We start from the raw sequence: 134,828 nt of genomic DNA, 5'->3' as shown, positions 1-134,828 counted from the left end.
CCCCACGCTCCCTGGCTGGGAATGTCTGGGCTGCTGGTTTATTCCTAGGCGGGTGCGCTGCCGCCTGGGGTCTGTCGCCTTCGAGGGATCTTTCCTCAAAGTGTCTTGCGACACCGGTTGCAGGGATATCCTGCGGGATTTTTATTTCTTTGCTTCTTTTCATGTGTTCCCACGAGCTGCGGAGAAGTATGTGGTCCGCCCGGGCAGAGATCCGCTGTACCCGGGTAAGGCGTACTTAGGACAGGCGGTCGCCACTTGCCTGAACCCTCCGTTTGCGACTGGGCTATTTGTTAACTCGGGCCCCCAGCCAGGCTGACTATCGGCACGGGTCGAATGACACCTTAGTCCGGCACCGAGGTGAGATGTGGGGGATAGGATGGAGGTGGGTAGTCGTGAGGGAGGGGGTGTGTAAGGCTACGGTGTTAAGACGGCCAAACAAGCGTCTTGTCGGTATACCTCCATCGGTATACCCGCTGTTTGTCCGGGGTTGCTTATTTGCTTACGCTTATTCGCAACTAACCTTCCCAGAAGGTCGTTCGCTATCCGCAACCTGCGACCCGCCTGGTGGCCCCAGCTAAGCCTCCCTTCGAACCATCCCACTAGTTCTTGAGGACCAAGAACTTGATAGTTACATAAATATATATTATTTAATATTAATAATTCTAAACTTAAGACAACAAATATTAAAAGACTCTTATTACGCATGTGAGTGTCATTAATTATGGTAATACATTTTCTCTCAGTGCACCCAGAAGCTGGGTTATACAATGCAATGCCCTTGGACTCAAACATGTAGGCATGCAAATTTGTATCAAAAAGTTGTTAAACCTTCATAAAACGCGGCAGATGAAAAGGTTTTTCGGGGCGACGATGAATGAAAGAAAAGGAATTCGTAACTTTGTGTTGTGGCCGCTAAGGACCTGTAGGTGTATATGTTTGTGTGTGTGTTTGCCTGTGTGGAAAGCACAAGGACCAGGGAACGAACATAATTATGCAAACTAATTAAAATACTCATACGACGCGTTCAACTTGCTCTGCTGTTACTGTCAGCCCCGCCCCAATCCTTGGCGCCCATTTTTAATTAACAGTAAGCGGCAGGACGAAAGAGACGGTTGGGAAGGGAGAGGGGGATATAGGATTCTGGGGCCTGAGATCCCCCACTGAGGAGCAAACAAAAATGAAAGACACTCACTTCCGCTTGACATGACGTGGAATGTTCTGCACATGCATTTGACTCCGCTCAATGGCGGCCTGTCAATGTGTGCGTCGGTGTGTGCTGGTGTGTGTCGGTGTGTGCTGGTGTGCGCAGTGCACAAATACAAAGCGAAACCGCAAAAACACAAATATAGTTGCATACTTCTGAGCGCCTACGAACAAAATGTCAACAGCGAGAACTGCAAAAAAGTAATGCCGGGGTCTCGATTACATGATACTCTTGACTCATCAAGGCCCTTTTTTTCCTCTTTCCAATCCACAAAAACATGTTACTTTTTTCTAGTTATAAATTTATTAAAGTATTTTTAATAGTGGCACCATATTAAAATAGTATCTAGCCTTAAGAGAGCGAATTAATCTGTTTCAACATTAGTAAATTATTTGTAATGTTCCCAAAACTGTTTATTTAATAGATTTATTAATACTACAAACTGAAAAAAAGTTACATATATTATTATTTAATTTCGACCTGAAAAAGGTATGTACAGTTTTTTTTAATTTTTGGTCTTTTTGATGTGAATCAAAGTGTTCTTTCTGTAAAACTATATCCCTTTGATAAACATTCAGTATCTTAATTTGAAGGGACCAACTGCGGTAGAGGCAAAAGTTTATCATTCAGACCTTATAAAGTTTCAAGGACTTAATTTTCTAAACTTTTCATCAAACGGTGCATTAGTTTCTTGCAGTGCGTCATTGGCATAATTTCCCTTAAGCATGGCAGGCCTCAAAAAGTCAGCAACACGTTGCCTCTAATGATATGACTAACGCTGACAGCCCCATTCGCACACTCGACTGTGTTGTGTGCGTTCTGTTTGGGGAATAAATTGTTAATTATTATTTGAAAAGAGTTACAGCCGCGCAGGCCGCAATCCTGGCGCTGATGAGGACCCGAGCGGTGGATGGGCTTGGGCGGCGTCGAGCCCTTTGTAGGGATCTGCATCCTGCATGGCAGGGTTTTGTGGTTGGTTTGGCTTGCAGTTTTAGTTTCGGCCCCCGATTCTCCCGCAGGGCGTGGCTCGACATGGTCGCCTGCGCCCGGGACTCGCGGCTGCTGCATGCCCATTTGAATCTGCATTTGGCTGCTGTTTTTGGATGGGGCTTCTAAATTAACATTCGTGCATCTCCGCCCTCGGAGTGAGTGCAGCGTCCACAGGAATTTATCAGAGGGGTCTTTGGAGGTTTCATATAAAATGAATAATTTTATTGAAAAAAAAAACTGTTTCTGAAAAGTATTAAAAAAAGAAGAAGTTTTCCAGTTTAAAAGTCTTTAAAGTTTGTAAGCCTTAAAATAATACAAATGTTGTGTAATTTCTTAATTCTTTATTTTCGATATTAGACAACATAATTTACAATTTTGATTTTAGACACGATTATATAATAATTACAATTGAGTACGCTCAATGACATTTATGTGGTTATCTTAAATAAACGAACACAAACATTTCTTTACGGTCTTAAATTTGTTCCATATTTTAACTCCCATTTATACACCTTTTTAGAATTTTTAAAGATTTATTCATTTGGCATAAAAAGTAAATTTACCACAATAATTAAATGGTAATTTATAATATTTTTAATATTTTTAAAATTTTAAAAAGAAAAAAACTGTTTATTAATAATTATTTCACTAGCAAATTAAACAGGGTTTATGTGGTTGAATCTACGCCACTGTTGTGTATTAATGTGTGGCCTCAATTCTTATGCGTGTGCTCATTTCGAATGCGCATTACAACGGCAACAAGAACATCGGCAACAGTATTTTTTAGCCTCTCGTGCCGTTCGGCATGTCAATTGAAATGCAACCAAGAGTCGAGCTTTTCAAGCCAACCACCCATTCGCTCTAATCCACACACACACTACCGCATTGCCTGGGTGCAAATTAAAAAGTGAAAAATTGCATACATGGCGTATGTGTAATATTTTTATTTCACTTGGCTTCTAATTAGGCAAGTCAGCTGTCTCGCTTTGACATTTGCATTTCGCTTTTAACTAATTTGTTGCCGCCAGAAGGAGATTCCTTCGCTGATTAATGCGCTCCGTGCATTTGGGCCAAGCAATGACAATGATCCACCCACAAGCGGCTTTCCGCGAATGTGGGACAAGAAAATTGCAAATATTAGGTCTAATGTCCAAGGAATGGGGTTAGTTAATGTGGCACATGTGTTTCATTAGGAAAGTGGAGCGCAGCTTGATTTCATTTCTGTTCGCTATTTTGTGTTTAAATAGGGTTGTTACTTAAACAATTACAACTAACTCCAACTACACTATTCAAATTTAAGTAAACTTACATTTCACTTCAAAAAAATCGATCTCAACTCAATTTGTTTGATTGCCGAGGTGGCTTAGATCAAACGAGCCAAATTCGGGCCACGTATTTGCCCCAGCCCCACACACACACACAATCAAATAAAATGGTCGAGCAATAATTGCGCGTGTCGTTTGCTAGCCAAAAACGAAAATCCCGCCGTGTGTGCGCATCGTACCTGTTTCTCATGCGAAATTAGTTTCAAATGGTTACCACTAATGTGCAAAGCAGCCCGCACAGACCATTCATTTTCCCGGTTTTTGTAGCCTCGACTCTCACCCACATTAACGCCTTTTGATCTTCTACTAAAGGTGAATCACTTTCTTTTTGAGGGGATTTCAAGCGCAACGCTTTAAATTTCATGCTTTAAAATAGTCGATAGTTTTTGTTACTTATCATTATGATTAAGAGATCTAAATAAATACTTATAATTCAATAAGAAGGCTTGCTTGTTATATTCAGAATATTGTTTTTGTTACCTATAGGTCGCTTATTAAATTAGTTTAAGAAATACTCTGAATTTTGTCACCCCTGCAGCAATTTAATAACTTTTTAATAAATATACATTAAATGCTTCTTTTCGAATTTATGGCAGCTATTTCCAAAGTTTTATTACGTCTGTCCAAATGACATTTATTTTATTTTCCCAGTCACTAAAGATTATATTCTTCTAACGCACAGTGAATTGTATCCTTAAAAAGTAATCAAACCCCTTTTTTCCGAAAGAAAGAGTACTGGCACTTCCACCTTCGCCGCGACAACAGAGATATTCACTTTATCTGCGTTTTTATTGCCATAGCCGGCTTTATTATTGCCGTTTAGCGATTTTTTATGGGCGGGACTTTGGTTCTGTAGGCGGCGGCATGCGCTTTTTATGGCGTTGCATGTCCTGGCCACAGGATGGGAAGTGGGTGGGAGTTGGTGGAGGTCATTTGTTTGGGTCCGCTGGCTTTTTGAAAGCCATAAAAATCGAATGGCGTCGGCGGCATCGTCGGTGGGCAGTGAAACCAATCGATTTGCTAAATTGCAGTGCAAAGTACAAAAGCATTCACACTGAGTGAGGAGGGTGGGTGAGTTAGGGCGTGGGGCGGCCACATGTCCTGTCATTTATACGAATGTCCTGTTGCACCGCTGTGGCTCGATGGTTCCAGCGGTTGAGCTCGGCGGTTGCACGCACCAACAATCGGCCAAATGGTTGAGTCTTTCGTTTTCCCAAAAATATTAATAAATATTTAAATTTGCGTTAATTAACCAAATAGATGGAGAGCCGGCGAGGGACGGACTTTAGTTTGAACAAAATACTTGGACTTGCTCAAAACTTTTAATTGCACTTTGTTTGGGTATTGCATGGGAAACTTATCATTAAAATAGTTGTTAAGCTTGTTTAGTTGCCCAAGAAAGTGCAGCAGCATACTCTTTGGCGCTTGCCAGAAAATTTTCTGGATAAATAGTTGCCCCTTGAGGGTTTCGATGGCAGAGAGAATTTTCTTTGGCGGGCGAAAATTTTCGATCTTAATGAAGGTAAAGATAAGCATAAGACATTTAACATTTTTCCATTTTCGGTCTCAAAATGCAAAGCGAAGTCTAGGTGTTGAATAAAGTTCATAAATGTGACAAGTTTGGTAGTTAAAAGTTCTCGTAAATGAGTTTGTCATTTTTATTTATTTGTTATTGAAAGCCTTTGCCCCAAAGAAATGAAGCATACTTTACTGCAGTTCAAGTTGCATGACTGACCATCTTAAAATATTTTACGGGGGCATTCAATTGAAACCCTGAACTACATTCCCGAACTATGGGCGCTTTTCAAGAATTTCCCTTTTCATTACATCGCTCGGACCCGGCCCTTTGACATTCCACTTTTCCAGGCCAACAGCTGTCAGATTCATGCCAGTTCTCCGCTCCTCCTATCAGCATATTTCTTAGTTCATCCGACCACAAAAACCATCTCATTTAGCCATGAAAATCTCAGCTGCCAGCAGCAGCAGCAGCAGCAACAAATACGAGAAGGCACCGGGAAGAAATAAGCAGAAAAAAAAGAAGGCATGACGACCTGAGCCGTATCCTTTTCATTTTCACCCAACCACAAAGCACATTTCGCTTTCATTCCATTTTAGAAATTGTGAAAGGCGAACCGAAATGAGAATGATGAAAATGCAACTAATTCCTGACGGCTTACGGTTATTATGAGACCTCCTTCTAGGGCTCCCAGTTATAATAATTCTCCTTTTTATTTTTGCGCCCGAACAGGCATTAAATCGAAAGCGACCGCAGCGGGGATTAACCTTCAATGCCACCCAACTGCCTTGAGCTTATTTAATTTTTGTGCGCTAAGCCCAAAATCTGGGCGGTACCGAAGGGTTAAGGTGGCACAAAATGGGATTTGTTTTCGGTGCGGGCTTTAGTGGAAATTTAATTAGTTGCAGGAGCTCAACAGGTTTTCGGGGAAGAGGGGGCATTTAGTCGACCATAAACCCGACTTGGGCCCGACTAAAGCGCCGTTCAAACTGCATAAATCACCATTCAAATTAGAAATTAGTCCAAACACTCGCACACACGCACTCGAACATCACTTCTAGACAGACCAGGCCACTTGGCATCCAATCCGGGCTGATCTCTCATCTCGCAGCAGCTCAGCTAGTCAGCCACTCAGCCACTCAGCCACTCGTCGGCACACTCATTATTAAGCTCAAGTGCAAATTAGTGTGTTTGCTAGTGGGTTATTAAGGCCTCCCCTGGAAACTCCGACTCCAACTTGGCCTTTTGTTATGCTAACTAAATGAGTTTTCTGCCGCTGCCATACACGTTTCGATGTCTGTTCGCCTCCGCTTTGCGCCTGCAGTAAAACTTTAGTGTACAAATTTCGTTTCATTGTTTTTCGAGTGCGCAACAACAATCCGAATAAGTGTTAAGGGCCTTTAGGATAGTTCTTCTTTTTGCATTTTGTTTTTCCTCTTTTTTTTTGATATGGGAGGGTCGGAAAAGTTTTGCAATTAACATGAACCGAAAAAAAATAATCACCGGAACAGCCTAAGAGGCTCAAAAGAGGCGAAAAAATATGCGCCGACTGCGCTCTACCGCAATTACCACGTGCCAATGCCTCGGGCCACAGCGCTCAGCCTCAAACATTGGTTATAAAAAAATTAATTAAAAACAATTAAAGCGGCAGAAGAGTAGAACGCACAGATAATAATGAGTGGCATACGGGGTAGTCTGCATAAAATCACCTTAATTATGTTTTCTCATCCACCCCCGCAGAACACAAAAAAGGGAATGCTAAACAATATGCAAAGCGGCAAACCAAAGCGCGTCATCATAAAAATTCAATCAGGCCGCAAAGCAAGTGGCAGGAAGCTCTGAACCCGAAAAAAAAGAAGAAAAATGCCCAGAAACCGAAGGAAAAACACCCGAAAAATATCGCGCCCAAAATGACATTAATTTACACATCAGCGAAGCGCGTAACAGGAAGGCGGAACGGGGAATGAGGAATGAGGGGAGTTTTTGGGGAGCCGAGCGGAAACAGGAAGTTGCACAACAGCCCGGCGACAAGGAAGTAGGCGGTCGACATCCCGCGTTCAGATGACAAAGCGGGCAATAAAAAACAATCAGAACGGAGCATTGGGAAAGTCCGAAAGAAAAACAATTTGTTAAGTATCTTGAGGGCAGAAAATATGGGTTCGCAATTCTGCGGAAAGAAACTGATTTAGTAGGACACATAGCTACAAAGTATTTTTGTTGATTTTTAAATAAAACGCTTTCCTTAAGTCTAACACATTTTAAAAGTTTGCAATAAAAATTTTCTAAATATAAACCGGTTTTTGAAAACGCTGTTTTAACATATACCATTCCAAAATGGGAAACCAAAAGAAAACTATAGACTCAAAGAAAACGATATTAATGCAGGTTAATAGAATCGAACATGATGTTTTGGGTAAATAAATAAAATCGAGTTTAATAACGTAGACAAATAGTCTTGAACCTTGGTAGTTAAAATCATTTCAAAGATTTTTAAGCTGTTTTAGTTGTTATTAATTATACTAAAAACTAATAACATGCCTAAGTAAAACCAACACTCCCGAGTAGAATAATATTTGAAGGACCAATAGCAGCTCCGCCTAGGGCTAAGTTATGAAAACTGTTTAGGTAAATGTCTAAGCAAATCAAGTGCAGGATAATGGCAGGATCAACGATGGCCGAAAGCAAATCAAACTGCTTGTCCACTAATCTCTAAGGCCAGCCGCAAGGCGAGCAAAAGGCAAACAAAATTGCCAACAAATGCTGAGCCAGATTTTCACCGAATTTGCATAGCAATATGGACAAGTGGTTAAGGATGTTTGCATTCGTACGACTATCAAGTGTGCCTGGGAGTATGCATAATTGAATTTTATAACCCGAAAGATTGTTATTGCTGGAGATTTGTGTGGTGAGCGGCGGTGAGCGTTTCGTCTGCATTTTGCAATTTCCGAATTCGCAAATTGTCAGCCGAAGCCAGTCGCCTGGGTCCTTGGATTCTCCTTAATCTGTATTTGCTTTGCTGCCTGGAGAGCCAAATTCAAATATTTCCCGAGCTTTTGTCCAGAATATCAAATTGGTGCGGACCAAGACGAATTTCATACTCTTATCAGCTCGGTGACAGTCTGTTGTCAGTGAAAACAAATTGTACTCTCCGATTGTTCTTGCGACACAACAATTAATCACAGCATTAATAACAGTTCCAGCTAGAGATGAAGACAATCTCTTTCTCTCGAAATTAATGCAGAACTGTGTGAAATTAAATGCCTTCTATGCACACTAGGCGTATACGTAATGCCGGAAATTAAACATACGCCGTGCGGCAGCAGAAGGATTGTGAGACCCCGGCTTGAAGCGGAAGTTAATTGTTATGCGGAAAACATAATACGAAAAGAGGAACCTCGGGCGTCGACAGGGGGCAGCCAAGTCCTGCCCAAGATGATGCACAGCATAACAAAAACTTTAATATTTAAATACGAAAAACTATTTATGTAAGACGCATAAACAACAGAAACAGACACACAAAGGATCGGGCCCAGCCCAAGCAAAAACAAACATACCAAATGGAAATTATGAAATGAAAACCTCGGCATCTAAAGACCAGTAGATGCCCTGGAAAAGGCTTACAACTAAGTAAAACCAAAAGCAAGTTTGTTGTCTTACAAAAAATAATGGTCCGTTTAGTAGTATAAGCTTTAAATATACATAAGCAATTTGATTTTCAGGAAACTATATTATTTTGAAGCTAGTTTAAATTGTCTTTCTTTGTCTCCAAGCCGAAATGCTTTTCATGTAATATTCCTAAAACATACTCAGAGCTGCTTCACTCGTTCGCCTCTCATCTTTTACACAGAGAAAAATTTACTCTAGAAAAAGCATATTTTGTTTTTGAAAAGCTACTAGTTTAAGGTAAGTCAAATTACAAAAAAAGCAATATCTGCCATTCATTAGAAAATTTAATAATCTTTGATTTTTTGTTAAAACATCATAGTTTCATTTGAAGTCCAATAAATCTAGCTCTTATAGAAAACTAATCACACAATGCTTTTGATCTTTGTTAAAATTTGGTTTTCTTTCTCAGTGTACACTCTGCACTTCGGACGAATGCAAAATTTGCCATCCCCAGGCTAGGATGCCCATGCCCCATTCCCTTTTCAACAGGGCCGCATCTTTTTGGTGGCCACTGCGCGATGCGAAAATTTTAATTTATACATTTTTAGCCACGTCTGTATGGGTGGGGGCCACGTCTGTGTGCGTGCGACTTCCTGTTGCAAAATGGAGTTTGCTGTATGCAGAAGTTTGCACAACTTGTTTATGATTTCTCATGTCAAATACGCTGGTAAAAGTGCCTCGATGAGGGCGTGTCTGCAGATGCAGTTGAAATAAGTATCTACAAGTGGAGGCTGAACGAGATGGTTTGCTCGTGCCTCTATTTCGCACTAGAGAACTTTTTGATTTACTATCTGGATGTGCGTTTGCATATGTACCATCTTGTGCTACATGCTTTAAGGCGCCGGAAGTGCAGTTCACGCTGCCATTTGCTGGAGGAAGTCCCGCCAACAACCATGTTTAAAATATACATTTGATGTGCAAAGTTATATGATTTCAATTTCATGTCAATGGCAAGAGCACACACTTTAAGTTTTATTTCTGGTACGATTGAAGTGAAGCTTCTCGTTGTGAAACTTGCATTATTAATACAAAAGTCAAGGAATCTTAAATTGGAATTCACCAATTTGAAGTAGTTAATATTTTTATGAATGTTGGAAAGCTATTGATTTGGCGCGAGCATATATATACATCACAATGTTTTCAAGGGAAAGCTGAATCGCCAAATGTGCTTTATTTCCCATTAAATTGCTGCCTGTCTCAACACATTTAAGGTCTAGACAGTCAGTCATCCAATGCAATATCATTACCATGTTTGCCTTTTTTTGCCAGCTGGAAAGAGACTGGCGGGCAGACAGCCGCACAAACTGCAACTTCAAACCAGAAAGTTTTTATGATTGCTTTTTTGTTTGCATTAAATGCACTTTATGCAGGGGAATCTTTTTATGCGCCTGAAAGCACGCTTCAGTATAATTTGCGGTCATGTTCATTGATCTCCTGGGAAGCATTAAAATTTAATGATTTATACAATGTTGCGAGAGGGAGTGTGGAATGGAAGGCTCGGGGGCCCTGGGGCGAATGCAAATGAATTTATGTTATGTCTCTTCTGCTATTTTGGTTTAAGGGTTAACATTGTGAAATTAACAACAATTTGACTTATGCGCGAGGGAGAACCTCACACGCACACTCGCACGCACCGCACCGCACCCATTCACGTTGGGTAACAATGTCTGAAGCCTAAAAGTATGCTAAACAGCCAGCAAAAGTCATAACTCAGCCTCAGCGGAGGGCCAAGGATGTGGGACTTTGGGCCAAGAGAACTTGGCGAAAGGTGGAACGGCTGGCGGATGTGGGCTGCAACTATTAATCAGGCTTTAATTGTTTTTGTGTGCGTCGCTCAGCTACATTTGTGGTGCCAGATAGACCGACACACTCACACGCACACTCCATACACACACTCCATACACATGGATCCTCGCCACGAGGACCTCCCGCTCATTGCCCGAGGCCCCATGCATCATGTGGGCCGAAATCTTTTTGTAATCTCTGGCATTTGTCTGGATTTTTCGTAAAGACTTTGAATAGATTTATGCTCCTTTGACAGGCACAAGATGTGAATGCGAATCTCTTGGAGAGCAACCGTCTCACATGAGGGAACGGACGGGCTTAAAGTGTCTTAAAGATATGCTACTGCCGAGCAAGAAATCACCCAAGAAAATGTATGGTCTTAGGGGAGCAGAAAATTAAGTGTTTGAAAAACTAGGAGAACTAGTCAAACAGGTATTGAAATCATTTTTTTCTAACCAGCATTTACCAATATTTTTTTTTTTATTTATCTTCGCTTTTAACGTACGATTTTTATAAAGTGAAGTGAATTTTTATCAACTTGTAAAAAAGTGCTTTTAATTTTTTTAATTCATAAGACTATGTTAAAATAAGCCATTGATATTTTCATTTCGCATTACGTTTAAAAACAAAAATCCCACAAATTTGCAAAACAAATATAAATTGTAATATATTAACTTTCATTACTTTTTAATTTAATTGATTTAGAGTTGACTTTTAAGCTTTCTAAAAAAATAAAGCTAAATTCAAAACCTGTATTTTAGGGAAAAGTTAAATTTAATGTTCCTTTTTTCCACCTGCCTTTTTGTCTGTTAACTCTCTTCGCATTTTCTCTCTCCTGCTGTCTCTTATCATCGTTGGGGCATAAATCACGCGTTTAGCTTGCCAAGTGGCCTTTTCGACCGTTTTGCGTTTAACTGTCGTTTTGGCCACTCTTACGGTGGCCGCCGCAACTGGCCAACAAGGGCGAACCAACATATTTAGAATATATGGCAACACTTTGGCAACACCGACACAACCCTTGACCACAGCAAGTGCAAAAATGTGAAAAATAAAACCCGGCCCGCAGCACAAACACAGACGATTGCTCAACCACAGCGCAAAAACCACTCCAAGTTTCGCACAACCGCCCACACTAACATATCCGTGCGGGATTGTTCGGGGAAGAGAGTGTTGTAGCTCGGTTCGGTGTTGTCATTGCCAGAGTTGCCAACGACCAGAACAACACGGCCAGAGCTGGCCACACAAACTTGTAACGTAAATTTTGTATAAGCCCTCGCAAAAACACACACCCACAAACCTTTTCGGCATTTGGCATTAAGATTGCTCTCACAATGTTTTTCAATCGGTCGGGGGGACAACGATTGTTACATTTTAAAGGTTAAATTCAATTACTTTGAGGACAGCTTAAATATTAGTATTTGTTTGGTTTAACGGAGGAAGTGCATTCCCGAAAAGAGTTAATGAACTGTATTACACAAAACTTTTAAAGAAATTTGAAGATTTATTACTCCCAATCAGTTCCCTGTCTTAAAGTTAAATATTTGGATTGTGAACCTAAAAGTAAGCAATAGTTCAACATTTTTTTAGGTTTTTATATAATGGCAAGAGAAATATCATTCAAAACTTTCTTTAATTTAAAATGACCAATTTTAAAATTTGATTGAAAAAATAAATAAAAATCATTGCACAATGAAATTATAATACCACAATTTTTTGTCTAATTTACTGAAGCTCCGAATTGTTAAATTGCATGTTAAACGAAGTTTTCTACTACTATTTTAAAACAAGTTTTTATCTTCATTTTGCTCGCCTAATCAGCCAAGCGACAAGTCTGGCTGCCAGAAAATATTTTTGTGTGCATCCAATTGTACAATTGTCTCGTTTGCTGTTTGTCTGCCAAAATGTCGAACTATGGACGGCCGTCATGTTTACATTAATATTATTGTTTATCAAATAACAACAGCACCAGCAGCAGCAGCAGCAGCAGCTAGAACAGCAAGAACAGTCATAATGGAGAAGTTGTTAAATCGAAAAGACATAAAAGTATCATTAAACTTTCGTGTCTGGCAATTGGTTTGGTTTGCATGGGTTTGCTTAGATTTTGGCTATGATTTGGCTGCCGTTTTTATGATTTTATTCAACGTTTTTATCTGGTGTCCTTCGGTTTGGCAGACAGAAAATTCACATTCGCATAGATTTTGTTTAGTTGTCTGTTTGCCAGAAATATATGACTAGCCGCCATCTCTCTCCATTGACTTTGTTGATTATTTATGCACAGAAAACGAATGCCATGTGCCGACAGAAAGCACAACAAGACAAACCTATTGATCGCCTCAATTGTTTTCACTTTTTCTTAATATTTTTGTTGGCTTATGTTTCAGTACTAAAAATGTATTGTTTGTTGATGGATTATGTGCTATTGATTGAAATAAATCCTGTGTTCTTATTTACTTAGTCAGCAAGTAACAACGGGGTTTGTTACAAAATATTCAACAAGCTTGTTTAGTCTTTTACTTTAATCTCAGAACTAACTACATTTTTGGGGAAAACACGCCCCCAAGTTGCAAAGGTGAAGCTCATTACTTAACAACTCGAGAATACGCAAACAATGCGGTACACGAAAAACTGGAGCTCAAACTTGTTCAACTTAGAAAACAAAATACACAATAATGGATAAAGATTTAAAGGTAATAGGGTTGGCGATACTCTTCTAGTATATTCAAGAAAAATTGTGCTTCATTATTATGATCAAAATTAACTTCCAGCGATGATTGGAAATCCTGATTCGAAACCATAAAACTAAATAGTTTGATTTACTTTGTAATTTGTAAAAAATTCGGATAAATACTTAGACTGCGGTTAGAGTATCCACATTTCATGAAGCAAAAATATTTTGCAATGGGGTAAGGTTAGCAGTCTGGGGCAACAAGAGATAGCAAAACAATGGAGCTCATCAGCAGGAACAGAAACGCATTGAAAATTGGAAAATGCCTTCACAAGCCGTGCCAAAGCGAAAAATAAGAAATTCAATGGAAAAATGTTTTCTGCTCAAACGCCTAGCCTATCACATACGAACAGACGTCGAAGTAATCCTTGATTTTAGCTTTGTATTGTTGGCAGTGATTTAGTCGAACACTAAGGTCAAAGGTTCTGCTCGACTTTTGCCTACCCTTTATTTTGAACATAACAACATTGCAGTGTGTAGTGTTTTCCATTTAACGAATGACAGGCTCCCCGTCGAGTTTCTTCAGGTTTGGTAGACGACGCACTGCCTCGGCGGTAAAAGCAGCCGGTTCCATATTTTCGCTCAGGATATTGCCAGTGAACGTGATTTCGATGAGGTTCGGTGGAATGGCCATGCGCATAAACTCCACCCAGTCCTTGATCACGTTATTGGATATATACAAGACTCGCAGGGCCTTCATCGATTCGATGGGTTTGATCTTCTCGATGTTGTTGTAGCTGACCCACAGCTCCTCCAGAGTTTCAGCCAACGGTTCGATGCCATTGAGAGCCTTTAGGTTGTTGCGGGCCAGGCTGAGGACCCGCAGATTCTTCATTCCTGAAATTCCGCTAATTTTCTCAATCATGTTTGACGACAAACTGAGCTTTTGGCACTCGGTCAGACTGTTCAGAATCGGATCCATTTTCTCGATCGGTGGGTACTGGAACTGCAGTCCAATATCTGTGGCGGTGCTGGCCGACTGTTTATTGCGATCCTCCCACTTGGCCAGGGCATCCTTCACGCTTGTGGGCTTCGACATGACTAGTATCGGATTTTCTTTCTATTCTCTTTTATTGTTGAGTCAGAAAATTTAATAGTTAGGAAATAAAATTCAAAGTACAATAGTTTTTCAGGGCCTTCTTCTCCTTCTCAATTGTAAGTTTTTTTATGAAGTCCAGTGAAATAATGACGAAATCTACTTATAAATTCTTAATCTTGTTAATTCTTTTTTCAATCAAATTACAAATTGTAATTAACGATTATGAGATAAATTATTAAATGGTTGTATTATTTATTTACAATTTTGACAATGTTGGGTGAATCAAATAAGAAGGGAAACTTCTTTATGTAAAGTGACTCTTATTTACTCGCTGTCTTCAAAGCCTTAAAGTTTTTTTAAATTATTGGATTTTATTTAACATCATAGCAACTTGATCCACCTGTGAGAACCAAGTAGCTGACTTCCCAGCCCAGGGGTAATTTATTTATTTGCGCATGTGCCCGCCGCTCCCCAGTCGCTGTCTGTTCGCCTGTCTGGCGCACAATGATAACTTCATTGGCCCGGGCCTTTGTTCTGGGCGGGATTGGAGACTGGGCTCGAGTTCGGGTTCGAGCTGCTCCCTATTGTCATATGCTACCCTTCGCTTATTTTGCTGCCTCTGCGTCATGTTCACTGGCAATTGTGGGGGGAAACGAGCTGCTTTGTGTCAGAGGCCTTCACGGCACTTTATTACACACATTTGAGGTGATAATACAGTTCACATTTCGCCCCAAGGGGCTGCCTTTTTTTGCTTCTTTTACTCGAAACCTTTCTGGTCCACTTTAAATTGTACACAGCGTTTTGATTAAATATTTGCTGCAGCTGTTATCGGGAGGGTAGCAAGCTATTTTTTGGCAATAAATTATTGAATTTATTTGTCCGAATAACGGAAAAGAGAAAATGTTTAAATTGGGCCAAGCGTTTTTATGCTATTTTTCTTGATAATCGTCCAGAAATTGGTAAAAACATATTTGATTTCTTTCCGCTATTTTCGGTTTTATTTTTTGTAATTCAAATGAAATTTGTGCTCTCATAAATTGCGTGTTCAATGCGGCAGAACGGACACCGCCGAAAAAATATATAGACGGCTGGGGGGAGCCGGGGGTAGATGGGAAATCAGTCGAAATTGCATGCAAAGTCTAATTTATGAATTGGCCCAAGGCACACCAGCGATGAGAGGTGCTCGGATGAGTAGGTATCTATGGCTGGCAAGTGGAACATGTCAGTGGCGAGGGCGTGGCCAGCTGTCAGACGAAAGCCAAAAAAATGGCCAGAAAAATTGGCCAACGAGGCGGCTATTTTCATGCAAGTATTTGCGATAAAATTGCCGAAAAACGAGAACTAAGTGTTCTCCGTGTCTTACAAATGTGCCAAGCTGTCACTCTCAATGTTTTTTAGATCGTGACTGCTTTGATCCTGGGAAAAATAAAAATATTATGACTTATACTAAGTTCTTAAGAGCAGGAAAAGTTAAACACAACATAAATTTGTAATATATGTGAACGCAATAATAAGAGGTGCCACTGAAAACCCTATATCCTTCATATTACCTAATATGGTATCGAAAAGTTCGTAACAAAATAATTAAGGTTTAAAAGTCCCTTAAATTTATTCCTATAAAAATGACGTTCTTTTTTTATTGAAGTCATTTCAAGTTCCTAGCCAATCTGTGGCCAAAACGTATTTGTTTATTTTTCAGACTGATGCAGTAAAACCTTACGTAGATTTTGACAGCACCCTGTAGCCAAATTTAAACGAAGCATTTCTAAAATGCATTTGACCAATTAAGCAGTGTCCTCTTCCCGTGCAAAAAGTGGCTAAAGCAGGCTGGACCCCCATCTGAACATAGGGACATTCGCATATAGTGCTTTGAGGGTGATAGTGAGGGCAGTGCGGTGGCGCCAGGAGCCACAACATGTCCTGTCACCCAGCGCCGAGCTGGACGTGGACATGCGGTAAATGTTGCAGTTGTTGACAGTCTGTTTAGTTTCAGTTAACAAGGCAGGATGGTTGTTGCGAGGGGGAGTAGTGCGTAGAACTAGCCAAATGGCTAACCAACTGTCATACATTTTATTTAATTTTTTCCAAGCCCACCATTTGCGAAATTACTTTTCCTTGCTGCTCCTGATTTGCATGTGATAAAACCTTCAAACCTTAAATTTCTGTACAAAAGATTTTGCAACAAACTGACGAACTTTCCTAATTTTTTAAAAATATATGGACAATATTGATTTGATTTTGTGACAACTTTGTTGCAAATAAATTAAAAAAAAAAACATTTTAAAATCGGCTTTTGTATCAAAACCCAGGGATATAATTGTCAAAATGGAATGTCATACACCGTTGAATTCGTCGTGAAATGTTTAATCAAATGGCATTCACAGCTAAAAATTTTTCAATTTATCGAGTTTTTGCCAAAAATGATGATGTAACCCCTTATTAAAAATGTTAAAATTGGCCATCAAATCCACTTTTGAAAGAACGATTTTTTAATTATATCCACAAATCTTTTTTTCCCTTTCTTGTCGCATTTAACTCGTATAAAGTTTTAGTCCAAGAAACTATGCCATAAGTGACAAAACTCAACCAAGGACACCTAGTTTTTGCCGGTATCTCGAGTTTGTGTTGTTCTTGCCGTAAAACTTTTATGTATGAAAATATTTTTCCGCATAAAACACCTGGTTATACTCAGGCCGATATTGGACGGGAAAAGGGGACAGAGACTGCAGAGTAGCACAGAAGCTTTTGCATATTGAAAACTTTCCCATTGGACAAACAACATGGTGGAACATTGTCTGATAACAAAGAGGTTGTAGTCGAGTTTTCCTTTGTTCGCAGGCTACAGTTTTGCCGAGCAGTCTTGTAAAGTTCTATACGTTGTTAAGCATATTTTGAAAGCCTTAAATGAATAATTACTGCAAATGGATGCTACTTTGCAAAGCGTAGAGTTGCAACCTCATTAACGTCATTGCCGTTTTGTGACAGATAATTTTAAATTGAAAGCTTACACCCTTTGAAAGTTGAGTTCGATATGAATCTTACGAATGTAGGCGACAGTTTAATGGGTAATCGATAAAACAGTTCGATTCGCATTCAAAGGACTCTGCAGCGTCAATTGGCAAATATTGCCCAACGTAATTATCAATTTCAAGTGCAGTCATCGAAGCCTTTGTTTGCTGCAATCATAAACGTCAGACGACTGTCTTGGCCAAAACGGTAGTCCCTCGTCCCTGGAATCCTGATGACTCAACCGGAAGGACTGCTTGTCTATTTGCGGTTGTGTAACTCAAAACTCGATTGCATGCGCATGAGTATGAGTGTGTGGGAGTGGGAGTGGGTGGCTCAATTGTCGGATGATATATGAAATTTCGGCTTCTCCCCCTTAGCAAGCTTGTATCGATTGGGGAATTTGTGGAGTTCTGCAGCGAATCCACTGAAGTAAGAGCCCAGCCCTGCAGTCTACCCCCTTCAATTAGTATGTTTGTTTGCTGTTGCGGTTCGAAATGCTCCATCAAAGCCTGGGTATTATCTTGGGTAGTCCGAACAATATTGAGGATGAGTGTAGACCAAGACAATCGCTTGTTATAGCCGAGATTAATGTTAATAATCAAAATAGTTGCATTGTAAAATTGAATATTATCCGACAAGGCTTAGTTGATTAGTTGGTATAGATTGCCTGTTTATAATACATAATTTACCTCTATGCAGCAAAGAAATTTAGTACCAGTATTTCACTGTGAAGGCTTATGTTATGCAGATATTTTTCACTGACGTCATCATTTTAAAAAGCCTACACTATTAAGGTGGTAATATAAATAATGCCTATAAATATTACTGGTCAAAAGACTTTCAAGGATTCACCATTTATCTACTAATTATAACTTACATTTTAATTTGAACAATTACAAATAACATTTATCATTTCCTTCTAGAACATGATTTGGCTATATCCTCTGCCAATTGCAGCCTCATGATGTGACCCCAATTCATCTTGGTTTTGCTAATTTGATTACGAGTAGGAAACAGAAAATTAATGCAGCAGGACCCATCGTCTTATGGCAAAATGAGAGGCCTGCAGGACATGACTTGTGTGATGTGTGGAAAATGCGGCAGGGCAAACATTTTATAATTTGCTGCAGCACGACGCAGCGCATAAGTCAGCAGAAGTGGGTTGAGGACACTTACTAGCCGAATCCTGCAACATGACAGGGAGCAAAAACAAGGACAGCCGCATCAGCCAGCCTGCATGCGAACTTTGCTCCGAGTCCTTACCGCAAATGATTTTGCAGCTGACAGTTGTCCGTTGCCATTTGGGGAATTTAGTGTTAATTATGGTCGTAATAAGTTATATAACATCAGGCAGTAGGCACTCAGCCCGAAGACGCCACAGCTTGACAGTCAGTCAGTCAGTCAGTCCCCCTGCCCGAAATGAAATGGATTCCACACATTACAATAAATCGTATTAAATGTTCTGTGTTTAGGTAAGCTAACGGACCGTAGACCGTTTATACATCAGCACTCATGACTGTGAAATGTCCTCACCTCAAAGTTTGTCCCAGTTCCGCATTAGAGTCCTTAACAAATGGACAGGTTTATAAATAATTTGGTTTCGTGGATACCGGATCTGCCGGAAATATTTTACAAAAAATCAGTCGATGCGAAAACATAAACAGCTAGTCATAAAAATCAATTGAATAATACTAATTTCTTGTGTCTCGTTTGAAATTATATTTTCAAAGCACTAAAATGTTCCCGGAATGCCTCCTGAATTTCCAATTTTCTTTTATGTATGCAACAAAAATCTAAATTTCAAAATGGTTAAAATATTGTGACAGACAAATATGCAACTTCTTTTCATTTCTATTGTTGGATAACGGCTATGTGTTTCACATTTTTCTCCACCTCCCCAACGAAATAAATAACCTAAAAATAAATGAAATAAAACTCCCAAATGTTTCTTCGTTTTTGCTTTAAGTTTGTGAAAGTTAAATTAAAACTAATTAATCTGCTAATATTTATTCTACCTTTTTATATTCTAAAGATCCGTTAACGCTCCAAGATCAAATTTCGTTGAGAACATAGTTAAAGTCCCTCGTTTATAAAAATTCACATTAATAAAACACCAAGGCTAAGTACTAATAAGCTATCGACACCAGATAATGGGTCACGGGGAACCTTTGCTCGACACTCAAGATGGGTAGACTAATATTTTCTAACTGCAATTTAATTGCGTCTTTTCATGACTGCAGAATATAAAAGTTGTTCCTCTTGTTCCCTGGTGGCATAGTGCCACCGCAATTACATGCAACTGTCTTCCACTTAGCTGTTTAAATTTACATGTTTAATTCACGCCCAGCTCCTCTCATCGCATCGCATCGCATCGCATTGGCATCGGCATCGTCATCAGAGACCTCTTCAGAAGTTGAGAACACTTAAGACCTTTACGCAAATCGCTTGATAATTACTTAAAATAATCTGCAGACAAGTAACCACAAGCAAATGCAATCCGGCCCTGGGCCACGCCCACTCGCCCACACGCCCACACAGACACGATGGTCTAAGAAGTCGTGCAAACAGAACAGAACTCGGGAAGTACACAACTGGGGGGTGGTGATGTCCCCAGAAATAAGGAGTGCAAATGATTCCCCTAAAAAAAGGCAAAAGGCAAATCCCTTTTCAATTTCCCCGGCACGTCTCAGCAGCCAACAAAAAGGACAAAAGAAGGGAGGCAGGCGATGTCCCCGCTTCATTCTCCAACCACTTTTTTATGTGTGGAAACTCGAAAAACAATTAAGCGACAAGTGTCTCAATTTCAACGTCACTTACAAACATTTTATGCACCGTTCTGTGTCTGTGGGTGTGTTGGTGTACGGTTGTGTGGGTGTGTGGGCGCATGAGTGTGTGGGTGCATGGGTGTGTGCAGGACATAAAATGCAAAAAGTTTTTACCCATTGAAAGTTACGTGTCGAGGAGCAGGATCACAGAGACAACCAGAACCAACTACCAGGGCACACCGAAAAAAGTTAGAGAAAAACTTAATTATTTGTGCCTCTAAAGTCCTTCATAGAGATCTGTATGTGTGTGTGTGCGTGTTTGTGTGAGTGAGTGATTGTGCGAATATGCGCATAAAAGTATGCAACGCATTTTAATCGAAAATGTCTGCAGAAAATGTGGCCACCACTCCAAGGTTCCAGATGGAGATTTTAGTTGACGAAAAAACAGACAGTAAAACAATGCATTTGTTAATTAAAAATAAAATTAAATTATTACCAAAATAATTTATAGGGCTAGTGACGAGGCGTATGGAATATGATTTTTATACTACAATTTGATAAGTACTGGATTAGCATCAGGGTTATTAACAAACTTATATAAAAAAATTAAGTATATATTACTGGTACACTCAGAAATCTAAATTCCTTGAGTTCAGGAAACTTTCCTTGTTATGTAAAAATATCTACTTGATAATCTAGCAGGAATTTAATTCCATGCGCGTCCACATATTAATAAAGTTCCGGTTCGAAAAAAGAATCCGCTTATAGATTACAGGATAACATGTATAGAATTCTACAAAACTAAGTATTTCCCTGTTTAACATAAATTTATTTATATTAAAATCAAAGTACGGAATCGATATAATGGTTGGCTTAATGCCATGATTTATTAAACATGTTGTGCCTTCTTGAAGTATTATTTACCTAATGCTCGTGAAAAAAAATATTTTACCGCCCAAATATGCATTAAGTTTCGGTTCGAAAATAGATTCCGCTCATAGAAAATTTGTAAGTCCTCCGGCATCACCGAACGAACTTCTATGCGCGCCATTCGCTAAGACAAATCCCCTGGGATTATGTGATTTCGGCCCGTAAACTCTGGCAACAGCAATAAAGTGACCCGGAAATGCTGGAATCTGTTGGCCAGGCCACAGATTTCGAGGAACCCGAGACGCCCACTGATGGACACACAGGGCACCTCAACCGGAACACCCCGGCGCCATCGGGAAAACCTGCTGTGCGGTTCAGGTGGGCAATTCAGGTGGGCAGAACAGGTGCCGACCTGGTCAACCAATGCAGGAACGCCGCACACACACGGACATTCCTGCCAATCGCTTTCCATTTCGTGTTAAATTACACATTGAATCGGATTGCGGCAGCCGTAACATTGTGGCCAAAAGGGAAGGAACGAAACTGCGGTCGTCCGGGGCGGCCCTCAAATAGGTTTCTGCGGTTTTTTAATCAAGTTATTTGCCCAGCGATGGAGAATCGGAGATTTACCAGGCAGAGAGAACCGAAGGCGTCGGTCCAGCCAAAGTCGCATAAAATAAATATATTCCGATGGCAATTTATTAAATGTTTGCGCAAATAAATCACAAATGTTTTTTCCAATCAAACTTTTTCGGGACCCACACAAATGTCTGGCCAACAAATCTTCTTGCGGCCCTTTTGTTTGTCGGGCATCAAATTTATTGCGTTAATTCGCATGTAAAACATTTCGGCGCACATTTTCTAAGCATTTATCAAGCGTTTTATTATTGACAGTGCTTGGCCTGCCATTTGCCAATATACATATAAATATCTCGTCTGCAAAGGCTAAAGTTTTCGCTTAAAATAAATACATATATAACTTATATTTATGCTCATCTTGGTCAGCGATAAATTTGGACTTGAGTTGAGTTTAGCGTGAGTTTGGGTTCATAAGTATTAAATAATGAATGGCGTTTGGCAAATTGAGTTTTGATTTTGATTTTGATTTTACTTTAGCCATTTGGTTGGAGGGCAAAGTCAAGGGTCAGACCAAACTAATTGACTTGGTCGATGGTAATTCAACTTATCTGGATTTTGTGTCTGTGAAATATTTTCAATTAACTTGCTGTCTTATATTTTTGTTTGGACAGTTAATTCTCTAGGATATTAAGAATTATTTCATTAGTAAAACAAAGAATAGAGTTGCAACTAATTATGTAGTTTTATAAACAATATTTTTTGTATGATTGTTTTGATTAGCATTCTGGTGCCCGGAGGTCAATACAATGGAGCCACGTAAACTAGTGGTATATCCATTTCCTGCTTACATGAAACAAACTCAATAAATTCTGGTTGTTTTTGGGATACGGAATTGGGGCTGCAAGGGCGTTGTTACAAAAATTTCTGAACAAATTGAAAATTCCAAAATTTGCTGAGGCATGCGAGCAGAAAATGATAGAATCTACGATGAAATGCACAAAAAGAAGGGGCGGGCATTAAGAGGAGCAGCCGAAGGAGGATGCACACGCAACCAGCATATATCCGTAACTCCTTCTGACATCAACTGCACAAAGGTCATGGGGGCGGTGGGCGGTGGGTGGGTAGTGGGTGGTTTCGCTGGATGGATAGTGACACATTTGGCGTGGCAATGGCATCAAAGTCAAAAGCTACATTCGCTGCCGAGCGGATGGGGAGGACTGAACAAAAGTCAGTTGGGAAAATATTTTGTCATGTCATCAGCGGCATCAGCAACTGAAAACTGGCAACTGTTGCAACGGCCATGGCCACCAGCACCACTACCACCACCATCAGCAGTTGTACCACAGCACCACTCCCAAACCCGCCCCCACACCACCACCGTGCAGACTTCTTCCTCGAATCGCTCCAATGCTTTTCTCTGTCGCCGCCAAATGTGGTTACAATAATTTATGCACTTGTAATGACTGACAACAAAGCGTTCAAGAAGCCGAGAGTCGTCATCCGAGAAGGACCCAAAAAAATAACGTGAAAATAAGAACTTTTTTTACCGTACCGAGACTTAAAGTACCTTGCTTTTTTAATGGCAGATCTGTAATTCAATACTTTTTAATCAAATTGAATTTTTAAATTATAGAATTTTTACACTTTTTTCTATCTATCGGCAGCCATAAATACTTTTATTTTGTTGGGGATTTTTTTAATTTAACATCGTACTTCTTGTTTTAATTGAAACCTATAATAAATAGTAAAGTTACAAAACAAATGACTTTTATATGTTCAAACTAAGATATTTTAAAAATTAGGCTTTTGTTTGTAAGAACAATGTTGGTCGAAAAAATGGTTTTTTAAGATTATACATAAGTTGGTAATAGACATATTTAAAAGATGATATGGGTATCTTTTTCATAATAAACCTGATTAAGATTACACAGTAGAAAAATAGTTCATCCGCAGAAACGAAGGACTCCGAACTCAAAGCTTCCATTCGCTGTCAGTTGCGGCGACTGACGCGCAATAAAATGCGTGTCATGTGTGTGTCGTCACCCTGCCACGCCCTCTCCCCTGGCCGTCAGTGGGCGCCACGTTGAAGGGTTGCCGTTGCCCTTTGCCGAATGCGCGCCGACGGTTTCGGAATCATCTCTGCAACTCTGAAATGCTGCTGCTCCGGCTGCACTTCAAAATTAATTTAAAATTTATAGTTGGCGCTATTGCGTTAAACGATGTTGCGGATAAACGGGGATGAAAGGACGAAAGGACGAAAAGGTGGTGTTTGCAGGAAGCATCTATCATGGCGTTGAGTGATTTGCGAGTGTCAAAGGAGTGAAGGAGTCGGGGCGAGTCGAGCGCAGTCCTTCGCCGCACATTCGATTTATGTTAATGCGCGTCGACCGGCTTAAAGCGTTGTGGTTAAAGTACTTAACCCACGAAAGCCGGCTCGAATGAGAGATTAAATTGGAGGGTGCCCATTTATAATAATTTTATATAAACAAAAATTTTAAAAGGTTAAATAAAACTGTCTTAAAGCCAAAAATCGAACATTTCGCCCAAACTTACAAAAAAATTACTCATACGGCATGTATACCGAAAAAAAGTATGTATTTAGGATGAGAATAACTTTTCTAACTGGGAGATAGTGACTATCACCATTTTATGTGCAAATTTATTTTGTATGTGTTAAAAACAGTTAAAATATTGACTTGTTTATATACATAGATTTAACAGGTATTAAAAAAATATACACAGTGTGTGTTATTTTACGAGCTCTGAAAAAAAGTATTTTGTAAAATATTTGGTATAAGACAACACTGCCTGCAAAATATACTTTTTCAACTGATTTATTGCTAATCCTTTCAAAATATTAGCAATTTTACATAGGAAATAACATTTTTTGTAAAAAAGTTGCATATATTTGTATGTATGGTATAAATCATAGACACTTTACCAACTTATTATGAAGGCCTTTTGTGTTTTTGGACACATTTTTGTAGAAAAAGGGTTGACTTCACTGGGATTTTCATCTTTGGTACACTCGGCGATCCTTCTAACAGGCTCGTTATAATCCCCAGTCCTCCAGTCAGCGTTTATTCCACTTCATCTGGTTCTCGTGTGCGCTCATCTTCAGCTCGTTTGTCAACACTGTAAGTGGGGTAATTTTCAATGTAAACGCATCGCCTACAGCAGCTGCTTCTCGTTTCCGAAAGTTGCGTTGTTTTAGGGGCGTGGGAGACTTTAGTTTGGGCGTAGGCCTTAAGGGCGTGGCCCCTTCATTTGCATTGTGTGGGTGATGCTGGGTGGTGGGGGGTGGTGTGTAGAAGTGGCTGGCGAAGGACGACGTCGTCGTCGCGTATGGCAATTGCATTTTAAATGCATCCCGCCACGCCCCTTAACCTTCCTCCACCGTTTGGTAAGTAGGCTCCGCTCGCAGTTGTCGTTCTTGTAAAACTGAGCAACGTTTTTACAGTGCCAGCAAACATATTTGTGCCCCACCCGCTGCCAACCGACCCACTCAATGTTTTCCTCTGCTCTGCTAATATGCAAAACTCACTTGGCCCGCACTCGCCTCGGGTTTCTTTCTTTTCTTTTCTTCTCGTTTCGTTTTGTTTCTATTCTTTTTTGCCACTTTTTATTTTTATTTCGGTGTGTTTGTATGCGTGGTAGTGCCCATTAATTGTAAAAACTGGGAATAACGACTATATAGATATAAAAAAAATCTAAAAAATTATTAATTTTCTTTTCTTTCCATTTTTAATTTGTATAACACAAAATAAAAATAATTTATATAACACATTAATAACAAGAAAGAAAGCAAACTTCGGCAAGCCGAAGTTCATATACCCTTGCAGCTATTGCATGAATTAAATACTTTTGAAAACATTTAAATTATGATTTACTTGAGTATATACTGAAAAACAGTGAAGCTATGATGATTTGCAGCTCAATTATTAGATAGTTATTTTATATATTTTTATTAGTTCTATGGGAGCTATATGATATAGACGTCCGATTTTGATAAAATTTAAACCATAATTCTGAAATAATTAAACATTGCCATATGTCGAAGAACTAAACAAAAAATTAAAAAACAGAAAAGTTATAATTTTTTTTCATTTATTTCTCCGATTGTTCCTATGGGACCTATATGATATAGTCGTCCGACTTTGATGAAATTTAAACCGTAAATCGAAAATATTTAACCATTACTAAATGTCGAAGAACTAAACAAAAAATTAAAAAACAGAAAAGTAATAATTTTTTTTCATTTATTTTTCCGATTGTTCCTATGGGAGCTATATGCTATAGTCGTCCGATTTTGATGAAATTTAAAACGTAAATCGGAAATATTTAACCATTACTAAATGTCGAAGAACTAAACGAAAAATTAAAAAACAGCAAAGTTATAATTTTTTTTCATTTATTTTTCCGATTGTTCCTATGGGAGCTATATGCTATAGTCGTCCGATTTTGATGAAATTTAAACCGTAAATCGGAAATATTTAACCATTACTAAATGTCGAAGAACTAAACAAAAAATTAAAAAACAGCAAAGTTATAATTTTTTTTCATTTATTTTTCCGATTGTTCCTATGGGAGCTATATGCTATAGTCGTCCGATCCGGCTCGTTCCGACTTATATACTAACTGCAATAGAAAGACAGCTTTTGGGAAAGTTTCATGCAGATAGCTTTAAAACTGAGAGACTAGTTTGCATATAAACGGACGGACAGACGGACAGACGGACAGACGGACGGACAGACGGACATGGCTAGATCGACTCGCCTAGTGATGCTGATCAAGAATATATATACTTTATAGGGTCGGAGATGTCTCCTTCACTGCGTTGCAAACTTCTGACTGAAATTATAATACCCTCTGCAAGGGTATAAAAATAAACTTCTGTAAGGATTTAATATAAAAGTTATAAGCAAGAAGTGCGACTATCTTTTTCCTATTTTTAAGCAATATTCAACATCCGAATTGGCAATTCGGCCAGAGAATTTCAAGCAATAAAATCACTACTATTCTATTTTCAAAAATTTTTAACGTAGTGGACACTGATTTAATCTATTAAAAAAGTATACATTTTTTAACACTGTGTTGTAAATTATTTTAAATAAATCTTAAGTAATAGCTCATTAAAAAATGTCACTATGGGGTAAACTAAAGCCGAAAGGAGCCCAAAAGTGTCCTGTTTTTTTATTTTCTGCCCTCAAACTTCAAACTAAGCATAAAGTGTTGCCTAATGGGTTTTGAGTGTTTTCGACTACTACAACTACGCCAATAGCAACAAGAAGAACATCGGTAAGGCCAGGAGAAGAAACAGGACGAGAACGAGGACGAGGAGGGTAGCAGGATCAGCACTGCAATGCATGGCATGCATTTTTTGTTTGCTGCTTGCCAAAAGTTGGTCATTAGCGTTGTTTTCCAGCAGTGATGTTGTTTTTGCTGCTGCTGCTGCCACGGGGCAGAAAGCGGAAAAGTAAATAACAATTAAAACAATTTTTGTGTGCAATGCAAAAGTCTCCTAATGACTTCGAGCTCTCTGAGGTCAAGGATAAGAGCTGAGCTGGCTTCTGTTGCCCGGAGTTGTTGCATATTTTCGAATATTTATCGAAAAGTGATTTCCTCTTTCCCCTTGAGATTAATGAAGGAAGTTTGTGGCAGGTTCCTGAACATGGATGTTCCCAGTGCTGGAGTAGAATCCAATTAGCAAGTAGTTTATTTTTGAAACAGATTGCTTGTTGTTATTAATTTAAGACTGCGCAGAAAGAAAATATTGAAAGCAAGGCTTATATAGAGATTATTTACTATTTACTCTTTGAATCAATTATTTTGTTTTGCTGTGAAGAAACAAAACGTTACCCAACATGACTAACGAGTTGAGAAGGTAATCCTTTGACATACATTTAAGAAATTGAAATCATCCTGAGATACAAACCTTTTACATTATTTACGAGTCCCTTTTCAGGGAAATTTATTTTTTGACCCGCTGCCGAATCGTAAATTAAACAATTCTATGCGGCGCAAAATGCCACACCAATCGCATGACCCTCGTCGAGCCACAGCCAGCCCAAAATAAACATTAAATTTCACCTTTTGCCTCCGATATGCATATAAATCTATTATAATCACTTCGACGCCACAACAAATTATGATTGAGAATGTCCTCCAGCTCCGTGCGACGGCGGTATAAATCTCCTGGGAAATGCCAACCCAGTGCCCCGAAAATAAGAAAGAGGAAATGTCAGGCCAAGCAAAAGATCTAAGGGATATGGTAAATCAAGCAACATAAATCATTTAAATGATTACAGCTTAACTTTTGACGCTTTTGAGCGAAATTAAATGAAGGATCAGTCCGAATGGCATGGAATAGAGTGGGGTGGGTGGGGGCTTTGGCAAGCCAAGCCATCATAAAAATTATTTATTTGCTTTGAAGAACCAGAAATAGGAGCGCCAGCAGAAATGTAACCCAAATCTATGTAAGTGAATCAAGAGAAATCACTTAAGTATATTTTTATGCTGGACATGCCGTCCGGAATTACAAATACAAGGCGGCACGCACGCACGCACAGGAGAGGGACCACAACCAGAACCAGAGCCCGAACCATATCCTGCAACTGAAACTGAAGCTGAGGCAGGACGACGGCAGGACCTCGGCAGTCTGACGGTCGGTCGGCGGTTTTGTGTGGCTGTCATTTGCCCCCGGGGGTTTTCGCCGATACGAGGGGAGGATTGAGGATTGAGGACTGGGGATTGGTGACTGGGGACTGGGGACTTTGGACTGAGAGCCAGGAGAAGAGCCATCAAAAGGACATCAACACGTAGCAAATAAAAGACATGCCACAAGGATATGGCGGCGCTTCTTCGGATGCTCTTTGGCCAATGCTACATTGCAAAATTATTATGATTTATATGGCCTTTGGGAATGCGCACTAAAACCCACTAGCACACTCTCTTTTGGCCGAGAGCGGAACAGCGGGGACAGGCTACATGGGACAGACAGTCCGACACTGCCGACACTACCGACACTGTCGACACTGGCGAGTGTCGCACAAAGAACTCTTGGCCCGGCCAGGATACGTAGTATGCTTTCAGGCGAGTCGTCGCATTGGCCGCAAAACTTTTGCCCGCTGCGACAAAATAGGAAACTTTCTTGGCATAATTCTTTCTATTTTCCTTTCCTTGCGCCTGTCGTCGTGCTTGCCGTTCAAGTTCCCGCCAGCGTCGCTTTTGCCATTCTACGAAATTAGGTTAACACTGACGAATTAAGGACATTAGCGTCATAAAGAAATAAGTAATGAAAAGAGCAGCCAGTTGGGCATTTTTGCCGAGTGCGTAAAGCGCCAAAAGCAACAAGAAAACAAAAACCAGAAAGTTTTCCTGCTTCTCGATTCAACTGCAGTCCAGATTTGAAAGAATTTGCCGGACTAAAAGAAAACTAGGCTGTGGAAAAGCGTGATGTGAGGCTAAGTTGCATATAATTTGATATAAATAACTCGACAATTTGGACATAATATTATTTTTAATAACGAAATCAAGTACATTTTCTAAGTCATTATAAAACACATTTAATCCTTATTACTGAGATGATTTTAATATATTTAATTTGTATAAGAAACAAAAATAACAATGTATGCACTAAAACAATCTGAAAAGGACATTTAGATTTATAAGTTTTAGTTCTTTGTTAAATACTTGTACACTTTTTTATAATTAGTTTTGGGACCCCCATAATAATTATAGCTATAGCTAAATAAAAAGATTTTTATATTAACTGGACTATTTTCCAATAATAAATATTTTAATAAACCACTTTTCAAGTGCGCTGTTGGACATTTTTCCACAACCGCTCGCCTTCTTATCAGCACGCCAGCCAAACAGCCTCCTCTGCCGTCTGCACACGCATATTTTCCAGCTAATAAAATATTGATTTATTAAATAATACCCCAGCAACGACGATGCGCTTGTCAATATTTTGCAAATTTGTGTTGCCATCAAGCCCGTCGAATGCTGCCTGCCGCCCAAAAATTTCCCAAACACACACACGGCTTATAGTGGCCTCCGGCAGCTGCCACGCTCCCTGCCCCGACGCCCATCATCCAACAAGATCTTCTGTTGGCCTTCGTAAAGTGCTTTTTAAAATCCCGCCCGGAGCATTTTGTTTGTTTGCATCATTGGCAGCTGTTGGTGGCCAGCTTCGTTTTTGGGGGCGAATGGAAATCGAGGGAAGTTCGGGGCTCGGCAACCGCACAACTTTAAATTTGTTGGGCACCCTTTCTCCTCCGGGCTTTGTTTGTCCCGCTCAATAAAGCATCTTTGACGTATGGTTTACGCCGCCCATGCCCACGCCCACACCCATGCCGACTTGCGCCCCATCAAAAACCCCTTCCAGACTCGATATAAATATGAGCGGAAGCTTTAGGGCTCAGCCGCAACGTCAAGTCCAGAGTTGTCCCTTGAACCGCACTGGAAAACAAAATCTATTTAATATTTCCGAAAGATACATAGATGTCACAGAAATCTCTTATATACACATTCTTTTAATAAATTCACTGTTTATGTATTGTTAATAGATTTCGATTTATTTAAGTTTTGCGTTTAAAATTAAAGTCGAACAAAATCATATATATTATATTTTGTAATGTAAATATTTTATCTGAAAATAAAGTCTTAATAACTCATTTAATTAATATTTTCACAGTTTAACAAATGTGTTGCTTTTCTTTGAGTGCAGTTTTTTCTCGCCTCTTTGTCACAGCCAATTTCATCCTCTCCTTCTTGCACTACATCCCAGCAACTGTCTTTTACACTGTTTATTGATGCTTTTGTTGTAGTTTTCTGCTGCTGCTGCTGTCGCAGACATTTGCTGACGTCTATTATGCCTTTTTATAGAAATTTTCTTGGGCTCTCGAACAGCAACAACTTTCCGGGAAAAGCTCTGCAAAAGAAAATAAGGGGTGTCAGGGGAGCACTGGTCTTAGTTTACAACATTGTCTTGCGGTTGCTGCAAGCAAAATGGTTTTATGCAAAAATTTTCCATCTCAGTTTTTTTTTTGGGTCTATTTTTGGAGAACTGTTTAAAAGTTTCTAGTGGAAAATTTTGGACATTGCGACAAGGGCCCAGTAATGGGTTATGATCAATCAGCAACTTAAAATGAGCCAAGTTTCACAATTTTCCCGTTTAACACTGTATTTTAGCGTACATTTGTTTTAGCAATGTATATATTTGCAAATAAAATGTGCTAAATGTTTCTGTGCATTTACAATTATATGCGAAAAACATTTTACAATTATCGTGGCTACATGAAAGTTGTAAATACACATATTTGCAAACAATATTTGCACTAAAAGGAGGTTGTTAATGTAACTTTATTCATGAAGTAAATATTTTAGTTTCCCTCACATCATTCAACAATAAACACTGCGCAAAATGTTTTTAATTTCTCTGTAATCATCACTTTATCTCTTCCTTTATTTTGCTGCAACGAAGAACGCAATTAGACAACTTAATACCCGAGGCGACCGCAGACTAAACCCGAAATACAACCGAATTTTTCCGCTCCCTACATACCTGACATCCGGTCCAAGGGATGCAGGACCTGGCAGGACCATTTCCATTTCCCCTGGCCACAAACTGCAGTCGAGGGACAGACAGACTGCTATTATGGCACACGATAAAAAGTAAATGGCAGAGGAAGGAAGAATCCAGTGCCTTGGCTGGGGGTGAAATAAAAAATCGGAAGCCAAAAGCGGGCGCATAAAAATAGCATTAAAATTGCCACGCGGACATCCGCAATGGACCCCGAACTCCATTTGTGGGACAATTCCGGGATCGGTGGCCAGGTCGTCCTCCGGAACGGGGCGGAAATGCAAAAGTAGACGGAAATGCAAGTTGTGCAAGAAACTCTGCATCGAATTCTGGGGGGGGATGGGCGCAAAATTAAATGTTTCCGGAAAGAGTGCCGAAATACAAGCCAACGACCGAACGACAGACCGAAATATGACTTCAAACAATTTTATTGTCATTTGCCGGACGACATTTTGACAGTTTATTGCATACACTTTTGCCCCTCCATCCTCCGCTGAATGACCCCAGAAAACCTCATTTCCCTCCAGTCCGTGTCTAATTTGGCACATCATTTAGCGGCAGCAAATCCCCGAACAGCCTGACTTGGTCACTTGTCACCTCGACGCTGGCGCCTGCCATCCATTAATCAATCAAGTGGCTTTTTTCGGCGGCATATTTTCCTGACTTTGGTCGAAGGATGAGGGCCCTCAAACCCACACGCACGCTGCGACAATTAGCGCCGAGTTCCATGCCTTATGCGCTTCTTTGAAGTGTTTCTTGTTAATGAGAGACAACTTTTGGTTTTTGGCCCGACTTCCTGGCGGTTTTTAAGGAGCTCTCAAGGCAGAGGTGGCGTTTCAAATGGGGAAATGTAAACTTTTTAAATTTAGTATGAAAATAGCTGTAAGCAATAGCCATAAACTTAGATCTGGAATGATTCTACAGCCCAACTTTTGGCCCACAAAGTAGCTACTCAGCCAGCCCCCTTGCATCGAACTCTGCACGCCTCTGATCCAAGTTGCCTCATCAACTCTCGCTTCATTAGCTGCACACTCCAAAGGCCAATGCCAAGAGGTGAAAACAAAAAGAGCCATACTACACACGTATATATTCGGAAAGAAGCTGCTACTACTTGCAGACAATAAACCAGCGGGAAAAAGAAGCACTGCGAGCTGAGCAGGTCAAAGTTACACAAAAGGAAAAACTTAAAAGGAGGCAGTAATAGCAACAAAAACCACAACAAGGAGCGACAGGAACTGCTGCTTCTTTTTCCACCCAGAGTCCACCTCATCGCAGCCGTTGTTACTGATGTTGCCGTTGTTGCTGATGTTGATGTTGCTGTTGCCGTTGTTGGCTGTCCTGTTCCAGCCTGTGGCTGATTGATCTCGTGGGAAATTTTGCACAGTTGATGCAACCAACAGCAGCAGGGACAAAAGAAAAAAGTACACAAAAAAAGTTGTGGAAAAAATACACAATACGTAAAATAAAACGTAAGTTTTTCCCCCCCCTTTATTGCCACTTCTTTTGTTTCAGCTCTACCGTTTTGTTTTTCATCTCGTTTATTCCTTCGCTGGCGCACACGAAAATTAACTTAATGTCACTTACACTTTAGTGCTTTGGGTTAATTTGGTTAGATTATTGTTAATATCCTTTGGGGTGCTCTGAGCCCGAGTGTTACTTTCTGTGAGAGCGTGTGGCAGTCCTGGCCAAGGAGTTTTCCTTCCCCAGCTGCGCGGCACATTAAGCGCTTAGACTGTTATAAAAATTTTCACATAAAAATGATGCATAGGCCTCGGTCAAAAGTTTGACGATTGTTTTTGGCAAGTGATTTGACAAACACATAAATATATCCATAAAGAAAATGGTGGTTGACATGGTGAAATTAAAAATTAAAGTAGGTTTAAATACATCCCTTACTTTTAAGCCCGAAATAATTATTTCTTTGGCATTTGGGATTATGATTTACAATTTTCTTTTTTAATTTATATGTTGAAAAAAGCTCAAAGTCAGATTTAAAAAATTATGTTTTGATATATTTTTTATGTATTTAAGTGATTGTACAATTTACCATTCTTTTATAGACCCACCTAATTTTTCTAAAGTCAATAAGCCCAAGCAGAAATATGAATACAGCAAATAAGTTCAAACCATAATCATCGGCTTTTAGGCACGTGCTGGGTTTAAAAACTTTCCATGGGAAAAGATTTTCCTCCATATTCATAAGTCAATTGAAATTTATGACACAACACATGCCGTCTCACAGCGCAAATTTGTGTTTATCTCTAGAAAAAAATATATATATGTGGGGTCTAGCACCCACACCGAATTCAGACTTGGCATAATAATTTACAAAGCATTTTACGCTTCGCTTCGCCTGCCATCTGCATTAACCGCGAAGTCAGTTTCGCTAAGAATGTCGAAGCGAAAAAATAAATATGTTTGTAAATAAGGAAAATATAGATAGAAGGTCCTGTTTTTCTTTTTACTGTTTTCAAGGTGGCTCAGGTGGTTTCTTATGAGGTGCAACAGGAGTATTGTAAATTTCGAATAAGATAAGATGCGCACTTGACAAATATACATTAAGAATTGTCAAAACAATTAGTCAAAACGTACATCACAATTTTAAGGCACTGAGTGGAAAGTAAGCATTTAAAAGGTTTCGTTGTTTTATTTTTAAGCGGAAATTCTTGACAAATAAAGTGTTTTAGCAAGTTGAGTAATGCAAATAAGTTAATGTAATAACAACCACTGCTTTAAAAGTTGAAAAACCATCTTAAAGCCCTTTTATTGACTGACTTCTTCATGCATCCTTTATTTACTGGCGCAACAATAAAAAATCGCGTATGTTGTATATGTTTTTATGACAGCCCAAGGTACGGAAGTCCCCCAGCATTTTTTACAACCTCGCACCCTGCCTCCTTGTTGGAAATTACGCTTTCATTTGTATGCAGGGATGCGGTGCCCTTCTATGCGATTCTCATAATTACATTAAGCATATTAAAGCTCGCCAGCCGTCTGAGTCGGCACTCCCCCTGCATATTTCCCTCCGTGGCGCACAATTCGCGGCTTTCCTTTTGCTCAGGGCCAACTAATAACGTGTCATAAAAGATTTTCAGTGCTTTAAGTGAGTGCGGAGTTGGTGGGGTTTTGCGGCATAAGGCGAAACATATTGAAGCATCTTAAAACCTTATGAAAACCCACTGATAGGGGGCTTACACTAATTCCTTGACTTTGCACTAAGCGGTAAATGCATTATTCCTAATTAATGGCAATTAATTGAACCTCAACCACGATTTAATTTGCATATGAGAAGCATTTTCGTGTGCATATGCGTGTAATGCAAACAATGCAAGGTTATTAATAAATGTGTAAGACTTTATTTTGTCAATACTTCATTCGTTCAATAATGATTTTTTTCCAAATTTCTAAGTTGTTTAGACATCTTGGTCTTTCCATAATAAGAAATATTAATTAATTATTTTATTTTAAATGCAATAATTTTTATTTGTTGTTCCAAAATAAGCTATAAATATAAAAACGAAACTAATTATAATGTAATTTTTAGGAATAATGTAAATAAGAGCTGTTATTTTTTCGCCTTTTGACATGTTTTCACAAACAGTCGTAAAATAAGAATAAGGAAAATGATTTCCCCTTATTTTAACACTTTTGGGACTTGCAACTGTTAACAGAATCAAATAAGACAGTGCAACTTATATCACTTTAATGATATGTAAATAAAATAACTAATAAAAAATGTAACTAATTGGTTTAAACTGAACAAACAACAAATGGTTTGCCTTAATAATTAATTAAATTAATTAAATTAAGTAAGTATTTCTGTAGGATAATTTAATACTCTGCTAAACCGACAACTGAAACAGTTTCAAACAAATTTCGACCGTTAAATATCCCTGCGCTATTTCTCTCTGACGAGCTTCGGCACCTTCGTTGAGTTGAGAGAAAAGGTCCTGCCAGAGAGAGAAGGAGAGAGAGAGAGTGTAAAAAGCCGACCAGCCACGAACGAATGTCCTTTCTGGGGCGATGCTGGCGACGATGACGAGAAAAATCAGCAGTTTCATTGATAACGCGCAGCGAATTGGATCTCAGACAAACGCCGGCCAGCTGCACTGTCCAAAAAGTCGTGAACAAGGCTGCAAAAACAAGGAAAAAGCCAACATACCCAAGTACAATAGGTTACACGATGCTGTTTGCGACCTCCGTGGCGTATGAGTGATATTGAGTGTAGGCGTATGAGTGATGCTCAGACTCAACTAAATGATTTTTCCTGGAAAAAATGTTCTCCTTCGGTTGACTCGTCGGTCGTTTTTCGCAGCGCGTGTGTTTAATTATATAGCCGCATGCGGAGGATTATGCCCCTGGCAATAATAACAACGGGAATAATAACAATGCAAATTAATTAAATATCGTGCAATCTGCATGCTGGTAACAATGTTGTTCTCTCTTTAATTAGTGTCATACATAAGAGACAAAAAAACATTAAATGCTCTCCTGCCGTTAACGAAATCCTAAAAAAAAACAAAACAGCCGGCTATTCAAAGTTTTTAAAAAGTGAGTACAACATTTGATTTTTATTTCTGTTATAGCCGTTTATTTAAGCTGGACTTCCCGTTTGACTTTTGCTTTTGCCTAAAAATTCTTTAATATAAAATGCCTTATTAAAAATGTATAATTCTATAAACATCCCTATTTACTACATTTCAATTAAGTTCATATTAAAATTTAATTAAACTGGGAACACCTACAAAATGGCCACTAATTAGTTTGGCCTGCCCTGACCATTTGGCCCCCTAAAACTGGCCATGACCTTCGCACGGCATAAAAAATTGAAAACAAAACAAAACTCTGGGCATTTCTTATGTAGACCAAAAAACGCAAGCAAAATAAGGGAATCGACCCAATTAAACTTCGGACCAAGAGGGCGGGACGAATCAGATTTTTGTTCTGTTCTTTTTTTTTCATTCTAAGCGCCGACATTTTCATTCCAACCTTTTCAGCAACTTTTTGCGACCCCTGCTGATTTATCTAAATACGTTAGGGGCCCGACTCTGTAACACCTCCCACCCATATTTTGTTTTCCAGCTTCATAGCTATGTTCTTGGTCGATTCGAGAGGGGTTGGGGCCTTGTTCAGTGGTCGCCTGTCGTCCAGTTGGCGTCACATAAATTTATATATATTTTCCACCAGCTTCCCGCCTCGGGGGCTGACAGTGACTTAATGAGCTGCGGAAGTTAATGTGCAACTTGGCTCAGACTTGTTTCCATTTTTGTTGGCAAATTTATTTGCATATTTGGGTTAATTCCGCTTCTACGTATTTTTTATTCTGCTGCCCATGATTAGCATTATCGCTTTTGCTGTTTTCTTGACCTACTTTTTCCCTAATTAAATTATATTTTTAGAGTTTTGAACATAAATTTTCTGTATTTAAAATTCTTAAGCCTTCAATTACTCCGAAGTATAAAAAACGATTATTTAAGTGTATAAGTGTACATTTATTATAGCATCAAACATTTTTGTATTACATATTACTTCAGTGAGATCCAACTCCAAGAATCCAGTATTCAAGTGTACATTTATTATAGCATCAAACATTTAGGTATTAGTCCAGTGAGATCCAACTCCAAGAATCCAGTAACTTAAATGAGCCATTTTTCGTGTTACAGTTTTTGATCAATGGACTACAGGAGAGAGAGGGGACCTTGCACCAGGTTACTCAGAGGTGTACGAAGATTATTATTATTATTATTATTATTATTCCAGAGTGAAGAGCAAAAATCATTTAAGCCTAGGGTGGATTGAAACGTAGATTTAGGATCTTTTGCATAGAAGGTCAAATAAATATTCTTACCAAGATGCCACCTTCCCCGTGTATATATGTTTGTGTTGTATTTATCTGGTCAACTCGTTCAGTTTGGGTATAATTCTTGCATCAGGTTACTCAGTAGTGTAAGCAGATTAGTTTCAGAGTGAACCGCTTTTCTAAGAAAAAAAAAGAAGATTTAGGATCTTTTGCATAGAAGGTCAGATTAATATATGATACTTACCGAGATGCCAACTTCTCGGAAGCAATTTAGTGTATAATCTGATGTTGTAGTTATCTGGTCAACTGGTCAAAATAGAAGACTCAGGATCATTAACAAAGAAGGTCAAATGAAAATACTTACCGTGTATAAGGAAGTTTATGGTGTTTTGTTTTTATGCTTAAACTATAATTCACTTTATTCTTAAGCCTAGCCGGAAAATTTAAATTTTTTTAGTAAACCGAAAAATTACTGAGAATTTGGAGCTTATGTCCGGAGGTGATTCCTGTTTGGGCTCCAGAAATAAACTGAATAATATTGGCCGCATTCCCAGTCAGGTAGAAAATCGATTGACAGGAAAAAGCCAGTGCCTACTTGTTTCATTTATTTGAAACAAGTTGAGCCTGGCTGTTGTTCTCCATTCCCAACAGACCTTCTGGAAATCGAGAAAACGGAATGTATCCGAGAGCTGTTGACTTTTGTGGCCACACAATGGCCAACCCACAAGTTTGCCATATGAGGAAAGAGAGAAATGTGTAAATACATATAATCAATAGCAAAGAATTTTTTTTTGCAAACACGTTCGTTGCTTCTAAGCCAATTTTCTTTTATTTCTACCGTATTTTTTCCTGCAGCTGCCTTTCATCTTATTGCGCTGGCATAGGAGGTGGGAAAAAACTCTTTAATGGAAGCCAGCGACACAATCGAATGTCTGGCAAATCTTTTGGGAAACTTATTCTGCACAACTCTGTGTAGCCCAAAAGTCTTGGCCCCCTGCTCGATCCCCATTTGTATGCTCAAGTTCATTAGCGTCAGTTGGCAAATATTTACCAGAGTTGGCAATTTGTGCTTCGCTTTTTGCGAGGGCCTTTCTTTTTTGGCTGCAAGCAGCAAACATCATTAAATTTAATTTGCTGCCAATATTGAACTTACTTATTCGTGTGTGTGCGGAATAAATAAAAATAGAAACAAAGTTAAGCAGACGAAGAAAGAGCCATGAAACGTCTGGCTTACAAAGCTCAAGATAGAAGGAGAAAGTTAAAATATTACGTTCAAAACTAAAAAGATTTCAATTTTTTAAAAACTTTTCCAAAAATTCTTTTTTATTCAAAAATGTTGAATTACACAATTTTAAATTAACATATGAATTATTTACAAATTCCACCATCAGTCAGATAGACTCAGATGCGAATGATCTTGAGTAAAAGTCATTAAATAAACCGCCCATTGATGTGATTTGCCATAAACATTTTTTAGAACTAAAAATATATACAAATCTAAGAATAACTCGTTAAAGATTTTCAAGATAGGATAAGTCCTCGGTTGTGGGACAAACACAGGGTTCTAGTTTGCCAAAAAGAGATTCCAGGGTGATTTTTGCATTGTGCAGCACTGCATCCGGTTCATTTTTCTTGAATATGGCGCTGGGCAGAATTGGTTCCCCATCTGGATGGTGCCAGTTTTTCATTTCAAGAATAATGCGCTTGATGAAACTTTTTTTATTATTGCTTCGCTCCTTTAACAGCTTAAGTCCTGGACATTTAGAAAGATAAAAGAAGCTATAAGTCCGTGTACAAATTTAAAAAAAAATGTAACTTACGAAGTTCTTCCGCCGCGGAGGCTGCAATCTTGTCAAGCTTAACCGTTACTGCCATATCCATCTTTCGATGACCGGCCAGGAACGTCTGAACCAATTCGAAGTGTTCGGGTTCCGTTGCGTTTAAATGCACAACGGAATATTTCCGATTCACGCACATGCCCTTGTCATTGAAGCCGGAGTATGGTACATCGGTAAAATCGACACAGCGTCCAAACACTTTTCGCCCCTGGGCCACCGTTGACAAGGACTTGTTCATTATGTAGCAGGCCTGAGCGTTAAAGTAGCGAAAGCCGAACGTTGCCATCAGTTGTTCAAATGATTTAAGACACATGCTAAAAAGGGCGATATAAGAACCACATATAAACAAGTGTTTAATTTAAAGATTTAATTGTTAAAATGACTTTGTAAATATTAAAATAAAAATGTTTGAGTTTAGAGATTCCATGATAAAACTTGATTATTAAACTTTAATATAAGGTTTTTTTTGTAATATCGAACACTTACCCCGATTCTTTTATTGTGTAAACTCCTGGCATTTGATCAGAGTGCTTCATAAGGTACAAATACTTGACCAGAGTGTGGACGAGGTCCTTTGCCAGAGTGTTTTGTAGGGTCTTGAGCATGGTGAGATCGTAGACGTGTTTTCGCGACCACCAGCCGCGATAAAGGGACTGGATTAGGGTGGCAGACCTGTCATAGTGGGCCAAAATAGTCGATTGCAGGACCTTTTCGGCCACACTGTTCAGATTTCTCTGGGCCTGGAAACGTCGCCACCATCTCTGTATGACAATCGCCCACTCCTGGGCTTTTCTGAGATGATGGCGCACCAGCCAGCCGCGTACGAAACACTGAATTGTGCGAGCTGCCTTGAACTGTCTGTAGTCCAAAATCTCACTCTGCGTGCTATCAAAATTTGACCTTTTTGAGTTTTCGTCAAATATCTCGACCTTTTGACTTACCGCGTTAAGCTTGTGGTTAGGCTGAATCGACTCTTTTGTTCAGTGCCTTCTTCCAGGTCGTCGAATTGATCATCTTCAGGAACCATCGACAAATTACTAGACCCCCTTAACCAAAGCAATTGTTACTATTTCTGATCGGTACGAAATGTCATCTTACCTTGAGATAATGTAAGACGAATCAATGGTTTGCTTTGGCATTGTAAACTCTATTACTTGTTTTTTCAGAGACAAGCTGTGTAAGGTTCGACTGTCTAAATGTTACTAAGAAATAGTGCCAGCTCCCAAAATATATATTGAAAAATTTAAAGTCAAGGCTATGATGATCGAATCAAGATTTAATTAAAAAGTGAATTTTATTTGCAAATTGGTTGCAAAGGTTGCACTACTAAAAAATTTATTTCAAACCTAGGATAATCTGCGATATCAGAAATGTTAAAATAAATGTTTTTTAACTTCATAATACTTTTAGTATTTATTACTTTTATTTTGAATAAAAGTATAAGTGTACATATATATTATTTTTAAACATTGGTATTTTATTATTCCAGTGAGATATTCCCAGTCAAGGATTGATATGTATTCATTAAACTTCTCAAGTAACTGCCAGTACTGTGCCATCAGAGAAAACCGTCTTAGATTATTGTAAGCCAGGAATTATGGACTGCAGGAGAGAAAAAATTATCAGCTTACTCATGCAGTCGTATCATGTTTGGTGTAGACTCTTTAGGTTCTGGTTCATTAATCCTATTATGATCTTTAAAGTTGGAGGATTAAAAGAAGTACTAACCAATCCAGACTGTGTTGAGTGAAATACGTCCAGGCCACCAAGCGCTGACTGTGTCGTTGTCTAGGTCAATAAACGCTAACTTTGTCGTTGTTCTGTGTTGGTTATATGCTTATATAATTCACTTTATTCTTAAAACTAGCCGGAAAAATTAAATTTTTTTAGTAAACCGAAAAATTACTGAGAATATGGAGCTTAAGTCCAGAGGTGATTCCTGCTTGGGCTCCAGAAATAAACTGAATAATATTGGCCGCCTTCACCGTCAGGTAGGAAATAGATTGACAGCAAAAAACCTCTGCCTACTTGTTTATTTTTATATCTCCATAATCACCGGCAAAAATATCTGATTCCGTGCTTAGGGAACAGATTTGTACCAGTTTTAGATAGTAAAACTATTGACGGCATGTAGTGACGATAAATTATTAGTAATATTTTTTATTTATTAAATATTTGTGTCCAATGTTGATTTCATGTTATTTTTTTAATTGTTTACCCACAGGATATTTAATTGGGCGGATTAAAGCATTGTCAGGTGCAAGCTAAAACATGTCTCTTGTTTCTCCGCCTGTTTTCTCCTCCGTCGCCTTCAGCAAAGTATTGTGTTGTGAATTTAATTCATTTTTAATGCCAAGCCGACTTTCTCGATATTCTCTTGAAAGCGCAACTTTGCCACTCCATGCAATCATTTGCCAATGCACTCGAGAGGGGTGAAGGCATTGGGTTGTGCCGAAAAAGGCGGAAATCAAAAGTTAAAATAAACTTCGTTGTCCTTGCCGTTGTTGCGTTGTCGTTGTCGTTGTAGTTGTCCTTTTTTGGGGAGCTCCTTATAAAGTTCCAGGATATCCGGTTGTTGTCTTCGGTGCTCATTTTTCGTCCTGTTGCGACGGTCCCCTCTCCCCTTTCCCACCCTCGCGCACTCCCTGTTCCCCTTTGGTTCAGCTCCTTGTCTCGTTTAATGTTTCATTTATTTGTTTTCTCGTGCCGAGGCACGAAAAAGGACTCAAGGAGTGGAGTACAGTGGAGTGGAGTGGAGCCGGGACTACTGGGAATTGCATTGTACTTGGGTCCGCCGTTTTCACTATTTGACGCTTGTTTACTCATTTCCGGTTGCCGCTTGCATTGTGTTTCGTCCGGAGGACATTGCCTCGCCTTGTGGGTCCTCTGTCGTCGGCAAAGACTGCAATACTTTGTAGCCTCCATTACGAAAATGACTTAACGTTGGCTCGGCAGCCAGGAAGTCCTTTCATATTTAACAAAGCTCCCAGCGATACCCGCGAAATGAAAGTTATGCTGTTGGTAGCTAAGAAAAATCGACAGAAAGAAATATTTATTGGATTTGTAGACCATATTTGCATAGTTTGATTGCTTTGAATATGTATCTTAACGGAAATATCAATTTTAATTGGATTATAAACGTAAACAGTTGATATTGAAATTCCAATGTCAAGAAAACAAATCTAAGTCATAGCCCTACTTTTAAATTTGGAAGCTGTATGGTTAATTTGAAAAATGTGAAATGAGTAAACTAAAAATTCATTTAAATAATAATTAAACTTTTTCGTATAAGATGCCAGTAAATATGTGCATTTTTCACACAAATTTCTTGAGTTAACCATTAGGCTTAAAAGTGCCACAATCTCCTGGTCTGTTTTAGTTTATTACGCCAAATCTGGGGCCAATTAAATTGTTCGCTTTAAATTGAATTGAATAGGAAATAATTCCAATCCAAATCCGCCCACTATAAAACTGAAGGCTAAACTTTAGACCGCCCATTCGCTTGCGGCGCACAAATAAAAACTTTGTCGATGCGGTTTGCGCTTCTAATTTGCCCCAAGGCAATCAATCAATATTCATCAAAATGCTATTTAATTTGAATGCAACCGCCTTGCGACTTGACGCCGTCACGTCCTCGTCCTTCGTCCTGCGTCCTTCGTCCTCTCACGTCCTTTGGCGCTTTGCCATCACATCAGACAAGGAGGCACGCAACTTTCATTACCCGCCGAACTTGGCGACAACGCGAACTTTGAAGTGTGGCACGACGACGTTGAGAAGAAGCCTGTGCAAAAGCAGGAGTATCTTGGCTGAAGTGCCTCAGCAAACTAACGAACGTTTCAGCTCAAATTTCAATTTATCAGGCTGCTCAAGTTCCATCTTTGTCATCTGCGCCCGGGCACTTTGCAAATTCTTTGACTGCTCCAAGAACTGTAGGCCCGGTATGCTAATTGTGGCTGTCGAAAACTGCAACCGGCTCTTCATTGAACCAAATTCCCCGACGCATTTCAATTGGCATAGCAGAAGACTCTTCGTTAACCTGATTTCGCAGAACAAACAGGGCTGGAGGTGAGTGTAGAGGTAAATATTTCTCAAACTGCATTTGTATGGCCCACACACATATAACGAGGAAATAAAACATCAACTGCAAGCCCTTTTTCTGGTAGCATACTTTATTGGTTCACTGATGAGCTAAAAGAAAAAAGGGTCAGACGGGTTCTGACTCCCAAATTGGCAGCTGTAAATTTGAAGTTGCCCCAGACAAGCCAAATAGGTAGGATTACGTGTTTTGAGCTGAGGCAAGTATTAAGTTAGAGAACTGAGGGTGGAAGTAAGGTTAAAAAAAATTCAATAAAATTTAAGGTAAGATAAGTACGGAAGGAACCTTGTAGAAATTAAGCATCTTCAAATAATGTTTCGGACAGATCTTAAATCTTAAGAAACTTTTACTTTTAGACCATTACTACCGAATAAAATTGAAAGTCTAGCAACCTAAAAACCATTTTAAATATATACAAAATGGAAAAGCTTATATTTGTTCCCTAGTCCCAGCACCAAGTTTGCATTTCCGACGTTTATAAATATTACATCTTAACGTAAGATTCTTTAAGTGACAAATTAAGGCCGAATATTTTAATAAAATGCGTTTGGCATTATACGTGCTCACAGACCAATATAAGTTTTATTGGCTGCACAGACGTACTTGCAACACTCGCCTTGACTGGGGGTAAAAAAATAATTTAAAAGACCACAAAAAGCATGTCCTTGTGTGGAAAGTTAAGACCACTTAATGCACGCCAAAAGCAGTTTACATGCATATGTATTACATTGCTTGCTAGCTGTATATAGTATGGTATAGTACAGCGGCTCATAAATACCCTCGCACATAGAGCCACTTATGCACACACACACCAGGACAAAAACAAGGACAACGACACATGTTTTGGGTTTTTGGCCTCTGAGCCTGCTTGAAGGCATCATTCCGAATCCCTGCTTGTGTATGCGGTGTTAATAATGCCTTTGATGTGTGTTAAAGACAGCTTCAGACGACAACAAGCCAAGTACATGGCCAAGCGAAGCCAGTTTCGTGTCCATTGTTGTTCTTCTCGATCTGACTGCTGCAGATGCTGCTGAAGTCTGCAAAAATTTTTGGCAAATGTAAACGGAATTTGTAAGCAAACCGGAGGAAGGGAAGACTTTGCCAAAACTCGGGCTAAGTGCACTAGATGGTGGCTTTATACATTAATTTCTACTTGCCTTTGGATTAACAATTTTAGTAATTTAGGTCACAGCTTTCTTTACTAAGGAGCCAGGAAAATCTTACCAATATGGTTATTTTTGTGGACGTAAAAACGGCATCCATGATAGTTTAGCTTATAATATTTGTGACCGAATACAATGTGCAGATGTGTGAAATATTTAGAAGTATTCAAAACTTTTAAACTAATAAGATGTAATGTTTGAAAAAGGATCTGTATATGTTATATAAACTAGATTATAGTATAACAGATAAATAACTTTAAAATGCAGAAAACCTGTTCACCCAGAGATCTTTCTATTTTCGGTTGCTTTTTTAAAGAGACACCCAATCGCATAAAATAATTGACAATCAGGCAAAAAGCTTTATAATTCCTGAACGTTTTAAGGCCCAGCGACCATGGTAAAGTCATTAAATATTATATAGACCTCCAACTATTCGCACATAAATAAAACCGTATTTGCGCATTACGTATACGCGGCGTTGACCAATTCTTTTATGACCAGTCTTTCTCAGTCTCAGTTGGTCAGGTGGGCAGTTGGCTTTTTGGTCCGTCGCCACTTTGCCTCCAACACTAAGCCGAAAAGGAAAAGTAAGTCTATTAACGGCAATGACAAAGCACGCGAAAAGCTAATAGAGAGACAGTCCTCGAGGAAGGAAAATAAGCCGCCAGGGCGGTGGCTAAGTAGTTTGGCAAGTCTATAAAAATGTATTAACTGCCGTCGAGAAGGGGAGGCGAAAATAAAGTCATAAAGCGAAGTGGTAAGTGCGGGAAGTGCGGGGTGGTGAGGTGTGGCCCACCGACTTGCAGACACAATGGCCGTAATATGATAATCATTGCGTAGGCCCACACACTCGCACTTAGGGGCGTGTGAAAAGTGGGTAAATGATGCAAAACAGACGGGAACCTCCGCCTAGGCCAACAGCAAATCCATTAAACCCTTATGATGCATGAGTACAAATAAACTGAGTGAAAGCCGACAGACAATGGAGATACCATGGGGAGCAGGGAAGGTCGCAAAAAAAAAAAATACAAAAATAAACAAAAAGAAAAACAAGAAAAAACGTTGGAGAACAAAAACATCTGGGTGCAAAAAAAAGAGAGCGTGTCAAAACATATGCGAAAAAAAGAGCAGTAACCTCAAACCGAAGCGGTTACGGCTGGGAGAAAGCGGGAGAAAGGTTCTCGGGGAAAAACAGCCCGCAAAGTGAGCAAACACTTGAGTCAAGTGGTTAGCTGGTTAAAGCGCTCCAGCCACCAACGAAAGTGGATGTGAGTGGGTGACAGTGCGAATGTGAGCGAGGCTGGGCGAAAGTTCACTCAAGTGCAATGCCAAATAGGCCCAGAGGTTCTTCGTTCTTGGCAGAAATTATAAACAGATGTTGGAAAGCAGATTAGGTGGATCACGACAGCACAAGTGGGTAAGTGGGCCAAGTGGCTCGCGACTGGGCCAAGTCGATGAGCACATAAGACATTTTATTTGCGAGCTAGATACACATTTCGACCAAGATGAAAAGACATATTCGAGCCATAATATTTTCACAAAATACCTACCATCCGAAGTGAAAGGAGTGCACATATTTTTCGGAGCCAAGAACACTACACAACAAAACAGAAATAAATCAAAATTGTTTTATTTAGGTCACCTTAAATATATTAAGAAACTAGACTAAAGGAGACAATGATGTACTGTTCTATCATATTATTTAAACTCATCACATTTATACCATAGCACAGCTTATCCTTAAGTTTTGTTTTTAAAGCCCACTATAAAGAGCTTGGCTTATATTTGCTAGATTGCCTAATGAGAAAAACCAAACTGCCTGACAAGACAAATAAGAAACCACAATTTCAGTTTTGCGTTAAAATTGAACGTAATTCAATAATTTCATACTTTGTTCGGTGTCGTTTGACACGAAATGATTATGTTAAATTAAAATTAATTAACTAAAACATTAAATAGCAAAATGTGAAACTACTATCGGTTTGAGGTCAAAGAATTCGGACAAACAATGCTGTCACAATTGATAAATTATTTACGGTGGAGCAAACATAAACGTCACTTAGTTAACACGAATTAGCTTTTATTTTTTTTTATTTTTTATTAAATATATTCCAAAATGTTCTGAGTGAAATTTTGTGGGCCAAACACTTTTATTTAGTTAAGTAAATAAATAGTTTGGTAAGGTTGATTTTGTATTTTTTTTTATAAATTCGCCTCAATAGTCGTCTGCAGTCAAATCTCCCCACCTTGTTTTCTTATCATCACACAATAACGCCCACCACAAACTCTTCATTGTCAGGGTTTTGGGAACTGATTTTCCTTGCAGGCTTATCTCATATTTAAGCCAGCAGGTTTAGAATTTCAATATGAAACCGACAAAAAAAAATAAAAACAAATATAGCAGGGCGTTACAGCGGTCCAGATTTCAATACCTAAGTGCATTTTTTGGCATTTTCTACACTGCCAGACCTGAAAGAGACACTGTTCGTATAACAACAATACAATGTCTTACACTTCCGCTTTCCTGTGCTCATGTGCAGCGGCAACAAACTGGTTTGTGCATAAACATAACGTATACGCGAGGAGGGTTGGAAAAAACAGGAAAAGCAGCAGAGAGTTAAAAAGAGATACTTGCATTTGAGTCCTGAGCAGGGCTTCTAACTAACACAGGCAAGTTTTTTTACGTTCGAAAAAAATACCAACAAACACCTAAGAATGTACGTGGCTGGCGAAGAAAGTTTAAATCAACTTGTGGGAATTTAGACAATTTTATAAACATGCATACGACTCCGAGGACTGTGGCAAGATAAATCCGCGTACATATAGACGTACGACCAAAGTCGAAGAAATTTTACCAAGGGAACAAATACTTATGTGCACTGAAAGTTAAAAATTTGGCGTTTTATTGATTATAAAATTGGATAAGGAAAAATTACTCTGCCAAATCATTTAATACAAAACAAAAATAAAATAACAATTGAGACAATGAATAATTTACTTATTTTGATTCAAACAAAGTTTATTTTTCCAATTTTATAGAGTATTATTTCCTGGACAAATTTTTTCAGTGCTCCCACATGCACAGGATACATTGCATATAGTACAAATTTAAAAGTAAACCAAGCCGCATCTCATAGCGCTATCTGCGGATGCTTTTCCCGGCTTGCCCGCTTTTCCTTGGCCAACCCACAGACACATCTTCTTATTGTTGTACGCTGGTGCTTATGCAAATTCTCGCCCTGTGTGTTGGGACAGCGCCAAAAGGGAGATACGTGCTTTATATATATTCATGAATGTATGAATATCTTGCCTGTATAAACAGAGTAACTGAATAATAATAACAACAGCCGCCGCCATCGGGCGGCGAGCCACGACAACTTGAGGAAAATGTCGCAAGCGGAAAAACTTTTCCCCATCAGGTAGAAAAAAAAATGTGAAAAAATAAATACAACATTCCGTGGTTTTACCTTTAAAGTTTAAGCACTTTAAATTAGGTCGAGGTTGAGGACTGTCTCCCTACCAAAATAAATCATTGTGAATGGGCATTATATTCTAAGCTCGTACGGGCGATGCGTGAAGTTGGTGAAACCAGAAATTCGTGCAGGATATGTGATCTAGGGAAAAATGGGCGTAACGCTACCGTTAAAAAATAATTACTTAAGAAGTCGGCTACATTACTTTTTAATTATTAATAAAACTTTGATGATAGTAGAACGGTTAACTTTTAATAGGTTTCTTTACTTTCGAAACTCTTTATGTAAGGCCATACTGCAAATTGTTGTCAATCTGTCAATGAGAGCGGCTAAGAAAGAAACTCAAAATAGCAGCAAAACACCCAACATATTGTGCTTTTAATTTTCTAACTCGCTTGCCACCAGCCAACAGGTCAGTCATCCGTTGGCGATATCCTTGCGAAAACCCCAACCGCCCAACACCCGCACATTTGCCATTCGGTTGCACATTGGAGCGTGAAACTTGTGCGCTTGTCACAAAAATGCAGCCCGTCAGCTTTCGTTTCGTTCCTTGCGGTTGACTTTACAATAACAACTGGTGATCCAGCTGGAAAATGGAGGTGGGTGGCGAAAATGTCGCCAAATAAATTACCAAATAGAGCAAAACCAAGTTGAACGCATCGAGTTGCCAGGCAACAAACCGATTGCATTTCACTCTTTTTCGCTCCTTCCACTCGACCTCCTGCCCCACCCGCCACTCATTCTCTTGGCATTAGCATTTTGACGTTGGACCACCCACTTTTGGTCCATTGTCTGAGTTTTTTTGTTATTTCACTGCGCGTGCTGTTGCCACTTGTCTCATTTCGAGCGCTGTCAAGCTGCAGGAAAGTAAGTGCACAGCGCCATCTTGTGGCCAGCAGTCGAGGTAGCCCCCGCCCATTTCCGTCCACTTCCTCGCACTTCCGCTTCCTCCGGGGCGACTGCACTGCTGAGTGGATTCCACAAGTCCGCACTTGGATATTGCTCTATTTTTCCATTCCGAAAGTGATTGCTTGTTGCTCTCTTTGTTCTCTCCGGTGAGTTGCTTTTGTTTTCTAATTAATTATGCAGCACTGTGGTAGTGTTGGAAAAGCAAATGAAATCAAAATGCTATCTTATTAATTCAAGTTAAGTTTGAAACATTGGAGAAACTGCCGATTGTGCTACATTGTGCTGTAAAACAAATACCTATTATAATAAATACAAATCATTTCTTTTAATGGTTTAATAGTTATAAAGCTATAAGTTATAAAAATATTCCTTGTTAGTTAAAAAAAATATATATAATTTCGTTATGTTTTAAAATTATGAAATTTTTAAAAATATTTGTGTAAAAAACTTCAAAAGAAAATTGCTAAAAGCTTGAAAAAAAGATATGTTTCGGACACTTCAATCCTAAGCAATGTTTTTTAAGACATTAAAAAAAGATCCCTTAACCGTCACTTTAATAAAATTATTAATTAAATTCAAATAATATTTAGATATGAAAAGTCTTAAGAAATATTAAGGATAAGCTTGCTTGCACATTGGGCCCACTGTATCCCTTAAGTTGCCTGATCCTAGACAGGACTTTTTGTCACTTCCGCTTTGTTTTTGTTTGTCTTCTGCTGTTTTCATAGTTCATTAGTGCGCTGGCCCCTCTCCAAAGCCCCTATTTTTTCCTTTCTTTGACCAGGACACTCTTCTTCTCTCGCTGCTTTTCCGTGTCGGGATTTTCCGTAACATTTAACAGCTGCTGTCAGACATTAGAAAAATATTTGCACTTTGTTTTCATTTTATAATTTCTTTTGCGACGTCTGGCAGGCTCTTAACTTGACAGCGTTGCAGTTTCGTTCTGCCCCTTCCACCTTTTTTCCTACGTTTTTTTCTAGCAACAAGCGGCTGGCATTGATTTTCCTCGAAAGCATCTACTTAAAGCCAGGATGGCTAATGACTTTAAAGTGTATAAAGATAAGCAGCAGGATGCAGGAGCCACTTTCATGCCGGGCACATGCAGCGGGTACATGGAGCAAAGGGAGCACAGGGAACACAAGGAGCCCAACGAGCCAGTGAGCGACGATGACGACGACAACTGAAATTTGTTTTGCCCCCGTACCGAGCAGCTGGGGGTCCCGACTTGAGGTCCCCGTCCGTGTAGCCCGCCGCCTTCTTCTGCCGGCTGCTTGGGTAAAATGAACGACAGCTAATAATGCGCACAACGAGCAGTCAGAACTAAGGAGCAGGACCAAGGAGCAGGAGGGGCAACGGCAGCAGGAAAACCAGGAGTCGAGCCAGCCACTTGGGCTCCTATACACTGCACTTCGCAGTGGAACTTAGAGCATTGAGCCTTCTGTGCTTGGTTAGTTATTTGTCTGCAAGCTGATCCTTTACTTGGATTTATTTTTAATCCATGTTAGCTATTGTAAGAAGCATACATGTTTTTATAAGTTATAGAATTGGTAGGTAAATAAGAAAACATTTCCGTATAGTAATTGGCAATCCTAATACAAAAAAAGTTCACTTTAATTACAGAATAATTTACTACCAAAATACTTCTTAAAATTCATATTCGGGAAGAGTATAAAATGTTCGGCTTAAGTTTATTTTAACAATGTTTTTCTCCTTTAATTTCATATCCCCCTTTTTCGGTTAGTGGGCGTGGCAGCGACTTTAATTGGCACACATGACACAAAACGCGGGCGTGACACACTATTCGAGGAGAATGGGGCATCAGTGGGTTAAGGGAGTTAAGGGGCTCAAGGAGAAGGCTGGCGAGGACAAAGTTTCTCTCATATGCATAGACACATTTCGAGTGTCGGAACATCCTCCTCGAGAGGGGGCGTGGCGCCGGGTGGCGACTGAAAATGGCTCCCAAGTTGATCTTTTGGCTGGTAGGCAGCAAACGCGTCCTTATGCAAATGAGCCCGAATGTGGCTAAGACAACGGGCCGAGCTCAAGTGTTAAGGGTCGCGCAGCTTAATTTTAATTAGACGCATGACTTGTGATTTATTTGATTGTCGCCCCGGCAATAGTTGCCGAATGGTTGTGGGTCAGACCTTTATGCTAAGCCCTCCCCAGTTCCACAAAACTCTGGCCCAAAATAGTTTCCAAAGTTGCAATCAATAAATATAAAGTCTGAATTGAGCCAGGGGGATTTCGCGAATATTAGTTGAGAAAACTGAGCTTCAATAAATTGTGCAAAGAGCTTATTAATATTCCTAAGAAAATTATTAGAAGATGGAGGAGTATGATTTACAAAAAATATATTTTTATCCCTAATTAAGTAATCACAATAAAGAGAGATAAGCTGGAGCTAAATTTGTGTTACAAATATTAAAGATCTTTTAACTTATAACTTTTCTCTAATCAGAAAACTTTACTTTGTCTTAGGAAATTGCATGTCAATTAAATTATAAATAAATTTATTAAGGTAATATATTTGCATCTCTCGCCATTGTGCGAAAACATGTTTCAAATTTTAAATGAATGTCAATTTGGGAAACTTTTAAAGTTCAATATTTTTATTGCAGATTGTTCAGCAGAATAACTTGGATAGAATATCTGTCAGCTGAGTGGCGGCGGCTACTTTTCATTGTCCGCCAAGGTGTGCCCTTACGTCTGATTGCTTACGCAACTTTGGCCAGGTAACTTCGCAGGCAGGAGACTCAGTGGGGTTGGGCAGGATCACGTTGGCGGGCAGTGGAGGCCTGCGAGTCCTGTCCACTGAGTAGTCCTGCTAGTGGCGGCTCCACAAAACCTGTCACTTGCATTCCCACGCTGACAGTTGGCGTGCAGCTCTGCTGCCACTGACAGATGCATTTATTTATCTCCTCTTTGGTCGGGACACTGGGTCAGGGATGAACCCGCCTTTCAACTTTCTACTCCCGTTGGCGCCAACTGTAAGCTAAACATAGTTTTCATTAGCCCAGCGAGTAAATGAAAATTTGTATAGAAAAATATTTATCTCAACAAGTGGGAACTTTCAAAGCTAAATTATTACCGATGTAGCGCAGAGGAGGGCAGACTAGTTTTGCAAAAATATTTAATTATCCCCTTATTATAAGTTGAGTTCCCAATGCGTTACATGCCACTTTCGTTCCCCAATTTCCCTAATTAGTGTATATTTTCTCCTATGGTTGTAAAAATGAAATGTTTTGGTGTTTGCATAGGGAAAAATGTTTTCTTTGACTTTATTAACATGCACGTTTTATGTAACCTAACCAACAATAATTACACCGTCCAGAAAGTTCTAGCATTTCACTCAGTAATTACTATACCAAAGTACAATTCACAATTTAATTTATTTATTAAGATACCTAATATGTTGCAATAAACACATTTTGTTAAATACTCTAGAAAAAACTAAACTGGCCTACAGTATTGGCATTTATTTTATAATGTACATTAAAAATAATTTAAAGATTTAAATAAAGAAGTAAAATAGTCTTCGTCATGAAGAGGAATCAAATTATTTATATACTCTAAAGGTATAGGCATGCAAATAAATAAAAACTTATCAGAGGACTGCAATTCACTTTACTTTCCCCACATTTCCAAAGACCGGCTGGTGATGTTTTTATTCCAGATATTCCACTCCGACTGCCACTTTAGTTTGCCCAACAGAAGGAAATACAAATTTCTTCGTCTACAATGGAAATTATAAATAACGATTTATCATGAGCTGCAGTGGCTGTTGCATTTGCCAATTGCCCACCTGAATGCGTTCTCGAGTGCCTTCGCATCCTGGCTGGAAGGAATTGCCTTGGCCAAGGACAAAATCCATGAGCTGGTGGAAATAAATTGCCATTGGCAACGAGAGCTGGCTTCACCTTTTGTTGCTTGACTTTCCTGTATTTCTCTTATTTTGTGCCAGCCAGACATCAGTTCCATATGCTGAAGTAGATTTGTAAAATGTTTCTGGTCGAACTGAAAGCACTTTTTGGCTTCCCTTTAAGGAGCTGGAAAATAATATTTAAATTGCACTGCTCGCAAAAGTGGGTTTCGAAACGAACTCGGCACATTTGCCGCTAATCGCTTCCCCACAGACGCATTAACAATTTATCTTGCCTTATTTTATGCGAAAACGTTTCGCCAGCCCCCAGTCCGTGTAACCGCATCTTTCACCTTCTACCGCCGAAATCGAATCCCCGAAAAGAAAAACATTTGAATTGAAAATCGTGCCGAGCAGAGAAGGAAAATGCCAACGACATGCGCATAATTTCAGCACACACAGGCATCGCTTTCCACGGGGAAAAGCCAGTACGTGAAAGCTTGAATATGGCGAAGGGATTGGATGAGGCGTTTGGATCTGGATATTGTGTCTGCGCCTCGCCAGCCGAATGTGTGTGGCTTAGGTAGACCTTTGGGTCCTCCGATAAGAGAAATGTATATTTGGCGGCTTTGGGGGGAAAAAGTTTGATCTTCGCTTTGTTGTCCTGTGTGCAAAGGGAACACCAGTTTATAGAGGAAATGGAAAGGTGCACTCTCTTGCAAAAATACATTCAACATGCTTAAATGAACTAAAGCTCTATAATAAAGTTAAGCTATGGAATCAAATAAGATATTTTAATCAACAGTTCCACCTAATTAAGATGACTATTAATCCTACATATTATATAGCTGTTTCAGTTTTTTCTTCGTATAAGCGTTTTTGGCCCGATTTTCGAAAAGTCCCTTTTATCTATGGACATTTGCTATTCAATTTTTTCACAGCTGCCAGTTGCCACCGACTCGAGTACAGTTCATTCCAGTTTGGCCCCATCGAATCCAATAAATTCGTAAAATAAAATGTGCCAATAAATTGCTGTCTCCACTATCTGCAAGCTGCAAAACTGAAACTAAAGTTAAATTGAATTAAAATTCAGAGCGCTTAATGTGCCACAAACACACAGGACACTCGCACACACAGTCTTCACATGTCGCAGATTTTTCAATAAACTAAACAATTTACGAAAATTGAAGTTTATCTCAATTGTGCAGCTGTTGTTGACAATGCTCCCTACACTCGACGCTTTGTCGCCGAGGACTCAATTTGGCAATAAACTGGCACTCAGAGCTCAGGGCCGATTGCCCCGCCCCCGCCCCCCGCCTCCGCCACCACCATCAAAACCGATACTATATATAGTATGGTATGGTATGGTATGGAATGGAATGGTATATATGAAGCACGATCCGGGTCCTTGTGAAGTGGTGCACAAATGCGCTTAGTTGCTTTATTGGTCAAGCTGTTGTGCGTGGATAAAACCCTTTTAGTGCACAATTGCTATAAATTCGCCTGCCCTATTATGTATTGTGCGATGGGTGGGTGCGGGGGGTATATTTTGAGGTGGGGAAATGGGAACTTGGATACCCGGCCATTGTCATGTGGGGAATGTAGCAGCAGTCCAAGTCGATGATGTCGATTGACGGAAGAGCTTATTTTAATCTCATTTGACAGCCATGAGCGAAGGAACCCAAGCGAAGGAAATCGAGGGGGGAAAACTATTCGCAATTCTCCAGTCAACAGCTGTTGCGGGGCGGGTCATTTGATAAACGGACATTTCACCAGGGTCAAAGGGTTGGTCTGGGGACGGACTAATATAATTTGCCATGATTAAGTTTGAAATTTGCATGGACCGACCGACCGGCCTGACACATTTTGATGACCCAAGCATTTGGTGGCGCTCAGCAGTTTGGTGTTAGTTTATTGTCCAATCGGGTCGGCTGTGGGTTCATCACCATCTTGGTCACTTTCGCACATGGCCTCATTTTTTGCATAATTAAGACTGGGGTTAAGGAAATGGAGCGAGCGCTTCCGGGATGACCTCTAATTGGAATCCTTTTGTGCCTTCGCATAATGGTCTGTTGGGTAGAAAAATACGTAAATAAATGCAAATTGAAAGTCTTTAAAAAGGCCAAGTGGGTCTTTTAGAAACTATGTAATAGGATGTTGCTAAGTCATGAGAGGAATAATCATTAAAACATATCTTGTTTGATGACTTTCTAAGAGCTTTAATAACAAAGGCTTATAATTAGATCGTAAATACGACATTTACCATTTAGATAAACGGGAAAGTTTTACTAATTTCAATGATGTTCATGAACATTGTACGTTTATATAAATGGGAAAGTTTAACAAGCAACTTTAATGTACATAAAAAAGCGAAAAGAATAATTCAAAGATTAGATGTAATTTAAATTCAAAATAAGGGTATTTTAACATTTTAAGAGGTTGTTAAATATACAAGGTAATCTTTAATGTAACTAAAAAAGTGAGATGGATCATACAAAACCAAATATTCAATTGACAAACAAGCGAGAACTGACTATTTTATTGGAAAACCTGAAAATATTTATTTTAAAGAATACATTTATAAAACAAGTCATGGTGCCTATATATAACATGTACCTAATCCTGATATTCGATAAAAAATGCCTTTTGAAATGTGTTCTTTTGGGCGAGCCCTTGGGTTACGTTTTAGATGGCTACAAAAAGGGGGAGAAACTTCAGGAGAGTTGGTTTTTTCTCCTTGAATTGATGATCCAATCGAGAATCCCGTAAGCCTTCGATTTTTTCCCCCCAATGTGCAGCTTAATTGCATTCGTGTGTCCGATGAGAGCAGTGGGGAGTAGCCAAAGCCAGGCAAAACGGGTAAAATGGCAAATAAACAGAAGGCGAAGACGTGGAGAGCTGGCAAAATTCATTATGTCCCGGCGCCCCGACTTAGTGGTAAACGTATGTATGGCAGGAATCTTGGCCAGCTCCGTTCGAGCCAAGCCAATCCACTTCAGCACCTCGGGCTTGTGTTGCGGTTTGGCGCTTGTTAATTTTGCAGTGAAAATTGCTTTGGTATTTACAGTGCACTCGGCCAGAGGCGCATTACGGCACCGCCTCAAGGTCCTTGGGCAGAGTCCTGGTGCTACTGGTGCTCCTGGTGCTACAGCTGCTGCTCCTTGCCGATTCCCCTGATGTTTGCTTTATGCCACGAGTATTTGCCCCAGAACCACTTCGCCCTGCCATCGACAGCTGTTAAACATTTTCACGTGCAGTCTGCAACCGAAGCTTGATTGTATTTGCCCTCTCGTCCTGGCCAGTCAAAGTCATCCTGGCATATGCACGGACTAATCAAGACAGCCACTTAATGCCACAAAGTATGCTACTCGAAATTGTGTAACCCACTTATCTTTAAACTAATTTGTTTTCCAGCTTGAAGTCGAGTCGAGTCGCGTCCCCTGCGATTGCTCTCCATCTGACAGGACCTCCGCCAACAACCTTTGGCGGCTTGTTAAGCTGCTCGATGGTGGGGCATTTCATTGGCAACCACGACGCGACCATAAAACAATGCAGCATAAAAAGTGACCCCCTACTTTTACCGTCTCCATTGCACAACACGCAAAAGTACTCAAAGCGAATAAAACAAAAGTAACTATAATAAATGTTTGCAAATAAATTGCGAGCTGCTAAAAACGCACAGTCAGCCACAGCCACACAATGGAGACTCCGGAATTCGTTTTTCTCCACAATTTTTGTTGCCTTGACATTAAAAAAGTTTAAGCGCTCTGCTTTATTCGTCTTCAGTTGAGGGACAAAATCTGTTTTATGTCGAGGAATTTTTGACATTTTGTGACTGATGACAATGGGGAATGGAAATCTTCTGTCAGTTTCCCCGGGGCAGTTTGAATGGTCAAGAGAAGGTGCGGCAGATGTTTAAAATGTATCTGAAGGAGTCTTTTTATCTCTGCCTTGTACATAAGTATGTAAATCAGCCACAAATTATTGCCAGAGCCTCTCGGATTTCCAGGATCTTGGGAATTTTCCGTTTACGCCGAAAAACCAATAAAAAAAAGCCATCTCTTCAAATACTTAATTTGTCAAAAATTTTAAATCTGTGAAACAACTTTCACGGTTATGAAAACCTTATTGACAACCAAAAATACTTGTATAATTCAACAAAGGTTTATTATAAACTGAGTATCGCTTGGACTAATTAATAATTTATAGCAATCGAAAAAATGAAGATCGTATATGGAAATAGATTTTCTCATCACTGTTTGATGTCTTGTGCTGAGAAAACCTATTCGCACAAACTATCTATTGCGGTCTTGGGCTTGCAAAAACAATTAAAGTCTTCGGCGGCCGTTAGAAGATCGTCAAGAAAAACCTGAATCATTTTGGTGTCAAATCGTTTCACTTTCTTATGGGCCACAATTCTCCTAATAAAGTCCTTGCAAAAAAGGTTCCGCATATTCTCACGCAGGGCATTCATGCTCTTACGACGTCCTGCGGTTGGAGAGCGGATTTTAGTAAAAGTTGGACCCGAAGTTTTAGTTTCACTTACTCTTTGAATTGAGATCGTAGACCTTCTTCACATGCCTATCCCGTACGGACTTGTCGTACACCAAAATTGTTCGCTGCAATCGCGGGCCAATCTTCTTGGGCAAGGTGATGTCGGAATAGGGAATATTTTCTGAGTTGGGTCCGGGATACGGCGCCATGGAATAGGAGTGGGCCCCTTGGAACTCCTCCCGCCTGTCGTTGATAAAGGCTCGCTTCTTGGCAATGGCCGCTCGAACTCTGCCGTTGTGGAATCGGTAGTCAAAGGTGGCAGACAAGTCCTCGATCTTCGAAAGCAAACTGGCGGTGAAATTATAAGATTAAGGTCAATAAAAAATATTTCAAAATTGTTTAAGGGCTTTGCTGCCGAATTGCAAAGCATTTAAATAAAAAAGGGTTACCCTTCAAAATTTAAAAAATTTAAAAAGCGTTGTTTCACAGTTATCTGTGCAAAAAAACAAAATAAAATAGTTTCTTTTAAAATAAATTACAAGTTAAAATAAATTATAAGCATAAAACAATATAAAAGAGGAATATACATGTTATAGAAATTAATTTTATGATCCATCAATGCCTTTAATGTTGTCTTTTAAAAATATAAATATAATTAAATATCTTAGTCTTTGTTTGGTATTAAACAAAATGAAAAACTGAAACTAAGACTTACTCAGACTCTCGCAGAGCGTAGATTCCCGGCAGCAAGTGATCCTTGCGCATTGTGCAGAGCTTCCTGAAGAGCGCGCTCAACATGTCCTCAGCGTACTGCATGCGCAGGGACTTCATGCCCTCGAAGTCCTGGAAGTTCTGGCGCGTCATCCATCCGCGGAAGAGGGCCTGGATCTTGGTGGCCATGTCGTTGTGGTACTGCATGATCCGCATGTGCAGCAGGTTCTGGATGTGGGCGAACTGGAAACGACGGACATAGTAGCCACGCCACAACTTGCTAATAGTGGTGGCCGCCTGATTTTGGTAGTTGAGACGCCTTCGAGCCAAAAATCCCCTAACGTGGCGCTGAATGGTCCTGGCAGCCTTGAACTGTTTGTAGTCCAACACAACTGGCTGCAGGTGACAGAATGGTCCATGGCAGCGTTCGGAGGAGTCCTTCGACTTCTCCCCCTCCTCGCTCGAAATATCAGAATCTTCACAAAGTTGTTCACTGAAAAGGTCTGTAGCGGTGGACCCTACAATGTGCGAAGGACATCGTACGAACATAGTAATATTCCGTATTGTTTTTTTATTTTTATGTTTTTAGTGTGATGTAGTGTTGTGCTTTATGTGTAGTTCCTATGGTATTTGTGAGACCTTACTGAGTGTTTGACATTAATTACAAAATATTCCTTGGGTAAGACTTAAACAAATATTCAAAGATTAAGAAAATTAGCTAAAGGCAAAAGTAAAATGCTAAGAACCGACAAGTCATTTTCCTCATTTCTTTACCTTTTTGAATCTCTAATCCCTAGACCTAATCTCACTTAATTAATTAAAGTATTCATATTTTCATATAAAAAAAACAAATAAAATTCAATATCAGTTTTATTAAATAGTTTTGTATTTAATACTTATAACTAATAAATAAATTGGTACCTTGATATTTTCGTTTTTAAATTAAGAAATAAAATAGTCAAGCTTACCATTAACTTTATTATTTAGTTTTTCAAAGAAAATCCCTTATGAAGTCTTGACTACTTGACATTATTGCATTCAATTTAGTACCGAAATACACCAAAATATATGCGAAAACCTTTTGCCGTCGACAAAAGCATTCTGCCAACTTATCGCGAATAACACTGATTCAGTCAGAAATGTTGGGCTTACTTGACTCTGGTATTTGTGCACAATATCGCTTCCATTCTCGATGATGAGCATTAAGTTCTCCCTTCGCTCCGCCAGTTGGCACACATATCTCGACGTGGATGGGTATGGAAACCCCCTTGCCCGATTTCACCAGATCCAGGTCGCATTTCGCTTTTCCGCCGCAGAAGCCACCAAATATGGGACAGGAACACCACTCAGAGCCGCAGTCAAGCTGTCAGTCAGGCGGGAAAATGTGGCAGAGAGAGTCTCCTTTAAGGCGCATTTGCAGCTTAAAGGATTTACATTGAATACTGAATGCTGATACTTCATATCAGTTTAGTTTTCGTTACGTTCTCGCTCCCTCGAAAAAGAATGGAGAATGGCCCAGCGAAAATCTTCGATTTCCATAAGTGAATTTTCCCTATGCACACACAGGCATGTCAAGTAGGGAGTACGGCAACGGATACGGCTACGGCAACGGCAACCATCCGGGCGCCTTACACACATGTGCCGCACTGTCCCACTGGCAGTCGAAATGGTGTCATGTACGAAATGTGAAAATCGTGTTGTACAATTTCATGGCTTGGCTTTTGCCAATTTCCCATGTAAAGTCAGTCGGCTTTTGTGTGGCGCCAAAGTCTCTGCCCGCAGTCCTCTCAGTCCCTGCCACGCCCCCTTTTTGCGGTGGCAACAGCGCGTATTTGGTTTGCTAATGGGCAACTTTGGATTTTCAAATCAGTTGGAAAATGCACTGTGCGTGTGTTTTGTTTTTCCCAAACTCCAAAATCCGATGCAGCTTAAAGCGTCCGTCAATGATTTAGTAGGAGTCGCAGGATTCTCCGGAGTCGAAGGCAGTAAATCCTCGAGGGGATATTGAATTTGATGATGATTGGAGTTGTCAGGGGAGGAAAGTGCCACGAAAGCCAATACCATTTGATTAATTTAATTTGTCTTTCACAAAACTTTAGAAATTTGGAGAAAAAAAGAACAGAACTTACCCTAATTCAACAACACATAAGCTAAACATAAAGACTTTTCAATACTTTTATTAAAAATTAAACCAACATATGCAGGTGAGTTATTTACTATTTTAAATATTCAAAGCGAAGAAAAAATTAGAATAAAAATCAGTTAAATTGCAACAATCTGGTACACTAAGGCAATAATTAATTCAAAAATTCCTAAGCTTACAACTGGGTCTAATCCTTTTTCCCTCTCTGCTCATGCATTTTTCAGGTTGATTCGGAAGCCGACTGCCGTTCAATCATCGGCCAGCAACATTGTGGAGTTCCCCATGCAGGAAAAGCAGGGAGGGAATCGAAGTCATATAAAATACATAGAGCAAAGTGGAAAAATTGTGGAAAACAGGAAATGAATATGCAAAAAAGGCAGAAGGGATATGAAAAATGCAAATAGCCAAATCGAGTTCAATGAGAAATGCAGCTAACACGAACGTATTTACACAGTTTCCCATGCAAGGCATTCAGGAGGTTCGGCCAATGGCACACAGGTCCGAATACAAATGGGACTCACTGTGCAGATTGCTAATTGTGGCTGACTGGTAAACCGAAGAAAGCAGGAGCGCCGAATGAAAAATGCATTAAATGCAACCGCAAAATAGGGCAAAAAGTAAAACCAATCAAGCGACGAAACAGAGGAAATTGCACACTGAGCGCAAAGCAAAACAAAAGGATGACAAAACCAGTTAACGAATGTAAAAATTGATTTTTGCGGTCTGGATAGCGGATATTGCTCATATATGACCGTAAATCGCTTGCGAAGGCCAGGGCATTAAACATTAAACATTATTTGATTCATAAATAAACAAATATATTTGCGGGCAAAGGGAAATCAAAATGCGAAGACTCTTCATCATCACCGCTGTTTACATAGCCAGCCTACCAGGTGAGTTTGCTTAAAGCCCAAATCAAATATTGTCACGCCCTCATCAGCAATTTAAGGCCTCACCTTTTACTCTTTGACCGCATTCGAGCTTTAATTTAAATGTCCCAGCGCACACGGTTTGCCTGAATTATTAATCGAAAATTATGGCCTCGGGGAAAGTTGTTTTCAAATTGAACAGGCAATTTACCACCCACAGGCTGACTGCTCTACCCACATCATTTGCGGTTCAATTATGTTTGCGGTTGCCATTTGTGAAACCGTTTCAACTCCGGACGTGAGCTTCTTGTTTTTTTCGAACACCGTGACAAATCAAATTAAGTCCCGATCAGCAGGAGCCCAAAAATAAATGAATATGAAGCTTAAAAAAAAATAAAACATGTTTCTCAAAAAATATACTTATCTTACATATATGATAGCAAAATATTAAATACAAAGCTTCGATTTTTTTTAAATTGGGGAGCTATTTCAGTTAACAAAAAGACTGTGCCAACAATTGTTCGTAATCCCATGGTTTTCATTGAATAACAATCGTTTTACCATGTTTGAAATAAGCCATAGAAAGGTATTTAAATTAAATTCTATAGTTTGCAGCAGTTTTTGTTCAGAATAATATAGATCTGGAATTAAAACTACATTGAATGACATTTGACGGGTGTTTTGTCTTCTGCCAACTAAAACCAGATAATTTTCTTTGGTAGATTGACTTTCAATATGCAATACCCGGCTTTTTATTAAAATTTTGGCTGCATTTTAAATTAATATTTGTGCCTATATAAGTCATGACGTTAGGGACAACTGTTTGTTTGTCACTCTTCACGTTCCCCTTCAAATGCAATGTGATTCGGATTTCATTTCAGTTTTCCGGCTTTTCTCCGGATTTTTTTCCATTCATCTCCATCTCCGTCAGACACTACGGGCAAAATAGCTGCTGCAATGAGTTGTCGCTTTGTCTGCATTTCCGGCAGCTTTAATTTCGTTTCATATTCCTTTGGCTTGTCGACGTACCATCATCCATCCTCCATCCTCCCTTCTTCATTCATTCATTCATTCAGAAATCGTGAGATTGGGGCATAATAAAGTTGTAAAAGAGGCGCTCATAAATCCCCGGCATTTATATTAAAAACTGAAAGCAATGTAAGCAATGTAAGCTGATCTTGAAAGTCGTTCCGGTAAATTGAGGGAGTCGGGCTTTAAGAGCACGGAAGCGGCTGCTGCTGCTGATGCAGGGCAATTCATCACAGCTACTTCCGGTTCCGGTCTGGGCCAGATCTAAACTTTGGCTTGCTTTTAATTTGGCCTCCTCTACCACCGACTCCCAATCCTGGCTGGCATTTGGCCAAGGGACGTGGTCCGGTGCAGACCCACTCGAATCGCACCGAAACAACGGGGAAAGCGGCGACAGGACCTGCTAAAAACTTCCAATCACGTCTCGCGGATCCTTCTCTAGACACGCATTTCAATGGCCAACATTGAGGCGAGCCTCCGAATTGCGAGTGTCTGGGCGTGGAGCACATTTTGAAACAAATGCAAGGCCCAAAAATAACATACGAGGGGGGATTGAGAACCTGTTTTGATATCACATGTTGGATGTTGATATCACATGTTCCATTTTATAGAAAACGTGCAAAAATTAAAATCAATGGACAAACTTATGTTATGATTGTTAACATGAGCTTTCTTACTAAGAAAAAAAATCATACTTTTTAGATTTATTACATTATCAAATTCTATTACAAGGATCAGGAAAGTTCTCTTAATCAAAATTTTGTATTTAGGACAAATCCAGTTTGCAAACCTTTTTTTAGAAAACATGTTTAACTATCCATACATATTGTAAAATCATTTAATCTTACGCAAACCAAACCAAAGAAGAACGAGAAAAGACTAAAAATATTTATTTCCATTATTTTTAAAGTTAATTTTAAATGTGTCCAGCATTTCTACGTCGCATCTCGCAGTCTCATTCGCTGTGTGCCCCGTTCCGCTTTCAATGGCTTATTATTTCTGTTATTTTTGTTTAGCGTTTTGCTGCCATCCACTCGGGTGGCGATTTTCAGTGCTAAACTTCTGACACCCATATACATACACACGTCCGCCAGCACACACTCGTGCTGTTGTGACACGCACGCGATGCATGTGGCGTCTGCCGGAAATGCCAAGCTCAACGTCCAAGAGCAAGAACAACAAAGCAAGGAATCAACTGTTGGCATGTTGATGTTGACGCTTTCCACCAGCCCAATTGCCACCCCCCACCCACTGCCACCCACAGACCACCACCCAACGCCTCTGCTCCGCTTAGCTGACATTTTTGCCAGCGTAATCACGATTAAACTGTCAACGGCATACTAATTAGATTTTTATTTTTATTGCGCCATGACAACGCCGCGTGACGTTGTCGCGTCCTTCCGCGTCCTGCAGCTCCCCCAAAGCATCCACCTCCACCCACCACCCTAAAAGTGGGCGGGGTCCTGCCTAGCTACTCTTTTCATTCCCTTGCGAAGGGTATTGGAAATATTACCTTAAGAAAATAACATATATGCAAATGTTTTGTTTTTCGTCGATATAAGGCTAAACATTTCACAATTTTATTAAGTTAAATGAGTAAATGTTTTAACATATTTTTTTTTTTCATAATATAAAATATTTGCCATTAAGTTCAACTATGCCATCTAAAAAATGTCCATTAATAGTAGTGTATATGATATTCTGCTTTCTGTAATTCGATGCTTTTTCTTGTTTTTTCCACTTCTTTTCTGTTGTTGTCGTTCTCCGAGGAGCGCGTGCTTCGCATGACCAAGTGACATTGCAGACAATGGGTGCTTGCGGGTGGCGGTGGGGTGGGTTGCGGTGACCCCGAGAGAGGGTCCTGCCGGCAGGACTCAAATCCAGACCCTTGGCCGGGCACTTTGTGGCGCCTGCTACTTTGTGATTTATGTCTTATCATATTTATGAAAATTATTGTTATTGATGGCATTCAATATTAAGTGAACGAGGAAAAAACAAGCCAAGCCAACCAATTCACATTGATTGATTGAAGAATTGGGCGTAGCATTTTCGTAATTGATTTAAAATGTGTGGCTTCCTTGCGGCATATTAAGTAGGTCAGATGGCAGAAATTCTAGTCTTCAAAGATGGTTCTTGAAGAAAAGCCATCTAGAAGCTTGCTTAGATTTTTTTGTATTTATTTGTAGAGGCCTGAAGCTTCATCAGCACACTTAAACATAACTTTTAACTTATTTTGCAGGACCCTTAAGAAATTATTACTTTAATCACTGGATATATATGAACAAGGCAACGTGTTTATCTATTTAGCTCTACATATTCATTCTTGATTAGTACAATTAAGTGTAATACAAGTGTACAAAACAATTGCTTCCTATTTCTCCCACGTGAAAACTCGCAAATCATATGCCCCAAGCAGTTTGTAATTGTGCTCGTCTTCTAAAGAAATTCGCTGGCTAAGTTCTATGTCCTCCTTAAACTCCTAGACGTTCTTTCTATCGTATTTCCCCTGCTCTCATTTAGTACTTCATTTTCTAAGGGCAGCGCCCTTCTTTTGGGCGGGGAGGCTTTTTGTTTGGTTTGTTTGTTAGGGTCTATTACTTCCAAGCTGTTGAATGCGTCATCTAGAAATCGCCCAAGCTGAGTTTCAACTTTAAGCCATACACCTGTGAACTGAAGCTCCTGTCGCCCTTCATTCCCTCGACGCCTTTCCTTTGTTTATATTTTTTCAGATTTATTTTCATTAAGTTTCCGTACAGGAAGAGAAATGCTTTATTGTTGCTGCTGGCTGGTGTTGTTGATTCACTGGACCGAGTGCTAATGCGGCCAGACAATGGGGGCGTGGCATGGCTTGCAAAAAGAAAAGCCAGTACAAACAAAAAATGGGTATACACATATATATATATACATATATATATATATATATATATATATATATATATATATATATATATATACGAGCAGAAGGTAAATTTAATGAAAGGGCGCAAATTGTAGAGAACACATTACAAATGCCAACATATAGTTGAACTGCCAATTATGAAAGTGGAAATGCTTTCCATTAAAACATTAAATTATAATTGGGCTTAAAAGTCAGAAACATAGCTTTTAGGCAATTTTCGAATCTTGAATCTTGAATCATAAATAAAACGCAAGCTCAATAATAAACCCATCTTTTACAACCAGTTTCTAATATTAATTGATCAATTATTTAATGGCTTAAAAGAGTACGAACATGATCCCGTAAGCCCCTTAAAAAACGTACATTGATCGCTTATTTTAGAAGCGTCCGCCAAAGGCGAAGGAGTGGTATTTGTATGGTCAGCGTGCCCTAAAGATATTGGTACCTCCAAAAACAGGTATGACTATTCGTTTTCTAAGTCTACAGCCTTTGACCCGCCATTTGGTGGATCATTCAGAACTTGGTATCGCTAGTAAAATAAACAAGCGTTTGATTAAAATCATAATCTAAGAAATAACAAGAGCTGCTTCTTACTTTAGGTTCTTCATAAGCCAAACTTACAAAGATAAGATTAAATGCGAATTGCATTTTCCAATAATTGCATGTGGAAAATATTATTGTGCTGATATTGATATGTACATTTTTCATATTGTTATTTAGTTCGCCATAAGTCTTACTTATTTCATTGAAGTGTTTATTTTAGTATGTTTACAATGGAAATCTCATCGGTTTATTATAAATAGAATTTAAAATAGTTAACAAAGGCCTAAAGATAAAATTTTTATGACTATTTTAAAAATGGCTTTACTTAAGTCATCAAATCAATAAGTAAAAAACACAAGTGTTACAAAATATGGCAGAGAAAATATATTTTTAGTTCTTATAAAAAACTTTTCTTATGAATCGTGAACATTCAACGCCATTTATTCTATAAAATTTATCTGAGCACGAAAAACATTTCATATCAATGCCAATCTCACATCAAAAGCCATAAAAAACTACTCAAAGCCATAATTTTGATTATAAAAAAGTTTTCGCTCAAATCAGCTGAAATAGTTGCACACAGCAGGGGCGATTCTCCGAAGTAAAACAAAATTAAGCATAAATAAATATATAAATATGCGTGGGTCCTCACTTTACAACGGGTATATAGTCATTTATGTTGATTTTTGTTGAATATGCGAGAATTAGAAGGAACAAACTTTTCGCAGAGGCAAGTAAGGGCTCCCAATGGAATTGATATCAGCGGTACCTTCATCATCATCATCCCCATAATTATTAAAGTGACGTCATATGTGGCCAACATGACGCATGAAAAATAATATATACCCACACACATTTCTGCTACCGAGGACTGATGCCCGAGTTTCGGACCGAGCTGCCAAACAAAGCCATAGAACCTGTTCCATGAATTTCACATTGCATATTCATAGCTATGGAAATATTTTGAATAATGTTAATTTCATTTGGAGCGGTGTTTGAGTGTTTTTAGCAGCTTAAAGGCATCTAAAATTCTGTTCTGAATTCGGAGCTAGGTCAATCAAAATTTCGCTTAACTTTAAGCGGTGTTCGAGTGGAAAGGCTTTGGGCGATCGAGAATATTGAATATTAAGCGTGGAGAATTGTGGATGCTTACAAATCAAACGTTGTAAGTAATAAAAAAAGTAATAATCAAATTAATAGAACAGTTTTGAAGAATTAAATGAGATGTTTAAGTCTTCAGTCTCTTAAATAACTTAAACTTTAAAAATCCTTTACGCATAGTATTCACTTAATAAATCGACGGCACATTTATTTGGTAATTTTCACAAAAGGGACTCATGGACTTTTATAAAAATGGCCCTGCCGTGGACGAACCGCCAAAACTCCTCAATCGTTTTCCTCCTATTTTCCCTTTTTTATGATTTCCCACAATGAACGCACTTGGCGCACATTAAATAAACCCGCAAGAAGCATTTATCAAATTTCCCTCTTTATAAAAGCTTCTTTTTCCTTTGGACTATGACTGTGTAGTGTTTGCGTTCGTTTCGCTGGCCGAGTGTATTTTTAAAGCATTTACAAAACGCCAGGTGGGCAGGCAGCCAAAGGGCAACAGGCCCGGGATCCTGGGAGGTCCTGAAACTGGCAGGTGGGCAGCGTAATGTGCGCCTAATGACAGCGATGAAGATGCCAAAATGATAAACAGCAACAAAAACAATGGCAATGCGACAAAGCAGAATCGCAAACAAACAGAAATAGAAAATGTGTTTGGTCATTAGGACTTTAAAGCAAACGTGAAAGTGAAGGTACTTAAAGATAATGTTTCGAAATTTCAAAACCTAAAGAGGAAATTTTTTTAAAAGCAAAAAAGTACATAAAACTTGTATGTCGACAAATAATATTTACTTATATTTAAAACTATTTAACGTTGTTACCAGAATAATTGCTTTGATTTTCATTGGTATAATGACTCATCGATTAGGTTTTTATCAGAGCCAAGAGTGAAAACATTTCATTCAAATTCCAAATAATTCATCACTCCAGCGACCTCTTGAACGGCAATCATTAGTATTTGGATCCTTCTTTTTCCCGGGCACACTTTAAATGTCAATTAGTTGTCAAATGTTTGTGTGCCCCGATGGAAGCAAGGAAGACGTAGAAAAAGTTTTCTGCATTTAGCTCCGGGAGAGAGCACAATGTCGAAATAATAATAATTTATAACTATCAATGTCATAAGTTCATGACATGCTCATCAATCAAGCCATTGGACAGCTCAACAACATCGTCCCTTTGAAGAAAGGCGCTTTCCATCGAACTCCGGTCCAAAGACGTTGGCTGTCCGAGGCTTTTCCGCTCCGCGAAAACTTTTCCCGATCCCGCTCATAATTTTGTGTTGCATACTTTCCACACTACAATTGACAGCAATTGCGTGGCTGTCTGCTTGTGCGTGCTGGCTGACGCCTTCAAGTGTTTGTTAAACTTGGCGAAATGTTGCTGAAAACTTTTTTCGATTTAACATGAGAAGTTTGGACGCGCTACACGAATTTCGGAGGTGTCTTTGGGGGCAAAAGGAGTGACAGATACTAGATGAATGGCTTAACTGACAACTGATTGAATTTAATATTGATGGGAGAAGCACAAATTGCCGAAGTAGAATTTCAAGGTAATTAAAATTTTTAGGCAAATTTCCTAAATGAGCAATGGTTAACGATCTAAGGGGTAAAATGCCTTTACAAGTAAATAGGGATTTTTCGTATAAATACCACAAAAAAGATAAATTGCTGTAAATTGTCTTCCAAAATAAATATAGTAATAAGTGCCTGTTAAATTAAAACTAGGAGGACATAGACATAAAGAAATCTCGTATAATGAAAATAATTCAATATTCAAAATTAAATCATAGCTATTATAAATTTCCAGTGATCAATTTTGTTGTATATAATCTTAAATTAATATGTCTACGCTTAAGGAACTCTTAACCCTCTCCTAACATAAATTACCTTAGTCATTGGAGTGTTAAATATTTGGCAGTAAATTCGTTTTTCACCTTGACATAGCTCTCTCATTTTTTCTTTCTATTTTTTGATATTTTTCGGTTTGGCTTTTATATGCATTTTGCTTTTATTGTTGTCATGTACTTTCGACCCTTCTCTGCAGCTTGTTCTTTTTTCGCAGCTTATTCAAATTGAGTCAATTTTTTGTTAAATTTCCGTTCGCTTCGCCTTGGCTTCCAGGGCATCTCCGGGCCACCAGTTTTTGCAATGGTTTGCGAGGTGGGAGTGTTCTGGGAACTCCTTCGAGCTGCCCTTAATCCTGGCCAGCAGCGGCCACATCAGCCGCACCGGCAGCAAAAGCAGAATGTGTCGGCCCAGAAAGCCAATTTAAAAATGCCAACAATGATTTATGCCCGCCACCTTCGCGCTGTTTTCCCTTTTTCGCCCAACTCATGGACACGTGGTGTGCAATAATTTAAATAGCCGCTTCGTTCGGCTTTAATTTATGCAATTAACCCATATGCTTAAACCCAGCCTGCCCGGGCACGTTGTAACTAATAAAAGTAAATTACTTAATGTCCCAGTCGCACACTTTTTGTCCTCTTGCGAGCCTTAACCCCAGAGTGCCAAAGGTCGTGTTATCCGCAAAAGCAATAACAGCGATTGCGCCGTGTAGAGCCTCACTTAAGCTAGTGGTAACGTCTCTATTTGGATTTTAACCGCTCAACGTTCGCCGGCAAAAAGTCATTGACTTCCGGTCTCTGTATGTATGGGTGTGTATGTGTTAACAACATTTGCTGCAAAAGGCGCAATTAAAGAACACGACCCACGGACACGACAACAACAAAGTGCAGCAACATAAATGACAATAACAAGGGAATAACAGAGTGAGAAAAGGGAAAGAAGAAAGTGGTCGGATGAAAGGCAACAATTTCTGTAGATGAAGAAGACTGAAATGAGAATACCCTTACCTGTCATTATTATGACAGAAAGAAATATTTAAAGAAATATTTGAAATATTCGTTTCATAATGTAACAGAATACATTTAACAATGATTATTAAATGATCATTTAAAATTTCTAAAAAATTATCTCAATTAAAAAGCTTCATTATTGAGTATTAAATAAATTAAATATTTGTGTATAAGGTATTTTTTATTTTAAATGAGTTTTGAATTATAGAAAATTATGTAAGTTTGTATTTACTTTACCTTTATGCTACTTGGTAATATTTTATAGAAACTATGGAAAGATCTAGACAAGATCTTTTCAAGTTTTAAAATACAGAATCTTAGAATAGAGTTAAATAACTTGCTTCTTAAACTATGTTTTCAAAGCACTTTTAAGCCCTAAACTAATTTTACGTGCGTGTGGCTATGTACTTCCTGACCAAGTCCATGTCCTTGCCGATTAACTCCATGGATGGCAATAGAAAGCATCAGCGACAACAATGATGACTCGACAGCGAGGACTCGTGATGTTGGCCCTGCGGACGTAGTTTGTTGGTGGTGAATGTGAATGGTTGATAGTTGCCAGTGGTTGGGTGGATGAGTGGCAGTTGCGAAATGCCATTATAAGCATATGTGCCGGGTCTAGGAAATTCTGGGCGGACTGCGGAGCTCCTCCTGCTCCTGAAGTGCTTCCGCACTGAGTGAGTTTGCTCCCCGCTAGGCAGATGTGTGTAATATTACGGGTAATATGTTGAGCTCCCTCTCTTACGGATACTATCTCCATTCCTGGTCCCATTGAGGGCCGCCTGACAAGTGGGATACTCCATGTAAACTCGTATTCCCCACTGATAGTATAATGGCAGACCTTCAATTCCCTCACTTTAATGGCATTCACCAGAACTTGTTTGTATTTTGATAACTATTTTACAGCAGACACATGGTAAACAATTGCTGGCTGGCCGAAAATTCAGAAACTGCTGGTCGGTTCATGGGTGTTTGTTTTTCCTGAGGTGCCAACGGCACGATTCAAAAAAAATCGTTTGCCTAAAATATTTCATCATGCTGTGTGAATAAGGGATATTTTCACAGCAGTCGCCGGCATTTTGCAAATGCTTTGCATGACATTATAAATATATTTGCATGTCGGTAATGTATATCTGTAAAAGTGGCGGTAATATTATGCCAATGTGTGAATGGTTATATTTCAAAGCACACAACAATTTAAGGACACAGAATGTTTAACCGGCTCTCATGCTGGCTTCAAACAAAAGCATCTCACACCATCACTCGCCGCGTAATTAATTACGCATAATTAATAAATTTAAGCAATCTTATGCGGGGCTTAACAAATAAATCACTCGTCGCAAGACGAACTCAAAGTGCCGCCTCAGAAATTTAATTACACTTTCATCAGCTAATCACACAATTTGCGCCACCACCCGAAAGGGCTTTAAGAAGCCATCACCATCACCATCACCATCGCCTTCGTCATCGCCAAGACGCAAGCGGCGGCACTCGTAAAAGATGCCATAAATCTGCCCAGAATACGTCACTTGCTCCGGCCCTACTTTGCACTTGATGTGGGAGACAGATCCACCCAGCACCCCTCAGCGGCATCCAATTATAACTCACGCCAGACGTGATAAATCAATAAAAGTGTCCCGGGCAGGAGACTCGGGACGGGAGGTGTTTACTCGCCTGATGGCTTCCCTTGTCGATGTAAATATGCCAAAAAGGGGAAGCATAATGTGACATAAAGTCTAGCTCAAGATTAATCTCTGGCTTAATGCAAAGTGTGGAGGCTGCTTCATAGTGAAGTAGTTTAGGTGGCGTCTCAACTTCAAAATTACATCTTCATGCTTGTCAGAAAGAAATTTTAAATAAATATTTTTATTACATATATTAAGAAAATTCCAATAATTATTATTAATGCTACGATACAATAAAACGTTAAAAACATTAATTGAGTTTTTATGTATAAAATGATTAATATAATGTTCTGTGCTTAAAAATAAAATATTTTTCCTAGGACTTAATATAATTTTTCAACGTTTTTATTATTTTTAAAACTGATACAAGCTCAAATTGAATTCATATCTTTTTGGCCCTTACTAACACATCTCCCGCCTCATTCTTCTTTCTCGTTTTAGGTAATTGATTGCAAAATAATATTAATTTCTGCGCTCCTGTGTGTCGAGAGCGCTTGAGTAAGTACTATCCATATATCACACATTTGAGTAGATGCCGGCGCATCGAGCGAGGCAAAACAACTACTAAATAATTGTTAATGTATTACGAATAATTTATGACACCATTTCATAAAAAGCAATAATTTTTCAATATCAAACCGAGCGGCAATCGCCGTCCCTAGCAGGGTTTCCAGGGTGATGCACTTGCACAGTTGCAGCTGAAGGATCCGCATCCTCCCTGGTGAATGTGGATGCCGCTGCTTTCGTAATAAGCTTGATAAATAATAAAATAGCATCGGGAAGGCAGGACCCTTTTTGGGCTGAAGGAAACTAGAGGGACGGGCGGTTGCTACAAAGTGAAATTTATCATTTTTCATAGCTGGAAGCTGCAAGCTGCATGCTGCATGCTGCACTTTCTTGAAACGTTTCACTCAGCCCTGGAGTTGGGGCTCGGAAATGCCACCCAGTTACATATTTTCGGACTCGGACTCCTTAGATGTCAGCATTCTGGTGTGTTGTTTTTTCGGCTGGGGCCACTGGCAAATGTTTGCGAGCGAAGATTAATTGATTCCACTTGGCTGCATCTAGAGTGTCCCTGCTGGTAACCCTCACAGACCATAAAACAGAGGAGGGGATCATTTTGTTGACGATGGGGAAAAAACCGGGTTGGATCGGGTTCTGGCTTTGGTTATGGTTACGCTTCGACCTCGAGTTTCACCACGGTTAGTTTCGACTTATCTGAACTTCGACTAAGAATTCCATTTTGATTTATGATCGAAGTTTTTTCAGAGCTCTGCTCTTTAAATACCTAAAGCACTTTTCTATTTCTTATTTGCTTTAACCCTTAATAATAATCGTTTCTAAAACACTTCAATACAAATGAAGCAACTTAACTTCTTAAGATTTTTAAAACAAGTAACTTACTTCATATCTTATATTTTTATGCAATTTATTTAATGATGTTTTTAAAAATATGCACATTAACGATTCAATTGGTCCACAATCTTTTTTATTGTCACTGAAACTCCATGTTGTTTTATATTTTTGAATAAGTAAATTTAATAAACATATAAATAAATACAAATTTTTATACACAACTTTTTTCACTATTTTCTTAATAAAACTCTACACTCCACTCTTCATACATTTTGATTGATGTTGATGGAAGAAATAATCATTGATAACCAAAATTTGTTTGTGTTCTTTAATCAGTCAACTTATTGAGCATTTATGTACTACATGTGACATTTTAATTTGATTTTTATGTATAAAATATTATATGCTGTTTAATGTTAACAATAAATTATACTCTATTATAAATTATACATTCCATTTTTAGTACATCCTGATTGATGTGTGCACACACAGTTCAGTATGAGTTGCTAATGCTCCACATGATTAAAACTTTATAAATTTTCACCACTGCAGTAAGCTGCAGCACAACAGGAGGGCGAAAAGAAAACTTCGCCAGAACTTGTCACGATTGCCAGTTACTGGGCAACTTTATGTTGAGGTTGAAGGTTTCTTTGCCTTTGCATTTTCCGGGACTCGTAGGAGTTGGCTAGAAGTAGAAGAAGTGGTAGAAGTTGTGCCGGAGATGTGGCTCGGTTTAATGTTTGACAGCCCCACAGCCCGCACCACTCGATTCTGTTGCGGTTTCGGCAAGGTCCCTTGGTTGTCAGCCATTTTGAAGTGACAAATATATTTAATTGCTTGCAAAAGTTTGCTGCGCAAAAGTTTGCGATAATTTTCTGTTCACTTCTATTTTTTGCGTAATTCGTGGGATGCATGTGTGTGAAATTGACGTTGTTTTAATTGCTTGTAATTACTTTTTCTTTTGCAGCCATAATGCAATTTTCGCCACTTCGTTTTTGCACAATAACATTGCTCGTAATTTATATTCGCACACACATGCATTTGTAGGCGAATCCAGAGTCCATCTTAAAAATGCAACAGCCTGCAATATAGTTTCTGCTGAATTAACATTTCATGGCCAGCGTGACTGTTTTATCTTTTTTCCATTCCCAGAAACTCAAACGAGAACAGCGTTCCATCCAAATGATTATAATTTAATTTCTTTTGCTTTTTAATGTTTGAGGAAGAAGTTTAACTTCAGCCAGAGGGGATCTACATATGTAAATGCAATTTCCCAGTAATTCGGCTTTTTACAATACTTGCTGCAACAATTTGTACTCAAAAATTTTTGGTAATTGAATAATTCAAAGCAAGTAAGTGAAGCTTGCATGGATTCTTCTCATTCAAATGTTACTGATAAATTTGATGAGTTGGCCTGTCTATATGAAAACTAATAAATGTAAATGCTGGCTTAATGTTTAAGAGAACTGAGGACATTGACTTAAAACAATTTGTAAATGATTTTATAGGAAATTAGATATGGAATATTGAAATTAAAATGATTGCTGGAATTGCAAACATGCCTAAAAATATGGTTTTAATTAGTTTATCGTAGAAATCGCAAGCATTAAAATGTTTTCACTATGTTAGTCAATTGTTAGTGAAGAATAAGGCACTTTAATCTGCATTTTGATTTGTTTATTAACTTTTGAATCTATAATAAGTTTGATTTGTTTAAATTCCGATTCATTATTCTAAATTATTTCAAACGCTTTGTTTTAATAGCGCTATTAATCTGCTTGTAAAAAAAATAATCCCTTGCATTCAAATTATCAGCATAAATTGCTCAGCATTATAGCGTTTTTTACCGATCCACTAAAAGTTATTCCATGTCTGACCTCAGCTCAGTTGATGTTAAACAGTAAAACGCAAGTTATGACTTTGTGACACATTAACGGGGGACGTGCGGAAAAAAAGCGGCAAAACAAATACATAAATTTCACATTAATGCATTTTTTATGCAAAACAATAATGCCGGTTGAACTATGCGGACCAAGTTGTTGGGGGGCAAAAATCGCAGTAAACACTTTATCGGGGCCAATCGAAATGCCATTTCCACTGGGCCAGCGTGGATTTCCTTTGATGTTGTTTGGCGGGTGGGGGCGTGGCAAATAAAAGGTTTTCCTAGCCCCGGAAATCGTTCCAGCTGGGAGGTGTTTATGGGATTACCCAGGGCCCGATGATGTCGCAGGAGCCGGCACATCACCTTTGCCAGTTGCCTGTTTGTCAACACTAATCTGCTGCCAGCACAGGCACACACTCCCGCAGAGGAAATCGAACTCCTGCTGCGACAACACAATCAATGTAGAAATCGAAAAGGATCCGGCTCCGCCCACTCGGCATTTGAGCCGGAAATCAAAATAAACAACAGCAAATCAGTCAAACAAACAAATAAACAAGAAGCGAACTGGGGCTAAAAGCAATAGGGCCACAATGTGTTCCACATTCGACTGGCTCTGAGTGCCAATTCCTTTTTCCTCTACCCCCCCTTTTCGGCCAGTTTTTGTGCGTTACGAAATTGGTTGTATCTGGGCTGCGATTTGGGGCCAGCTTGGCCCGTAATAAACCCCGGCCAAACTCGGGCACAATTAGCCGGGTTTTGTGTGGGCCACTGAGTCAATAGGGCGAAAGTGTGAGAGCCTTACCGATATCGTTTAATATTCCAGCAAATATATTAGCAGATTTGTAATGCATAATGCAAGCAGAAACGAAAGGTATTGTCTTACGCAAACAATAAATTCATTTCACCCCAGATGATTTATAAGACACATAATAGCATAATTAGCAACAGAACATTGATGTTGCAGGCTGGCCGAAATAGAATGAATCTCTTGAATAAGAAAATGATCGAATACAAATTAGCACATAAATAGTTATGCAGAATGAATTATTAAAATATTGTATTGCAATATAATTGTATAACGGCCAGCATTTTTAATTTAAATGTTTAAAAGAGGTAAGAAACAGATAGCGAATTAGAAATAACATATTAAACATTGCTAGTACTTAAGATATATATATACTGATTCACAATAGAGATTAACGTACACATATCGGTGCCATAGATTACTAATGACATTATTGAGAGCTTATCTCGTTCTCGGAACATCGCAGATATATTGTAAGACCAATTCTACGATTCTTAGTATTATAGATTACGTTCATTGTTTGCATGTCTACTTGTTTCACAACAACAAAAACATCACAACAACTATATACTTTTCAGCGAAATTTATGTTAGGTTGAGGTCAAGGTCCAAACCTTTAAGAATTTGGGAAATTACCAAGTTAATGATAGCAAGAAAAGCAGGGGACAACGCAATAGTCCAGTGTTCCGACTCAGAAAACAGCCGGGTTATAGGTGGCGCCATTTGTTGAGCTGCACACACGAACAGTATAAAACCGCTATTAAAAAACTCTATCATCAGCCCTCTAGTTTTAAAAAAAATAGAAAACATATAACAAATAGTGTTTTATGAGTGTTGCCTGTTAGTTTTCGGTTCACAGCAGTTTAATCGTTTGGATTCATCAATAATTAAAACAGGATTTCATAAATTGCTTTTATTCAAAGATATTTATGCTTTAAACAGTTTCGGCCAACATTCATTCAACAAAGACAAGACAATATATGTTTTAGGCTCTAAATACTTCCATAGTGGTTTGTTCGCCTGGTTTTGTCTGTTTTTTCCTTACATCATTTTGTAATACAATATTTTTGTTATTGGAAATTTCATTTACAGGCGGATCACGTCTACCGGGAAGCGTGTTTTGACTCCCAATCGTATCATATCTATTACGTTCGACTCCGGTTTCAGCTGGTTCATTTCTATCTCCAAAGAAGGGATTGGCTTCTGGGAATCTTCCTGGATCATACCTAACGCCTCCACCTGCTGCATTACCACCCGCTCCACCTCCTTCGCCTGTTCCTGCAAGTCCATTTGGCGCAAATTCATCCCTTCCAGCTGGAACGTTCACTGGGGGTCTCCCTTGATCATATCTACCGCCTCCACCTGCGACGTTACCACCCCCTCCATTTGACCCCTCAAACCCACCTGGTATATAGTTATCTCTTCTAGCTGGAACGATCACTGGGGCTCCCCCTTGATTATATCCGCCGCCTCCACCTGGAATATATTCATTACTTCTAGCTGGAACGATCACTGGAACTCTTCCTTGATTATATCCTCCGCCCCCACCTGAAATATATTCGTTATTTCTAGCTGGAACGTTCACTGGGGCTCCCCCTTGATTATATCCTCCGCCTCCACCTGGAATATATTCATTATTTCTAGATGGAACGTTCACTGAGGCCCCACCTTGATTATATCCTCCGCCTCCACCTGGAATATATTCATTACTTCTAGCTGGAACGATCACTGGAACTCTTCCTCGATTATATCCTCCGTCTCCACCTGGAATATATTCATTATTTCTAGCTGGAACGTTCACTGGGGCCCCGCCTTGATTATATCCCTCGCCTCCACCTGGAATATATTCGTTATTTCTAGCTGGAACGTTCACTGGGGCTCCCACTTGATCAAATCTACTGCCTCCACCTGCGACATTACCACCTCCTCGACCAGATCCTCCTAATCCACCTGGCACACGTTCATTCCATACAGCTGGAACTGGTACTCCCCTTTGCTCAAATCCTGGCACATTTTCAACCCTACCTTCCTGACCATTGCCCATAATCCGAATATTTCTGTCGCCTGCACCTCGAGCATTACCATTGTCTAAATATCTGCCTTCACCTCCACCTCCACCTCCTCCTGGTGAATTCGCCTCGATCTGCTGCCTAATCCAAACGTTCATTTTGGAAACATCAGTGTAGACTGCAGGGATCGGTTCTCCGCATCCGGATCCAAAGTTAACGATGCCGGCCTGCTCGTACCGCTCGGGATCGCTTTGGAGCGGACAGGCCAGCGGTGCTCCTCCGTCACCCTCGCACGAATCCTTGCCGATTTCTCCGCCGGCGCACATCAGGCTGTGATGGAGCCTGAAGTCTTTGGTGTAGGGTTCTTGCAGTTGCTTCTCGCATGTAAGGCTGTCCACCACCGGCAACTCGATCTTCTTCATAATGTTCATGTAGCTGTTGGCCTCGATGGTTTTCTTACCCCAGCCACCGACCAGGCATCGGCTTTGGATGAAGTTCCGGTTCGATGACGGCAGGCAGATAAGATTAATGTGGCGGGTAAGCTGAAGCGGTGTCTTGAGGAACAGAAGCGCCACATTGTATTGTCCATTGTCTGCATCAAACTCAGGGTGGCGCACGATCTTCCTGATGGCAACGTCGACATGTTTTTGCTGCTCGGTGTCGGTATTAAGGTCCCATTCGCCAGCCCTCACAAGAAGCTGGTTCTCGGCCAGTTTGTCGGTCACATGGCTGGCTGTGAGCACTACATCCGGGGCAATGAGGGAACCGGCTGCCTTATATTGCAGGTTTGTGGCATCCAGCAGAGCCACCACCCATGGCATCTCGGCCTCCTGGGCCAGCTCCTCCAAGCCCCTAATGGTGAAAGTCAGACCTTGCTTGTTGACGTGGCCACAATCCAGTTGAACCGGGTCATCAAAAACGGGAATTGGATTACCCAACTGCAAGGGGAACCAGTTATGAAAATATATCTTTCTTCCCTGACCGCTTACCATTTCTGTTAGGGGACAGCAGGTTTCCGTGGAAGGACATCCAAAGTTGCCGCCTTGTAGATGTCGGTACTCGATGATCGGCATTCCATTCTCGGAGCCGATCCTGCAGGACTGCCGTGGCACACACTTCTGATCCGTGGATCCTCCGCAAAATCTAGTCTGTACTCCGTAAATGGCCAGGAGCAGGCCCAGGCTGGAAAGTAATCCACGTAGGCGAACCATTCTGGTCGCTGATATTGAACGAACTGTCGGCTGCAAAGCGATCGGCAAACATATATGGCGAGAGGGGTCTCACTTTGATAACGCTTGTTGTGCTCGCTCGGCGATACAGGAAGATAACCCCGAGGTGAAAGCACTGTTTCCAATTGTTCTTTTTCTGCTGAACGTGTAGTCTAGTTGGGGAATACATATGGCTAATTCTTGGGAATTTTTGTGTTTTTATTTACCAAAAGGTCAGCAAGTGATACAAAGGAAATTAGCAAATCGACATAGTTTTGTTGTTTTTCAAATATACGCAAACAAATTTGTCACGATCATAAATTCACCATAGGAAAGCCGAAAAAAATGTATTGTAAAATCTACATGACTGCATTCTTTTTTAAACTTGAGTACTTGATATTTTGTTGTTCTTTATATCAAATTCAGCTTGCTATAGTTCGTTTCTCTTCTAGTTATTGTTTGAATTTTATAAACAATTTATTTATTTTCTTGTTGCTGAACTGTTTTATGAAATAATGTTTAGAATTCCGTTGTGAGCTACATATATGTAACATGTAGATTTTTTATGTTTAAGTCGTCGAGGAACTGCCCTCTTTAGTTCACTAACAAATCACCAATTCGTTTAATATAAGTCGCGCTTTTAATTACGTCAAGTTGGCGCGTTGGTCGCCCCTCCCCACTCAACATCTCATTAATTTACAAAATTTCCCGCAATTTCCTTTCCATTCAGCCCTCAACCGCAAACTCACCACCCATCTGCCGCAGTGCAAACGCATTACAATTTTATTTTTATTCAATTTTCGCGCAACGACATCAAAGGGCGGCAAGCGGAGAACAGCAGCGAGTGCAAAACTTGACTTGACTTCGTGTAATACAATTTGCACCTTCCTTTCCGTCGTTGCCCCATCATGCTGCCAAATGCCTTCTTATATATATATTTTTTTTTTTTAGCAGAAATGTATTTTTACATAATTTAAGAGGGCGAAGGGAGTTTCAGGCGCGAAGTTTGCTGGGTCAGTTGGCCGTTTCTTTATGGAGGCCTTCGGTAATGGCCTTCCGCTCCTGATGATGTTATTGCGGCAGCCATTGCATTGACCACTAAAAGTTTGCCATTAAAAGGCATGAAATTGTCCCATTTTTCAGCAGGAGCCAGTCGAGGCACAACTACGGCAAAGTGGCACTTGAGTGGCGGCACTTTGAATGGGGATTACTTCCCCGGGTCCACCCTTTCGCCCATATTCCATCACAGCCTCACAGCCTTCCGCCTTTCCCCCCATTTTAAGCGTAAATTATGTTGTAAATAGGATTTTTTAGCTGGCAAAATGTCTTCATCATCAAGTGGTTTGCTCAAGCATCCCCCCTTTTACCCGCCCATCGAATGGCACCGTTGGTGTAAAAGCTACTCCTTTTGAAGGCCAGAAAGGTTGCTAAGTGGAAGTGGGGGAAGTGCCTTGGGGAAGTGCGCGAAAATATTGTTTATGGCGGAGAGCAAGGGCGCATAACAGGTTCTGGTGATGGAACTGCTATCCTAGAAAATGCATTAAACCAGCCTGGGTTTAGTAGCAATTGAGGTGTCTTTACTCACCGGTTAAAAATGTATCTTTCATTATAAGTCGAGTTTTAGCCATTTGCAAAAAAAAAAACTTTCCTGCGTAAAAAAAAATGGGAAATATATATTGCTATAACTAAAATCAAGTCTTTTTAGGAGCTTCCCCATTTGAGAACGTTCATTATTTCTTGCCAAGGTAACAAAACTTATAGTGCTTTTTAAATAAACCAGCTCATAAACAATGCCACATTACTAAACAGGTCACTAAACACAAAAACTCGATTATCAACGCTTTCCAGATAACTTACATTTGGTGCCAGCTTCATTTTTAAATTCTTTAATAAGTTTCACTGAAATTAAATTAAAATTGGAACTCCCAATCGACAACCTGCGCTCGAAGCTTACCACAACGCACTTCATTTGATATTCAATTCCCAAACTTGCCATAATTCTCCAGAATATTTGCATAAATACTGAGCCAGAGATTATCAATAGCCCCAAGGCAATCGGCGAAATCCTTGCGGCCGTATTTAAACTCAAATGCGGCATAATAAGCCAGTTGGAAACCCCGGTTTGGCCAGAGAATGGGTGAGATTTCTCCCGGCGAAAACGTGAAACTAAAGACAAAGCTGGTTGGTTGGCTGGCTGGCTGGCTGGCTTTCGACGGGAAAATCGTTACCAGAAATGTCCTGCAGCGTCATTTGTAAGAGCCTTTGGCACTCTGCCCTCTGAGAAAGAGATAGGGCGACGGCCTTAGAGGGAGACAGCCGCTGGCCAGCAGGAGACACTTAAGTCTAATGGTTTTGTCAGCCGCGTCTCCTTCCTTCGCGAGGACATCCACAGACAGCCACTCGCAGGAACGGAATCCGCCTCAATGCGAACCGCCGCTGCACGCATACAAATTGACAATTTTATTAGCACATAAATTAGTGAAAATAATCAATAAGCAATGTGCCAAAAAGCAGGCGACAGAAGGGAAGCCGCCAGCAAGTGCGTGTCAATTCGAAAGGAAGATACTCTTGGACTAGAAAATTTCCTAATTTTATATATTTCATTTTGTATTTTACATTAATTAATATTTTTAGTAAGTTTAGATTTATTTAAAAATGAAAATACCCTAGATACTTTTATAACATTCTAATAGATTACCTTTTTTGAATTTTCTAAATTAGTTAGATAAAAGTAAAACCTAAATTTTACGACTATTAAATAATTCAGAATTATTCTATAAATTTTATAATTTTATCTTTGGCTTTGTTCAGAGTATGCCCCAGAATAAAACATTCCTTTGTTACTCGCAAAAACCAATATTTTATTTCTTCGAGTCCACAAAGAAGTCACCATTCTCTTTTTCCAAGAAACCCAAAGAAAGGGAAGCTAATGCTCAAAATTGGAATTGGTAGCTGGCTGAAATAAATTCAATTTATTGGCTGTATTTATGCTGTGTCCTCGCAACGTCTGGATTCTCGGGGAGGAAGTGGAATGCCAGCGATTGCAATTACCATGCCAATGCCAGTGGCCGACCGATATTGAAACCAAAGGCAAAGCCAAGACCCCGGGATGATGGCGATGATGCGAAGCCGGAAATATTGGTCAATTAGCAGCGGGTCGGCGTCAGATTTGTGCAACAATATAGCCAACTTGGGATGTCGGCTAATTCGCAATTCCCTGCTTTTATTTCTTCTTTTACTTCGACTGGGCTAATTGCTTAATTCACGAGCACTTTGCCACTGCATACTTTTCGGAGCTTAGTGGGCGGCTGGGTGGTTTTCAGGCCAGGGGGCGTGGCAACCCTCCGCTCAGCTTTTCAACTATTTTGCGCCAAAAATAAAGTTGTGCGACTGCCGACTGCTCACAGCCATGATGATGATGATGATGATAGTGATGATGCTGTTGCTGTTGCTGTTTTCTCCGAGTTGTTTGTTGTTGAGCGCTAATTAACTAGATTTTCGAAGGGAGAACCGTTTGCTAATTCGAAAACGAAATAGTTTCCCGGCCCCTCTGGCATCATTTTCAAATGAAAAGTTATGAAACATGCAGTGCTGGTAGATGCGGTCATGAGAGATTTAACGCCAGTTTCGCAATTTAAAGGAACTTTTCCGCCAGACGCGAAAAAATGCACAACTCTGTTCTTTAGTAAGTGAATATGAAACACGATCTAATAAGCATGAAAACAAAATATTTGAATCACAAGATAAATAAGACAATGCCCTTTTAATCTTTCCAATTCAATAACTAACATATATATAACATACAAAAAAAAGAATTTAAAAATGTATATGAATAAATTTAAAGAAATGCTAGAGGTGATATATATTTTAATAAATTCTTAGCGTATTTTTATGGATTTATTAAGTCACTTAATATATAGGTAATCAGGGTTCTTCTGACTACCAAACTTATGCTTCGCCATAAATCGAGCTCATCAAAGTTTTAGCGCTTCTTAACATCCTTAAAACGTTCTTAAAATATCCCCCTCCGACTGCAGGTCAGTCGCCTTCATTGAATGCAAATTTTGCCGACTGGCACTTGGCCAAAAAGAATAATACAGCAAACGAAGTGGGAGTGGCCCACTTAAATGGCGGAAATGAAATACAAGGAGACGAGAAACGAAAACGAGCGGGTTGGTTCGGGTCGGGGATCAAAGATGAGGATGAGGATGAAGATGAGGGATTGGAAGATTGGGGGCTCCAAAAGGCAGCTCGCTCCATTCGCTGTCACACTTAACTGAAATTAGAACGTGATTAGATTTCATTTAAGCATTAAGCACAACTGACAGCCAGCATGACAGCAGGGAGCATCGCGGGGGGCGGATTGGGTCTGGGGCTGGGGCTGGGAAATGATATTTTGAACTTGCAAATTTATTGACAATTAGCCGGCAAGTGTGAGTGGATTGGTTTGCCGGGGTGGATAGTCAGGTCAGTCCAGGATAGCGAACATTAATTATAACGTGCATAATTAACAAATCTGGCAATCAGTGGGGTGGGGGCTTTTACTCGAAAAGGGACTTAGCAGGACCCCACCCTCACACACACTCACACACACAAACGCAAGCGCAAGCCAATAATCGTTTGGCCTGAGCCAAGAACGAATCCTGGAAATCAGGGAGCCTTGGCCATTGAGGCAGCGCTAATGAAAGCACAGTCGAGGGGAATTGGTTTACGGGCTGTTCACGCAACTAGAAGTTATTAGTTGAGCTCGGCCCACCGCCTCTCCGCCTTGGTTACTTCCACTTTCCGGGCTAATTTGCGGTATAAATGACAGCAGGCGGGCGGCCACTCAAATAGCCCCATAATTGGCAAAGCAATGCCATATCTCTGTCGTTAATGCAATTGCTATAATCTTAGAGCGACATCCACTGAACAGGACCATTTCTCAATGTATCTTAAACACTCAAGGAGAGCCATTCAGTATTATATAATAAAATAAAATTATTAAAAAATATTTAATGTGATTTAGTGGGCTCCAGAAGCTGAAAGAAAACCGAACAAATAAGTGCAAGAGTAAGGCAAAATAGAATAATTTTAATCTACAAAGCTTTAAACATTAAACACCCAACCATCTAAATTTAACTACAATTAAAATGGAAACTATATTTTAGTTTTTTTTAGACAAAAGTCGAAATCTAAGAAAAATACCAACACTAAACCTAGAGCGATAGTTCCAGTGGGGAGTCAAATCAATCGATGTTTGGAAAAATTAAGAACATGGATAGTGTGATTCGGTTGTCAAAACAAAATCCTTAAAAAAATAATGACATATAATTACAAATCTAATATATAATCATTACATCCTGGTAACAATTACTATTAGTGATCAAAATTATAATTAGAGTTAATTTCATTGAAAATACTTCAAATATGAAAGTTGCTATGTTATCCACTTGAACTTCTCCAAGTAAAGTGTGCCACTAAAGGAGCCATCAAGGGCAGAAAAGAATCGAATCCTTGGACGACCTGCATCCCAATTTTGCACCTGTCGTGGGGGAAACACAGCACACACGAGTAGACAACAACACAATGTCAAGCTAAACAAATACAAATAGATTAGTTCAAGAGTTCAGGGCGTTGTTCGAACGTTTGGATGCCAAAAGTCAAATTGTGTCAACTGCTGGGGCGGCGAGAAAAGACTAGCATTGGCACTGGGAAAGAGGGCGGAAAAGATGTCAACTCCGTTCGAAATAAGTTGGTCGACGCGACGTGTGGGTGTTTCTTCGACAAGCTAAACAAATTGCCTACGAGTCGGCAGATTGACGGCTGGGCCTGCAACTTGGACCGGCTTATTGAAATGCCCTGGCTGGAGCACAAGCTCGAAATGGGGGTCAAAGGTGGGTCAAAGCAACCACATTTGAATTGCAAAGTAGGGAAGTGAATGGTCCAATGCGAGGTGACAGTGCATCCACAGTTCTGTGCTGATTAAAGATCTCCTTTCGAGTGGAAAATGAAAGTCCTGCTTAAAGGAACTATTCCCCCCTGTAGTTCCTCAATTACTTTGCATAAATACCAGGCAAACGACAACCTAATTAGCTCAAAGACACGGATACATTTCATTAAACAAATGGTCCCTGGTGTATAATTTTAATACGCAATTACTGGCATTTCAACGACACTCAATGATGCCTGATAGCAGACACCATTTCCCCCGCCCAAGCCTGGGCAATAAATTTCATCCGACGGCTTAGGTTACCTTGACTCCTGCTCAATGGCAGGGCTTTAAATTATTTGACAATTTATGCGAAAATTATGTGCGAATCGGAGTCGAGTAACCAGGGTGACTCAGGCGGAAAAGCGAGAGATCTCTTTATTGCCACCCGCCATTAATCGATTGCCTGGGTTGTCATGCCTTCGACTTTTAGAACTCCGACCAGATATCCCACTCCTCTCGGTTCCCCAACTGCTCGGTTTCGTCGATTTCGTAGAAGATCTGCATGGGGCAGACGAAACTGTAGAATTGCCGCAGCACGAATAGGACGGACTCCCACATGATCCAGTGAACCCGGAAAAAGAGCACAGGCTGCAGATCGGGTCAAGACAGTCGCCTGGTGGGGCGGGAAGACCAAAAACATATATTATTTTAGGGAAAAGTAATATACATTGCTAAGTTAGATAGATAAGGTGGCATAATAAATCCTTAACGTTGAAAGCAAAACTAAAACTTTCCCTAAATCAAAACTTGGCAAAAGGTGAATGAGTTGTTGCATAAATGCAGTTTAAAATAGTAAAAAAAAATTTTGGTCGATTTTTTTTTCCCAGAACTAAATTTCAGATTATTCATGTTTCTTTATGAACTGCTATCACTGTTTGGCAATCATTGCCAAAACGATTGAATAATTTCCTGTTTCCGTGAGTTCCTCGACAAAATAACCAGTGTACGTGTGTCTTTTGACACTCTACCACCCTCTTAATAAAATAGTAGTATTCCTATGAACAGTCACGTTCATTACTCACCACGTGCAAAGTTTCAAAGTGCTTGTTTAATTGGGTCGAGCGGCTGGTGTTTCTTTTGATACTTGAATTTCAATTTTCGAATCGTGTTTCAAAGCCGAGGGCCGAGCGGTGCGGTGAGGCCTACTACTACTCCTTTGAAACAGCTCACCTCACCGCTTCTGGATTCTAATTGGCACAGAAGCCGACCTAAAACCGACAACCAGCCACCACAAGCCCTCAATTACACTTTGTGGCTTGCTTGGCGGAGCGACTTCCGCTCTGGTTTCGAATCGTCTGAGTAATGTCTTCTTTGATAATTTCTGTTAAGTCATTAAATATATTTAACTTTGACTAAATAATTGGCAAACAATTCAAAGTCAATTGGAACTAGATGTACTTAGGACTTAGGATAGTTTAAGAAATTCCAGTGGCTTAGAAAAAAAAACAGGCCTTAATCACAAAAAATATTTTTGTTGGTAATTACTTAAATTTCTGTAATTTTCAATCCCTGATAAATTTATTCTCTTTGAAAAATGGACAAAATATCAGTCTTTATAATCTAACTAAAATTGGCCATTTAAACTTAAAAGCTTAAACGTCAATGTATTTATTTCATAAATTGATAAAAACCCACCTAATTTAACTATCATATTAAAATCGCTCTTTCTTTTAAGCATTATGATTTTTTGTCGATTTATTTACCAGTTTTAATTGCTGAAACGCATTGTTAATCCTCTTACAACATTATACCGCCGTTCCGGTTGCACAACTCGAACTGATGGTTAAGCCCTCTTTGCCGAAGCGTTTTTTCCGACGATAATTACCCAAATGATCTGCCAGAACACGCCCAAACACACAGCAGTTATGCGTTTGAACAACTTTCAGATCCCGGAAAACGAAGCGAGCAAAAAGTGGATGCATTAAATGTGGCATACTCTTTGGCCGAGTGCAAAATTTCCCCCTTTGCTGCTGAACAAACACATTTAAAATGCAATCAATCGGTCGGGAAAACGATGAGGGCGTGTCGCAAAATGGAAATTAATTGTGGGCACATTTACTTATTTATTAATTGATTTCCACCATGTTCCGGCCAACGCATTAATAAACTTTTTAGTAGCGAATTTCAGTTTAAGCCCTTCGTTTAATTCATATGCATGTAAAATTTGCTTTTGACTCCAAGTATTTGAATATAATACAGCATTTTATTCTCAAACAATTGATGTAAATGGGTGAAAATAATGTTTTAAAAAAATGAATATTATAAAATTGAAAATGTAACTTAATACATCGAAAATTGATTTTCAATTGTAATTATATTTAACTGCCTACCTGATTCATTATTTCACAGTGCTTGCATTTTATTATACTTTTCTTTTTATTGATTGAGTAACCTCTTTTTAATTTTGTAACCTTTTGGTTTTACCTGATTTTGGTAAATAATTTCTCGTTTTCATTTGCTGAACGAAGTCGGCTCAATTGATTGGTAAGGCCGAAGGAGATTAACATAAAGAATTCAGGAGTACCATTCTGCCAGTGTTTTTGGTACTCGTCTTAGATTATTGCCTGTGCCTACAGATGGGCAATCTGCTGATGGGCACATTATCATCTGCCCAGCCCGAGGGCATTAAGCCGGTGCTCGTTCATTAACCAATAAAGCTCGCTGGATAATTGCAATTACCATTAACTGCTCTCGAGGCATCCAAGCGCAATCCTCTCGAGCTTGACAGCTACAAGAATAAAACTTTCCCTGCCGAGGACCATCACTTCATCATTCGCCTCGCATCCTTCCCAACCAACCGCACACTTTAACAATTATTACCAACCACACGTGGACATGGACATGGACAAGGACAAGGACAAGGAGCTGAACCTGGACATTGACATCGACATCGACATGGACACGAGTCGTAGTCGGAGCTTGTAATGTGCTCAATTTCTCGCATTTTGCACATCCGTCGGCCGGAACAGTTCCAAGGCGAAAGCCCAGAGCTGGAAGCTGAAAGCTGAATGGCCACCTGCCAGCCATAATAATATTAAACAATATATATAAATCACTCAGCTGTCCGGCGCACACAGTGCCGGGATCCAAAGAATCCCACCCAGAGGATGGGGGCTTCATAAAAATTTACCGCCATAATGCTTATTTTAAAAGTCAATATGTTCGGTGCCTGTTATTTTAACACCCAGCGTGTCCAGGTGTCCCGGTCGCATCCGCTTGTGAAAAGTACGAGACAGGCGACAGGAGCCGGAAAAGCTGAGCCCGGAATGGAGGCAACAGGAGGCAACAGGAGGCAGCAGCAGGAGCAAAGTGTCAGTGGCCAACGTCACAGCCCACAACACACAACATAAACATAAAGCGAAAAGCCCGGCGAGAAATAAGTTGCAAGGTCCCAGGACTCTTTGCCCTGTCTTTCCCATCCTTTTCCTTTTCCCTTTCCCTTTCCATTTTCCTTTTTGCCATTTTATTTTTATTTTTGCGGCCATCTAAAGCCAAGCGTCACATGTCGCCAGGATGAAAGGGAGCGCCAGCTTGTTGTTCATATCCTGCCCTGTCTGTCGTCCGTTTATGTGACGTGATTATGTGCAAAAAGTGCAACAGGCAGCAGGACCTGGACCAGGACCCGCAACCCGGAATCAACATCAGCCCACCTGACACCGTGTAAAGTAGCCCTCGAGCAATGCGGATGACGAGGGCACCTGACGGCGGAGGTGTCTCACCTTTGTCGGCGGCACAGGCTGCAGGCCCGTTCGGCTTACACGTGATTTTTGCGAAAATAACGTGGAAAGTCGAGATGCCAGCGGCGGCTGTCAACCAAGTTATTCCGGTCAATGTGCTTTACTTTAACCAGCCACAGCATTCCACGCACAGGCTGTAATTTCACCACAATGCGGGTGATTTTTAATTTGTATACCAGCAATTTATAATAAGACCAAAACAAACAAAGTATAAGTAAATTATTAAGTAAAATCGTAGTCAGTATGATAATAACTACAACTTTTTTCAAAGCATATTAGGTTTAGTTGAGCTTAAAATATATATTCTCAAGTTGTAAATAGCCTTGACAACAGCTTGATCTTTAAATTGAACTTTTTAATTCAAAATGATGGACTCTTAGCATCAGATTAAATTTATAGAACCTTGCCTTGATCTTCCCTCACAATTATCAATGAAGGCTTAATTATAAACTATAGAAATCGGACCAATAGCGGGTGGGAATCGGGCCAAAGGCGGGTGGGAATCGGTTGGAAATCGGACGAACACAAAAATGAAGGCAAACGATCGCCCCACGATCGCTTGCTTATCACTTCTAGCTTTTGTTGAGTTCTCGGCGGCGGTGACGAACAACTTTTACCGAAAAAAAAACCGAAACCCAACGGCCACCAGAATGTGAAATTGAATTCGTTGACCGGGTGGCTTTTTCGGTGCAACCGTCAGCTATTTCGATATGCTGGTCGCCTGCTCCATTAGCAAACTATTTAAAATGTTTTAAACTTTTTCACTCGAATTGTTGTTAAATTTTTATATAAACAAAATAAAAACATTTATACTCAGCGGCAGAAAAAAAAACACTTGTTCAAGGCACATGTTTATGATCGAGAAAACGGAGCGTATGAGTTATCCGCTCAATCATTTTTTCCCCCATAAATTTGTACTGAACGAAAGGCGTACTAAATTGCCCTTTTGTTGTTGCTCTCCGCACTTGATGCCATCTCTGTTACTCTCACAGTGACAATTACGGCGTAACGGTGAATCCGTAAACTTCTAGGAAATACGGTATTATTTTGTACTAATTCGAATAGGCGAGCAGCGTTCAAAGAGCGTAGTGTTGTTATTTTACTGATAACTGACAAATTGTGTGAACGCACACCACCTACATGCGTTTGCATATGTGTGGATATACATATATTTATATATGCTTTTGAGTGTGTGCAGATAATGCTTTTTGTGCGCAAACGTGTACATATATACACATGCATATATTTAGTATATATATTTGTTTGGTTTGTATATCTTTGGGGTCTGGCATTGGACTTAATTTGCTTATTGGCACACTCACTGAGCTTTAGATTAATTTGTTTAAACATTAGGTGCACTGGGAAAAACAAATTCATGTTTATACTTAGTGCGGTTGTTTTATTTTTCTTAACGATAAGTTTTTTTTATACTACAGTTATGGAAACATAAAAGTTAGCTTTAGGATTAAAAAAATTAAATCCGCTTTAACAAAAATATTAAGCTTATGTTTTTTTCTTAAAATAATTATACAAATATTTCCAAAAAATATTAAATGCAAATTTTTATCAAATTTTGATGCAATTTTAAATTTGTATAATCACTTCATGATTTATGAATAGTTCAGTTAGTTCTAAAACCGCAAATAAATCTGTTTTTACTTACAATAAAATTTGACTGAAATACTTAACACAAAACGACAACTATGGAGACCATATAGGGCTTAAAATATAGAAAGTTGTACATTTTAGATCGTTTCACATTATTAGAATTTGGATACATTTTAGTATAAAAAGTACACAAACGGATTAATAACACATCGTTTAGGTCTGATGTTCTTATCTGACTATTTTCTTCAAGTGCACAGTAGAAATCAGTTTTTATCCAAACCGTAAATGCTGCCACTAGATCACTGAACGCCTGGGATTTTGGATAAATGGTCAGCGTGGAAGAGTGGCAATCGAAACGGAAAGTGTTTTCCGAGGTTCCAGCGGATTTCAATCGGGAGAAACGATCGCGTTTCGGGAACTCTGCTGCGCGCGGTTCCACTTCGTAGTGCACGTAGTGCCCACATGGATCTCGTTCCAGATGTGTGTGTCATAGATTATCAACTGTGCCCCGCCCCGCCCCTCCGCTCCACGTCACGTCACGCTGCTCAATTACACGGGCGTTTCCCCCCACAAGTCAACCTTGGCACTTATCCACTCGAGTGGAGCGTGCCAGATGCACTCGACAAACGGCTTTCAAACGATTTCTGTGCGCTTGTTACAAAAAGTTTATAATTTCGTATTTAACAAAAAAATTAATGTTTTATGCCGCAAGGGGGAGGCGCTCACTAAAATTTATAAACATTTCCAGCGCTGCTCTCGCTTTTGGTTGCGCGGTTTGAAGGCCGACAAATATGAACAAATACAGACGGTTGCTTAGATGAAGTAATGTATTAAACAATTTGTTTCTCGGTAAAATTATATGCAAAGTTTTCTTCTCACACAGTGCAGTGAACTACAGATACAGTTTTAAATGGTGAATTTATTCACTAGTGAATTAACTATTAAATTAATAGGAACACGTCACGTTAACATTTTCAATTTAAATAAATTAGATTAAATTGATTGACAAATTATTTTTATATATTAAGCTTAATTTAAAGACCTCTAACAATGTTATTTAATTATTAAACAATTCAAAAAAAAAAAACTTATTAAAATATCGATTTACATTGGTAAAGATATATTTAAAAATATGCCTTAAGTTAAACATATCGAGTGCGTACTGTCGTTTTGATTGCCGATGTCGTCAAAAGTGTGTCAGCGTTTCTCTGCCTGAAAAATAAACTTGAGCAGCTTGCCTTCTCTTATCAACTGACCCTCCCTTTCGCACTTCAGTGCTTTGCTTCCATTTGCTTGTTTTCTCACTCACACCGCCGATCCGCTGATCGCCGTCTCTTTCACACACCCACCACCGCTGCGGTCAACGATCTCCAAAATTTGAAGCCCGAGTTCGATGACCCACGAAAAAAAAGAAAGCACCACTTTTAGGGTCGCTTGTTGAATTTTCTGGTCGCCTGGTTGACGCAACAGGCGTCTGATTTTTCTTTCAATCGTCGATCGGTGGTGCTGGTGGATTCCGGTGGTGCTGGTGGTGCCGGTGGGTCAGGGACGGGCCCTGAACGTGACACCGTTGGCGGCCGCTCACCTTGGGGCATTGAACCTTGGGCTCCGGAGGTCGGCGAACGCGCCCAAAATCTGGGTCAAGCGAAGACCATCCGACTTGAGGACAGCGGACAGCGGACCCACTCGGATGAAATTCACTTTCGTTTTTTATGTAGAAATCGATAGCCGGCTTTGCTCGCCGACCAGGCGACCAGACAGCCCCAGCCAACGAACCGTATCTGAATCCGCACTGCGTTTGTATCCGTATCTGTATCTGCGACGCACAGTGGACATATGATTACGAAAGAAATAAGAGCAATTTGGTAGCTTTTGACTGGTTGAGTTAACAGTTCTTTTGTTAATTATTAACATTAAGACAATAAATATATTATGGTTCGTTTATTTTATGCTTAATTCTTTATTATTATCAATTATCATAACACATATTTATGAAAGAAATTAATAATACATTTTTATTTAATTGCCATTCTAATTTATCTACCCACAATTGATAAATGTTTTTTTTTGGGTAGAAACATTGTCAATTTAAACATTATTTAAATGGGCATAATTTCACTTTATAAATGAACCTAAGTTCTATCCATTACTTGCCGCATTTTAGTATTTAATGGAATATATCAAAATGGTTTTAATCGAAAGCACGATTTGTGGCCATATCACACTGTGCGTCGGCGGATGAGCTTGTTGGGTTTGTCCGACTGCCGCCTTCACTTTCGCTTTCAAAACATGATCGATAATATAGCGGCAGCGGGTAACAGGCCAACATAATGCCAAGTGGCTCGCACTTCAGTTGGCTGCTCGCTTCTGGTGACCACGTTTTCCTGTTGCTGGCTTTTCGGTTTCGTTATGTTTTGTTGTTTTTATTTGTGTCGAAACTTAAACAATGGTTTGGGACTGAACGGAGGGAGGATGTGGAAGAAGCGTCCGGGGCAACTCGCTCGTAATGCGGGTCTTAATGCTGTATTAAAATGGCAAAGGAGTCTGGGGTCTTTCAGTTTCTAGGGAAAAGGGAGAGAGGGATGGGTAAAAACTGCGCATCTTAACGAACGAAGGGTTTTTTTTTTTGGAATCAGATGCACTTTACAGTTCCTTTGGGAATGGTTTTATTGGCTATAAGACGTGCCATTTGCTCATTTCCCAACCACACATGAACGTTCGTATTTTTATTTAAATACATAAATAAATAGCAAAGAGAAATTAACGACCAACTTACACATTACTCAGTTTATTTTACTTTTGTTAAAAAAGCTAAAGTAAGAAACATATGGGAACGATGGTCTACTTTCAGTTTTTTTCTTTTCAAACTATAAGATTTCTCTACAATGCTTGCAACTTTTTTAACTTATTGACTAACTTATGTTAATAGTAAAAAAAAGTTATAGCTACACATACTACAGAGACATTTAATTTTTGTTTTATGTCAATAAAATTATGTATAGTTAAACAATTAATTATTTTATATTGGCTATAGAAACATATTAATTTTTGGGTTTGTCAATAGAATCATTTATAGTTTAACAACTATTTAGAATAATTTTTTACATATTTAATATATTACCCTAAAAAGCTAATTTAGTTCTACACATTCTATTGTTATTTATGGTTATCTACTCTTTCAGCTAGTACAATACTTTTTGTTTTTGATTATCGGTACCCACTCTATGCTATCCATTCTAGGTGCCCTTTCAGCGTTTATGGGCTCCTTGCCGATTCATTGTTATTGTAGCGATTTGCAGTTGTTTTTATTTTTTTCCACGCCGAACCCCGCTGCTTCTGGTTTTCCAAGGTTTTCCAGTTCGATCGAGACGACGAGCCCAAGGTTTCCTTGAATTAAGTACGTGTGCCGTCAAGTTGGCAGCAGCGGCAGCAGCAGCGTTGTTGGCCCTCTTCTGTTGGCCTGGCCAAAATAGAACAGCAACGGTTTCTAAATAGTCTGTCGGTGGATGTTCGCTCGCTGTTCCCCGCCCCGTAAAGTGGCCCCCTCGCCATTCGGCAAAACAAATAGTGCTCTGTTTACGCAAATTTGTGCTGGCCAGTGGCAGGCGGCCGGCTAGAAATGCCGGCCCGGCGGATGAGATTAGTTTTTTCGTACTATTTCGATCCGGCGCCCAGCGATGACAGGCAGCTGCGCAGACGGGCAGCATGAAATTTTTATGCTGATATGAAAACAACGACGACAACGCGCTCCGTACGCAGCGAGTGCCATTAAAATCAACGTGAAACAACAATTAGTATTCAAGGTTAACCAGAAACGAACCGCGATCCGGCGACGAACTCAGTTACCAACTGGGGACAAGCAATTGTTTAAACAGACCCCAACGTTGGGCCCCTAGAAACCGGTTTACGGTTTTGTTTTTTGTTTTTGTTACAATTTATAAATAGCTAGTTTAGGATTCCTCATCTAGGAACAGCGTTTGTAGTAATGAATCCTAAATAGTGGCGAAAATGAACCGGTTTTGGCATCCTACGTTTCATAGAAAGATTTAAAAAATCCAATTATATATGTAGTTTTTTGCGAATAAAAATAGTTTCTGTAACGTAACATATGCTGTTTTTCTCCCATCCGTGTTTTTATAATATATATAGGTATATATATATTGTTCAGTTAGCAGTAGTATTTAGTGGTACATATATCAGCTATATTTCTATCTTGTCTTTATACCCTTTTTTTTGTAGAATTTCCATTTTTATTAAGAGGTCTATTCAGGGCTAATTTTAGTTGTCAAGCTTAATTAATTGATTTTTTCATAGTTTGGGGCGGTTTAACCTTCTTTTTTATTTGTTAAGTAATTGTTTTTAATGGTAACCCATTTTTTAAGTTGTGAAACTCTATCTATCTATGAAATTTTTACCAATGATTTTGTTTGTGGTTATTAGTATAAAAGAATATAGACACGAATAGAAAAAAATTTTATTTTTGTATAACATGTTAATTTTCTTGTTAAAATATTTTGGTATTGATTCTCTCAAGCTAGAAGTTTGTCCAGGCATCACAACTGAATCCATCGGATACGTAATAAATTCAAAGGGTGCAGCACAATAGAGAAACTTTCCCAATTGAAAATAAATGAGGTACGCAAACACTAGCCACGCACCCATAAATTACCACTCATTCGGTGCGGTCATCTGTTATAATGTGCTCACCGTCGCAAAATCTTTGCCGCTTCCACAGGGGGTCGTTGAACTCGGGGAGCTGCCCAGCAACCTTTGACAGAGAAGGGTGTACCTAAAGTTTCTGGGCCCCGGGTCGGGTGCCCCAACTCGATTTCCTACATGGCAGACTTGTTCGTTGTTGGTGGCTATAAAAGAAGAATAGCCGGGCCCCTTTTATGATTTACGACTCTCTCGAGGAGAGTGAGCCCCAACAATCTGAAGCGTTCACTTTCGATTTTAACTTTTCTAGGAAGCTTTTTATAATTTGGAGCAGGCGAACAGCTTGGGGCACTTCGCTCCAACTGCTGATCGCACAATGGTATTTTATAATCAGCTTTTTGAGTGCGGCTCTTCCGGTTGTCTCTTTCCCACCCGCGGGCCATCGATATGGTCGAGTTTATTTATTTGGTTTTTTGTTTTTTGGTGGGTTTTTGGCGTTTTCATGGTCGGTGACCTACTTTTTATTCATGGCTGACGTAGGGCGGTGCACTGTGCGAAAAAATAATTTCACTATTCGTTTGAGCACTTCTAATAGAATAAAACACTTTTTAGGAGTCAGTGAAATTTTTTATATTTATTTTTTTTTATTGTTTTATTGCTTAAGTATACAGATTTTTCTACCTACTTGATTTAGCAATAACTTTTCATAACTTTATGTTGTTCCATTCGACTGTTCAAAGTTTGTTTACTTTTGGACTTACATTCCATGGCTTACCCCCTTGTAGGGGCACAGTTTAAGTTGCTGCCGTGCGCATGAAATCCCTTGTAATCCTCCTGGGGATCATAATTAAGCCACAATAACTTGTCATATTTAAGCCGCTCCGAGCTGCTGTTCTCCGCCCTCCCGCCTCCGATCCCATGGCAACAACTCATTACACCGCTCCCGTGTCGTCCTCTTTTTCCAGGTCTCACTGTGGGGCTGCGCGATGTCAACGTTCGCATCCCGTCCGCCGTAAAGCGCGGCGATAATGCGCTCTTAATCTGCAATTATGACATCGAGAACGACACGCTGTACACGGTGAAGTGGTACCGCGGCAGGCGGGAATTCTATCGCTACACGCCAAAGGAGAATCCGGCCTGGAAGATATTTACCAAAACGAACGAAATCGATGTCGAGGTAAGTGTTGAGCTGTCAACTAGATAGCCAAGAACTTGTAATTTAAGTAGACAGATAACATATAATATCCGAAATTAATTATTTTTCTTTACAATTTTTACGTCAGTCATAAAACTTTTATGCTAAGTTTATAACTGCAATTTGCTTTAAAAATAAATACATTGTAAAGTTAAATTAGCATACAAGAAGAACAAAATATTCTTGTTGCAATAATTTTGTAAAATTAAATGGGTGCGACTTTTTGAAATTTTTTTTTTTTTTTAACAAAATTAAGGTTTTACATTACTATTTACTTTTATTTACTTTTTTTGACCTTAAAGAAAAGTTTTTTTTTCTGTTATAATATTGATAGGCAAATAAATTTTTTGGGAACTATATGTTATGCATTGAATTTAACATAATATTTTAATATAACATATATTTTCACTTCACTTGTTTAAGTATTGAAGTGATGCGTTTATCGTAGAGTTCCAAATTACTTATGATATTAAAAAGAAACCTACTTGGCTAGCAAATGGCTAAGTTGGCAACACTTGCCATGTGATACGAAGGCTGTTGATAATGATGATGATGGCGTTTATTGAAACTGAAGAACAGAGACAGGCAAAAAGAAACGAAATGAAAGCAACAGAGTTGCCAGTGTAAATTGCTTAAAATAACTGAAGGCAAAGTGCTGCTGATGGGCTTCTTTGTTGCTGCCGTGCTGTTGCTGTTGCTGATGTTGGTGTTGCTGCAGTTGCTGTTGTTGCTGTTGCTGATGCCGGGATGTTGCTGATGGTATTAACGACAGCAGCAACTGCAGCAGGGGGCCTGTGCAAACAATCGACCTGCTTTCGATGTTCATGTGTGCATCCATGTTTATTTTATGCATGTTAAAAAGTTTTAATTAACAATTTTGACTTTTCATTTGCTGCGCTCTTATTGTTGACTTTTGCTGACATTTCGATATTAAAAGCGACGTTGCAAAAGGACACGAAACCGCATGAAATAAAAAGTGTATATTAAAAAAGTGGCAAAGTGCAGCAATGAAGGTTACGCCTATCTTATGTAAGCACTTACGTAAGCGCTGAAAGCAATCAGCTCTTGTTGTTCAACTGCAATCAATAATTTCATCGAAGTCATTCAAAACCGTTGGCTATATAATTGAACTATTGATTTTTTGATTTGATTTTTTAACTATCCGCATTTAATGGAAATAGTGTTAAGCAAAATAAAAGCCAAACTTTTGAAATTACTTTATTGAATTTTGTATTATTTGTCAGTTCAATATTTTAAAGAGAAATAAAAACTGTAACCTATAATTTAAATCATATTTTAAGTAAATAGACAATAGCCAACGGAGTCCATATAACCCGAAATTTCATAAACTATCAACCTTTTACAGACTACCCAATCGAATGCCAGCCATGTTCTGTTGCGAAATGTCCCCACCTCAATTTCGGGCAAGTTTGCCTGCGAAGTGTCCGCGGATGCACCCACCTTCGATACTTCCATCGTGGCTGCCGACATGGAGGTGGTTGGTGAGTAATCAGGGGCTTGTCTCCCCCCCCTCCATCCAATTGCCACCAACTTACCCCTTGCTTTTTGCTCCAGAATTGCCCACTCAACGACCCATAATTACGGGCATCCATTCGAGATACCGTCTGGGCGACGTTGTGAATGGCAACTGCTCATCGGATTACTCTAAGCCGGCGGCGAATCTCACCTGGTGGGTCAACGACATCCAGGTGCCACCCAATTATCTCCGCATCTACGAGGTTCAGCGGCATTTGGCCGAACATCTGGAGTCGGCAGTTCTGGAGATCAATTTCGTGGTGACTACGCATCACTTCATCAAGGGTCGCTTAAAGGTGAGTTGGCATTCTTTTCAATGTACAGAGCTTTGTAACAGGCTAAAATTGATTTCACAGCTAAAATGTTCGGCTCGAATACACGAAATTTACGCCCAGGAGAGCGAGAAACTGATCGAGGAAGATAAGCCCAGGATTATGGCCTCGGGCAGATCGCCCGACATGAATATGTATCCTTTCGATCAGGCCGGCGATGTGGATGAGCATAACGAACTGTATTTGATTCATGCAAGTGAGTACTAGTTACAATTTAAGACTACATTTAAGTCTGGGTCGATTTAAAAATGTCAAAAGTTTTCTGCCAAACTAAAAGGTTTTAATTCAAGAGTTCAATAAAAAAGGGTTATTACAATGTAAACAAACGAAATTAAAGGAAGTTCAAAATAAATATTACACATATATATAAATAAAGTATAAGGTAAAAATACATTATTCTAACATTTTTCTATAACACCCATTTCCATGGGCTTTGCTTCAGGCCAATCAATATTCCATTTGATTAACTTCCGGTCATTAGAAGGTGAGCTTTGTCTGCAGTTGCTGTTTAAAAATTAGCCCACAGATAGGCAATGGCCACGCCCCAAAGGGCGGACAACTGACCCAAACAAAACCGGGTCTACAGATCTTGGGATGATTGTTTTTACAAGCCAAACATATGCACAGGGGATACATTTACACGCACGCCATTACAGTGATAAACTGTGGGGCATTAAATCAAAGTTAGCGAAAAAGGACCGACCGACCGACCGGGCACCTTATTAGCCCGATTCGTATCCTTGTGTGTTGCGGTCCCTCTGACCGGCAGCGATTTATTAATGCTCTGCGCTAAGCTGGGAGCAATTAATTCAAAGATTAATTTGACCGGCGGGTGCCCTTCCCGAAGCGGATTTCAATCTCTTGCCCCGATGACCCGATGCCACCTTATCTAAGCCAATTTCTTTTGCTTTCTTTTATTTCAGATACCGCTGCCGGACTCTTTGCCTGGAATCCCACCCCGTTGTTGTTTCTGCTCCTGTGGCCAAGTGTTTGGGCTTTAGGGAACCTGTTGGAGGTCCTGGATTTCGACAGGGTGGAGCGGTGATAAGCCAAACCGCTGGCAGGAGAGATGGACTTCAGGCGGGACTTTGGAGAGAAGGAGAGGATAACCCCTGCGCGGGCTCGACAATTATGGAACCCATATTTAGCGAATCGAATAGCAAATCAACAGTGAAGGAGGTCCTCAGCATACCGAATATACCTACTCACATATACCTATACCTATACCTATGTTAAGGACGTAACTGTAAAGGCAAACGCATTTCTATCCCCAAGTCAAGTGTAAATAGGCATCGCATACTCACCACACAAAAACTATATATATCTACTCTCTAAGCGAGATTCTAAATGTTTGCTTTCGTTGGATTTTATCGAGGATTTATTGTTAAGATTGTGGTTTCTAGGCAGATTCACTGTTCTGTTCGTCTGTGTCTGTTTGAAAAACTGTACAACTAAAATGTTTAGCTATAGCGATAATTTTAGTACGAACCTAAGTTAAAAGTGTGCGTATGAAATATTGATGGAAGCCAAATAAAGATGGTTTTATTTGATCACTTATGCGATGTGTGTATTACAAGGCAATGGGTAACATAGGTAAGATATTACAAGTTAAGGTATATCTTTTTTTGACTCTCAAAATCTTACCCTAACACTCATTACAATAACTTATTGCGGATGCTTAACTCAAGATTTTCATTGTTTTGCCGTATGGCTATAATACATTAGCAGCATTTATTTTTTTGGTTGACCCCTTCTGGTAAAATATGGCAGAATAAAACGAAGCGAAATGAAGGGCCAAGTTCGCCAGCCACAACGCAAATGAAAAACTTGCAATTTACGTGACAAAAACAATGCACTGCCAGCGACAGAGAAGGACATTTTGGAGCTACAATTGGCGTGGAGTGACATGAAAAACAGCGGCTGCGCTAGTGTGTATCTGTGTGTGCTTGGATTTGACAACACCCACTGTGCACAGTGGGTTCAGGGCTGGTCGTCCCACCGCTGCTTGCAATTTCGCACCCGAATGCATCTTGTGCATCCCGACCGCTTGCGAAGGATCTGCATTCGGAGGCGGCAGTGGGCGGGGCACTGTTGCAACAATTTATTGTCCATGTGAGTGCGCTTCTGGCAGCCACTGTGCGGGTCTCACATGCACGCCAAGTGTGTTCCGGAAATAAGTTTATGGATTCTTGGATGTTTTGAAATCATCCTAAAATTCCTATTTTGAAGTTAATTATATATTTTGATTTTTTAAAATCAGTCAAAAATGATATATTTCAAATGTTAATATTATTATTTGACCAATTACAATTTTAAAAATCAACCAACATCCACCTTTTTAGTATAAAAAGAGATTAATCAATTAATAAACAATGAATATAGATTATATAATCATGGTACTAATTTAAGTTAAATTTAAAGTTTATTTTAGCTTATGAGATTTATTTTCTTTAACATTTTTTCCTTTTTATTAATTTTAAGGAAATTTATTTACGGAAATGTTGGCACATGAAATTGAATTGTAAATTAAAGTTGAGATAAATCCGTACTTTTTAGTTACCATGGAGAGGAACTGTATCTTGGAACACCCAACTCCTTTCAGCTGGTTTCCCTGCATCGCCGGCATTTGTATCTGCAGGATTGCTGTGCCAGCCAGGCCAATTGCTTGAAAATGACTTTTGGCAGCGGGCAAAAAGCGAGCTGAGAGCTGCACGAGCTGCATGAGCTGCACGGGCTGCTTAATGGACAATCGAAAAGGCATTGAACTGGCAATTTTGGTTTTGCTCCCGTGGCAAATTGATTTCCGTTTGCGGTCGCAACCCAGCGTCATCTGGCCTCCGATGACAGACGCCGCCGCCAGGTGGCGTGCTCATTAAAACTGCACTGCGACCCGGTCAAAATTGGCAGTGGGTTTTGCGTGGTGCTGGGTGGTGATGGGTGTTGCTATCCAGCGAAATGGGTGGTTTTGTGGACTCCAAACCACTTGCCGTTGTCAAAAGCAGCCAGAAAGAGCCGTGGACGAAGGAGCTGTTCGCTTCATAAGCTTTTTGTGCCGTCCTGCTTTTGACTTGCGTGGAACAAACAAACATTTGTTAATTACTTTTCCGGATGCAGCCACAGAAAACAGAAAACAGAAATCGGATTCATTTACCACTCCTTTTTTCCGGGCTTCTGGACAGCCGGTTCTCTTTTTCTTTCTTTTTTGGCACCCACAGAGCTGTCCATTGTTCTAGACGCGTTGAAATCGAAATTAAGCAATTTTAACTTTGACAATTACGACATAAAAACATCGGCGTTGGACATGAAAAGCAGACAAGCTGCATTCGAAAATAAATGTAAATTGTGAGTGGTGGCTGCAAGCGATTTGGAACAACTTGTCATCTGTAATCAAAGAGGAATTTTACTGGTTCAACAGATGACTGTCAAATCTGTAAATCTCCTTTTACAAGAGCACCCGAAAAGTATGCTTCATTATTTTGCGATTTAATTTTGAGATCCTCAAAGTATGTTTTAACAACTCAGCATCTTTATAACTTATAAAACCAACAAAACTGTCTGAAAGTTCAAGAATAATTAACTACAATAATATATAAATATATATTAAGAATATTTTTTGTTACGTAATGGAATTTTAAGTAAATAAATACAAAAACATTATTATTACATATGTAGTTAGTTAAAAAAACAAAATTTTGAATGCGAAATGACACATTAGTAAAATATGTGCGAAAAATTAATTTCAGGACCGGAAGAAAAGGTGCATTTATTTTCAACAAGAATATTTAGAGGAATAAATAAACTCTTTCTTGGTTGTTTTATTAACTTGTTAAAGGTAAATGTTTATATTCGTACTTGGGATATGATGCTCCTGCTGTGTAATGGTAAACAAATGAGAGGCACGTAGTCGTGATCAATTGAATAAATTTAATAAGTAACAACAAAGACACGACTATGAGATACCTTCCATTTGGTGCCTTTAACAAGTTCTATTATATACAAATATAAATATACAAGTTATTTTTTTAATGGGGTTTTTCTTATTAATCATTAATATAAAAGGGGTTTTGAGAAGTTTCATATTTGCATCAACTGTGAAATGTTCCGATTATTCAATCATTAGTTTTTATACCGATAATGGTTTTTATACCCTTGCAGAGGGTATTATAATTTCAGTCAGAAGTTTGCAACGCAGTGAAGGAGACATCGCCGACCCTATAAAGTATATATATTCTTGATCAGCATCACTAGGCGAGTCGATCTAGCCATGTCCGTCTGTCCGTCTGTCCGTCTGTCCGTCTGTCCGTCCGTTTATATGCAAACTAGTCTCTCAGTTTTAAAGCTATCTGCATGAAACTTTCCCAAAAGTTGTCTTTCTATTGCAGGTAGTATATAAGTCGGAACGAGCCGGATCGGACGACTATAGCATATAGCTCCCATAGGAACAATCGGAAAAATAAATGAAATGAAATTATAACTTTGCTGTTTTTTAATTTTTTGTTTAGTTCTTCGACATATAGCAATGGTTAAATATTTCAGAATTATGGTTTAAATTTCATCAAAATCGGACGACTATAGCATATAGCTCCCATAGGAACAATCGGAAAAATAATTGAAAAAAAATTATAACTTTGCTGTTTTTTAAATTTTTGTTTTGTTCTTCGACATAAAGCAATGGTTAAATATTTCAGAATTATGGTAAAAATTTCATCAAAATCGGACGACTATAGCATATAGCTCCCATAGGAACAATCGGAAAAATAAATGAAAAAAAATTATAACTTTTCTGTTTTTTAATTTTTTGTTTAGTTCTTCGACATTTAGTAATGGTTAAATATTTTCGATTTACGGTTTAAATTTCATCAAAGTCGGACGACTATATCATATAGCTCCCATAGGAACAATAAAAATATATAAAATAACTATCAAATAATTGAGCTGCAAATCATCATAGCTTCAATGTTTTTAAACTTATACGCAAGTAAATTATAATTTTAATGTTTTCAAAAATGTTTAATTCTTGCAATAGCTGCAAGGGTATATGAACTTCGGCTTGCCGAAGTTTGCTTTCTTTCTTGTTCCAGTTTAATTTTATTAAAATTATCATTATCACTTTTTTAAAAACGAATAAATTGTTTTTTTAGAGGGTGTTTGGCCGAGTGTGAGCATAAAGAAACAGATTAAAGATTTTTCTAAAAAAAAAAAACAGACAGATATAGAGCACCTCTTAAATTCATGGTCACGTTTCATCCAGGTTGGAAAATTGTGTGCTCTCCAGTCCGATAAATAGCCGCAAATCGAATGGCGAAGACTCCAGTGATTTTCGAACCTACCTGTGAGAATGTGGTGCGGTTTTTGGGCGATCTTGAGTTTGCTGCTGGGAATTTCGCAGGCCCGCAAGGGATTTGGACCTGGCGAGCAGGACTGGGGCTACGTGGATGTCCGGGAGGGGGCCCACATGTTCTACTGGCTCTACTACACCACGGCCAATGTGAACAGCCACACGGAGCGCCCGCTGGTCCTGTGGCTCCAAGGTGGACCCGGTGGCTCCTCCTCGGCCCTGGGCAACTTCCGGGAACTGGGACCCGTGGACTTGAACGGTGCACCGCGGCAGGGTAACTGGGTGCAGCATGTCAATGTGCTCTTCATCGACAGTCCCGTGGGATCGGGCTTCAGCTATGCGGACAACACCACTCTGCTGGTGGCCAACAACGATGAGCTCGTCGACGACCTCATGACCTTCATGTTGCACTTCTACAAGTTGCATCCGGAGTTCAAGAGCGTCCCGCTGCACATTTTCTCGGAGAGTTATGGTGGCAAAATGGCCCCTGCATTGGCCATCAAACTGGACAAGGCCATGAAGGCTGGTGAACTGGCGGAGCCCCAAATCCTAAAGTCCGTGACCATCGGTAATCCCTGGATATCAACGCGCCACATCTGCAAGGAGCACTCCAAATACTTATTTGTCAACGGACTGATCGACGAGGATGGTGTGGCGGTGATGGATGCCCAGGAGGAGCGAATCCTCAGCGCCCTCAAAAAGCACGAATTCGAAAAGGCCACCGATGAGTACTTGACGTGGTACGAACTCATGGAGAAGCTCACGGGTGAAGTCTACCTGTATAACACACAGACCCACTTCGATCCAGCAGACGATCACACTTACGGCTATGGAGATGAACTAAATCGCCTGATGGAGGAGGATGTGAGTAAGGCCCTGCAAATAAATGGCAGTGTCTATGCCTCCCAAGTCATCGATGTGCTCACCATGCTGCACGGAGATCGCCTTAAGTCGGATATTAATGCAAGTACGTACAAGTTTTCTCAGTTCATTAACTCAAATCCGAAAATCAAATAAAATTCTTTCAGTTCCGCTCCTGCTGAACGAGACCTCCGTTAAGATAAACATTTATTCCGGTCAGTTGGACATTCTGGTGCCCACATCAGCCACTCTGGCCGTGATCAAGGACTGGGCCTGGAAGGACAAGTCGGAATATTTGCAGGCCAATCGTACGGCCATTGTCATCGATGGCAAACTGCAGGGCTATGAAAAAGTCGGTGGCAACTTTGGAATGTACTGGATCATTAGGTCGGGACATTTGGCACCCGCCGACAACCCAACCGCCATGAACTATGTCCTACACTCCGTCACCGAATACGACAACTAGTCACTCGAATAGCTTTGCTAGCTAATAATTAATTGTTATACTAAACATTTTTATTTAATGTACCCCAAATATACGATCGATTTTGAATCTAATTTTACGCCTGGAAAGGCATCGTCTGCCAGATGCCAGTTTTCAGTATTTTCTGCTGACGTCTCAGCCGAGTGCAAAGCTAATATTGTGCTGGAAATGGGTGGGTCTTTCGGCTGGGGGTCAATGTTTACTTTATGTCAGTGAACAAACAAATTCGATTTCGTTTAGAGGTCTACTCTGTGGCATTGCGATCGCAGACACAAAGGCTCTTCTTCTCTCATATTTCTTTAGTATACTTTTATATGGTATTAAAGGAGTGCATTTTTTTTTTAACATTTAGATATGTTTATTCCCAAAACAAATTTTATAGCAATATATATTCTAGAAATTTGTGCTTTGTTTGATTTAAAGTTATTTTTAAATTTCTCAAAGAATGTATATGTATATTTTAATTGTGGAAGTGTTGTGCACTAAAACCCTAGAAACCCTCCTAATAAGCTTACACTGATAAATGAAAGGGTAATTTCCCTTTCGATCATCACATACTCACCCGGTTGTTAGTGTTTATCGGAAAACTGAATGTTTTTCCAAGTATAATTAGCGAGCGGCCGAAAGCTGCGTCAGATCAGTGCGCATATTCCGCCAGAGCAGACAGTTTAGTTCCACTTTCCTTTCCGTTGAATCGTGATCACGATATGCAGCTCATTTTGAATAAAATTCATCTTTGGGTGTGGGCCTTGTGCCTTTTCGTATCGATGACCTGGGTTCAAGGTGTGTACCTTTAAAAAATAAAAAAGAAGTGTTATTATTTTGAGTGAAATTAAACTTTACAAGTACAAAATTCTATGCAAACCAAATTGTTAACACTTGTATAAAAATTATGCACAAGCTAAAGAACTTCGTCTATAATATCTTAATATACAATTTGCAGGAATTCCGATTTAAATACTGATAAATACAAAAATGGAGAAGTAGAAATAAATATCTGGCTATTGAAATCAAAATTCTCTATTTCGTATCTAAGATATATATTAAACCTTATTGTAAAGTACATTGCATTTAATATTGCATGACTTATGAACAAAACAGAAAAATTAGATATCAACTAGTCCCAATTTGATCTGAGAGCATTAATATAAAGTATTGGATGTTAAAATGTATTTCTTAAACAATCACTAGAAATATTAAAACAAATATCTAATATTTCCAGATTTAAATAAATAGTTAATTTAAAATAAAAATCCGCAACAGATGAAAATCAATGCATTACATATATAAATTGACTATGATATGCTTGGACTCACAATGTTTTTTTATTAGTACAAATGCCCTTGAAAATGATGTGCCATTCCTGAGATCTAGTTTTATTATTCCAGGACGTGTTGGCCTGGGACCCGGAGTGCAGGAGTGGGACTACGTGGAGGTTCGCCAGGGCGCCCACCTCTTCTACTGGCTGCTGTACACCACGGCCAATGTCAGTCACTTCACGGACAGACCGCTGGTAATCTGGCTGCAGGGCGGACCCGGCGTGGCCTCCACGGGCAGTGGTGTCTTCGAGCAGCTGGGACCCATCGACATCGAGGGCAGGCCGCGGGAGAGCAGTTGGGTGCGGCACGTGAACGTGCTCTTCGTGGACAGCCCCGTGGGCACGGGATTCGCTTATGTGGAGGAGCACGGAAGGTATGCCAGAACCAATCGGCAGATAGCTCTCGATCTCGTCCGCCTGATGGAACAGTTCCTTGGGCAGTATCCAGCGTTCCGAAGCGTCCCAATGCACATCTTCTCGGAGAGCTACGGCGGCAAGATGGCCCCCGAGTTCGCCCTGGAGCTGCATTTGGCCAGGAAAAGGGGTCGAGTTGACTGCCGCCTGCAGTCCGTGGTGGTGGGCAATCCCTGGACCTCGCCGCTGGACAGCATCCTCTCGTACGCCCCCTTCCTGCTCCAAATGGGCATTGTGGACGAGGATGGGTACCGCCGAATATCGCGGCTGGCCGGTGAGCTGGCTGCCCTCGTCTACGGCGAGAAGTGGACGAGTGCCTTGGAGAAGGCGAACGAAGTGCAGGCGGAGATCACCGGCAGCACGGGCGGAGTGTTCCTCTACAACACCCAGCGGCGCGTGCACGAGGACGAGGACTACCGGTACGGCGAAGACCCGCAGATGAGCCACTTCATCCGCACCAATGTCACTCAGGCGCTGGGACTCGGCAAAATGCCCGTCTGGATGGAGCAAAATTCCACGGTCTTCGTGCGCCTCGCTCCGGATATTTTCAAGCCAGCCACCCATATAGGTAACTAGAATCTTTCATTCTAATTAAGTTTCTTGTAAGCAAATTATCAAAAATACAAAAAATACGCTTATACAAAAATTTGAGATTTAAAACCATGAAATTTTAAAATGTAGTTCAACTTAACAAGCCTCTTCCAAACATATCCATTCTTGATAGTATCAAAGATTGAATTAATTATGTGAGATAGTGTTTTGGTTTACTGGATAACCCAAAATATGATTACATATTTAATTTATTTAACTTTTTATTTATAATTATTTATCTATTTAATTGAAACCCACGTTTCCTCAAACGTTTACCTTAATTTAATTTCTTCAGTTACCAGATTGCTTGAGGGGACGTCAATAAAGGTGGGGATCTATTCGGGAATTCTGGACCTACTTTGCGCCACCCCGGGCACCGTAAACTGGATCAATCGGTTGAAGTGGGGCGGCAGATCTGAGTATGCGAAGGCACCCCGTACCGCTTTCCGGATCGACGGAATGCTCGAAGGCTACGAAAAACACGGCGGACGACTCAGCATGTTCTGGGTCTATCGAGCGGGACATCTGGTGCAGCAGGAAAACCCAGCGGCAATGGGATACATTCTGAAATACTTTACTAAATATGGATAGTCTACAAGGGTCTTAAATAAAATTCAAGATTTTTCTAAACATTTTTTTTACAAATTAAATATGATCACTCTGCCCATGGGCACGTATCACTCATACGTACTGTTGCCCCTATTCAAAAATTATATATTCACTGAGTAAGAGTAATTTTTAAAAACTATTGAGACTGTTACTCACGCCTTAAACTTTTTATAAACACATCAAGAAATATCTATAAGGGGTTTTTGGTTTTTTTGCTGACTAAACAAATGAAAAGAACTTAAGACTTACACATTAATTTTTCCAAACCAGAAGTATCCCAAAACACTTTGTAATTAAATGCCATAATTCTCGAGCCAAGGCCACAAGTCACCCACATAAGGGCCTCGCCCAGAAGCATCAGCAGTAGCAGCAGCAGCAGCAGAAAACAATTCTCTAACAATTTACTCAAAATTAACTGAGTCTCGGTGGCAAACTCCCGCCCAAAGTTTCTGGCTGGGATGCGGTCGGCCTCATCACACGGACAGACATTCGTCTGGCTCCGGCGGCCCCATTGTTGGAGCGCTTTACAGGTGCACCGCATCAATTTATTTTCCACACAAAAGCCTATTAAAAGTCTTACACACTTGGGCATTGATGAGCGGCTGGGGAACCTCCCGTTTCGGGTCTGGGTAAATGTTTGCACAAATGAAACCACTTAACCTTTTTTTTTTTGTTTTGCTGCTGCCGCCGAAGGAGAAATGATCAGGGGGGTAGTCGGAAAGATGCTACATTGTGGCAACCGGGACCGCAGCAAAACAAATTAATTAAAAACTTAAAAGTTTGTCTACGGCAACGCCTCAATTGTACGGAAAAAGAGGAATTCGAGAAAAGACAACGAACGGAAGGACCTTTTGACAAATCCCTAAAGACTACAATTGATCTGGCCAAATATGTGTTCTTCTTTTTTGACAGGCATTCCTTTGATATCCTTCTTGCCATTTTCAAAAAGTTTAAGGTCGTTGCTATAATCTTAATACTAAATCCTAAATAAATGTTTAAATTAGAAAATTTGAATTAAATTTAAAGATTTTAAAATCAACACCGAAAATAGTCAAATGAAAAATTGACCGCAACGGATTTTCAAAGCAAAAAATCTTTTAGCTGAGTAGGTACTTTTTGGATTAAATTTTTATCGGATTGAGTGTAGATCAACCCAACTTAAGTATTTCATAGAAAACCACTTGAAGTAAATGTATTATTTTCTATTCCATTCGAAATAATAACCTTTACCTTAGACAATCAGATTCGCCTTGACTAATTTGAATTAATTTGATTTGATGGTAAGGCAATTTGACAATTGATTTTGGTGGCACAGCTTCTTACATATTTAATTTCGTGCCTCACATTCTCCCCAGCAGCCCCACACTTCAGAAATCACTCACGTCCCTTTGTCATCAACAACTAATTAGGAAATACTTACGGGCGAGAATCGCAATCGAATAGCAAAGGGCCGCCAGTGCCGAATAGATAGATTGTAATTGGAGTCCATGGTTTTTGAGCTCGCGTTCCACACGAACCGCGCTCCGTCACGTCAGGGAGCCGAGTAATTTTCACACAAGTTAACGCCACATATCGTGCATATTAATTATAGGCAAATCTAATTTGCCACCGCCGCGAACACCCCGTTGCAGGCTCAGCAGACGCCAGTCACGTATGAGGACCCGCTCCAAGTATGCGGATAATGCTCCTGCACGTATGCCACAGGCTCAGGGCTCCGAACAGGCCAAGTTCTGGGCTACGATGGCTGCGATGGCTGGGTCATGTGTGGCTGCCATGTCTCCCGGCCGAGGGACGGCTATTGTAGCCATGTCAAATATTTATAGGTAAGCATGCCAAGATTTACCACGCCGCTCACAAATTGCTCCCGTCCGCCGGCTTTCTTGGCCCGGCCGAGAGTAAAATAAATTAAATGCCTGCTGAAAACAAAGGAAAATTCTTCGCATGAAAAATGTGGCTGGCTGCCGGATGATGTGGGAGCAAAGGCGAAAGGCGAGTGTAGAAACGAAATTAAAGAAAGCAAAGGTGAACAAATAGGTGCTAATTAGTAAACAGTCAAAGGCAGATGTTGCCAATTGTTAAGGTTTTGGTGCGGGAACTAAATCACAAAGAGAAGCTGTCTAAAATCTAATTTGTTTTCTTCGATTGCCTTTTTTTTGGAAAGAATAGCTCGGATACAGGTTTTATGATTTAATAATAAAACATTTGAGTATTTACTGTGAGGTGTATAAATGTATTCTGTCAATTTGAATTTATCTCATCCTTCGTATCCTTCGTTTGACCTTCCCAGATCACCAAAGAATTCAACGTTTGTCGTCAACCAGCAGATGGCCCACTCTTTTCAAGAATCCTTGCATATTTTCCCGGTTGTGGAAAATGTTTGGCGTTATATTTACATTGGCGCCACTCCAAACTGCCCATCTTTGCATGCGTTCGATGACATCCGCACAGAATTTACGTTTCGCAAGCTTTTCCTGAGTGATTATCTTGTCCATCTGCTCTTGCCGTTTGCCTATGAAAAAAGTCGATTAATTTGTATGTTTTAAAACTTACTTCATGACTAACCCTAATTATCTACTATTTTTGTAAACCAATGTTAAGCTGCAACAATACTCACGATTTTCAGAACGCCTATGGGTTTGCCTCAAGTTTTCATCCAGCTGAGATTCCTCGTACTCGGCGATAACTTTGGCGTAGCGGTGATCATTAGGTATATCCTTGACCACCACTCTTTCTTCGTCGGTGAAAGGACATAGTTCGTTGAAGTTGGGACCAGCATAGGGTAACTCGGTGGCCAGCCTGCCGGATTCAAAGTACCTGCGCTGGCTCTCCTTGAGGGATATTCTGGTGGCTACCATCGATAGCACCCGATTGTTGTGGAATCGGAACAACATAGTTGTCATCAGCTTCTCGACTTTCGAAAGGCAGCTGCGAAAACATAAGTAGTATACTAAACCATTAATATTAATACATTTTAAAAGTAATTTAAAATATGCTTCGCAGAATTACATTTTCAATAATTTAAGTCAATAAGCTTTTAAATAAAATAAGGTAACAAAAGTTGTTATTTTCTTGATAAGCTAATGATATGCCACCAAAATCACTAAGGATTTGCAATTACTTCTAAAGGCGTCTAAGACTATGAGCGAATATAAAACTGAATTCAAATTGTTTACGATAGTATAAGTGATTTTAAAACAGGTTTCATCTTCCTGTTGAGTCTCAGTTCTCAGAATATGATGCTTACTTTGTGCTCCGCAGCGAGAGGCTTCCCGGCAGTGACCCGTTCCGCTTCATCTGATGCAGGTGGAGGATCAGGCAGCTGAGCAGGTCCTCGGCGGCGGCGGTCTGCATGCGGTGCAGGTTTCGCACGTCGTGGATGCACCGCCTGCCCCACCAGCCGCGGAACAGAGCCTGGATGCGGATGGCCGCCTGGCGGTAGTGCCCGATGAGCGTGTCCTGCAGCCGCCGATCAATGTGTTGCCACAGGTGGCGCCGAGTCCGGAAGCCGCGCCACCAGCGCTGAATGGTAATCGCAGCCCGCCAGCGCTGAAGGAGCAGCTTTCGGACGCGGTGGCCACGCCAGTGGGACTGGATGCGACGAGCGGCAATAAACAGCTTGTAGTCGATCAAATGCACCGTGGTTCTAGGGGACATCATGATAAACGATTCTACACCTTTCCGCTTCCTCACCTGGATAATTTAACCGCCAAGGGAAGAATGCTAGATTCCTCCGCCACATCTTCAATTCTAAGGACCAGAGGGTTAATCATTCGAATCACAAGCTTAGCTTAACCCTAACTTACTCGGACTCCGACTTCGATTCCGTTTCCGATTCCACATCCACTTGGTACATGGTGTTGCGGTGCCTTCCCAAATGCATCATCTTGGCTCCAAAGTTTGGTGATTGTTTGGGTAAGTGTAACAAGTGTTTTGTGTTGCAGCAACAATTAAAATAAACTCAAGTGTGAAACCCAAGTGTAAGTTCAACGCATTCCTTGTATTTATAATATAGGAGTATATTTGAAAAGCAACTTTGACTTTGTCAAAATTATAATTTAAATAGAAGAAGGTAAGAGAAAAAAGAAACGCTACTTAAACATTGTTCGCCTCATACATTGACGCATTCATTGAAGCTCAGAGACAGAGACAACTATATGGATACTGCTTGAGATTTGTTTGGTAATAAGTTCACGGTCACACTGCATTTTTAACGTTAGATTCAAATTTTATTGTTTTGTTTATTATATTGTGTTTATCCCGTTAATTTGAATGTTTAATCGTTTCCAGTTGTTACCTTTAAATGGTAAAAAATAGTTCGTATACATTTAATTCTCACTTTCTTATTCCGTTTTGTCGTCAACTTCAATGAATGAACAAAATGTAACTTTTTAAATACAATTTTGCTGATTGATGTATCGGCCTTGTTGGTATTTTATCGATTTTTTTTACTATCGGGTATCGGGATCGGGTTCTGTCTATATTCCTTATTGTTTGCTCATTGGACAGGTCATACGTTTGTCTTGCTCCCACTTACGTAAAATCGTAAAGTTAAAAAAATAAATGAGCAGAGAATGAGGTCTGCAATGTAGTGTGATTTTCGCCTTCACACTATTTGATCGAATTTGGCAACACATTTGCATTTGCATATTTTTAGCCGAAGCTCAAGCTCAGAAATCGTTTTAATATGTGACGAGCTGCACAGCCGGGAAATATATTAAATTCACGTCAACGCTAAATAGGTTTACTTCGAGGGAAAGACAATAAAAAGTCAAGTGAAATTATTTAAAGGTAAAAAATTGTGTGATAAAGTGGGAAAAGAGGCTTGGTGGCATTCCAACTCAGAGGTGTTATTAGCGCCCACCTTATTTTTGAGATGAACTCACCTGTGCCTCGCTTCATGCGCTCAATCAACTTTTGTAGATTTTTCTATATTTCTTTTTTTGCACTTTGCTTTTTGGCACGGCTCGTGTGTGGACTTCTTTATTATTTTCCGAAGCTCCCAAGGCTCTCGCAACGGCAGTCATGATGTCGGCCTCCCGGTGCGATGATGTGTGTCGATATTTGACACTTTATTGTGTGCACATCATCAATTTTCAAATTATTGTCAAGTACAGCGAGTGATGAAGAAGTAAGAATGGGAAGGTTTAGTATTCGTTTAAGTACATGATTTGCATACAATAATTTGTGGAAATATGGAGCAGATATTATCTATTTTAAAAACCAGTTTTGTTTGTTAGCTTTTGTTAGGAATACCAAGTTTAGTCACAACCGATTTAAATCTTAGACTGAAAAACTGTAATTCAATTAATTTATTGCAGTTCAAGTTTTTTTAATATGAGTATATTGATAAAAATATATTACGGTTTAAATCAAATAGATTTGTTCATTCAAAATGATTTGTATATTTTTTATGTGGTTAAGTTAAATATTAAAAAATCAAATAATAGATTAATACATGCACAAGCAAGAATTTTTGTTTATTTTTAAACTCAACTCTTAAACATCTACACCCATTTATTTGACTAGTACTCACACAGACATCCGCACACAGTCAGCGCACACTTGGTGTGCCGCAAAGTATGCAATCAATTTTTATAGCCCACATGCAGCGCCAAGCGAAGGAAACAGAACGCCGCGACCTTCCAGCCCACGCCTACGACCACGCCCACTCCAGACGCCTCCAAAACCACGGGAGTCTGATGCTGCAATGTTTCACTAATAATTTTCAATATAATCAGCACCTGCGACGTCGCCCAAGCATTTGCGCAAATGCTGCTAATGTACAAACATTTGTGGCCCCCAGCGAGAGAATAAAAAGTCCAGGATGCGGCCTGGGCGTCCAGGATGCGGCCACGTAATGCCTTTGCGGCGGTAATTCCACCACATGCGGTTATGGCTCAGTCTTTAAAGGTGTGTGAGTACACCAGCGAAACATCAGCTACCTATTTTGCTTTAGTTCAATTGTTTGTCATTTTTTGGTTGCCAAATGAATCATCCAGGAAATTTCATTTTTATTATAAAGTCATACGTAATAGCAGCACATTCATTTGCCATGAGAGCAACAGAGACAGATTATTTGGCAATTATTGATAAGATCTATTCTTTGTTTTGTTTGTGAATAGATCTTAAAAAAATGTACGGGGTTAAATGTTAAGTCTTCCCATTTCTCTGGAAAATATAAGGAACTGGGTTAAAGGTTCAGACTTTCCCAATAATTTATTTCTGGAGAGGTTCAAAATTTGATAAGAATTGTTCACCTTAAGCGTGGTTTTTATTATTTTTTATTCTCCATTTCAGTCGGCAACATATATTTTTACCAGTGGCGAAGGCGATGGGGGCGAATGTTAATGGGGGATAACTACCAGGTAAGTACGAAATAACAAAAATATGGTCTTAGAAAAAATTATGCAAAAAAATGATAATGAAAGCCCTCCCCCTATCCCCCCCTCCCCTCTTCACCCACCACCCTGCTTTTGTACCAAATCCCAGATAAGCCACTGGTACAAACACATATGTATTTACTGTAGATGTAGAGGTATAAAAACACCTCTAGTTCCCTTGGGACGAGCCATAATCTGTTGTCGCTTTCAATTGATCGGTCGCAAAAAATCCAGTGCTCTTTTGGTGAAAAAATAGAAACAAGAAACGATTGCAACATGCGGTTGATTTTGATTTCAATTTTGCTGCACTGTGTGTTGTCAATTAATGCCGTTGGGTAAGCTTAAAAATTCATCAAATATTTTCAGAACTCAACTTCTGCTGTGTTAATGCTCAATTTAAAAATAAATTTTCAAATACGGTTAATTGAAAATCCTTTTGCTAGTTAAATGACATATTCAGCTCATTGAAAAAAATTCTAAAATATGTACACCCTATTTATTTTCTTGGGTTGGAGTATCAAGTGACAGCTTGCTAGCATCTGAATTGTTTTTCTGCATTTCGATTAAAAGATTTATTTACGAAACTTTAATGGACACAATTGTTCCAGTATTTCAGTAGGAACAAAAGTGTTAATAAGAAACCATTTTATTATGGTACATATTATTAATGTACATACATTATTATTAATGAACATACATACATTCACACGGAAATTAAAAATACTTACCTAAGCACTTAATATTTATTGCAGTTTTATTAAGGTCATAACAGTTAATAAAAACTAAACAAATTGTTGCTGACATAATTTGTGTTGCTTCTGTTTCAAAGCCATATAGCTTATTCGAACAATGCAAAATGGGCGCAAATGTAATGACTAAAAAAATTTAAAGATTTTTCTAATATTGAATCGTCAACGTTAAATTTTTTGTGGGTTGCCTTGTTCCTCGATATGCATATAAACATAATTGTACATTCATAAATTGAGGGTTTTTACCAGAAAACAATTGCTTGTGATTCCCATATTTCTATATGATAACCCGAAGACCCGATAACGGATGCCATGCGTCTATGCCTGGCGACAAGTAATTAAATTAAGAAGACAACGTTATCAGTAATTTTTTTCTCTGGAAATTGTGTTGCGATTGAAAAGAATAGGACTATTAATTTATGTAAATGTATGTATTATTTTTCATAGAACTTAAATTCCGATTAAAAATTCATTTTAATGACTAACAATGATTTAACGAAAAAGGTAGTTTTTTAACGATTTAAAAAATCTTAACTGCCATCATATCCATTGTCATTTAAAATCTAAAAAGGGACTTACATTAGTCGATAAGTTTTAATAATCTGCACTTTATAGCATCGTGCTGTCGCAATTTAGTTGCTTATGATTTGCTAAATAAAATCAATGTTATTTGTTTATTTTGCAGCATTTATTCCGTCGTGGGACCCAAGACAATTCGACCCTACAGCTCATACAATGTGGCCGTGACCATGCACAGTGCCCCTCGTCCCACCCAAGTGACCGTCAGCCTGAAAGGACCTTCGTTCAGTGAGATGAAGAACGTGGAAGTTGCGCCCATGTCCTCGCAAAACGTTGCGTTCGACATAGCCAAAATCACCGATGGCGATTACCAGCTCAAAGTTGAGGGTGTTGGCGGTGCTGTGTTCCAGAACTCCACCAGGCTGGAATTCGCCGACGATAAGAACTGGATCTACATCCAGACGGACAAGGCCACCTACAAGCCGAACGACACTGTGCAGTTCAGAGTGCTCTTCGTAGATAGGAACACCAGACCTGCCACGATCGACAAGCCAATTACCATCGAGATCCACGACGGGGCCAAGAACATGATCAAGCTGTGGGAGGATGTCAAGCCAACCAAGGGCATTTTCACCGAGAAACTTCAACTGTCCGATCAGCCGGTGCTGGGAAACTGGACGATGACAGTCCGGATCAAGGACATGGCCGAGGAGACCAAGACGTTCGTGGTGGACAAGTATGTGATGCCGAAGTTCGAGGTCAACGTGATAACCAAAAAGGATGTGGTGCATAGCCAGGGCTATGTTATGGCGACGATAGTGGCCAAGTACACCTTCAGAAAGCCGGTCAAGGGCACAGTCGTCTACTCGATCGAGGGCAGTGGAATCGAGGAAACCGTGCCCATCGATGGATCTGTGAACGTGGAGCTTCCCTTTGCGGCAACGGCCAAGAGTCCTCTGAAAATCACTGCCATTGTTACGGAGGAACTGACGGACCTCAAGCACAACGGCACTGCCTACGTATCGGTCCACCAGCATCGCTACCAGCTGCAGGAATACCATTGGCCTACGACCTATACGCCAGGAATTATTTATAATTTCATCACTGCGGTCAAGAATGTGGACGGTACTGCTGTTCAAGACCCCTCAAAGAAGGTTAGGCTTGACGTGTTGTGCTGTCAGGATCGAAGGACCATAGAAAGTGCCTTTCCTCAAGGCATCGCCAAGCACAAAATAATGTTTCCCGATAACTCGTGCCTAAGTTGCCTTGTGACTGCCAAGATCGGAAACGCAGCCGATATCCAGCAATATACGTATAAGCTGCACAATTCACTCCAGATCGAGGTTATTACCAAAAAGTGAGTACAATCAGAGGTGCCAATATGCTTTCCAGTGTACTCATTCTAATATCTTTCAATTGACAGACCCAAACTGAGGCATCCGCTGTCAATCAATGTTGTGTCCTCCAACCATCTTCCCTACTTCATGCTGGCGATTGTCGCTCGGGGTAACATCATCTTCAGTCGATATATTCGAGTGGAAGGAGGTCACATGAACAAGACTTTGACATTCGAGCCCAAGTTCGATATGGTTCCTCAAGCCACCCTTGTTGTCTACTACGTTGTCAACGGTGTTTTGCGCACCGACGAGAAAACCATCAATGTCGAGAAGGACTTCGGCAATACGGTAGGACATCATAGTCGAAAGTTTAACCCGGTTTAACCCCTTTAAACTCCCTCACAGATTGAAATTTCCGCACCGACAGATGCAAAGCCCAAGGAGAATGTGAGTCTCAGGGTGAAAACCGATCCCCACTCCTTCGTTGGTCTCCTGGGAGTAGACATGAGTGTGGATCTGCTTAGATCTGGCAACAACCTCAATCGGGACCAAATATTGAACAACCTGCTTAAGTACTCGACCGACGTGGTGACCCTAACCAATGCAAATGCCGACATCGGTAACGTCAACTGTGAGTAAATCAATTGGCTTGTGTCGCTCTTTCTAAACTAGTTTCCCCCACACAGTTGGTTGTTACACTGATCCTGGTAAGAAACGATCGTATGAACGGAAAATTTACTTTACTTTATTTGACTTAATACCTTTACTTATTAGGCAGCAGGGGTTGTACTGTTTCCCCTCCCAGTCGCAGCGGAGATATGAAAGGTCCGGCCGGCGGTAAGATATTTTACACTTATTTTATTATCTACATTTTCTTCTATTACATATTTTTTAATTCCAGGAAAGAACATGCCTCCTCCAACTGCCGTTGGATCATCCAGTGCGCAAGATTCAACTCCACCAGTTCGCAAGCTGTTCCCTGAAACCTGGTTTTTCGAAGATGTATCAGAGTAAGTTTCAGTACTTGGCAGCAGTACAAACAGACAAATATTAACAACAATCTAACAGCGTGGGTGCCAATGGCGAATTTAAATGGGATAAGGTGGTGCCCGACACCATGACCACTTGGATGATCACTGGCTTCTCGCTGAACTCCAATACGGGCCTTGCCGTAACGCGAAGCGAATCCAGAGTTCGCGTGTTCCAGCCCTTCTTTGCCACCACCAATCTGCCGTACTCCGTGAAACGGGGTGAGGTACTCGCCGTTCCCGTGATCGTGTTCAACTACCTTGACAGGGCAGTTCGGGCGAAGGTGTCGATGGACAACTCTGAGAAGCATTACGAGTTTATCGAGGCCACCAGTGCGAATGTGACGAAGGAACTGCAGCAGCTGCGAAGGGAAAAGTATCTATCGATACCCGCCAACACCGGACGAAGCATCTCGTTCATGATCAAGCCCACGAAGGTGGGACTGATCACGCTGAAGATCACCGCCAACGGAGGTCGAGCAGGGGATGCCCTCCATGAGATCCTAAGAGTGGAGCCCAATGGCGTAACAAAGTACGTCAACAAGGCCGTGCTGGTCAACGCTCGAGGGCGCAATCGTCGTAGCGCGAGGGAAGGTTTGGGGCTGGGGCTGGGACCGTTGGAGAAAACCCTTAATGTGGAGCTACCCGATGATGTTGTAGAGGGCTCAACATCCTTGGTGTTCAATGTGGGCGGCAGCATCCAGGCGCCCCAGCTTGAGCATCTGAACGGTCTGGTTCGGTCGCCTTACGGCTGCGGCGAGCAGAACATGATGAACTTTGTGCCCAACATCCTGGTCTTGAGGTACTTGGAGGCCAGGAACCTCACAGATGCCGAGGTATCGGTGCCGGCTAGGACATATTTGGAGACCGGCTACCAGAGGGAACTGACCTACAAGCGTAATGACGACTCATTCAGTGCCTGGGGCCAAAATGATCGCGCGGGAAGCACTTGGCTAACCGCCTACGTGATCCGATCCTTCCACCAGGCGGCTAAGTTCGCATTCATCGACCCCAACGTCCTGACAAGAGGCCTTGAATTTCTCGTGTCCCGACAGAATCCCAATGGCGAGTTCCCCGAGCTCGGCAGGGTCATTCACAATAACCATGGCAGCCCCTTGGCACTTACCTCATTCGTCCTGTTGGCTTTCTACGAGAACGAGGTGAGAATTATTGGAATTAACACAGCTTAGTAATTTTTGACAGCTTATAAACTATGATTTTAAAACGGAGGCTAAGCCAAGTCCCAATTATTTGACTTTTAGGAACTTTTTAAATACACACCGGACTTTATTTAAATATGACAATTTCTTAATAAACTATTAAAGCCAGAGGTTTAAACTATCATTAAACCAGAAGTTCAGCTCTAGACTTGCTGTTAAAAATTTCCTAAAAACAAATATTTGAGACTATCACCACGACCTTCCTCAAACTAAGTTGTGAGGGAATCTTTCGGTTTCGAAATGCTTTTGTTTAAAAGTTCAGATTTTTGCCGCTGGATTATATATTACAAATAACAAAGCAATTATTAAATTTCAATGTGCATTTTCCCAACATTAATATTAATATTAATATGACTAAAAACTAAATGTCGATTAACGAACTAAGACAAAGGGTAACAATAGAAAAGGTTTATCAAATGTTTTAGATTTCAGTTGATCCAAACTGAAACTAGGCAAATACAACCATTCTCCATTTATCCGCAGGAGACCATGTCCAGATACCAGAGCGTGATCAGCAGGGCCGTTCAGTTTGTGGCCCGGAAGGTGGATGAGTCTAACGATCCGTACGATCTTGCCCTCGCCGCCCTGGCACTTACATTGGCCAAACACCAGAAGGCGCAGCAGGTTCTGACCATGCTGGAAAGCATGGCAAAGCGGAATGGCGACCAAAAGTGGTGGACCAGGTCGGACAATAGTGTTAGCAACGATGTCGAGATCACCGGCTATGTGCTGCTCGCTCTTCTAGAGAGTGATACATCGGAATCGACCGACAAGATTGTCAACTGGCTGATTAGCAAGCGAAACAGCAACGGAGGATTCTCCTCGTCCCAGGACACGGTCGTTGGCCTCATGGCCCTGACCAAGTACGAGATCCACACCCACTCACCGATTGGAGCGATCGACATAAACTATACGTTTGGGAACAATCGAAGAACTATAAAGGTTACGCCCCAAGAGGAAACGAAGGTGCAGTCCCATCCTTTACCAAGAGACACCCGTGATGTGAGTTTTTCGTCCTCGGGCCGAGGTCAAGTTCAAGTCCAACTCTCGTACCGCTTTAACGTGGACACCGAGGAGAAGAGTCCCAGCTTCAAGCTGACGACAATGGCCAAGAAATCGGACAACCAACGCCTGGTCCTGGACATCTGCGGCGAGTACACTCCCGTTGAAGCCTCCGACATGGGCAAGCCCACGAACATGGCGCTAATGCAGATCCAGCTGCCATCCGGCTACGTGAGTGATCCCGAGTCCTTTGCGAGCATCCAGGCCATCGCCCAAGTGAAGCGCGTGGAGTCGAAGAGCCAGGACACCGAGGTTCACATCTACTTCGAGCAGCTGAGGCCCAACGACCGCAAGTGCCTGACCGTAAAGGCGATCCTCACCCAGCAGGTGGCCAATTTGAGGCCGTCGTGGGTACGCCTCTACGACTACTACGTCATGGAGCGCAGTGCCACGGAGTTCTACAACGTGGACACTTCCCTATGCGACGTCTGCGAAGGCGAAGACTGCGGAAGCGGATGCTAGAGTGGTTCAACCAAATGCATGATGTTGTATATACCTGCACTTAGGAAAACCGTTAAGAGTAATGGTTATATAATATTGTGTACCAAAATGCATTCAATGTCTTAAAAAGTCTATATCACTAAATAAAATGATTTATTAAAGGAATACTTCCTTTAACGTTTCTTATTTGTTAAAATAATGTTAACAAATGCATTCAAAAAAGGCTTAAAAAGTCTAAATCATTTAGGTTTAGATTTATTAAGAAATACTTCCTTTATAATATGGTCTCAAATATTTATCAAGTGTCTGATGAAATCGGAAACTCATTCAAAATTTGAAGTTCACTTATAGTTTATCAACTATATTATTTCCCATATATCTACAAAGATTTTAACTAACTGAACCGATCACTTACAAGATAATATATTAAGAAGATATAGTTAGTTGCAGTTTGTTTTAACATATCCAGATTATTCAGACTAGACTAGGCAATGCGTTCCCCAATCTTCAATCACCATGAATTAAAGATATCGAGTACTGACCCGCTACTATTAAAAGCTTGGCTTTTGTTGACAGTCATCATAAAAATATATATATATATTTTACAACTAAAATGTGCTTACGTATAAACAACATATTTGTATGCTAATTGATGCAAGCTTTGTTTGACAGCTCTTTCATATTGAGCTTTGTATTGTAAATATAAAGAGAAATTAAGACAATCAATTAATTCGTCTCCACATTTAATCAAATGCGTTAATGTTTTTTAGGTTTATATCTATAAAAGTTCTTCAATTACCACATTTCCGTTTTAATAAATTTAAATTTTAATCATTCATTGAAATGAGCTAATAAGTATTTTGTTGGCGAGTCTGTCCGCTGCTGTTTTGTTTGTTGTGTTGCTATGATTAATCATTATTTGAATATTTTTTCTGATGGAGCTTTCTAAATTTATGGGAGCCTGATAATAGGAATTTATATTTCTGAGAAACACGAACATTATTGTCAACGCCTTATCAGTGCTCGCTTTCGAATGATAACTCGGGGAATATTGATTAACCTCCGAGGTTAATTGCTTGAGTTCTCGGATGAGCAATCACTCAAAGTTATATTGAGCTGGTTGTGCTGCTAATGTGATTATTATTATTCAAAATCTTTAAAAAATAAGTACACTTCTAAACAAAACTGTAACAAACTATAACTCCTGAACTTGAATGTAATTTCTGCTAATGGGAGATTAAAGCTTACACTACTACTTCTTTGAAGGAGTCAAGTCAACGTTTCCCAAATAGCGAATTAAAAACTGTTTGAGTTCCTCTTTCCATTGCCTGACGAATGAGCTCCACTGGGCAGGGGTTGCATCAGTTGACAGCCGGAGCTTCGTCCCTCGTCCTTCGTCCTGCGTCCTTTGCCTTCCTCCTGCGCAGTGCCCCTTGCAAATTGAGTAGACGTTTTCTAATAAACATTAAGTTGACATGAAATACACGCCAAACAAATGAAGCAAATGCATTTCAGCCAAGAGGGTTGCAGGGGCGTGGCTGTGGCCAGATGCTGGCTAATGCCGCCCCTTTCAGACCGACTTTCATCGCCGACACCGCAGGATATGTTTACAAATTGAAAAATATAGCATGCGACCGAAAGGACGTGCAGCGAGAAGTGGACAGTGGAACGAAGTCCTATGAAAAACAACTCTAATTAATTTATTAAGGCTAATTGGTATTACTTTAAAGTTCTTAAAGTTGTCAATTTAAATTACACTATGTAACAAGCCACATGAAAATAATACTTACTTGTATTTAAATATCTTTCACATTTATATTTAAGCACATTAAGTGAATATTTAGTTTATGCTTAAAATTATTATATAATAGTTAAATAATAAATATTAAAATATAACATTAAAGAAAGTTCTTGAAGTTTTCAATGTGAAGTTTTCCTTGTGATTTATTTTCTTAAATTTTAAATGGTTTTCACAGCATGATCTGTGGATCTCGAGACACTATGGCCATCTAGGCAAGTTTTGCTGCAGAAATGAGTTGTTACATGGGTCAGTTGGCTGTGGGCAGGCAGACTTCCTGCAAGTGGACCGTCGACGTGCAGCGCGGTTTTCCACGAACACGGCTCTTACATACTAATGTTGGAAACATATAATGGTTTCTATGAAGAATATGGCAAACTGTGCACCGGCATGTACATATATATGCGGTTAAAAATGAATATTTCCTGCATTAAAGCCGCCGGAGGAGGGTAAATCTGACACGGAACATTTGCGTGACAAGTAAAATGTCGGCACATCCGGGGGCATCGGAAAGTGTGGGGTTGAAATTCACGTAGTCCAGTGCATTTCAAAGAGAACCAGGAAAATAATTATGGCCCAAATCACAATAATGCAAAAGAGAAAAGCACAGCAGCAAAGAAAAAAAAAGACGAGCACAAATTAGTAGTGTACACAGTGGTAAAGTGAAAGAAGCCGGCAATGTCAGGAGCATGGAGTTAAGCCGCAGGATATGTTGACAATTTTCTGTAGCCATGACATTGAAAGAGAACTTTTCTGGTCGTAGGGGTAAAGTTAGACAAGCTTGATTGATTACATAGACATAGCACTGAGCAACATGGATATCTTTTCCTTTTAAATTACGTTTAAATAATAATAAATAAATTTCAATTTTGCTGACAGCGTTATAGCTTTTTGTAATTAATTGATTTTGATATTTACTTCAGTAGCTAAAGATGATTAAATAAAAATTAATCCGAAATGGAGCTCCCTGGAAGGCAGTGACATAGGCAATTTATTCAAGGAATCAGAAAATTATTACCCATGGGTAAAAAACACGTAGCAAAGTGATCGGTTTTGCATAGAATTAATCCTGGCAAAGAAGAGGATATTAACTGCAGTCAGCAGCTCTAATTTGGCAATGTCGGATTGACAACAATTAAATTTGCCTCCTGTCTGCCGCCGCAATGAGACGGCCAATCAACTGCCGCTTTGCACCTCCGCAGATGTCGACGTCGTGAAATTGTTGACAGAATTCAAATCAGTGCCGCAGGGCAAACTGCACCGCCGCTCGTCAGAGGAATGCCGCCGCTGATGGAAATGATGATGTTGTGTCGGCAATGTCTGTGTCATAAATGTCACTTTCAATTTCGTTAACTGGCTGGCAGGACTGTGGACTCCGTGGGTTCGATTAAAGCGTGTTTTGAATGGCAAATTAGCTAAACGTTCTCCATCAGACTTTGGAGCAATGGCAAATTTAATTATGTCAGCGGAGCGCTCTGCATCAAGTCATGTGGCAAAAACGACATGTGTGAGAAATACAAAAATATGTTCTTCATCTGCTGCTGAATCTTTCAAATTTTCAAACAATTACTATATAACATTTTTTAATATTTTCTGTATCTTAACGCATACTAATACTGTCTAAGAATTATAATAGTAAAAACAACTACCTGAATATAAAATCCAACATATTATAGTTCGTATTTTAATTAAATATAATATCATAATGATAATTACAATTCTTACTAAATTAAATTCCTTAAATTTAACTTTAAAATACTTAAATGAATGCAAAGAATATTTAAATTGAAATATTTTAAATCGCCTGATTCTTTTAATTAAATAATGTATTCCAAAAAAAGCGAGTTAAATATTGAAAAAATTTAAAATTTGGATGTTTAAAATCAAAGCAAAATTGGTAGATATTTAATTTGAGTTTTACCAACTTGGACTTGCTACTTTATTTTATTAGCGTTTTAGTCTCTTCTAAAAAAGTCTTCTGGCAAATAGGAAATTTTACAAATTTTAAAAATAAATGCTAATTGTGTAAAGTGTTGAGAAAAATGTGAAATGGATATAAGACAATCGGAAAATGGTATCACGCCCTAAATTGTGTGAACTGAGTGGACGCACAGGACGGGAGTCTAGTGTCAAAGAATTCGTTTTTGCAATCGCGTCGGTTCTTCTCGTCCTCGCCAGCATCCTGCACCGTGAATGTCTGGACCGGCAATGAGTGCTTCCTGCTTCCGGCAAACCGACTGTCTCCAGACAACTGTACAAGCAACTATAACTGTCGGCAAGTTGGCTTTATTACTTCCACACTGTTGAATATGCATATAAAAAGCGAATCGACAGTGGAGGGCTGCTTTGACGACTAGCGGCACACGCCCACTTTGGCTGGTTGACTGGTTGGCTGGTAGGTTGGTCCTTTGTACTCCTGCCAAAGGCCAAGGCAGCCCATTTGGAGGAGGAGGAGGACCCGGACAGGGACCCCGTTCCGAGGCGGGTGCATTATCACTTGCCAGCCAAGCAAAATATTGTGGGTGCATTAAATATTTTCCCTCTTGCCGCAAGACAAAAGAAACGCTTCACGAACTCTGGGCGGAGGATGGATGAGCTCCGAGCTGCACAAACTATGCGGGCAGGCCTTTGTCTGCGTTTTATATTAAACTATTTATGCCGGGCTCTCCGTATCCTTGGCTCCTGGCCACCGGATCTCGAGGAGTCTCGGCTCGGTGGCGCTCGAAAGCCGAGACTCAAAAATTTACCTACTGCCGCTGCTTTGGGGGCTGTGCGCAACATTTTCACAATTTTTATCGAGCTACATTTTGCGGGGGAATTTATGAAAAATTTAAAACAATTATGTGGCTTTGGCCGCATCGTTCCGGCTGCAGGATGGGTAGCCATTGATCGCTCGGTTGGTCAGTTGGCGTCACCAGAATTTGTTCAGGGAATTCCTCCTTGTCGAAGCAAGGCATACCAAGTATGCATTGATTGGTTTTCTTTAAAAAAAGAAGGAAAAGCTGTCCGAAAGAGAACCAAGTGAGCAGGATTTGGTTTATGTGGTTTTCTAAAACATCATCATACAAAATATCAAGAGAAAACACTGTCCCTTAAACAAATTTTCAATGCATTTACTTAAATCATTGAGGAAACTAATACTGTTTAACACCTAAAATATTAATTAATGAACGAATACATATTTTAAAAATTGCTGTAATAACTTTGCTATAAGCTCCGGGGAATGAAATTGTAAAAGACAAATATTTGCAATTGTCCACATTTTAAAAATAAGATTTCGTAAACTTGTTATACGGTTTCTAGAAACCTTCTTATCCAATACCTATTGTAAGAAAAACAATTCACAAAATAATTCAAAATTTATACAACTATTCTTCTAGTTTTGTTTTAGTAAATAGCAGACTTTGAAAAGTTCTACAACTATGCTAATGATTATGGACATTATCTCTAGATCCTGTTTTGCCCCGTTGCGGTCAGCTAAAAATGATGGCTTAGTCGGACAAAAATCGACGAACGAAACATTCCGCATGACCGCCTCTTGCGATATAACTGATTCGACTTCCGGTCCGCAACTGTGATGCATTCTGGTGGCCGGAAATGGTGGAAAATGCTGCGGCATAGACAAATTTTCGGTGGCAATTTGCAATGGGCTTGCAATGGCATTGGTGGTGGGGGGAAAAACTTAATTAGCCTGCCGCAACCCAAAATCCAATTGGATTGGTGATTGTTGCTGGAACCATAGCAAACATTTTCGTGGCAATTGTCTCCAGGGAAAATCGATGGCAGCATCCTTATTTGGGAGTTTGATGAATGGGGCAGTCGGCCAACTTGTGTGTGTGTGTGTGTGTGTTTGTGTGTGTGTGTGTGTGTGTGTGTTCGTGTTCGCATGTCAAACAATATTGCAGGAGGCAGAGATTAGTTGCTTATTTTGACAGGAGCTGTCAGTGTTGCGTTTAGCACCGGTTCCGGGAAAGCCAGGATCTTGGACCGGGAAAACATACGAAAATATCTGCAGCTCCATTTCCTTTTACGATGGCATATGTGTGTGTATAGTGGATGTGTGTGCCTTAGCCAGCTGACGATGATGATTCTCATATCTCTGGTGCAGCCAGTGCATGCACTTCTGCTCGAGTGCCCTGCCACATCCGTATCCGTATCCGCATCCACATCCACATTCGCATCCGCATCCTTGTCCGCACCCTTGTCCGCATCCACATCGAGCATAGTTTTTCTTTGGCTTCTCTCATTTTTCATGCGCGCCAGCTAAGCTTTTAATTAAATGCAAGAAAATTCAATTTTAATTAAAATTTCTCAAAAGTCTCTGGCCTGGCATTGCATACGGATAGCGCAGCGATTGGATGGGGATGCGGATGCGGATGCGGATGAGGACAAGGATGCGGATGGGAGTGCGGATGAGGATGAGGATGAGAATGAGGACTAGGTATGGGCTTTCGGGTCTTGTCCTGTTTTCGATTCTGGGCTCTTCGGCTCGAGTGTTTGCCAAACGTGTAAAATTGAAAATTAGGAAATCGAATTGTAATGCCACCAGGGGAAGACAAGGACGCAGGAGGGGGGGAGGAGGTTGTGTGCGGGAGGGGAATCCAGATCCAAGCCATCAGGCACACAAAAGCAAAATTGTAAAGTAATTGGAAATGAAAATTCATTTAGGATCCGCACCGGGATGAGCAAATGCGCCGGCAAAGGGCTGAGGGTCTTACACTTTGAAGGGGGGCATACGGCATAATCCGATTGAGCTTTGTCATTTCGGGGAGCCCCTCAAATGGACACAGTTCTCAAACAGCAGATATTTAATTTCATGGTATCCTTTGTATTAAGGGCAAATAATCACTTTTCCTGCAATCCTGCATTGCAGCTAGTTCAATTTGTTCGATTTTATAAGTGAAGGCTAAAAAAAGCAGTCTCTTAAAAAAAAATTGCAATCGTTTAGAAACATTTATGCGGTTGTTCAAGCCCTTTATAAATATAGTTTATAAAAACCACTGGTGGAACAGTATTTAAAAAGCTGTTTTAAAACAGGTATTAAAGTTATTAAAGTAATTTAAAGGAATAACTAGCAAAAAAATGATTATTTTTACCCAATAACTAACAGGTAATAATTTATTGATTTTAATGCCTTTATTTTTATCAATCTTAGTTTCAGAAACATTTATTAGCAGTTTTGAATTCATTTATTTGGTAATTATACATATATCTTCAGGAGGAATGTCCTTTTTATTGAACAAATCGATTCAGCGCAGCTTTGGAAAATATACATGTGTACACCCCCTTACAAAACACAAGACCAATAACTAATCCACACGTGACTGTCAATATTTTGATATTCGCAAAGGGACTGGTGGCAAAGTTTTGAGTAAAAGTTTGTTAGCCTCCGAAAGCCAGCGAGGCTTTTGTGAGCGTTTTGCACATAATTTAAGCGCTCACATCCCGTCAGTCATAAATTACACATATTACATGCACGTATAAATCGCAAACCAGATCCGAATACGTATGCGTATGCGTTCGAGGGTCCTGCTGGGCCCAAAAGTGCGCCTGCAAACTGGGAGCAAAGTGCTTAACATACTTTTTGGTGCAGGACCCACAAACACGCACACACACAGTGGCAAACAGATACATGGGCAAATCGGGAAACGCACGTAGCGAAAAAAGTTGCAAAACTTCTGCCAGCGCGCAAGTGAAAGCTGGAAAGTAAGTCAAGACGCTGCCAAGTCGAGCTGCAAATGTGACTTTTACTTAGGACACCACATTTTCCATCCGGAAAATCTAGGATTCCAGCACCAGTTAAAATGGCCCATTATAACACACACGATTTCGAGGCCTCGGGTCAAATTAAATTTTAATGGATTTCTGTAAACTTAAGATGCCTGGCCATAAGAAAAATATATCCTTACGTACATTGCATTGAGTATTGAAAGTATTAAGAACGTATTTAGTTAAAGTAGACAAATCTTTGTTTGTCAGACTGTCCTAGAATTAGTATTGTTACAAAATTTAAAATTTTCACTTTATTTTCGGCGTCCCGTCCAGAAGTCTTAGACTCTAGTCTTCTAATTCAGCATGCTGATATGGTTATCTAGTTTTTATAAAGTCTACAAGCCATATATTGCACTGTTTCGCTTTTTATTCGTTTTGATTGCACTTCAAGTTGCGGGCTCAGTCAAAGTTTCGCTTTATAATGAACCCCGTTTACCGGCAACTATTACTCCCTATCACTATGACATCAAGTTGATAACCCACCTGGATGACCTGTCTAACCTGAGGTACAATGGTTCCGTAAATATTTCCCTCCTTGCTCAGAAAAGCACCAATCAAGTGGTGCTCCATGTGGCCAATGTTTCCATCGGTGGCAAGAGTATAAAGCTTTATGGTGAGACCTCGGACTATCACCTGATGAATGTCAGATTCAACAAACTTCGTGATTATATGGTTCTAACTTTCAACAAGCCTTTAAAAATGGGCAAGTCCTATGTGCTCAGTATTGAATTCGGTAGATCAATGTCGAGAAAAAAGGAAGACGGTTACTTAGTACTTCACTATATGAATGCAAGGACATCGAAGAAAGTGTAAGAGATTGACTTGTGTGTCATTCTGATCATAGTTTAGTTGATATGCTTTGCAGTTGGTACTCCGTGTCTCGTTTTCATCGGAACTTCATAAGAAACACCATGCCCACTTTTGATGAGCCTGCCTTGAGGGCCACCTTTAATGTGACAATGGGCCATCACAGGCGTTTCCAGAGCTACAGCAATATGCATGTTAGAGCTGTGCTGCCCAAGTTAGTTATGCAGTTCCTCTTTAGTTCTTAATTATTTTATTTTTTTTTTTTTGACTAGCCTTGAACTTCAGGACTATGTTTGGTCGGTGCATGAAGTGACCCCCCTCATGCCCACCCATTTACTGGCCTTTTCGGTGAACAATTTCACCTGTCGGTTTACTCAGGCGATCAGTGCGAATCCCGTTCGCATTCGCACCTGTTCCAAGTCGTCGGATGTGCGTGAGACCGCCTTTGCCGCTGAAAAGGCTCCCCAGCTGTTGCAGTTCCTGGACGGACTGCTGCAGGTGCGCCTGCCGCTGGACAAGATCGACCAGCTGGTGGTGGACGATTTCCCCAGCTCGGCCATTGAGAATTTCGGCATGGTCGTCTACCGCAGCAGGGATATCCTGCAGCGCGAGGATGGCCTGATGAGCAGGGCCAAATTGCAGGCACTTCAGCTGGTGGCTACCCAAATGGCTCACATGTGGTTTGGCAACCTAATGGGCATTGACTGGTGGTCGGATCTCTGGCTGAGAGAGGGTCTAACCGGCTATTTTGAGGCCCTGGCCGCGGATCATTTGCAGCCGGGAATGGGCCGTAGAATGCTGCTACGCTGCCGCGAAACGGCCTTCATGTACGAATCGCAAGTGGATGGCATGTCCTTGGCGCCGCTCTTTCCGCCCGCCAGTCCAGAATCGGAGGAGCACCTGTTCCAGAAGGCCACTTCTCTGATTGGAATGCTGAATGGCTTCCTGGGCAACGCCACATTCTACGACGGTCTGCAGCGGCATCTGTGGCAAAACTCCTTTGCCACCAGCACTGCCGATCTCTTCTGGCGATCACTGCAGTTGGCCAACGAAAGGCAGTCTGCCAAGCCCAAAGACTGGGATGTAAAGGCCATCATGGACACGTGGATCACACAAAAGGGCTATCCACTGGTCACGGTCATCAGGGAAGGCAGAAAGATTACCCTATTCCAAAGCCAAGCGATCAAGGAGAGCGGAACGAAGCTCTGGTGGATTCCCCTCACCTATTTTATCCAACATGAGACCTCCAACGAAGACCTCAAGCCGAGAGCCTGGCTCACTCCACTCAATGATCGCCTGCAACTGGACGAGGAGGTGCCCCAAGATCGTTGGATCCTTCTTAATCTGCGGGCCATCGGCTATTACAGGGTCAACTATGACGAGCACACCTGGAAGTTATTGGCCAAAAAGCTTTTCGATGACTTCCGCAGCATTCACGTCCTTAACAGGGCTCAGATCGTCAGCGATGTCCTTTTCCTGTGGAAGCACGAGCTCATCAGCTGGAACACCGCCTTGAACGTCCTTAAATATATCATCGACGAGGACGAGTACGAACCCCTCATGGCGTTTGTTGTGGGCGTAACCCATGGCCTTTGGGGCGTCTCGCCGGAGAGTTCCTTTTACATTGCGGTAAGCCATTTGCCAAACAAATTTCGAAATTTCTTAAAAGCTTGAAATAAATTGTTCTCTTAAAATGTTTTATATTTAACTCAGACTTTATCGATGCTAAAACTGTATATCTAAAGATAAGCCTATTTTTGCTACTTTTTAACTTAGTATGTATATATTTTTCTTTCTTTTTTTTTAGATCAAACAAAGAAAATACTTGTATTCTCCACTAAATAATTTTATTTTAAAACTGAAATTTTTAAATTTATATTTTGGGTGGTGACTTTCAAATTTAAATGAAAGAAATAAATATATACAAATCTAATTAATTTTTATTGGTTAACGTAATAGATTGATTGATTTTGTCTAGTAATTACCATTGTTTCTGAAACTAATCACAATTAATAAAAAACAAGAAAGAAAGCAAACTTCGGCAAGCCGAAGTTCATATACCCTTGCAGCTATTGCAAGAATTAAACATTTTTGAAAACATTAAAATTATAATTTACTTGCGTATATGTTTAAAAACATTGAAGCTGTGATGATTTGCAGCTCAATTATTTGATAGTTATTTTATATATTTTTATTGTTCCTATGGGAGCTATATGATATAGTCGTCCGACTTTGATGAAACTTAAACCGTAAATTGGAAATATTTAACCATTACTAAATGTCGAAGAACTAAACAAAAAATTAAAAAACAGAAAAGTTATAATTTTTTTCATTTATTTTTCCGATTGTTCCTATGGGAGCTATATGCTATAGTCGTCCGATTTTGATGAAATTTTTACCATAATTCTGAAATATTTAACCATTGCTTTATGTCGAAGAACAAAACAAAAAATTAAAAAACAGCAAAGTTATAATTTTTTTTCAATTATTTTTCCGATTGTTCCTATGGGAGCTATATGCTATAGTCGTCCGATTTTGATGAAATTTAAACCATAATTCTGAAATATTTAACCATTGCTATATGTCGAAGAACTAAAAAAAAAATTTAAAAACAGCAAAGTTATAATTTTTTTTCATTTATTTTTCCGATTGTTCCTATGGGAGCTATATGCTATAGTCGTCCGATCCGGCTCGTTCCGACTTATATACTACCTGCAATAGAAAGACAACTTTTTGGGAAAGTTTCATGCAGATAGCTTTAAAACTGAGAGACTAGTTTGCATATAAACGGACGGACAGACGGACAGACGGACAGACGGACAGACGGACAGACGGACGGACAGACGGACAGACGGACGGACAGACGGACATGGCTAGATCGACTCTACTAGTGATGCTGATCAAGAATATATATACTTTATAGGGTCGGAGATGTCTCCTTCACTGCGTTGCAAACTTCTGACTGAAATTATAATACCCTCTGCAAGGGTATAAAAAGTATTTTCAATATAAAACATTCAAAGAAATTTGAATTGCCTTTGTATTAAACTTAAATTTCCGAATATCTGCTTTAATTGTTTGCTTTCCCTATAGAAATGGCTTGGAATTGCTGGAAAATGGTATGCGGAGTTCATCAGTTATACGTTCGACAAATTCGTGTTTCAGGATGTGAACTGGAATAGCCTCGACTACCCGGACTAGCCGCCATTCCAGAACCACAAACTAATGGGCCAGACCAGATCCACAGTCACTTCCCCATCCGGACTCCTTCTTCTCCGGTGGATGGCGAAATAAAACCGCCATCAATGAACCGCAATTGTATTTGTTTGCAAATAACTGAGCGTTATCTGAGACTATTTATCTTTATCTGCAACAACAGCAGTAGCAGAATCAGGAGCAGAAGCAGCTCCGCTCCGCACAATGCCAAAGGACTCGGGAAGGAGTCAGCAGCCACTGGGAACTGGGGCTCCACTTACAAGGCGCCAACTGAAATAATGATGCAGGCGAAATAACAATAAAGGCGGTGCCGCGAAGAGGACCGAGAACTCGGAGGACTGGGCACGAATAAAGGACAGTATCAATGCTCCTTTCCGCAGTGGTAAAGACAATGCCAGACCCCTAATACTGCAGCAATTTCCATGGCAATGCCGATGCCAATGCAATGGACTCCTCCTGCTTGCCAAATCACTTGAACGACTCGAGTGTTAAAGTCTTTAGATGGCTTTAAGGTCGTTGTAAAATGCTAAGGGAGAAATTAATCGATAAAATATAAATTAAAGTACCCTACCTGCGAAATATATTAAGTAAAATTGTGTGATTGTACAAATATTTAAAACAAAACCAAGGTCTAAGTAAAGTAAAAATATTAAGACGGAAAAGGTCAAATGCTGTCAGAAATTTAGTACAATTGTGTGAATATACAAATATTTAAAACATAAACAAAATCATTAAAAATGCCAATATCCTTAACCAGAGCATGGAAAATTGAGGGGGAAAAAGAAAAGCATATTTTACGCTTAATGAAATTTAGCCACAGCCATGGGAGCCAAAAACTCAGGCGGAAGCGGATTGCGCCTAAAACCATGCAAATTAAATTTAATGGAAAATATATTACCATTTTCCGTTTTGGTTATTTTTTCGGAGCCCCCTTTTTTGGCTCTTTTGGATCGTTTATGGCCAGGGGCAAGACAAATATTTATAAATCCAATTTGCCGCTATGCATTAATAACGTTGTTTGCAGCAACAAGTTGAGGCAGGCTTAGCAGGCGAAACATGATATTGTGCTCAGGACACAACTATCAACAACACATTATTAAAGTAAACTGCGAATGTAATTATTTCTGCATCTATTGTAAAACGTTTCATTTTTTTTTGTATTGCCTTTGTGTCAGGTCCTTTCTATGATTATCCTTTTGAGTGGAGTTTTATATGATTTTTATGATAAATTTAAATGTCAGAATCGTGCCGGCGAATGTTTTTTTTAAAATCGCCTTTGTTTGTGGCCATATTTAAATGCGGAAATTCATTAAGGTTGCTATTTATTTTCATACTAGTTAAATAAAAGGCACCAAAGCGTCCACTTTAAGCGCAATAAAAACAAACAGTCTTATACTGTGTTAAAAAATCAATTATTGTAAAAGTAAGTACAAAAAAAATTTCATTATGTGTCAGAGCTGGCCATAATGCAGTTGCTGAATGCAGTTGACAGTTTTATAATGACGTTCATTATGAAAGCGGGCAATTAATTTCTTTTAATTGCCCATGTGCAGCCTTGCAAAAGGTAACAGTTGCAAAAGGTCGCCAAGTTTAAGCATGCAATGAAACAAGATCGTCGAGTTTAGGTATTAATACCACGGATTTTCAGACTAAAAAAATATATAAAAGGTAATGACAAAACGCAAATGACTTCTGTAAAGTCCTCTATATTATTCGCTATCGGGGCAAGGCAGAGTACAAATTTGTTATTGTTATATCATTTAACATACTTTGTAGCTTATTCACAACATATGAATATATGAACACGACATATCTACCCCTTTTCAAACTCCTGTCAGCTGGTTAACCAGCGGGCAACATTCGTTTGACACATTCTCATCTATCTGCCGGCATTGGAGCACTTAAAGCACATGTCGATTGCCCCCATAAAAAGGACAACGGCAGCAGGATATAAAAACAACTTTCAGCAAATAAACAACCAACACACTGGGATTCGAATCCGAGCTGTGTTGAATTTTTTACATGAATTATGCAAAGGAGTGTGTTTCACTGTTGTGGGCGAGTCTGAGTTCCCTGAGTCTGAGTTCCCAGACTCCCACAAAGGGAATTCTTAAATGGGATTTGGGAAATCACAAGCCGAGGAATGAGATGGGTAGGCGAAATTAAAAGGGGATGGCGAATTGCCAAATCATTTTTTTTTTCGCTTTGATGGCATATCCAATTGCAGTTAAGCTAAGTAATATTATATTTGAGGATACTCGCATACGGGTATGCAGCTTATAAGAGCTTACACAGAAAGAAACCTTAAATGGCTTAAAAATTAAAATTCAAATTGAAGGTAAGTTCTTCATATGTTTTCGTTATAAATAAAAAATCATTAATATAATTCCACCAGCAAACTCTGTATTATAGTTCTTAGTGCATATTTTACCACATTTGCATTGCATACGAGTGCAACTATTAAAGCCTGGCCAATAAATTCTGGAAGCGTTAACTGCGTGAAATCCCATGCCCATTTACTTTGGCCCCACGTCCATCTTTGGCCATGGATCCCCGGCCACCACCTGCAAAATTGCAACTTAACAATGCTTCAGAGAACCGAGGCTCCAGAACTCTCCCTAACTTGGCTTTCGTACCCCATGTGGCAGCGACGCATGCGGCGTATAAATCAATATTGGCAATTTAAAATTGGCTGGCGGTGTATGAAGCCAATATCCGGCAACGCTCAGCAGCTCGAGTGTTTGTGTTGGGTCCTGGAATGGCGGGGAAAAAGAACTGTGCCGGGTGGCGGCATTGCGAAAAAGAAGTACCCCGTTTCGGTGGCTGGCTGTGCCCAGAGCAGGCCCTTTCAGCTGTGCAGGGGTGTAGTTAAAGGGATTTCATTGGATTACTTAAAAATACGAGATTTGATAAAAATATCTTTAAAACGTCATACACAAACTATTCAAGTATGATGAAAAATTGTTAGACCCCCCTTGGAAAATGTTTCTGGTACGCCACTTAATCTAGGGACACCACTGTGTATCTTAGACAAACATTATGTGGCACCCGAAACGTTCGTTCGATTTGCGATTTGGCATGGGTGCATGTGTATCCGATTGTACCAGGAGTGGATGTTGTTGTGGAGTTGAGTATTCCGCGAAGTCCATTAAAATGCGAGCATGTACATTTGTGGTCATTTTTTGCGGCCACTGTCAAGGGGTAAATAAAGAACGAATAAATACGGGACAGGTGGAGAAATCCGCTAAATGGTTGGACGGTAGAGAAACAAGCAAAAAACGGTGGCCAAAATAATAAGAAATAGGGCTCAAATCTCAGAAAAAAATCGTATTTCATTAAACACATATATCCTCCATAATATATCATTAAAAGAAATCAGCAGGACCTGTAAAAAAAAAAAACTAAGAATCAACGGATTAGATTTTTAGACTAGGACGAATCTTCATTGGAAATTAAATTTGAAAATTTCTTTATTGGTAAATATTGAGCTGAAAGTCAAATAACAATGCCCACACCCGCGAACACAACCCCCTAATTATGCGCCAATAAGTAAGCAAAATTAAAATATTATGCAAATTACATCGAATGCGGATAGATCGTTGAAATTTAAACGCTTTTTGTTTTGACTTTTAGCCCGGCAATAGCAGAGCGAATAAAATTATGACATCATCATCGGCGTCGTTATCGGCAATGCGTCAAAAACAAATTACCCCGGCGATGAGGACAAAGGTGGTGGGGAAATTATGCGGCATCAAAATCCTTGTTTACCCACTAAAAATCATAGGAACACCGGGTGTGGGTCTTCAAAACAGTTTCGAGACAGCAACGAGCAAAGTGCGTGGAATATAAAAATACTAAAACTGCGTTCGCATCTCTAGTTTTATTGTTGTTTGTCTGTTGTTATAATAAAAAATATTTCTGGGAAGAAAACAGTCATACTTAATGGGGAAATCAGTCGAGCATAAAGTATGGTAAACAGAGATAAATACCAAATGGCCAATGGCACCCACTTTCTGCCGAAAAAAAATGAATAATAAAGTTTTTGATGCTGAG

General features: G+C 39.9%; 10 protein-coding genes and 2 long non-coding RNA genes across 13 annotated transcripts; 5 read left to right on the top strand and 7 right to left on the bottom strand.

The window, feature by feature from the left end:
• Positions 1-13,590: 13,590 nt before the first annotated feature.
• LOC108138095 (dynein light chain 1, axonemal) lies at positions 13,591-14,331 on the bottom strand. Its single transcript, XM_017260081.2, has one exon. The coding sequence runs from the start codon at positions 14,248-14,250 to the stop codon at positions 13,702-13,704; it is 549 nt and encodes a 182-aa protein (XP_017115570.1). The 5' UTR covers positions 14,251-14,331; the 3' UTR covers positions 13,591-13,701.
• Positions 14,332-35,132: 20,801 nt separating this feature from the next.
• On the top strand, positions 35,133-98,375 carry LOC108138218. The gene is made up of 7 exons (XM_017260337.2): positions 35,133-35,610; positions 59,770-60,438; positions 94,734-94,945; positions 96,330-96,465; positions 96,539-96,795; positions 96,856-97,027; positions 97,755-98,375. Exons 2-7 carry the CDS (start codon positions 60,390-60,392, stop codon positions 97,874-97,876), a joined length of 948 nt encoding a protein of 315 aa, XP_017115826.1. The 5' UTR covers positions 35,133-35,610; positions 59,770-60,389; the 3' UTR covers positions 97,877-98,375.
• LOC108138219 lies at positions 36,531-37,375 on the bottom strand. Its single transcript, XR_001774095.2, has 4 exons — positions 37,224-37,375; positions 37,104-37,165; positions 36,908-37,038; positions 36,531-36,844 (listed from the first exon to the last, which is right to left on the bottom strand). It is a non-coding gene; the product is annotated as an uncharacterized LOC108138219 (long non-coding RNA).
• On the bottom strand, positions 38,162-39,916 carry LOC108138215. The gene is made up of 5 exons (XM_017260335.2): positions 39,796-39,916; positions 39,639-39,743; positions 39,184-39,582; positions 38,680-39,011; positions 38,162-38,612 (listed from the first exon to the last, which is right to left on the bottom strand). The coding sequence occupies exons 1-5, from the start codon at positions 39,834-39,836 to the stop codon at positions 38,371-38,373; spliced, it is 1,119 nt and encodes a 372-aa protein (XP_017115824.1). The 5' UTR covers positions 39,837-39,916; the 3' UTR covers positions 38,162-38,370.
• Positions 40,102-40,670, bottom strand: LOC108138220. Its single transcript, XR_001774096.2, has 2 exons — positions 40,426-40,670; positions 40,102-40,299 (listed from the first exon to the last, which is right to left on the bottom strand). It is a non-coding gene; the product is annotated as an uncharacterized LOC108138220 (long non-coding RNA).
• LOC108138217 lies at positions 56,346-58,040 on the bottom strand. Its single transcript, XM_017260336.1, has 3 exons — positions 57,407-58,040; positions 56,744-57,039; positions 56,346-56,685 (listed from the first exon to the last, which is right to left on the bottom strand). Exons 1-3 carry the CDS (start codon positions 57,949-57,951, stop codon positions 56,480-56,482), a joined length of 1,047 nt encoding a protein of 348 aa, XP_017115825.1. The 5' UTR covers positions 57,952-58,040; the 3' UTR covers positions 56,346-56,479.
• LOC108138214 lies at positions 75,475-77,824 on the bottom strand. Its single transcript, XM_017260334.2, has 2 exons — positions 77,575-77,824; positions 75,475-77,523 (listed from the first exon to the last, which is right to left on the bottom strand). Exons 1-2 carry the CDS (start codon positions 77,794-77,796, stop codon positions 75,562-75,564), a joined length of 2,184 nt encoding a protein of 727 aa, XP_017115823.1. The 5' UTR covers positions 77,797-77,824; the 3' UTR covers positions 75,475-75,561.
• Positions 98,376-102,139: 3,764 nt separating the features above from the next.
• LOC108138344 (retinoid-inducible serine carboxypeptidase) lies at positions 102,140-103,588 on the top strand. The gene is made up of 2 exons (XM_017260513.2): positions 102,140-103,136; positions 103,198-103,588. Exons 1-2 carry the CDS (start codon positions 102,170-102,172, stop codon positions 103,494-103,496), a joined length of 1,266 nt encoding a protein of 421 aa, XP_017116002.1. The 5' UTR covers positions 102,140-102,169; the 3' UTR covers positions 103,497-103,588.
• A 603-nt stretch (positions 103,589-104,191) lies between these two features.
• LOC108138017 (retinoid-inducible serine carboxypeptidase) lies at positions 104,192-106,467 on the top strand. The gene is made up of 3 exons (XM_017259987.2): positions 104,192-104,297; positions 104,903-105,814; positions 106,133-106,467. Exons 1-3 carry the CDS (start codon positions 104,222-104,224, stop codon positions 106,426-106,428), a joined length of 1,284 nt encoding a protein of 427 aa, XP_017115476.1. The 5' UTR covers positions 104,192-104,221; the 3' UTR covers positions 106,429-106,467.
• LOC108138022 lies at positions 104,199-110,560 on the bottom strand. 2 transcript variants are annotated; one of them, XR_001774073.2, is made up of 7 exons: positions 110,250-110,560; positions 110,137-110,193; positions 109,691-110,089; positions 109,061-109,371; positions 108,661-108,955; positions 107,867-108,362; positions 104,199-104,305 (listed from the first exon to the last, which is right to left on the bottom strand). XR_001774073.2 is itself a non-coding variant. In XM_017259992.2 (5 exons), the coding sequence occupies exons 1-5, from the start codon at positions 110,327-110,329 to the stop codon at positions 108,747-108,749; spliced, it is 1,056 nt and encodes a 351-aa protein (XP_017115481.1). In that variant the 5' UTR covers positions 110,330-110,560; the 3' UTR covers positions 108,621-108,746. The 2 variants fall into 2 exon arrangements, 1 of the variants encoding a protein (XP_017115481.1); XM_017259992.2 differs by lacking the exons at positions 104,199-104,305; positions 107,867-108,362 and having other exon boundaries at positions 108,621-108,955.
• A 2,468-nt stretch (positions 110,561-113,028) lies between these two features.
• Positions 113,029-119,347, top strand: LOC108138283 (CD109 antigen). The gene is made up of 9 exons (XM_017260439.2): positions 113,029-113,161; positions 114,261-115,451; positions 115,518-115,779; positions 115,837-116,062; positions 116,118-116,138; positions 116,206-116,268; positions 116,333-116,441; positions 116,500-117,619; positions 118,163-119,347. The coding sequence occupies exons 1-9, from the start codon at positions 113,103-113,105 to the stop codon at positions 119,201-119,203; spliced, it is 4,092 nt and encodes a 1,363-aa protein (XP_017115928.1). The 5' UTR covers positions 113,029-113,102; the 3' UTR covers positions 119,204-119,347.
• A 7,606-nt stretch (positions 119,348-126,953) lies between these two features.
• On the top strand, positions 126,954-131,437 carry LOC108138015 (aminopeptidase N). Its single transcript, XM_017259984.2, has 4 exons — positions 126,954-127,561; positions 127,618-127,773; positions 127,832-129,188; positions 130,653-131,437. Exons 1-4 carry the CDS (start codon positions 127,056-127,058, stop codon positions 130,758-130,760), a joined length of 2,127 nt encoding a protein of 708 aa, XP_017115473.1. The 5' UTR covers positions 126,954-127,055; the 3' UTR covers positions 130,761-131,437.
• The last annotated feature ends 3,391 nt before the right edge of the window (positions 131,438-134,828 follow it).

Source organism: Drosophila elegans, unplaced genomic scaffold (assembly GCF_018152505.1).
Source record: "Drosophila elegans isolate 14027-0461.03 unplaced genomic scaffold, ASM1815250v1 contig_814, whole genome shotgun sequence".
Taxonomy (NCBI): domain Eukaryota; kingdom Metazoa; phylum Arthropoda; class Insecta; order Diptera; family Drosophilidae; genus Drosophila; species Drosophila elegans.
The sequence above is the reverse complement of the archived record's forward strand: the minus strand, read 5'-3'. Positions and strand labels throughout refer to the sequence as shown.

Excerpts from the sequence above, each read along its gene's own strand:
- LOC108138095 (XM_017260081.2), bottom strand. The coding sequence starts at position 14,250 with ATGTCGAAGCCCACAAGCGTGAAGGATGCCCTGGCCAAGTGGGAGGAT.
- LOC108138215 (XM_017260335.2), bottom strand. The coding sequence starts at position 39,836 with ATGCCAAAGCAAACCATTGATTCGTCTTACATTATCTCAAG. Across the intron at positions 39,012-39,183 it reads TACACAATAAAAGAATCGGG|CATGTGTCTTAAATCATTTG; the intron begins GTAAGTGTTCGA and ends CGCCCTTTTTAG. Across the intron at positions 38,613-38,679 it reads CTCCGCGGCGGAAGAACTTC|GACTTAAGCTGTTAAAGGAG; the intron begins GTAAGTTACATT and ends CTAAATGTCCAG.
- LOC108138217 (XM_017260336.1), bottom strand. The coding sequence starts at position 57,951 with ATGTTCGTACGATGTCCTTCGCACATTGTAGGGTCCACCGCTACAGAC. Across the intron at positions 57,040-57,406 it reads TACGCTCTGCGAGAGTCTGA|TTTGCTTTCGAAGATCGAGG; the intron begins GTAAGTCTTAGT and ends TTTCACCGCCAG. Across the intron at positions 56,686-56,743 it reads CTACGATCTCAATTCAAAGA|GACGTCGTAAGAGCATGAAT; the intron begins GTAAGTGAAACT and ends CTCCAACCGCAG.
- LOC108138218 (XM_017260337.2), top strand. The coding sequence starts at position 60,390 with ATGCGAAGACTCTTCATCATCACCGCTGTTTACATAGCCAGCCTACCA. Across the intron at positions 96,466-96,538 it reads TGCCGACATGGAGGTGGTTG|AATTGCCCACTCAACGACCC; the intron begins GTGAGTAATCAG and ends TTTTTGCTCCAG. Across the intron at positions 97,028-97,754 it reads ACTGTATTTGATTCATGCAA|ATACCGCTGCCGGACTCTTT; the intron begins GTGAGTACTAGT and ends CTTTTATTTCAG.
- LOC108138214 (XM_017260334.2), bottom strand. The coding sequence starts at position 77,796 with ATGGTTCGCCTACGTGGATTACTTTCCAGCCTGGGCCTGCTCCTGGCC. Across the intron at positions 77,524-77,574 it reads GCTGTCCCCTAACAGAAATG|TTGGGTAATCCAATTCCCGT; the intron begins GTAAGCGGTCAG and ends TTCCCCTTGCAG.
- LOC108138344 (XM_017260513.2), top strand. The coding sequence starts at position 102,170 with ATGTGGTGCGGTTTTTGGGCGATCTTGAGTTTGCTGCTGGGAATTTCG. Across the intron at positions 103,137-103,197 it reads TAAGTCGGATATTAATGCAA|TTCCGCTCCTGCTGAACGAG; the intron begins GTACGTACAAGT and ends AAATTCTTTCAG.
- LOC108138017 (XM_017259987.2), top strand. The coding sequence starts at position 104,222 with ATGCAGCTCATTTTGAATAAAATTCATCTTTGGGTGTGGGCCTTGTGC. Across the intron at positions 104,298-104,902 it reads ATCGATGACCTGGGTTCAAG|GACGTGTTGGCCTGGGACCC; the intron begins GTGTGTACCTTT and ends TTATTATTCCAG. Across the intron at positions 105,815-106,132 it reads CAAGCCAGCCACCCATATAG|TTACCAGATTGCTTGAGGGG; the intron begins GTAACTAGAATC and ends TAATTTCTTCAG.
- LOC108138022 (XM_017259992.2), bottom strand. The coding sequence starts at position 110,329 with ATGATGCATTTGGGAAGGCACCGCAACACCATGTACCAAGTGGATGTG. Across the intron at positions 110,194-110,249 it reads GAATCGAAGTCGGAGTCCGA|AATTGAAGATGTGGCGGAGG; the intron begins GTAAGTTAGGGT and ends TCTGGTCCTTAG. Across the intron at positions 108,956-109,060 it reads CCATAGGCGTTCTGAAAATC|GCAAACGGCAAGAGCAGATG; the intron begins GTGAGTATTGTT and ends CTTTTTTCATAG.
- LOC108138283 (XM_017260439.2), top strand. The coding sequence starts at position 113,103 with ATGCGGTTGATTTTGATTTCAATTTTGCTGCACTGTGTGTTGTCAATT. Across the intron at positions 115,780-115,836 it reads AGAAGGACTTCGGCAATACG|ATTGAAATTTCCGCACCGAC; the intron begins GTAGGACATCAT and ends ACTCCCTCACAG. Across the intron at positions 116,269-116,332 it reads TATGAAAGGTCCGGCCGGCG|GAAAGAACATGCCTCCTCCA; the intron begins GTAAGATATTTT and ends TTTTAATTCCAG.
- LOC108138015 (XM_017259984.2), top strand. The coding sequence starts at position 127,056 with ATGCTGATATGGTTATCTAGTTTTTATAAAGTCTACAAGCCATATATT. Across the intron at positions 127,562-127,617 it reads GCAAGGACATCGAAGAAAGT|TTGGTACTCCGTGTCTCGTT; the intron begins GTAAGAGATTGA and ends TATGCTTTGCAG. Across the intron at positions 129,189-130,652 it reads AGAGTTCCTTTTACATTGCG|AAATGGCTTGGAATTGCTGG; the intron begins GTAAGCCATTTG and ends CTTTCCCTATAG.